The following is a 144,179-nucleotide window of genomic DNA, read 5'->3' as shown; positions in this document are numbered from 1 at the left end:
AGCCTAACTTGGGGACTGAACTCATGAACCGTAAGATCATGATCTGAGCCAAAATTGAGTCAGACACTTAACTGACTGATCCACCCAGGCACACCTAAAATATAATAATTTTTAAATTATTATTACTATTAAGGTGTTGAGTTGAGAGTAGAACTCAGGTGACTGACAGAAAATAGTTTTATAACTTACTGTTGGGAAAGAAAAAAAGAAAAGGAAGTAGATATGAATGCTTTGAGTATGCATTCCTTAGGTATGACTGAGAGGGCCAACACACATGGCCTTCAAATGTTCCATATGTGCTGTGGAGAAGAATTATGTAAAGTCTTTTGAACTTCCCTTTATATGGGAGGATTGTCCCATATAGCCATATGTGGTGGGGAGCTCCTGCAACAAAGGTAGATAATACAGCTTTCTGGGCTAGCTGCTGATGTAGCTACTCATATCATCTGGTTCCACTGGGGATTGATTCTTTTTCATGTATCTTTTTAATTTCATGTAAATTGCTCCTGGACCTACCTGACTTGACAACATAGAACCCAGCTTTAATAGAGCCCAGCTTATGATGTGCGGTTCCAAGTTCACGGCCACTTGAAGTCCCATTGCCAAATATTCCATCTTTATCAGGGCCCTGTAGCATGCCAAGAGCTACTTTTCAAAAAGCTTATAACACTCAACTGCAGATGACATGGCCTTACTTCAGAAAATCAAGAATTTGCACTGTAATTCTCCTATTGTGGCTTTTCATAAATTCTGTCTTGGAACGTTTTCCACCACTAACACCAATGAAAGAAATGAAGGAAGAAGCAGGGATGACAGAAGGGAACTTCAGGTAATGGTGCCCCAGTGGGCAACGCCAGAGCAAAGATTGCCCATTAATAGAGCCCCACATTGGGCAGAAATGACCAGGTCCCTAGTATTTCCACGAGGCTCAGACTCTGGGGACATCCCTAGAAGAATGTAGCCTCACTTTAAGAGCTGAAGGGTACTCTGAAAGCCTCTAATGGAGGCTGTCAGCCAATTGCTTTTTCAGCAATTGACCAGCAGGTTCTTTTTTGAAGGGAGATCAAAGTGACACACCACGGCTGCCAGATACAAGCTTTAAATTTTATATATATAAGTGGTGTTGTACTGTATTCCCATTCTGACCTTTATGATCTAGTATTGTTTTCATGGCTCATTTAGAGATAACATTGTATACTCACTTGATATTTTACTGCTATCACCAGCAATGATGTAATGATATCTTTGTGCATGTTTCCTTGTGTGAGAATTTCTCTATGGTACATACCTGGAAGTATTAAGTCATGAACTATCTATCTTCTCAATTTCACTAAATACTGAATATGGTTATTCAACCAGTATTTTTAAGTATATATTATGCATTTATATGGACTGATTATTAAAATGAGTGTGGATTATTTTTGAATTTCTAATGGCTCTTAATTCTTTTGGCTTTTTGTATCTAAAAACACATAAGGAAGGATTACTTCCCATACAGTGAGCCAAAATCTCCCCCCAAAATAATTTTGAACCTATTTGGCTTAAGTTAAGTCATATGCCAATCCCTAAACCAATGATTGTGAGCAAGGTGATGAAAATCTTGACTAGCTTAGTTAGCCAAGGTCACATTCTGGAGTTGAAAGTGGTAGGTTGTCCCTCAGGAAATCATACTGTACTTACAGAAGAAAGGCAAAGGTGTGCTGGGTATTGAAATAACAGATGTCCATCACAACATACACAGAGTCTAGGCCTTTTGAACCTAGCTTTAAGTGGATTTTACTTTACCATGCTAAATGATTTTTCTCCTTAATTTGTTGAGAGTTCTGCTTTCATTTCTTTGCCCAAGATACAACCCCAGCAGTATTAGTCCAATCTCAGTCTGCCATATCACCCTGCTGAAGACCAATAACAGACAGTGTAGCTTATCTAATCACTATCTATTCCACTTTTGGAGAAGGTCAATTCCCTCCCCAGACTAGGGATGGTAGCAGAAAGGGGGGAATCTACTGATTAGTCGAAGTCTATCAAGTGGTAACTCTACTCATCTTGCCAGTTATGGGATTAAGAATGGACTGGTAGTGCAATTCTGGCTTATAAATTAGGAAGAGAAGTCAGATGGAAGGCCAAGGAGAAAGTGCCTCTGGAAACTGAAGTCTGAGAAGTTGGTGCAGAAATTGCTAAAGCTCTTCTGCAATCAAAAGTTTTCACTGTCAGGGTGTCTGTATGGCTCAGTCAGTTAAGTGTCAGACTCTTGATTTTGGCTCAGGTCATAATCTCATGGTTGTGAGATTGAGCCCTGTGCTGGGCTCTGCATTGAGCATGGAGCTTGCTTAAGATTCTCTCTCTCTCTAAATAAATAAATAAATAAATAAATTTAAAAAAAGTTGTCACTGCCATGCTAAAGATGGCAAAGCAAAAGTAAAGAACCTAAGTGCTTATGACATCTTTGAGCTATTGGCCAAACCTGGAGCTGCCTGTCTCTGCATTTTTTTTTCTGTTGACTTCAAAAACATACTTAGTATTTCAGTCTTTGCTACTCAGAGTGTGGTCTGTGTCCAAACATCATCAGCACGCTTGGGATATTGTTGGAAATGCAGAATCTTGGGCCCCATTTCACACCTACTGAATCAGAATCTGCATTTTGATAAGTCTGCAGGTGATCCATATGCACATTAATGTTTGAGATGCAATAGTTTAACTCACTGTTATTGTTTTTTATATTAATTACAATTGAAAGCATCCTGGGACAAAGTCACACAAGCTACCAAATATCAAAGTTGGAACTTGAAAGTCTATTTTTCATTAGGTCACACTGTCTTACAATTTATGCAATTACCACAGATACAATATAGCTAGATAATATTTGTAGAGATCATAGATTTTTTAAAAAATGTTTTCCTACTCAGAATGGTAGAATTACCTTGGTTGCCCGATAATTATCATAATCCCTCACTCCACTTTGCCTCTGCAGACAGAACGATTAGTGAAGGTTACATATTTGCCCTCAGTTTTCTGTGTCTGAAATGACAAAACGTTTATGATTATGTGGTTCTACATTCTTACCAGTTAGTGGAACAGAGAATAGGGACTAAGCAATTCTGTTCCTGTTTGTCTTTTAACAAACTCCACTTTCCCATTGGACTGCACTGATTTCACTTTAAGGAAGACATGTCTAATGTTGGCCCAGGTCCCTCAACATGTTGGGTGACTTCAGCCAAAGATTACTGCTGCTCTCTGAGGGTGTATTCTTGGCAAGAGGACCCTCCAGATCCCAGCTCTGCAAGGACCCACTAAGACTCAAGGGTTCTGATATCTACATAGCTTTGCTCTGTTCTCTTTTTCATCTCTGCTAATTGTGTGTAATGCTTCACAGACAGCTGGAAGGAGTGGGCACATGCTGTGTGCCATGTGGTCACCCTTCTCTTTCTCACCACCTACATCTGAGGGCAGATGCTGAATGTCCTCTAAGTTACCTTCTCAGACACTTTATAATATGGGATATCTATTAAACCACATTGAACCACAGAACAGGTCAGAGAAAATTCTTTTCAGAATCCTAAAACTTTCTTCTCTGTTGATATGGGCAGCCCAGGAAATGTCAGCTATCTTCACAGTAGCACCCAACCCTTTCCTCTCAATGTGAGGAAAGGAGATCGGTCTCCCGGCATTGGCACTGGGTATGTGTGCTTAGCTGGTGAAAATCCAAGAAACTACTATTAAAGGCAGAGAATCAAATCACTCATTGTTCAGGAAAGAACACTTAAAAGACTCCTCTTTTTATTGTAAAATGTCAAACATGTATATATCTGATTCAGAGGTGGGGACTCTAGGAGGTACTTAGCTCATGAGGGTGGAACCCTTATGAATGGCATTAGTGCCTTTGTAAGAAGAGACATGAGAGAGATGGTTTCTCTCTCTGCCATGTGAGGATATATTAGTAGGCCACCATATTCAAATCAGGAAGAAGGTTCTCACCAGGAATAAAATTGGCCAACACCCTCATCTCAGAATTCTATCCTCCAAAACTGTGAGCCATAATATCTGTTGTTTAAGCCACCTAGTCTATGGTATTTTTGTTATAGCAGCCTGAGCAGACTAAGATACATATTTCTTAAGAATAAAAATGACATAAAATAAAATAATAAAATAAAATAATAAAATACCCATGTGCCACCAGCCAACTTAAAAAAAAATAGAATATATCCACTATCTTTGAAGCCCCATGTGTGCTCCCCCTGCTGATATCCTCCTTCCTCTACTACCTCTTGTCAGCCCAGAAGTAACAAAAATCCAGTATTATTATTCATTCTCTTGCTCTTCTGTATAGTTTTACCACATACACATCTATCCCAACACAGTATGTTGTCTGATTTTTCCTGATTTTCCACTTTGTATAAATGAATAACACAGTATACTTTTATGACTTTCTTTTTCACTCAACATTTTGAGTGGTAGTTCATTTTGTTCATTGATGTTTAGTATTTCATTTTTGAACATAACAGGATTTGTTTATCGATTTTACTGTTGATGGAAATTTCATGCTTATAAACAGTGTGTCTTGGAATTCACATTATGTGGCTCCTGGCATGCATGAGCAAGAGTTTCTCCTGGGAGTATGCTGTAAGTGTCATTAACACTGGTCACATATATTCTGCTGCTATTTTCCATCAAGGCTCATGCTATGATTACCCTCCGTGGCCCACATAATTTCGGTATGGCCGTGTTGGACTAATGAAACGTGGGCTAAAGTGATGTGTGACATTTCTGGGCAGAAGCTTTAAGAAGCAATACATGCAATGTTCTTTTCCCTTTTCTATGGTGGCTGGAAGTATTCCACATAGCAGCTGCTCAGTCTGCATGGATCCCAAAGTAAGGATGCCAATGACATAGAATCAGGTCTCCATTCAGCCCACAGGGACCATGTATCATGAGTGAGACAGAAACCTTTGTTATTTTAAGTCACCTGGGTTTGTTAACCAAAGCCTTGGCTGGCTTATCATGACTGATATAGACATTGGTAGTAGGAATAGATTTGTTTGGAATGCATCTATTCAACTTTAATAAATTATGCCAAACTGTTTTCCAAAGAGATTGAGCCAATTTTTAAACAACTTATCAAAAATGGATAAGAGTTCCTGTTATTCCACAGCCTTGCCAAAACTTGGTATTTTCAGACTATAATTTGATCTAATGGACTCTTAGGGAATGGTGTCTCATTATTTGAATTCTATTTTCCTGATAACTAGTGATATACTTTTGTATGTTTATTAGGCACTCAGCTTTCTTTTTCTGTCAAATGCCTGTTTATAATTTAGGCCTGTGTCTCTATTGATTCATTTCCTGTATTTCTGTAGTGTTTGCCTTTTTCTTATTGACTCATGTGAATTCTTTATTTTTGAGGGGTGGGGTGAGGAAAGGGGTGGAGAAGGGGCAGAGAGAGAGAAACTATTTTTTTAATTTAATTTTTTAAATTTACATCCAAATTACTTAGCATCTAGTACAACAATGCTTTCAGGAATAGATTCCTTAAAGCCCCTTACCCATTTACACCATCCCCCCTCCAACAACCCCTCCAGTAACTCTCTGTTCTCCATATTTAAGAGTCTCTCATGTTTTGTTCCCCTCCCTGTTTTTATATTATTTTTGTTTCCCTTCTTTAATGTTCATCTGTTTTGTCTCTTAAAGTCCTCATATGAATGAAGTCATATGATTTTTGTTTTTCTTTGACTAATTTCACTTAGCATAATACCCTCCAGTTCCATCCACTTCGTTGCAAATGGCAAGATTTCATTCTTTTTGATTGCTGAGTAATACTCCATTGTATATATATACACCACATTTTCTCTATCCAGTCATCCATCAATGGACATTTGGGCTCTTTCCATACTTTAGCTATTGTTGATAGTGCTGCTATAAACATGGGGGTGAATGTGTCCCTTCGAAACAGCACACCTGTATCCCTTGGATAAATGCCTAGTAGTGCAATTGCTGGGTCGTAGGGTAGTTCTACTTTTAGTTTTGGGAGAAACCTCCATACCGTTTTCCAGAGTAGCTGCACCAGCTTGCATTCCCACCAACAATGCAAAAGAGATCCTCTTTCCCTGCATCCTCACCAACATCTGTTGCCTGAGTTGTTAATATTAGCCACTCTGACTGACGTGAGCTTGTATCTGAGTGTGGTTTTGATTTGTATTTCCCTGATGATGAGTGATGTTGAGCATTTTTTCATGTGTTGGTTGGCCATCTGGATGTCTTCTTTGGAGAAGTGTCTATTCATGTCTTTTGCCCATTTCTTCACTGGATTATTTGTTTTTTTTGGGTGTTGAGTTTGATAAGTTCTTTACAGATTTTAGATACTAACCCTTTATCTGATATATCGTTTGCAAATGTCTTCTCCCATTCTGTCAGGTGCCTTTTAGTTTTGCTGATTGTTTCCTTCTCTGTGCAGAAGCTTTTTATTTTGATAGGGTCCCAGTAGTTCATTTTTGCTTTTGTTTCCCTTGCCTCCGAAGACGTGTTGAGTAAGAAATTGCTGCGGGCAAGATCAAAGAGGTTTTTGCCTGCTTTGTCCTCGAGGACTTTGATGGCTTCCTGTCTTACATTGAGGTCTTTCATCTATTTTGAGTTCATTTTTGTGTCTGGTGTAAGAAAGTGGTCCAGGTTCATTCTTCTGCATGTTGCTGTCCAGTTTTCCCAGCACCACGTGCTGAAGACACTGTCTTTATTGCATTGGATATTCTTTCCTGCTTTGTCAAAGATGAGTTGCCCATGTGTTTGTGGGTCCATTTCTAGGTTCTCTATCCTGTTCCATCGATCTGAGTGTGTGTTCTTGTGCCAGTACCATACTGTCTTGATGATTACAGTTTTGTAGTATAGCTTGAAGTCTGGGATTGTGATGCCTCCTGCTTTGGTTTTCTTTTTCAACATTGCTTTGGCTATTCGGGGTCTTTTCTGGTTCCACACAAATTTTAGGATTATTTGTTCTAGCTCTGTGAAGACTGCTCGTGTTACTTGGATAGGGATTGCATTGAATACGTAGATTGCTTTGGGTAGTATTGAAATTTTAACAATATTTGTTCTTCCTATCTAGGAGCATGGAATCTTTTTCCATTTCTTTGTGTCTTCTTCAGTTTCTTTCATCAGCTTTCTATAGGTTTCACCGTATAGATTTTTCACCTCTTTGGTTAGATTTGTTCCTAGGTATTTTATGGGTTTTTTGGTGCAACTGTAAATGGGATCGTTTCCTTGATTTCTCTTTCTGTTGCTTCATTGTTGGTGTATAGGAATGCAACCGATTTCTGAGCATTGATTTTATATCCCGCAACTTTGCTGAATTCATGAATCAGATATAGCAGTTTTTTGGTGGAATATTTTGGGTTTTCCATATACAGTATCATGTCATCTGCAAAGAGTGAAAGCTTGACCTCCTTCTGGCAGATTTGTATGCCTTTTATTTCTTTGTGTTGTCTGATTGCAGAGTCTAAGACTTCCAATACTATGTTGAATAACAGTGGTGAGAGTGGACATCCCTGTCTTGTTGCTGACCTAAGGAAGAAAGCTGTCAGTTTTTCCCCATTGAGGAAGATATTAGCATTGGGTCGTTCATATATGGTTTTTATGATCTCGAGCTATGCTCCTTCTATCCCTACTTTCTTGAGGGTTTTTATCAAAAAAGGATGCTGTATTTTGTCAAATGGTTTCTCTCCATCTATGGAGAGGATCATGTGATTCTTGTCCTTTCTTTTATTGATGTGATATATCACAATGATTGTTTTGCAGATATTGAACCAGCTCTGCATCCCAGGTATAAATCCCACTTGGTTGTGGTAAATATTTTTTTTAATGTATTGTTGGATACAGTTGGCTAGTATCTTATTGAGAATTTTTGCGCCTATGTTCATCAGAGAAATTGCTCTATAGTTCTCCTTTTTAGTGTGGTCTCTGTCTGGTTTGGGAATCAAGGTAATGCTGGCTTCATAGAAAGAGTTTGGAAGTTTTCCTTCCATTTCTATTTTTTTGCAACAGCTTCAAGAGAATAGGTGTTAACTCTTCCTTAAATGTTTGGTAGAATTCCCCTGGAAGGCCATCTGGCCCTGAACTCTTGTTTTTTGGCAGATTTTTTATTACTAATTCAATGTCTTTACTGGTTATGGGTCTGTTCAAATTTTCTATTTCTTCCTGTTTCCGTTTTGGTCGTGTATATATGTTTCTAGGAATTTGTCCATTTCTTCCAGATTGCCCATTTTATTGGCACATAATTGCTCATAATATTCTCTTACTACTGTTTTTATTTCTGTCGTGTTGGTTGTGATTTCTCCTCTTTCATTCTTGGTTTTACTTATTTGGATCCTTTTCTTCTTCTTTTTGATCAAACTGGCTAGTGGTTTATCAATTCTGTTAATTCTTTCAAAGAACCAGCTTCTGGTTTCATTGATCTGCGCTACTGTTTTTTTTGGTTTTGATAGCATTAATTTCTGCTCTAATCTTTATTATTTCCTGTCTTCTGCTGGTTTTTGGTTTTATTTGCTGCTCTTTTTCCAGCTCTTTAATGAGTAAGGTTGAGTTGTGTATCTGAGATCTTTCTTCCTTCTTTAGGAAGGCCTGGATTGCTATATACTTTCCTCTTCTGACTACCTTTGCTTTGTCTCAGAGGTTTTGGGTTGTGGTGTTATCATTTTCATTGGTTTCCATATACATTTTAACTTCCTCTTTAACTTCTTGGTTGGCCTATTCATTCTTTAGTAGGATGTTCTTCAGTCTCCAAGTATTTGTTACCTTTCCAAATTTTTTCTTGTGGTTGATTGCGAGTTTCATAACCTTGTGGTCTGAAAATATGCACGGTATGATCTTGAACTTTTTGTACTTTCTGAGGGCTGATTTGTGTCCCAGTATGTGGTCTATTCTGGAGAACGTTCCATGTACACTGGAGAAGAATGTATATTCCAGTGTTTAGGATGAAATGTTCTGAATATATTTGTTAAATCCATCTGGTCCAGTGTGTCATTTAAAGCCATTGTTTCCTGTTGTTTTTTTGATTAGATGATGTGTCCACTGCTGTGAGTGGGGTATTGAAGTCTCCTACTATTATGGCATTACTATCAATGAGTAATTGTGATTAATTACGTTTGTGATTAATTGACTTATATATTTGGGTGCTCTCACATTTGGTGCATAAATGTTTACAAGTGTTAGGTCTTCTTGGTGGATAGACCCGTTAATTATGATATAATGCCCTTCTGCATCTCTTAATACAGTCTTTATTTTAAAGTCTAGATTCTCTGATATAAGTATGGCTACTCTGGCTTTCTTTTGTTGACCATTAGCATGATAGATGGTTCTCCATCCTCTTACTTTCAATCTGATGGTGTCTTTAGGTCTAAAGTGGGTCTCTTGTAAACAGCCTATAGATGGATCTTGTGTTCTGATCCATTCTGTTACCCTATATCTTTTGAATGGAGCATTGAGTCCATTGACATTTAGAGTGAGTACTGAAAGATATGAATTTATTGCCATTATGTTGCTTATAGAGTTGGAGTTTCTGGTGGTGTTCTCTGGTCCTTTCTTATCTTGGTTGTTTTTGGTATTTGTTTGTTTGTTTGTTTATTCATTCATCTTTTCTCCCCTCAGAGAATCCCCCTTAAAATATCTTGCACGGCTGGTTTACTGGTCAAAAACTCCTTTAATTTTTGTTTGTCTGGGAAAATTTTGATCTCTCCTTCTATTTTGAATGACAGCCTTGCTGGATAAAGAATTCTTGGCTACATATTTTTCTGATTCAGCACACTGAATTTACCCTGCCACTCCTTTCTGGCCTGCCTAGTTTCTGTGTATAGGTCTGCTGCAAACCTGATCTGTCTTCCCTTGTAGGTTAAGGACTTTTTTTCCCTTGCTGCTTTCATGATTCTCTCCTTGCTTGAGTATGTTGTGAATTTGACTATGATACGCCTTGTTGATGTCGGTTTTTGTTGAATCTAATGGGGGTCCTTTGTGCTTCCTGGATTTTGATGTCTGTGTCTTTCCCCAAGTTAGGAAAGTTTTCCACCATGATTTGCTCACATAACCCTCCTACCCCTGTTTCTCTCTCTTCCTCTTCTGGGACCCCTATGATTCTGATATTGTTCCTTTTTATTGAGTCATTGATTCCTCTAACTCTTAAATTGTGCTCTTTTGCCTTAATCTCCCTCTTGTTTTCTGCTTCATTATTCTCCATAAGTTTGTCCTCTATATCACTGATTCTCTGTTCTGCCTCATCCAGCTTTGCCCCTGTGGCATCCATCTGTGACTGCAACTCAGTTATAGCATTATTTATTTCATCGTGACTAGTTTTACTTCTTTTATCTCTGCACAAAGGGATTCTAATTTATTTTACACTCCAGCTAATACTCTTATTATTGTGATTCTAAATTCTGCTTCAGACATCTTGCTTGTGTCTGTGTTGGTTAAGTCTCTGGCTGTCTTTTCTTCCTACTCTTTCCTTTGAAGTGAATTCCTTCATTTCATCATTTTTTTTCAATATATGAAATTTATTGTCAAATTGGTTTCCATACAACACCCAGTGCTCATCCCAAAAAGTGCCCTCCTCATTACCCATCACCCACCCTCCCCTCCCTCCCACCCCCCATCATCCCTCAGTTTGTTCTCAGTTTTTAACAGTCTCTTATGCTTTGGCTCTCTCCCACTCTAACCTCTTTTTTTTTTCCTTCCCCTCCCCCATGGGTTTCTGTTAAGTTTCTCAGGATCCACATAAGAGTGAAAACATATGGTATCTGTCTTTCTCTGTATGGCTTATTTCACTTAGCATCACACTCTCCAGTTCCATCCACGTTGCTACAAAGGGCCATATTTCATTCTTTCTCATTGCCATGTAGTACTCCATTGTGTATATAAACCACAATTTCTTTATCTATTCATCAGTTGATGGACATTTAGGCTCTTTCCATAATTTGGCTATTGTTGAGAGTGCTGCTATAAACATTGGGGTACAAGTGCCCCTATGCATCAGCACTCCTGTATCCCTTGGGTAAATTCCTAGCAGTGCTATTGCTGGGTCATAGGGTAGGTCTATTTTTAATTTTCTGAGGAACCTCCACACTGTTTTCCAGAGTGGCTGCACCAATTTGCATTCCCACCAACAGTGCAAGAGGGTTCCCATTTCTCCACTTCCTCTCCAGCATCAATAGTCTCCTGATTTGTTCATTTTGGCCACTCTGACTGACGTGAGCTTGTATCTGAGTGTGGTTTTGATTTGTATTTCCCTGATAAGGAGCGACGTTGAGCATCTTTTCATGTGCCTGTTGGCCATCCGGATGTCTTCTTTAGAGAAGTGTCTATTCATGTTTTCTGCCCATTTCTTCACTGGGTCATTTGTTTTTCGGGTGTGGAGTTTGGTGAGCTCTTTATAGATTTTGGATACTAGCCCTTTGTCCGATATGTCATTTGCGAATATCTTTTCCCATTCCGTTGGTTGCCTTTTAGTTTTGTTGATTGTTTCCTTTGCTGTGCAGAAGCTTTTTATCTTCATAAGGTCCCAGTAATTCATTTTTGCTTTTAATTCCCTTGCCTTTGGGGATGTGTCGAGTAAGAAATTGCTACGGCTGAGGTCAGAGAGGTCTTTTCCTGCGCTCCCGTCTAGGGTTTTGATGGTTTCCTGTCTCACATTCAGGTCCTTTATCCATTTTGAGTTTATTTTTGCGAATGGTGTGAGAAAGTGGTCTAGTTTCATTCTTCTGCATGTTTCTGTCCAGTTCTCCCAGCACCATTTGTTAAAGAGACTGTCTTTTTTCCATTGGATGTTCTTTCCTGCGTTGTCAAAGATTAGTTGGCCATACGTTTGTGGGTCTAGTTCTGGGGTTTCTATTCTATTCCATTGGTCTATGTGTCTGTTTTTGTGCCTCATTTCATCATTTTGAAGGGAGAAAAGGAATTAATGAGGTAGAAAAATTAAAGTAAAAAATATTAAAATAAAAAAATATTAAAATTAAAAAGTTAAAAAAAACACACACACAAAATAGAATAAATGATACTAGATCCTTTGTGTTTTGATCTTGGTGTTGAAAGTGGCTTGACAGGTTAGAGAAAAAAGGGGAAAGGAAAAAAGGTAAAAAAGGAAGTTATTTGAAAATTTGAAAAAATGAATACACTGAAGTAGACTGAAATGACATGATGGAAGTAAAATAGAATTTTAATTACAACCAAACCCTCAGAAATACAAGCAATTATCAGGGAATACTATGAAAAATTATATGCCAATAAACTGGACAACCTGGAAGAAATTGACAAATTCCTAAACATGCACACACTCCCAAAACTCAAACAGGAAGAAATACAAAGCTTGAACAGACCCATAACCAGTGAAGAAATTGAGTCAGTTATCAAAAAACTCCCAACAAATAAGAGTCCAGGACCAGATGGCTTCCCAGGGGAGTTCTACCAGACACATAAAGCAGAGATAATACCTATCCTTCTCAAGGTATTCCAAAAAATCGAAAGGGAAGGAAAACTTCCAGACTCATTCTATGAAGCCAGCATTACTTTAATTCCTAAACCAGACAGAGACCCAGTAAAAAAAAGAGAACTACAGGTCAATATCCCTGATGAATATGGATGCAAAAATTCTCAATAAGATACTAGCAAATTGAATTCAACAGCATATAAAAAGAATTATTCACCATGATCAAGTGGGATTCATTCCTGGGATGCAGGGCTGGTTCAACATTCGCAAATCAATCAGTGTGATACACCACATTAATAAAAGAAAAGATAAGAACCATATGATCTTGTCAATCGATGCAGAAAAAGCATTTGATGAAATTCAGCATCCTTTCTTAATAAAAACCCTCGAGAAAGTCAGGATAGAAGGAACATACTTAAACATCATAAGAGCCATTTATGAAAAGCCCACAGCTAATATCATCCTCAATGGGGAAAACTGAGAGCTTTCTCCCTGAGATCAGGAATACGACAGGGATGTCCACTCTCACCGCTCTTATTTAACATAGTGTTGGAAGTGCTAGCATCAGCAATCAGACAACAAAAGGAAATCAAAGGCATCAAAATTGGCAAAGATGAAGTCAAGCTTTCACTTTTTGCAGACGACATGATATTATACATGGAAAACCCAATAGACTCCACCCAACGTCTGCTAGAACTGATACATGAATTCAGCAAAGTTGCAGGATACAAAATCAATGTACAGAAATCAGTTGTATTCTTATACACTAATAATGAAGCAACACAAAGACAAATAAAGAAACTGATCCCATTCACAATTGCACCAAGAAGCATAAAATACCTAGGAATAAACCTGACCAAAGATGTAAAAGACCTGTATGCTGAAGACTATAGAAAGCTTATGAAGGAAATTGAAGTAGATATAAAGAAATGGAAAAACATTACATGCTCATGGATTGGAAGAATAAATATTGTTAAAATGTCAATACTACCCAAAGCTATCTACACATTCAATGCAATCCCAATCAAAATTGCACCAGCATTCTTTTCGAAACTAGAAGAAGCAATCCTAAAATTTGTATGGAACCACAAAAGGCCCCGAATAGCCAAAGTAATTTTGAAGAAGAAGACCAAAACAGGAGGCATCACAATCCCAGACTTTAGCCTCTACTACAAAGCTGTCATCATCAAGACAGCATGGTATTGGCACAAAAACAGACACATCGACCAATGGAATAGAATAGAAACCCCAGAACTAGACCCACAAACGTATGGCCAACTAATCTTTGACAAAGCAGGAAAGAATATCCAGTGGAAGAAAGACTGTCTCTTTACCAAATGGTGCTGGGAGAACTGGACAGCAACATGCAGAAGGATGAAACTAGACCACTTATCTTACACCATTCAGAAAAACAAACTCAAAATGGATAAAGGACCTGAATGTGAGACAGGAAACCATCAAAACCCTAGATGAGAAAGCAGGAAAAAATCTCTTTGTACTCATCCGTAGCAATTTCTTACTTGACACATCCCCAAGGGCAAGGGAATTAAAAGAAAAATGAACTATTGGGACCTCGTGAAGATAAAAAGCTTCTGCACAGCAAAGGAAACAATCAACAAAACTAAAAGGCAACCAACAGAATGGGAAAAGATATTTGCAAATGACATATCGGACAAAGGGCTAGTATCCAAAATCTATAAAGAACTCACCAAACTCCACACCCGAAAAACAAATAAGCCAGTGAAGAAATGGGCAGAAAACATGAATAGACACTTCTCTAAAGAAGACATCCGGATGGCCAACAGACACATGAAAAGATGATCAACATCGCTCCTCATCAGGGAAATACAAATCAAAACCACACTCAGATACAAGCTCACGTCAGTCAGAGTGGCCAAAATGAACAAATCAGGAGACTATTGATGCTGGAGAGGAAGTGGAGAAATGGGAACCCTCTTGCACTGTTGGTGGGAATGCAAATTGGTGCAGCCACTCTGGAAAACAGTGTGGAGGTTCCTCAGAAAATTAAAAATAGACCTACCCTATGACCCAGCAATAGCACTGCTAGGAATTTACCCAAGGGATACAGGAGTGCTGATGCATAGGGGCACTTGTACCCCAGTGTTAAAGCAGCACTCTCAACAATAGCCAAATTATGGAAAGAGCCTAGATGTCCATCAACTGATGAATGGATAAAGAAATTGTGGTTTATATACACAATGGAATACTACGTGGCAATGAGAAAGAATGAAATATGGCCCTTTGTAGCAAAGTGGATGGAACTGGAGAGTGTTATGTTAAGTGAAATAAGCCATACAGAGAAAGACAGATATCATATGTTTTCACTCTTATGTGGATCCTGAGAAACTTAACAGAAGTCAATGGAGGAGGGGAAGAAAAAAAAAGAGGTTAGAGAGGGAGAGAGCCAAAACATAAGAGACTCTTCAAAACAGAACAAACTGAGGGATGATGGGGGGTGGGAGGGAGGGGAGGCTGGGTGATGGTTATTGAGGAAGGCACCTTTTGGGATGAGCACTGGGTGTTGTATGGAAACCAATTTGACGCTAAATTTCATATTTGAAAAAAATAAAATAAAATAAAATAGAATTTGAAAAAATTTACACAAAACTCAAAAATATAGTATAAAACTCTAAAGAAAAATATTTTTAATAAAAATTGAAAATAAAAATGTATTTTTTCTTTCTGTATTCAAGAAAAAGAAAAGAACGGGCGCCTGGGTGGCTCAGCTGATTAAGCGTCTGACTTTGTCTCAAGTCATGATCTCACAGTTCATGGGTTTGAGCCCCGTGTCAGGCTCTGTGCTGACAGTGTGGAGCCTGGAGCCTGTTTTGGATTCTGTTTCTCCCTCTTTCTCTGCCCCTCCCCTGTTCACGCTCTGTCTCTGTCTCAAAAAAAAAAAAAAAAAAAAAAAAAAACATTAAAAAATCTACTTAAAAAAAAGAAAAAAGAAAAAGAAAAGAAACGAAGCGAAATGAAAAATAGAAAAAGAAAGAAAGAAAGAAAATTGAAGTTAGACCAGCTAACAGACTGAAATCCAACTGAAATTACTTCATTTTGTCCTAGAAGTCAAACTCTGAAGTACTTTATAGTCCATAAATTAAGTTAGCAGTGAGACTTTTGTTCTTGAAGAGCGAGGTTGGCCCAGTTGGACGGGGCTTAGGGTAATGGCTCCGTTTGCCACTAGATGGAGCTGTTTGCCTACTGGGGTGGATTGTTGTGGTGCTCGTAGGTGGGTACACGCATGTGCAGGAGCAATGGAAATGGCGTCACACATCTACCCAGTCTCTAGTATCAGATCTCTGTTCTCCTCAATCAGCAATCGCATACCTATCCTTCGTCTTCAGCTTCCGTCCACTCCATGCTTCCACACTGTCTGTGACCAAGCCCCAGACAGCACCTCCCTCCCATGTTTTGTCTCAGATGTGGCTGCCTTCCCTGGCCCCCCACTTCTCAGGGACTGCGGCTTTGACCTGCTCTGTCCTTCTGCAGAGGGTCTCACTGAGCAATGGCCGGGTGCTGGCTACACCCAGGAATGCTTGTGGGATTGTGCTGCTGCCAATGCCCAGAGAGTGCAGCCATGTGCCAGTTTTCCCAGAAAAAGTTCTCAAGACAGTGTAGCAGCAGTGCCTCAGGGATTATGGAAAATCACAACACACATCTGGCACCAGGCTTCACCCCCAACATCCTTGTTCAAGCACCAGCAAATGTGGCAATTCTCTGGGGTCTGCTGGGCCTTGGTGGCCTCACAGCCTCTACCAAATGTCCTTCCAGCAGTGGAACCGCTTTTCCCCTTGTGGCCCGAGAACCTCCCAGAACCCACTCTGCTCCTGGGCATTTGCCCCTCCCACCAGAGAACCACCAGGTATGGAGCTGTGGAGTTTTAGATTCTGAACTCCCCCTGTTTACAGTCTTAATTGAATTTAAACCCTCTCCTTTCTCCCTTTTTAGTTCAGTCTTTGCAGCTATTTCCAATTTTCCATTTTCTCTCCAGCTGCTTTTGGGGAGGGGTGCTTTTCCCGTATTCTCCCTTGCCCCCATCTCCATCCTCTCTCTACACGCAAAAGCAGCTCCCTGCCCTCCACGGCTTCTCTTTCCCCAAGTTCACCTCTCCATGCCATGTACCTGTTGATTTCTGTGGTTCACGTTGTGCAGATTGCTGTGTTAATCCTCAGATCAGTTTTCTAGGTATGTAGGATGGTTTAGTGTTGGTCTGGCTGTATTTCATTGATGAGAGACACACAAAAAACTTCCATGCTGTTCTGCCATCTTGCCTCCTCCTCCGAGAGAGAGAATCTTAAGCAGGCCCCATGCTCAGCACAGAGCCCAACATTGTGTTTGACCTCAGTGACCTTGAGATCATCACCTGAGCTGAAATCAAGAGTTGGACACTTAACCAACTGAGATATCCAGGTGCCCCTTCATGTAAATCCTTTAAATCTGCCCTCTGTGCCTTCCTATCCCTTCTTCCTGTCTTATTTTTCTTCATAGCATTTATCACCATCTTATATATTATTAATTTGTTGATTTTTTTTATTATCTTTCTTTCTCAAGCTAGAATGTAGGCTTCATGAGGTCAGAAATCTCCTGGGTGCTTTTAACCGGTGAATTCCCACTTCCTAGAGAAGTATCTAGCACATAGCAGGCATTAGGTAAATCCTTGAATGAATGAAAAAACAGTCACAGGAATTGGCAACAGTATCTGAACATTAAGTTTCTTGTCCATAGACAGTTTCCCCATATAGGCAGATTTTGTCCTCATACCTATGAACCCTTGAGCTTATGGGTTAATGACCTTATGGGAATAAGAATTCAAATCTCAGTTTGAGTCCAAAAGTTCAAGTACCAGGAGCACCGATGTCTGACAGCAGGAGAAGATGAATGTCTCATCTGAAGCAGAAATAAATACACCCTTCCTCCACTTTTTTTGTTCTTTTTAGGCCTTCAATGGCTTGGATGATTCCCACCACATTGGTGAGAGCAATCTTCTTTATTCAGTCTACTGATGAAAATGCCAATTTCTTCTGGAGATACCCTCATAGGCAACCCCTGTGAAATGATGTTTATCAGCTCTCTGGGCTTCCAGTAGTCCACTCAAGTTAACACATAAATTAACCAGGATCCAGATTAACCTGGATCATTTTTTTTTAAACCTGGATCTTTCATATGTGGGTCTTTCATATATGGATATTGAGGTATGTTCCTACTTTCTCAAGGGTTTTTATCAAGAAAGGATGTTGTATTTTGTCAAATGTTACTTCTGCATTTATTGAGAAGATCATGTGGTTCTTATCCTTTCTTTTACTAATGTGATGTATCATGTTGATTGATTTATAGATATTGAACCATCCTTGCAGCCCAGGAGTAAATTTTACTTGATCATGGTGAATAATTGTTTTAATGTATTGTTGGATTCAATTTGCTAGTATCTTGTTGAGAATTTTTACATCCCTGTTCATCAGGGAAATTGGTCTGCAATTCCCCTTTTTATTGGGGTCTTTTGCCTGGTTTTGGAATCAAAGTAACACTGACATCATGGAATGGAGTTTGGAAATTTTCCTTCCATTTCTATTTTTTGGAACAGCTTCAAAAGAATAGGTATCAACTCTTCTTTAAATGTTTGGTAGAATTCCCCCAGAAAGCCATCCAGCCCTGGACTCTTGTTTGTTGGGAGATTTTTGATTACTGATTCAATTTCTTTTCTAGTTATGGGTCTGTTCAAACTTTTTATTTCTTCCTGTTTTAATTTTGGTAGTTTAAAATGTTTCTAGGAATTTATCCATTTCTTCCCGATTGCCCAATTTGTTGGCATATAATTGCTCATAATATTCTCTTATTATTGTTTGTATTTCTGCTATGTTGATTGTGATCTCTACTCTTTCATTTGTGATTTTATTTATTTGGGTCATTTCCTTTGTCTTTTTAATAAATCTGGATAGGGGTTTATCAATTTTCTTAATTCTTTCTAAGAATCAGCTCTAAGTTTCATTGCCCACAGGGAGGCCATATATCCTCTACCAAATGTACTCCAAGCAGTGAACTGCTTCTCCCTGTGTGGCACAGGAACCCCTCAGACTGCACTGGCTCCTCCTAGGGATTCACCCTACTTCCTTGCAGGAGCACTACCAGGCACTGAGCTCTAGACTTCAGACTTTGAGCTCCACTGTTTATAGAAACCCGGGAGGGAGTGAAACCCTTTCCTTTCTCCCTGTCAATGGTCTTGAGGAACAGATTTCTTTTCCAGTCCCCTAAGTGTGTTTTCACTCTCTCTCTCTCTTTTTCCTCCAGCTACTTTCAGGGGGAGTGCTTTATTTGCTCAATCCCAAAGCTCTGCACTCTCTTCCCCTTTCTCTTTCTCTCTCTGTCCTCTCCACAAAAATGGCTCCCTAACCTCCATGGTTCTGTGGCTTTCTCTCCCTAATTCACCTTTCTGCACTGTATACCTGCCAGGCTCTCTAGGTCAAATTTTGCAGATTTGTTGCATTAATCCTCAGATTAATTTCCTAGGTGTTCATAATGGGTTGACGCTGATCTAGCTGTGTTTCAGGGACGAGACAAGCTCAGGGTCCTTAAACTACTCCACCATTTTAACCATCCTCCAATATTTATCATTCTTAATGCTGGGAACAGAAGGGTCTCCTCATCCTTCAAATAACCACTGGAGTCTATAAAGGGATTGAGACCAACAAAGTACCTAGTGACTCCAAAAGCTTCCTCATGTAGATGGCCCTCATCTCTTCTGTCTTGAACCCAACCTTAATTTCTTGGCATACTTGGTGAAGGTCCATGATGGGTGGATGAAGGCTGCTCTGTGGCCATAGTTTCTAATCCATCACACCAACTCACATACAAGTTTGGCTGGTTTCTCCTTTACCTCCTACTTCTGTCATGCTAGGGAAGAAAATGGCCAGGGGTCTCTTTTCCCCTAGGAAGGGCTAATAACTTGTAAAGTTTAGTTCACTTGGGTTTCTTTGAGTCCTTAGGTCACTGAAGGGGTTTCTTGTTTGTTTGTATTTTTGCAACTATAATTATATACTTTATATTGGTTGTCCTCATTGTTAGGGTGGGAGATCCCATATCCAGTGGCTTTCTAAGTGGAAGCAGAAGATCTGTGATAGGGATATGGACAAACAAAAGCTTATAAATACTCCAGGAAAATGTTATTCTATCCCTATCAATATTTTTTAAGTGAGAAAAATCAAGCACCATGCTCTTCTAGGCACTTAGAAAGTAAAAAAATAAAAGATGACAATCTGGGGCATCTGGGTGGCTCAGTTGGTTCAGTGACTCTTGATTTTGGCTCAGATCATGACCCCAGGGTCGTGGGATTGAGTTCTGCTGAATGTGGAGTCTGCTGAAGATTTTCTCTCTCTCTTCCTCTGCCCCTCTCCCCTGCTTGCACTCTCCTTCTCTAAAATAAAATAAAATAAAATAAAATAAAATAAAATAAGTGTGATAATCAACAGCTTTTCAGGTCTCAACTGTTGCATTTGCTAGCTGAAGAGCTCTAACAAACTTGAGATAATAATACATTCATTAAATTTCATTACTAATTTTAAAAATGAAAATATTCCTTTAAAATATAGTGCAATTTTACTTCTTTATAAATAGATATGATATAAATAACAGGTGTGATTTGTATTCAATTTATAAAGCCAGAAAGTTCCTATATCCTGCCACACATGACAGTAACTTAAAATTTGTTTTGATTACAGAAAGATAAGTAATATTTTTAATGATACTTTTATAATTGCTCTAGAGTAGTTTGGTTATTTTTTCTAATAAAAGTCCATGTTATTTTGAGCTCTTGTATATTTTCCTCTGTCAATTATTTCCATATATGTGACAAGAGCAAGGGCAAATAAAAACTTCTAAAATTCATTGCCTAATTTTGGTCTATAATACTCTTATTCCAACAAAAATCAAATGGAAACTTATATATATTATATACTATATAATATATGTGTAATCTATAACATAATGCAGTGAATAATATAAATTGAGGTAGAATCACATGAGAGATCTTATAAAACATCTGGTCCAGGTGTGCCTGGGTGGCTCAATCAGTTGAGCAACAGACTTGGGCTCAAGTCATGATCTCACAGTTTGTGAGTTTGAAGCCGGAGTCAGGATCTGTACTGACAGCTCGGAGCCTGGAGTCTGCTTCTGATTCTGTGTCTCCCTCTCTTTCTGCCCCTGCCCCACTCATGCTCTGTCTCTCTCTGTCTAAGAAATAAATAAACATTAAAAAAATTTAAAAAAACATCTGGTCCAAAAATATTAACTTATAGAAGGAACTAAGACTCTAAGAAGATAAGAGACATGTTTAAAATCACACAGCACACAGAAGCTCCTTAACACCTCCCCTGTCCTTGGAATGTGGATGATGCTTTCCTTTCCCATTCCCAGATGCTTTCCAAAGATACAACATTGAGATAGTGATGTTGTACTGAGAACATCTGCACCATACATATGTGACTGAACCCAGTTAAGTCCTCTTTAAAAATTTTTACGATCTGGTGGGCGGGTGCAGGGATTTATACATCTTGCTGCTGTCCAAGACAAGCCTCATATGTAAGTTTCCTTGCTTATTAAAATGGGCCACCTATCATCCTAAAGTAGACTTCATCTTTCATCAGTCTTTCCCTGCCCTCTGAGTACAGGAGATAGTTCAGATTAAAACACAAGCTCCAGAGAGGCTTACCTCAAAGTCATAAAAATATTTTCCTAGATTATTCTAGAGCTTGATTTATTTTTAGCTTCCACTAAGAAACTAAAGGTCAATGATACACTTCAAATTAACTTTTATGTATGGTTTGATGAAGGATTCAAAGTTTCTGTTTTTTCCCATGTTTCTAATTGCCCCAGCATTATTCATTGAAAAGAAGTTCTTTTATCTTCATTGACTAGAAATGATACCTTTTGCTAAACCAAATTGCCATATATGTATGTGTCTATTTATGGCATCTCTGTACCATTGTTCTATTTTTCTAGCTTTGCACCCATGCCAAGATGTCTTAACTACTATAATATTACATCTTTATAGTAAGTTAAAATCTGGTGGAGGAAGACCTCCAGATTTGTTCTTTTTCAAGACTCTCTTTGCATTCTCATATACAGTTTAGAATCATGCCTGCCAATTTCCACCAAAAGAAAAAAGCTACTATGATTTTGATTAAGAATACATTGAGTTCAAAGACCAATTTGAGAATTGACAACTTAACCATTTGGGTCTCCCAATGCATTAATCTATAATCTTTCTCCATCTATACTTCTTTATTTAGGTCTTCCTTAATTTCTCCATTGTTATTTTTACTAATGGAGAAGTTTTCACCTATTTCATTAGATTTATTAGTAGGTATTTGACGTTCAGTACTGTTATAAATGCTTATTGTTTTTATTTTCCAACTGTTTGCTGTTACTACATAAAAATACAATTGCTTTTTATACATTGATCTTGCATTAAGTAATATTGCTAAATTCGATTATTTATAATACTTTATAGATTCTTTTGGATTATTTATGAAACATTATATATGGATAAAAAAGTTTTTATTTCTTCTTTTTAATCTATATGCCTTGTTTCCTTCTCTTGCATTATTGCCCTGGCTAGTTCTTTCAGTACCATGTTGAATAGAAATGGTGATAATGAACATCTTTGTTTTGGTGTCAGTCTCAGGGATAAACTTTCAATATTTTACCACTGAGTGAGTATGGTGGTAACTACCCCTCTAAAGTCCCCTCAATGTAAGCTAGAACTCTTCATTGAAGAGGAATGAAAAAAATTATTTTCACCAGCACAAAGAGATGACTAAAGGGCCTGCATCCTGGCTAAGGTTCTAAAAAATTATAGCAACCACATAATCTATGTTCATATAAAGTGTGGTATGAGTTAATGCTACCTACATGGTATAGAAAGCTCCTCCAATAGAAGTTACCTTAAAAGTTGGTCCCTGGGATATTTAGCATAATTAAATACAAAGCCTCTTTGGAGGGATGCATTCCTAGCCAATAGGGCATATTTCTTTCTTTTTTTTATTTATTCATTTAAATTGAAGTTGGTTAACATAACAGTAGTATTGGTTTCCAGAGTAGAACCCAGTGATTCATCACTTACATATAAATAACATCCAATGTTCATCCCAACAAGAGCTCTCCTTGATGCCTGTCACCCATTTAGCCCATCTCCCCACTAAACACTCCTTCAGCAACCCTCAGTTTGTTCTGTATTTAAAAATCTTCTATGGCTTGCCCCCCCCTCTATTTTTATCTTATTTTTCCTTCGCTTCAACTATGTTCATCTGTAGTGCTTCTTAAACTCCACAAAAAGTGAAATCATATGATATTTGTCTTTCTTTGACTGACTTATTTCGCTTAGCATAATATACTCTAGCTCTTTCCACATTGTTGCAAATGGCAATATTTTGTTCTTTTTGATCGCAAGTAGTATCCCATCGTGTGTGTGTGTGTGTGTGTGTGTGTGTGTGTGTGTAAAACATATTCTTCTTTACCCATTCATCGCTCAATAGACATTTGGATTCTTTCCATAATTTGGCTATTATTGATAGTGCTGCTAGAAACATTGGGGTGCATGTGCCCCTTCAAATCAGCATTTTTGTATCCTTTGGATAAATACCTAGTAGTACAACCCAGCATGTGCTGGGTTGTAGGGTAGCTCTATTTTTAATTTTTTGAGGAATCTCCATACTGTTTTCCAGAGTTGCTGCACCAGTTTGCATTACCACCAACAATGCAAAAGGGTTCTCTTTTCTTTGCATCCTTGCCAATATGTATTGTTGCCTGAGTTTTTAATTTTAGATGTTTGGACAGGTGTGAGGTAGTATCTCATTGTGGTTTTGATTTGTATTTCCCTGATGATGAGTGATGTTGAGCATCTTTTCATGTGTCTGTTAGCCATCTGGATGTCTTCTTTGTGAAAGTGTTCATTTCTTTTGCTCATTTCTTCACTGAATTATTTGGGTTTTTTTGGGGGGGGGAGGGTGTTGAGTTTGATAAGTTCTTTATAGATTTTGGATACTAACACTTTATCTGATATGTCATTTGCAAATATCTTCTCCCATTCTGTAGGCTGCCTTTTAGTTTTGTTGATTGTTTTCTTCATTGTGCAGGACCTTTTTATTTTGATGAAGTCCCAATAGTTCATGTTTGCTTTTGTTTCCCTTGCCTCTGGAGACATGTCTGGTAAGAATTTGCTGCCTGTTTTCTCCTTTGGTGTTTTGATGGTTTCCTGTCTTACATTTAGGTCTTTCATCCATTTTGAATTTATTTTTGTGCATGGTGTAAGAAAGTGGTCCAGTTTCATTCTTCTGCATGTTGCTGTCCTGTTTTCCCAGCATGATTTGCTGAAGAGACTTTCTTTTTTTCAATTACATAATATGTCCTGTTTTGTTGAAGATTAGTTGGCTGTACATTTGTGGGTCCATTTCAGGGTTCTCTATTCTATTCTTTATTTACATGTCTGTTTTGGGGAGTACATTTCTATAGATGAAGGCCCACTGACGATGAACTCACAATTTGAAACAACAAAACATAGAAGTCTAGAAAATCCAACCTGATCAAGAGAATTTATACTGAAAGAAACAAGATTTTTAGACCTTCAAGAACTGCAGATAATATAATCTGATAGACACTAAAAAATATGAGCATGTTAAAAATAAAATGAATCTGATTAAATCCATTCAATATGTGTAACAGGGATAGAAAAGGAGAGAAAACACTAAAGTTTTCATCTTAACACAGCAATGAGTCCATAAATACTTTTATTCATTCCTGAAATTAAAATTTTCATTTGAGCCTCACAGCTCCAGCTTTTCCTAGCATCCCATCTGACCTTGCTATATAATCATGGACCTGTCCTCTTAAGGACTGCTGTCATCCAGAAAGGGAGCTGAAATTGTATCAGCTGGGATACCATATTCTCTTAGTAGTCTATTTGAAAGAACCAATAAATGCATGTTAAATATTTTACTATATTCTATTTAGATGGGTATGTAGTAATATCCACATTACATTCATATAATATAATATAATATAATATAATATAATATAATATAATTAATATAATATATGTATAATCATACAGAGCATTAAAAAGCATTCACTAACATGGAAGTATTTCAACAACATGATGTTGCATATAAAAAACAGATGGCATAGCAGCATGTATAATATATCTTTCTGTGTATCCAGAAAGCCTTATGTTGGTACTCACAGACAGAGGTCCACAGAATGCTCACCAAAACATTGATGTGACTATTTCAGGGTGGTAGGATTTCTAGAGACTTTTGCTTTTATTTCTATACCTTTTTAATTTATTTGAACTTGTATAGACAGAAAAATAAATACCTAAATAAAGGCCTAAATTAAAATTTGTTTTTAACTATTATATTTGGAATTGAATCTGGCCTTTTCTTTAAAAAGAGTAATTGGTGTGGGAGATAAGAAGGGCTGCTTTAGCACTTAATGTTTAATGAAAATATTTAAGCCATTGATGGAAATTGGGAACAACAGTTCTAAAGCTTCAAAAACCTTCTAAAACTCCATAGCTTAAGCTTATATTTCTACTTAGCTCTGGGGAAGACAAGATGAAGAAAACACCAACATGCAGTATTGATAGAGATATAGAGAAGAAAACAGGATGAGAGGGGCCACCATAACCCTGAGGATTCAGGTATGGTGGGGTCTCACCTCCAAGATAACAGAGAGCACAGTTCTCTGCAACCAGGCTCCTTAGCAGTATATCTGGTAAGTGGTCACTCAGCCTTTGTTTGAATAGGATTGAATAGGATAAAGAATTTACGATCCTACAGTAGATGCATTTGATTTTCAGATAGCATGGCTTGTTTAGCTGATTTATGTAATTTGATATCTGCTCCCTATGCCTATGACCCTCTGCCCCCAGAGCTGGAAGAAAGTCATATCACTCTTTACAGGGGAGTCCTTCAGACATTTGGGAACTTACCCCAGAATCTATTCCTTCACCTCCTTTCCTGGACATAGTCTCATTCTCCATGTTAAATATTTACCATCCTGGTCCTAAATCCCCTGCAAATAATTCATTTTATCATTACTGTCTATTCAGCATAGAATACAGTGAGACTTTCACCCCTCTTTCTGGACATTTTGATTCTAATTCATACTAAAGTCACATTAGTTTGGGCGGCAGTCTTTTCATGACTGATTATTTATACTGATCTTGTTAATTAAAAAAATCTTAATGATAAGCAATAATACTTAGTCATATCTCTCCCACAATTATAGATACATTTTATGTTTTTAACTCAAATGCTGGCCTTTCATTTATACCTATTAAATATTTTGTATTGAACCAGAACATCATTCTTTTGAATACTGAGACTGTATGTCTGATGTTTCCCCTATTCCCTACTTTTGTGACATCTTCAAATTTGTTAACATGCATCCTCTCTATCTTCAAAGTATTGATGTAATGTTGAATGAAGCAAAGACATAAATGGATTTCTTTTTTAAATGTTTATTTATTTATTTTAAGAGAGAGAGAGAGGGAGGGAAGGATGGAGAGAGAGGGAGAGAGAGAATGCCAAGCAGGCTCTGTGCTGTCAGCACGGAGCCCAATGCAAGGCTCAATCTCATGAATTGTGAGATCATGACCTGAGCCAAAATCAAGAGTCAGATGCTTAACCGGCTGAGCCACCCAGGCACCCCTGTAAATGGACTTCTAAACCATTAACCAATTCTTTTACTTTCTTTCAGCCCATTAGGGATCTACATAGTTTAATAGTTAATATTTTCCACATGCATTTATTACCGCTTTACTTGGTGTACCGCTTTACTTGGGGGTTGACCTGCACGGACAGGATCCCTGGCCTCTAACCTTTGGGTGGTTTGGCCAATAAGTGACACCAGGTGAAATCCACAGGTGAAGAGTGAATAACCCCTTTTGTAGTTTAAGTAATTCCCTTTGCCAGGTTGCTATGGTTTGGCTCCTTTTCTTCATTAAGTGCATACCTTCTGTCAGACCTCTATATAGGAATTCTCTCTGCCATCTGGTAACCTCTCCTTCTCCTTGCACATGCAGGCACCAGGTGGTAACAATTGTCCATTATAGCTAATCCCTCTGTACTACACCATCCCATGTGGGTTTCCCCTAAATGTGCTCCCACTTTGTAATTGTCCCTTTATTAAACTCTCTTAGGTTAACCTGTTTGAATGTTTCATTCCTACTGGGATTCTGACTGATTATTACCAATTTTAATACCATTCAAGCCACAGTTATTGATATTTTCAATATTTTAATCAGAATAACATGAAATGAATTTTTGGAACAAAACAAGCTAGATAAAATTTAAAACATCCTCTTTCTTTACCATTCTATTGATTTTGCTATAAAAGGAACTAGGGTTAATCATGTATCATTTTTGTGTTACTTATGCCAGCCTCCAACAGTCACCTCTTTTTACTCTCTAAGAATGAGATTTTTTTTCCCTAGAATTTTCATCAAGACTGACAAGAAGCTCATCACTACATGCTCTAAGATACCGAGTTTCTTGCTCTTTAAAAAAAAAATCAGGTTTCTTGCCTAACAGTGGAAAAGCCTAGAGAATAAATATGTTGAAGTAACATCTCCTGATATGCTTTAATATTAAAATGAAGAATTTTTCCTTTAGGGACCAAGAAGAGCAAAAGATAATAAGGAAGTTAGATATTTGTATAGGATTTTTGTCTTGTTTAAACTACTTTTTCTGATTATAGTATTGAAGGAAACTTGTAAGATACAAAAAAATATAAAAAATAAAAATCACCCACATTTTCACAACTCAGAGATAGTATATATTTCCTTTATTTTTATTTGCATTTTGTATAACTGGAATCATTCTTTATATATAAAGTTTTATACCTCTCTTTTTTGAAAATTCATATATGTTAAGAGTAACATGGAAAAGCCTTTGATAATCTTTGAAGCCTAGGGTTGGGATTTCCATGCCACAACTCAGGCACAAAATCTTGGTGGCAGCATATGTAAATCATGATCTATAGAAGAAAACAGAACTCTTTAGAGCACTACCTCTCAAGCTTTAATGTGTACATGACACATCTGGGATCCTGTTAAAGCACAGATTCTGATTCAGTATATCTGGGGTGGGAGCTGACTACATTTCTAACATGCTGTATGATGTTAATGGTGCAGGTCTACAGATCACATTTTCAGGAGTAAGAATTCATATGCACATTAAAGTTTGAGAAGCACGTGTCTAAAGCATTGGTTCTCAACCCTGCCTTACATTTGAAACCGCTTGTAAGTCACTGAAAAAGAACACCCAGAGATTTATGTTTTTTAAAAGCTTACCAGTCAATTCTGATGCACAGTAGAGGTTAAGAGCTACTTCTCTAGACCTAAATGCATAGTACATGTCAAATGTGGCAACTATAAATAACTCACATAGCCTTTGTTTCTAATTTCAGTTAGAAAGAAACAAAATAACAGCAACAGCCACAACAAAACAAACCACCTGACTATTGTGTAGGAAGGCTGAGGCCACAGCTGAGGAACCACAAATCAAGATTCTGATTTGGAGCACATAGGGATTTGAACTAAATTAGGCCACCTGAACCCAAAATTGGTTTGGAAATCTCATCTGCATGATTTACCCTGTATGATTTTCAAGGTTTCAGTTTAGGTTCTTTAATAATCAACTTTGGCAAATTTTAGAAGTGATACACATCTCAGGAAGGATTGTGTGAGTATTTGGTCATGACAGAGATCCAGAGGCCATCAGTCAGAAAAATTTGTGCACACAGTATTTGGAGGCATAGGAATTAAGAAAGTAATCACCAATTTTTCTCAGCATTAGCTCCATTACTTCAGAGAAGGACAGGTCAGTTTGCGTCCAATTTTAGCTGGAAGACTTTGTAAACAAAGGCTGGAAAGAGTCAGTGCTTACAGAGTCCCAACTTTAAAATACCATCAATGACTTCGATTATATCTTTTCTTCCACCATCTGGACAGGACAGTAAATTAGATGAGAACGGCTGCTGCCTTCATTTCATAGAACAACAGAAAATGCACTGAAGCTTGTGAAAGTGCAATTTTCTTTGTTATGATGAGATGGCACAAGGCCCATGAATTGGCAATTTGGTGACCTTGCCGTAGACTTCTGGATCTACTTGCACTGTCTCTTGTGCATGACTGTTTCATGGTATCACCATACCATGAGAAGCCACATGAGAAGGCACAGGAGAAGCCTGAGGAGGAGCTAGCTCTCTGCTGGGCATCTCTGTGCTATACATTCTTCTGTCTGAGGGGCTGGGGCCAATTGGCAGGTCTGGCTCCTTGTAAGTAGCTAAAATCCAAACATCGTGACACAGAAAAGATAGAGAATGACCAAGAATCTAGAGATCTGGATCTAGACTTAGGTCTACTGCCTGACTTGGGACTGTCAATATGTTTCAATGAACCTCAGGTTCCTCATCTGTAAAATGAGCTAATTAGACAAAATTATATCTAATAGTAATGGTAATGATAATAATAGCTAACATTTAGTGGGCACTTACTATGTGCCCAAAACTATTCTAAATACTTTATGTGCACTGAGTCATTTGACCATTTTTTTTAGTAAATACCATTTTATCCCGCTTTTATAAATGAAAAAGCAGGTTCAAGAGACAGGATTCTAACCCAATCTCAGATCTTTTTTTTTTTTTAAGTATAATTTATTGTTAAGTTGGCTAACATACAGTGCATACATCGTGCTCTTGGTTTTGGGGGTAGATGCCCATGATTCATCGCTTACATACAAAATACCCAGTGCTCATGCCAACAAGTACCCTCCTCAATGCCCATCACTCAACCTCAGATCTTGAGCTCTTAATCACTGCAGTTATCACACACTGATATTTACATATTCTCTGAACATTTTATGGAAACTTGAGAAACATTCCATTTATAATCATAGGAGATTCGCTAAACATTACTATTAAATAGCATCAACAAAATTGAGCAAAGTAAAAGGCAGAATTCAGCAATGTCATCAGTAAAGTTCCTCGATAAAATTGCTCATGTTTCCATACCGACCTCTCTGATCAGCTTTTCCACTTAGGTGCTCCCATTCCAGCTGTTGTCTTACTTTACCAAAACTCTTCTTTGACCTTCCCTCTCATTGTTTTCCTTTTTAATCAGCAGCTTTCTCTCTTCACTCTCTTCACTTTCCATTATGGATTTCATGGTCTGTCTTACCACTCCTTTGCTCCATTTTCTTTCCATTGACTTGCCTAGAAAGAACCTCAACCCTTGATGATTCCACGTGCCCAGTTCTCTGAACCCACACTAGGCTGCTGGAGAAAAATCACATAGTCCCCCCACTTCAGGTGAAAATGGGCTCCACTAAAAATCATGAACTCCTACTTAATCAGAGCTTTTAGTGTCACAGGCAAAATTTCTGCCCTTCCCTAATCAAGCTCTCTCTCTTCCATTCATTGCAGGGGACTACTTATGACCTTCACTTCTCACAACTCCAGTCCTGATAACTTTAAAAAAAAACAACTTTTAAATATTTATTTATTTTGAGAGAGAGAGAGTGAGCGAGGTGGGGAGGGGCAGCGAAAGAGGGAGAGAGAATCCCAAGCAGGCTCCACACTGTCAGTATAGAGCCTGACACAAGGCTTGATCTTATGACCTGTGAGATCATGACCTGAGCCAAAACCAACAGTCAGATGCTTAACCAACTGAGCCACCCAGGTGCCCCTCCAGTCCTGCTACCTTATGCCTTTGTTCACAGCAGTTGGTTTCTTCTCATTCTCAGAGAAAATAGAATTTCTCAGTTCCTAGAATAAACCTACAAACTTACCTGCATCCATCCCCTTTCCTTCCTTCCCATTCAGGAAAAAAATCTCTTCCCTTATCTAAAATCACACCTCTGCTCTGCCTGAATTTTGTCCTCCCACTTTCTCAAGAACTTGGATCTTTCAGGTGTCTTCTCACCCCTGTATCTTCAGTCTCTCACTCTAGTGCCTCCTTCCCATTGCAATTAACCTGCTCAAGTGCTCCATCTCCAAAATCAATCAATCAATCAATCAATCAATCTTCTCTCCACTTCTCCAGTCACTCATTCATAATCAAACTTCTTGAAAGAATTACCCTCCCTTCGTGTCTCCACATTCTCTTTCCTACCCATTCCTACTCACTGCAAAATGGCTTCCATTCTCCTTCACTTTTCTATGATTTCTCAGTAGTCATGTTGACTTTGGAGACCACTTCACCCTCCCTGAAATGTTCCCTGCCCACTATGGGTTTCTATACCAGCACCTTCTCATGATTTCCCTCTTCCTTGGTCTCATACTTAGTCTCTTTTCCAGCCTTTTCTCTCTTTATCATGTAAACATTAAAGGTTGGAACCCTGTTCCTCAAAGTTATGATCTCCTCCTATTTTTGGGCCATCATAGCTACTCCCATGGTTTCAATTGTCACGTGTATGCTGATGATTCAAAAATATATGTTTGCATCTCAGGCTTTTCTCTTGAGCTTCTAACTCAACACATCTTGCTACTTGGGCATCTTCACTTAGAGGTACCACACATGCTACTAATTTGTCCAAAACTGAACTGAACTCATTATCTCATACCTGAAACATACTGTTCTCTTGTGTTCTCTAGTGGTAATGCCAGTGTCTTAACAAGATACCTGATAGTTGTCATCATCATTTCCTATTTTTCTTAATCACTTATATCTAATCAATCATCATATCCTACTGAATCTATAACCACATTCGCTTTCTCCATTGTCACTGCCATTCTCCCTTTCCAGGTCACTGTTTTCACTAACTTGGACAACTGAAGCACCCTCTTAATTCTCTCCATGCTTCCCATCTTGACCTGCCATTTATTTTCCACATCCTGGCCCATGTACATTTTTATAAATACAGACCTAAATATTTCTCTCCTTTTTTAAATACCCATCACTCTCTGCCTTTGCCTTAGAATAAAGTCCAAAATACTTACTATGGCTTGCACAACCCTTTGAGACCTGAAGTGACTCATTTCTAACATTCTCCAAATGCAGCATGCTATGTGACAGCATACTGAATGCCTTTTGTCTTTTTGAATTTGCCTTGTTTACCATCATCCTCAGGCTTAAGTGTATGTTGCTACTTCTGCCCTGAATGCTTCTCCCCTTAATTCTCACCTGTATGACTTCTACTCAGCTTTTAAGCCTCAGCTTGGGAATCAATTCTTCTAAGAGGCATTCCCTAATTCCCCACAATACCCTGAAGTACACTAAACTTTTTATTATTTTTAAAATATTTATTTATTTATTTATTTATTTATTTATTGAAAGAGAGAGAATGAGCTGGGGAGGGCAGAGAGAGAGGGAGAGAGAGAATCTCAAGCAGGTTTCATGCTCAGCACACAGCCTCATGCAGGGCTTGATCTCACAACCACGAGATCACAACCTGAGCAGATATCAAGAGTCAGACACTCAACCTACTGAGAAGTCCAGTCCTGAAATCCATACATTTGTAAATTTGTCTTAAATAAGAAGGTCCTCTGAATCAGCATAGTATATGAATGGCCAATAAAAATTTGACATATGGGAGGGTTCACTGCAATGTACCTAGCTATAATTTAGATTAAAGTCCTATGCAATTTTAACAATAATATTTACAATTTTTCAAGTGTCTGTTATATGCAGGCACTATATTAAGTATTATAGGTCATGATTCTGTTTGATTCTCTCAACAAACCCTATTTTACTGACAAGGACTCAAGATTCAGTGAGGATAAATAACTTTCACAAGGACACAATACCAGGAATTAATGAAGCTGGAATTTGAGTGCCAGCAGCCTGGCTCCAGCACTCTTAACCTCTACAACACACCTCATATATAACCTTTTGTATATAATATATACATAGATATATAATCTCTTTAGCCCATAAAAGGGGTTCTGAGCCATTATTTTTCCTGATAGCTGCAAAATAAATAGCTCCATTGTTCCAAAGAAGATAAATATTAATGAAATATTAAAATTTAACTGTGGGGTGGGAAAGGGAAAGACTGGGCTGGGGGAAATGCCTATATAAAGAAGGACAAGAAAGGTGTTCAAGTCTTTTTAACTCAATCCCACTAATTTTTTAGCACAGATTTTTGATAAGAAAGTCTTCCACATATGTCCTCTCTCAAGGAATAGAAGTAAAGGCCATGTGTATTTGTGTATTAAATAAATAATATACAGAAGTACATTGTGTCACCCATTGTCCATTCTCTAAACCAAATCTCTTGCCATGATGACAACTGGTTTGGACTGTTACAGGATTAGAGTGCTCACGGTTGAAGCTACACCCTTTCCATGAACAATAACTAACATGGTCAACAGTCCTGGGATAAACCTGCCCCCATTGCATCACAGAGTTAGATCACAAGTCATAAGTAGCAACTTGCCCTGGTTTTGGCCATGATAAAGTCTATTTGTAATGCCCAATAATTCAACAATTTGTTCGATAGTGTTTTGATACCCTTGTCAAAACATGACGATAAGCATCTCAATATGTGGTATGCAAAAATATATTTGTTAAATAAATTATGATCTTAAGAAATCATGCAAGTAAAGCAATATCATACCCATTTCCAACTGAGGCATTTAAAAAATTAACTAACTTGAGAATAAACAGCTAGTGTAAGTAGGGACTTAAAATGAATTCAGCCTAATGCCAAAGTGCCCTTATTTCAACTATAGAGAAAAAGAAGAGGGAGCAAGAGGGGTGAGGAAAGAGAGATGGAGGTAAGGAGAAAAATCCCAAAACTGTGAACATGCACAACTTCAGGATTCTACCTCTGACATATATTAGGACAACAATTATAAAAAGGAGAAATTCTATTTTGTGGGTTTTCAGATAATCAAATTGTCTGCATTACATGCAAAACATTGATCAGACACGCCCATGATAAGTGGAAAGAAATGCTGTAGACAGATGTTTTCAAATGGCAAATAATGGTAAGCAGGGTGTTGAAGATATTAATTTTCATGATTGGTGCCTTTGTTATTTTGCTTCATTGTCCTTCACCCTACTTGGTCTAAAAATACAGAAAAAAGAAAAAAAAAGAGAGAGAGAGAGAGAGAAAATTAGTTTTCAGGGCCAGTTTTTGAAAAGCCATCAGAAAAAAAAAGGGAATGAAGTATAAAATTTCTAAAAAGTTCTCTTCTCCCCCTCACTATTCACATTCACCTCACAATGTGGACATTTGGCTCTACCTCCACCTGTCCCACCGACAGACCACTAGTCAAAGACCAAGAGATAAACTCTTGAGAAGAAGGCAGCTGAGGGAAAAAAAAACAACTTGATTTTTTGTGTATTCCAAAGTGGTTTTTTTTCCTTATAGAATTGTTTCTGCGTGTTTCCTTTTTTCAATGGGCAATAAATAACTTTTAGGGTAATAAATGTGAGCAGATTTGGTTAAGTGACTGGGATGAAGAGAAGGTTTTGCCATCTGTGAGGAGTGCTTTAGAATAGACTCACTCTGGGAAAAGGTTATCTGTGTTGCCTGTCTTTAGGAGATGACATTTAAATACAAGTACTGGTTAACATTTATTGATCCCTGTGCATTAAAAGGCATATCAAAGAGAAGTGTGGTATGAATAACTTAATTATGGGCTGTTTGTACAGATGGAAAACCACATGGGCTCTGTGTGTAGAGACCCATGGTGATTGTAAGCTATTTAAGGAAATTTGTATCCTGGGGCTTCTCATCACACTATTTCATGAAAATTCAACATACTGATGTGTAGACATTTCCATAGTTTCTCAAAAATAAGTTGCTGAGATAGTTTCATACACACATACACACACACACACACACACGTTTTGCATATACCTTAGTTACCTATAGGCTGAGCGTAATTAAGAGAACAGGTATGGGTGTGGTGTGAGTGGGAGATTAACAGAGAGAAGGAGAGGAGAGGGAATTTACAACTTAGGGCGACTTTTTGAAGTGTTAAGCCATCTGATGTTCCAACAGGATTTCCTTGGCCTGGTGATGATGCTAGTCTTGGTTGCCCAGTTTTATTAAATATTACCATGTTAGGAATATAACATAGATTCTCCAGAATGAAAATTAGAATTCACCCAATAGCTGAAGGATATTTCTGAGAAATTATGTCACCTGGACCTGCTCAAGGTCAGAATTTTAAAGTCTCCTGAGGAGTCTCCCACTTCTCCACTCCAGTAAGTGATATTTTCAGATTTGAAATCTGATTTTATTTACTTAAATATTTATTTCCCTCTTGGCTTTCCTTCTTTACCCAGTCTATATTCAAACTTCCTTATCTCTTGCTGTACTCTTCTTTAAGCTCACAGTTCACCCACACCAGAATACTCTCCTAGCACCTTCTAAAATAGAAGTAGACATTTGCAATGGAGATCAAATTTGCAATTAAACTGATGCAATTTAACTTTCTTTTTATATCCTATTGCCTTGTAGCCTTCTACCCTCTGAGGCCACAGCTCGAGATTTAAGTCCCAGGATAAAACAGTAAGCTTAAATAGAAGACTAGACAGAAGATTTTCCAAATTCCTCTGACTCATCAAGAACTAAGCCTTGAGACAACTTGAGTTGTCTCCTCTAAGGACTTATTCCCTTCCTCCTATACAGGCTAAACCCCAACTCTTCTGCCCTCTGGAAAGATGGGACATCAATAGGGGAGACAAAAGAGAGCCCAGTCCAGCCAGTCCCAGAGTATTACAGGAGGAAGAGAGACAAGAAAGAGGAAATAGAGGAGTAGAGTTAGAATCAGCATGGATGTTCCATTCTCCTCTTCAGATGTATGCTTAGGAAAAAGAAGGAATGTTAGATACATTGAAAAAGATCCTAAAAGCAAAGGATTCTGTTCCAGTTCATGTTTTTACTCATGGAAGACCTTATCCTATATACTGCCCGTGCCCACCTCAACTCTACCCTCCCTACTTGGTTGGGGATGGGAGGATCACTCATGGTTGAGAGACACTGCTCTAGACTTTTATCAAGCCAAGAGAAAGACTGGAAAATAAGTCACATCTGTTGTACACTTCAGTCATAAGGGCCAGTGGGATGATCAGCAGTCAGGCAGATGAGAGATATTACCATGGAGACAGAAAAACTTGAAGATCTAAGGAACACATCTTCCCAGTCACCAAGTTACTACACAAGCCACATACCTTCCCATAACCCTAGATGCCATGTTGGAGAGGAAAGTGTAGTGACCAAGATAGCCCTCAGCCTGACTAAACATTAGACAGGCTTCTTCCGGGCTCTAAGCCCTGACCTCCCTTTCCCTATAGCATTTACTTAAGAAAATTTATTATCATAAATTCTTTTTCTGCCTTTTTGAGATATATGTAAATCTTTTTCTTGCTGGTTTTACAACATAGAAATGTCTTTTTCAAGGATTTAGGAGCCATCATTTTGAAATGTAAGCACTGGGGAAGATAGCACCCCTATCTCCTGGTTCCTGTGAGCCTAACTTCCGCAGGTACTTCAGTTATAAAACTACCTTCTGCCTCAAAGACATGAGAAAGCTTACTTTTCCTTTGGGTAAAGCCAAGAGGCAAACACAGGTGACCTTTGTTCTCCCTTTAATGCTGATACTTAAAAATCCTCACATTCTTTGTTTCAGCAGGGTTGAGTTTAGACTGAGTTCTGATCTCTCACCCCTATTGCAATAGCCTTAAATAAAATCTTCCTTACCAGTTAAACTTTGTCCAGTGAAATTTTTGCTTTGATCATGGAGAGAGAAAAAGAAAAAAATATATCTAAGAAACTAGTGGGTTTTTTTTTCTTAAAGACATTGAGCATAGCCCAAAGGAACTGTTAAAAGTTTATCACATCAAATTAAGATCACCATATCGGAATACAAGTTTTTATTTTTTTGTTTCATTTTGCTTTCACTTGGTATCCAGCATGTGAAGACTGTGAGGATGAAGAGAGCAGTTTTATATGAAATAGTCAACATTTTCTCTGCATTCTAGCCCTTTGAGTCCCCCTTTACATTTTCTACATCCACCCTAACAAATTCTGCCCTGTATCATAGGGGTCTGCCTGAACATTGGAAGTTCCTAGAGTGCAAGAATCATATCTTAGTATCTTCTCTCACCCTCATCTATCACACAGCAGGGCATAAAGTAGACACTCAAATATTGGATGAATTCACCCATCAATTAATATTTATTGAGTGAATTCTGTGAGTCTGGCAATTTGCCAAATGCTAAGACAAAAAAGAAATATAAATCATGGTCATGATTTCAGGTACTTACAAATTAATTGAGAAGACACACAAAGGACAATGAATAAATTATAAAATCAAGGCACCATTTTGGTTGAGTTATTTAAAAAAAAAAGGTATTTTGGAAGTTCAGATACACAACCAGAACAAGAAAGGGAAATATAGAACATGAGCTGGAACTTTTTCAAATTTAAAAAAAAAAATTACCCAACTTACACAAAAGTAGAAAATACAACAATCCCCCTGGTAACCCATGTACCCATCATCTAGCTTCAAAACTATCAATATTTTCCCTATTGTTTCAAATATCCCTACTTCAAATGGACTTGAAAGAAGGGCAGAATTTAACAGAAGTTCTATGTGGCCCATGTGACATGACTTCTTGTTACTTCTGATTCTGACTGTCCTGCTGGTCACTTTGCTACAGTACTCCTGGCCTCTTCCTCCAAATACAATACACTAAAGCACACTTTTCCCTCAGGGCCTTTGCATTCTGCCTGAGGCTTCCCCCTTCCACCTCCCACTCCATATACACACACTGCACAACGTACCCCCTTACTTTATGTAGGTCTGTGTTCTGATAGAATTTACTCATAGAGATCTTTGCCAATGATATTTAAGATAGCACCCTCCACCCTCCTCTGTCCCCTTAGCCTGATTTATATTCTCCATAAAACTTATCACTACCTGAATTATGTCCCTGATTTCTTTTTTCATTCATCCTCTGTCTCCTCACTAGGATGAAAGTTTTATGAAGGCTTGTACTATGACACAGAATCTAGAATATAGCAAGCACCCAACAGATAGATGTTAAATGGAAGAATAAAAGAATAATTGTTACTTCCCTTGCTCAAATAAACCTCCATCATTCCTGATCAGACAGCAGAGTGGCCTATGGCCTAAATTCAAGTCATAGAAATATTGTCTAACCTACAAAACTTTTTTAAATTTAAATTAGTTGACAGCATTTAGAATTGAGAGACTGCACATGAAATCCTCTTTAAATAAATTCTTTAAAATCTTGCAGGATCTTGCACTACTGGGCTCATAACCTGTAGAGAGTAAGATGGAGTCACTCATGTCAAGCAGTGACTAATGTCAGGCAGTGACATAAGCAAGCAATAGTGTTGCAGGTAAGATCAGATATTACCAAAACCAGACAGAATGATCACACCCAGAAATGGTAACTGGCAGTCTGCAAAGGCCCAAGACTGATTAAGCTCCTTTAAAAAGGGAGGATATTTGCAGCAAACTGTCAGACTTTCTAGACAATGACCTTCTCATGTCTGACCACACCAAAACAGCAACTGCTGCTGAAGGCTCTGCCCAATTGATCTCTGAACAGAACAGAGATTCTCCACTGCTTAAACATAATAAGAGCAAGTGCCAAGAACTGACCCAGACCAAAGGCCTCATCTCTATTGGACATTCATGGACTGACTTCATTTTTTGTTCATTAACTTCCTACCCCTTGTTGTATCGTTTGTTGTGTGACTTTGTATTATGCTTTGTTTTGTGTGATGTGTAGGAAGCCAAATTAAATGTGCAGTGAAATGTCATTGAGTTTGTAATCCTGAAACTGCTTTACAATTATGTTAACTTTGCTTTACGATTGAATAAACCTGACATTGTGGAAAGACACAATTTTTGTGTGTGCCCTCGTGGCATGGTTGCAACCTAACTTCACATGGTAGCACTAGAGACTGAACACAAATATCTTTTCACATGGGGCATGAGCTCCCTGATGGGAGCTTTCCTGATGTCTTTTGCTGTTTACAAGAGTTTTATCTGTCTCATTCATTTATAATCCCTGCCTGGATCCTGTGGGCATTCTAGTTCACAAATCCAAACTCCAGAGTCTCTGTAGATTAATTGCTTCTGAGAATGGTCTGCACATTTCAGTTCTGCTACTTTTACCTTGCTTCCATTTGCCCAAGTGTACAAAGAACCATCTCCTATTTCTGACGCCACAATAACCCATGAATTTGTGTCAACCTCATGGAGTGGGCTCAGGTGCTTCTATTGATCCTCAATTCAGTCTCTCTTCCCCAATTTATATATTTTTAATTCCAAAAGGCCAGGTCCAAGATTATTTCACATCTACTGATTTTCTTTTTGTAATTGAATAGTACAAATAAAGGTATGGCCATTAGGTAAGGAAATAGCATACTGTTTACATGCTAATCAGAAGTCCTGCCTCCAAGCACAACACAAATCAATTTTTATGAATCTTCTCAACCTCCTGTAGCCTCCCTTCCCTTCCCATATTTTGCATTAGATCATGAATCAGTGAACTGAGATTGGTTGGGTAGGAATTAACTACCTACCCAATAGCCTCTCAGGAATGGTGCCTCCCCCTGTTCACCCATAATTTTGAGACTGATGCTTTAGATTAAATCTTTTCTATCTTTTTTTTCCCCATGCACAGAAAGAAAGTTTATCCTTGGGATTTACAGGAGAGTATAACAAATTGTCAGGGGAAAGATTTGTTTTGAAAAATTTTATTTGAACAATGATTTCCTCATTCCAGATGAAGAAATTTTTCTAATAATTTAAACACAGGTCATCATTATTTTAAGAAATTAAAAAATAAAAGCAACCAGAATGACAAATGAGATTCTTTACTGGTAAAAAACAAGTGAATAAATAAACCCAGCACATGAAAAAACAAGGTTCTTTGCTCTTATAGGAATGTCATAAACAACATCTGTAATTAAAATAGTATGATTCTGCCAAGTAAAGCAAGGTACTGTCGGTACCAGGGAGGTTTCCCTAGTGCTGGTGGTGGGGTGGAGAACTCAGGTTGTCTTAATGCCAAACAGAGAAGGTAAATAGCTCCAATGGGTAGTGTCATTCATAATTAATATATATGAAAGTATTCACAGGGTGGCCAAAGAGACACAGACATGCAGACAGATGGAGAGACAGAGAAAAAAGATAAATCTCTAAGAATATGAGATTTGAGCTTCTTTTCAAGGTGTATTTATTTTCTCCCTGACTTCTATGGAGGCATTCTACACATCTCTTGGGATCTTCTAAGTGAGAATTAGGACCATCTGTCTATTAACAGACAGAAAAACAAACAACAGTAATGATAATAAGAGTAAGTTAAGTATAAGAGTAATCTTTTCTTCCTTGAGTTCCCACCTGAGTCCTAGAAATAGGAGCTTCCAACACTTGTACTCTCTGAAGAATGTATTGGAAACATACCTGTTGTGCTACTTTCTGACAGACTCACCTAGGGAAACCAGCAAGAGGGTAACACTGAAGGGATGCCATTTCTCCTCTGGGCAAGTATGCATTAGCAGTCACTACTCACTAGCTCTGTATCTTATGATCTGTATCATGCTTCTTGTCTTATGTCTCTTCAATGCTTCCCATTTCCCATTCAATAGCTAGAAGGGCAGCAAAACTGAGGGCAGCAAAACTGGTTTCCAAATACTCTAAGAAAAAGGAATAATAAATAGGGCAATGCAAATGGGAGTTGGGGAAAAGATAAATACTAACTCTTCCTCCCCTCAGTCTTTAAGCAATTCTATCTGCCAACAATGGCAATAAAAATTCCTTGGGTGGAGTCTCACCTACATACTAGACCTGGGCCAAGGATTTTATATACGCTATTGCCAATTCTTAACAAGAATCATGCAGAACAGTATTATTGTCCCCATTTTATTCATTAGGACATTGAGATTGAAAGAAGTTTTTTTTGTTTTGTTTATTTGTTTAACTATCCCAGCAATACCCAGGATCTAAATGGTTTGCCTGATTCCAAAGCCCATTCCTGTTCCAATACACTATACTGTCTCTCAGTAGCTATTTCTTAGATATTGATTGAGCACCACTGGAATATAAATGAAAGAAAGCAAGATTTTAACGTGCTCTGATCACAGCTAGTGCCCAGAATAGTGTCTGGCACAAGATAGGCACTTAATAAATATGAGGTGCATAAATGAGTGGTTTTCATTCTTCCTTGGAGAACTGTGGTCTGTGTAGGGGGCGTGGTGGGTGCTCAGCCAATCCCTAGTCCTGATCCAGCTTTTGCTGTCTTTCCTGAAGACCTACTTCACCATCCCACCCAAGAAACAGACTTCTAGCTCCTCCCACCCAAGATTGCAGACACTTTTGACTTCTGGATTCAGACAGTCTATTATTATCATAATTTTATACAAGTTTTTTCTTTATTGCTTCTGGATTAAAAAGTGTTTGTTGCCCCTAATATACACAAAGTAGAATAGGTCAGGATCTGCCAAAAATCATATGTAATATTAGAGGCCAATCCTTCCCCATAATTTCAAACTGCTGTCTCTAGTGCCAGAAAAGCTAAGAAAGTGCTACCTCCTGGTTCACAACACTCAATCTGGAAGTGAGACAATCACCAAATGCTAGCAGTAGAGAAGCAGACTTACTATCTTTGGGTCTGTATCAATTGGTACCCATGGACATTACTGGAACATTACTTCCCACTGACCAAATGGCTCTTGTCCCACCTGGTTGTGACTTTGGAAATACAGGCATAGTACACCTGTGCTAGCCAGGGTCGTCCAAAGATATAGAATCAATATATGGAAAAAGACTTTATTAGAAAGAGATTCCTAGTATAAAGAGATTTATTATAAGGAATTGGCTCAAGCAATTGTGGAGGCTGAGAAGTCCTACAATCTGCTGTCTGAAAGCTGATGACCCAAAAAATCCAGGGTTATAGTTTCAGTCCAAGTCCAAAGACATGAGAACCAGTAGAACTCATAGTAAAGCCTGAACAGGAAAACAGGAGAAGGTCAATGTCTTAGCTCAGGCAGAGAGAGTGAATTCTGACTTCCTTTACCTTTATGTTCTATTTAGGCCCTCACTGGATTAGATGATTCAGTGTGAGAGGGCAATTTGCTTTGCTCAGTCTACCAATTCAAATGCTAATCTAACAGGAAAACCCCTCGGAGACACACCCAGAAATAATGTTTAAACAAATATCCTCGCACCCTGTGACATAGTCAAATTGACACATAAAATCAACCATCACAGCATCTCTTCAGAGGTGAAGCTCCATATTATCAGGGACAATTCATTTGTGCCGAAGTATCCTGAGATAAGCAAGGGTCTTAGCTGTTTTTTTATTCACTTTAGGGCTCATCCCCCCATATCTGACTCTAGAGTTTTAACAAGGACAATTATCATTTTATTTCTAACTCAAGTATTACATACTTGTTCATGGGAGTGACAAATAGCAGTTCAGTTTGCACCCCAGAGGAACAGGTTGGAAGCACTACCCTGAATATCACAGTGATGCTACACCTGCTTTGTACAGACTTCACTAAGGTGCCAGCATCGGCGCCTGTGCAGACCAAGTAGAATCTGGAGGAAAGAGAGTGAGGCCAGCCTCTGGAGGGCAGTGTCCTTCCATGAGTCATGAACCTATGTGACCAGTGACCTAGCTTTTCCAGGCAGGTTCCTCTACTTGTTCAAAATGTACACACACACACACACACACACACACACACACACACACTCGTCAATCTTTAGCTTTCAAAAGGAACATAGTACTGCAACTTATAACATGAAGGAAAAATAGGACTTCATTTATCAATGTGTGTATATATATATACACATACACACTCCTCTATTGCCAACATACTTATCTAAATATGCACTTGCTGGGGCGCCTGGGTGGCTCAGTCAGTTGGGTGTCTGACTTAGGCTCAGGTCATGATCTTGAGGTCCATGAGTTCGAGCCCCGCGTTGGGCTCTGTGCTGGCAACTCAGAGCCTGGAGCCTGTTGTGGATTCTGTGTCTCCCTCTCTCTCTGACCCTCCGCCATTCACACTCTGTCTCTCTCTGTCTCAAAAATAAATAAATGTTAAAAAAATTAAAAAAAATAAGCATGCACTTGCTGATTCTTTACTCCTTCCCAAATCAACAGAGTGGGGCTTGGTTTTATGAATAGAAATAATGTTTTATTTACTCTTATCTCATTAATGATTCAAATTAATTTTAGAGCTCTATTGCTGCCTATGATGTTGTGCTTTTTATAAAAGCAATATAGCATATCAGCATGATCTTCTGTTGATTTTAAGGTCAACCTGCATATATACTTTTCTTGGATTTGTGCAGAGAATCATGTTGGTGTCTTTGTATCCAAATTACCTACTCTCTTGAGAACTATCAGCTTGACTCTTCCGGTTCATTAGAATAGTGGTTTATGGGTATTTAGTGGTGTAATGTATCTATACCTATATCTATATCTATATATCTATCTATATCTATATCTATCTATCTATCTGTATCTATATCTATATACTGTGTTTTGGGAACTAACTTTTTGACCAGAACCCCAGGAGATGAGAGTCTGAGGTATAGTTCAGAACACCAGAGAAGGCACGCATTAGTAAAAAATGTAGAGGTCCTGTAGCATAACCTTCTCATTAAAAACTCAGGTTCTAAGAGGCTAATAAGTTCAAACAGATGGTCAATAGCTCTCTTGAACTCTAAGGTCACCCCCAGACTAGGCTAAAAATTAAAAATATTTAACAACTGGTCAGAAACTGGTAATGACAAAAAGTCTGTAAGCCACAGACGACTGATATTAATGTGTGCCATCTGGGTATCATCTATGACCCAGATGGGTACTCCTTTGCATCTCAGAATCACCCTTCCACAATTCCCCCAGCCGTATAAGGAGACACTCTAGAGCTGTAGCAGCAGATCTGAGTCACTCACAATCATTCAGTTCCTATGATCCTAGAGAACTTTAAGTATTAACCAGTTTTCCCTGGATGCTAAAAGGATAACTAGAGAGATTAGGGATTTAACCAGGATTGCCTGAGTAAATCTCTTCAGGGCATTTCTTTTCCTGTAGTTAGACTGTCTTTTGTTCAGTCTCACCTCCCTGGTATTGAACTAAGACTTCCTATAGTTGGCTCAATTCTTCCTCATAATCACCTCCTACACCATTTTACAAATTAAGAATCGATGGCATAAAAAATCCTAGTGGGCTAATGGCACCTTTGTAACAGAACCCAGATATCAGCATCCCCCAACTTATCCTTTCTGTACCCACATTGTTCTAAGGCTATTTAATAAAACATTATTTGATTTAGTACAAAGAATAAAAACAGCTTGTGATTCTTCTCTCTTTTCAATGTTCCATTTCTATTTTTGTACACTCTCCCCCAAAGTAATTTTTCTTCAGAAAAGATAAAGCTAATGCCCATGTCAAGTGCCCATTTAGCAGAACTTTGCTCCACCAGCTCTGCTGGGCTAATGAAGGGTAATTGCTGTCACCCACAGACCTGTGGCTTTAGTGCCAGCGAGTCATGAGGCTGATGCTTCCCCCAGCATGACAATTTCCTTCTCTCAAGGGTTTTCCCAGGGAATCTATAGTGGCACTTGAAAAGCAAATAATTAAGAGCAATAAATAGCAAAATCCCCTAGAGAAATATAAATTATTCATAATAATAACTGTGCAGGCTGACTGGAGGAGGAATGTGCAAGAATTTTCTGAATCTGCTCAAATATGTTTAAAATCTTGGTTTAAAACACTGTTAGTCCCTCAAACCAAATAGAGTCATTCTTCAATGATTTCTTAAAACACCAAAGTATCAAATTTAATCACTTGCTCTCTTTCATACTGTTAGTGCAAAATATTTTTATCTTACTATACTACCCAGATCCTATGTGACCACTGCTCATTCTTCAAGCTCAGCAACACATCTTAAGGTTGGGAAGAATAGTGCGGTTCAGAGGAATGAAATAAATGGCATAACTCAGAAATCTGGATTGTAACTCAATTACTAGTTGAATGCCCTTTAGCAGGTAACAACCTGCTGAGCTTCAGTTCCATCACTGATAATTCTGAAAGGAATCAATCCTGTATCACAGGGCATTGTGAGACCCTAAGGAAATGGAGTGTATAAAAGTAATTCTAAACAACAAAATACTAAACAACTAGTTAAATAAATTATATCATTATTTCTTCTGCTTTTACCCATTGTGTTCTATGAATGCCACCATATCACTGTTAGAACTTAATATTTCTCATCTTTCAGATCTTCTTGAGAAGTCTACTTGACCATTCCTAGTGGTTGAAGAGTCTCTGTTTGAAGAGTTTTTATGTACATAGACCTTATCCTCTCCTCTTGATGGTGTAGTGACCAGAATTTGGGATGTAGGCAATATGCTACCTTGGGAAACGAGAGGACAATCAGCAATAAAGAGTAATGGTGGCCTCTCACCCACTCCTGGTTTAGACTCTACAGCTGAAACTTAGAGAACAAACTGATGGTTACCAGAGGGGAGGTGGGGAGATGGGTTAAATAGGTAATGGGGATTTAAGGAGTGCACTTGTCATGAAGAGCACAAGGCGATGTACGGAAGTGTTGAATCACTATATTGTACACCTAAAACATTACACTGTAAGGTAACTAACTAGAATATAAATGAAAACTTAAAAAAAAAAAAAAAAGGCCTTTCTCACTGTGTCCTGGGGACTGGTTCCCTCAGGCAATCATTCTAGTCTGTGCTTGAAATGTTGCTCCTCTTTCTCTGTTATATTGTTTGATGTTTATTTAGCTTTATTGATCTAGTAACTGATCTAGTTACAAGCCCTCTTCTACAAATAGTACCTTTAACAGTAGGTACATCTTATGTTCCCCTTTACATGGTCAGGACTGACCTCAAGCCCTCAAAGTCTCATTTTTCCCTTCATACCTGTCCTGCTTATCTTCTTATATCTGTGCTCCACTTAAGGTTCTCTCTTTCTCTTTTTGTTCATCAGCCTTTTAAATGTTTACTTTTTCCATAACTTTTGTTGGACTGAATAGGACTTCTCTATTTGAAGAATTATTTTCAGATTATTCCAGTTCCTTACTTATTTTCTGGGCAAATCTGATCAGGGAATTCCTGGAAAACACCTTTTTTATTATTTTCCTAGGTTCTGGGTCTGCAATAATTTTATTAATTCATTTATATCCATTGAAAAATTTGGCATGTTTTTGTCATAATAAGGGCTTAAAAACCCTTGTATTGTTTCATTAGTGAAATCTACCACACTTCTTTGGTTCAACCCTGAGCTTAGCTCTCTGAAAACTAAGGTCAAAGATAGAGATTCTGTCATTAAGAAAGCCAGAGCCAGTGCTCGCTTCAGCAGCACATACACTGGAAAATTGGAGCAATACAGGGAGGAATAGCACAGCCCCTGTGCAAGGATGACCTGCAAATCTATGAAGCTTCCATATTAAAAAAAAAAAAAAAAGAAAGAAAGAAAAGATAAATCCAGAGCCAATTTAAAGTAATATGGTAGCAAATAACCCACACTTATGTTAAACCACATAAACTCAAACGTAGCCTAGAGCCTCTCTTGTCCTCTCTTACTCTACAATGTAAGTGGAATGGAGGCAGCCAGTCCAGGACAGCCTACATAGACCTGGCAGGTAAAACTGCAATCTCAAACACCACGGCTGCTCTGTAAGATGTACAGAACGTAGATCCTTTGACATCAAAATTCCTGACTACTGACCTGGCTGGAAAACACTGTCAATGGAGCAAATATTGTTTGCCTAACCAATGCTTAAAAGGTCTAATCCCATCCTGCCTTTCTTGTAATACCAAGCCACACTGAAGCAGCCTATACTTTAAAACCTAAACCCGTTTGTTGTGGCCACATGAGTTAAAAGCCCATCTTACTAATTAAACAAAAATCCCATTTCACCAATCCCACAGTTGTAAAAATGGGTAGCATAACACAATACAGATACCCGTAGTTGCCAAACAACACAACAAAAAATCTGGCCTGACCCATTCCACAGTCTCAATCTCTGAGTGTTGCTTTTCTTCCCAAACTCCAGTTCTTATTTATTTCTCAAGATCCTCAGCCCATGAACCAGATGTTGGATCAGGGAAGTATCACTTAAGGACACCTCTGTTCCCCATCTCCCTATAATGTTGAGCCTACCCCTGAGCAATAGCAATACCATTTGAAATTTGGGATGCTGTGAAATAAGTAGTAATTAATGATTATTTTCATTGTCATGAATTATTTATTATATTTGAAATAATACTATAAATTTTACGATTGCGATAATGTGATATAACAAGGACTTAAAGATGATAACTTTTATAATATTTAATTTGGAAATTCTTTTATATTAGGCCAATAAGGAAGTAGATTGAGTAGATTGGGGTCTGCATTTACAAAAGAGTATATGATAGAAAATTACTGCCAAGGAATTTAAACAGAATTGTGATTGCAAGGACATTTCTTCAAAGAAAGGCTTTTGCAGGTTACCAAATCTCCTGAGAACTATAAAACATTATGTGACATAGATCCCTGGCCAAAAGAATACTCACTGATAACCTCAAGAGATTCTATTGGAGTTGAGATGATCAAACACCAACATAGACAGGGATCTTCAGGGAAGTCACTCTTGAGTTCTGCATATATGGAACTCCATGCAGGTATTCCATCAAAACCACAAGTGTCTCTCATCAAAACCCTCACTAGGTCTGGTCCCTCAAGTAAGGTCTCTAACCAGTGTAACTCTGACAACTCACGACTGAACCATGTACCTGTCTGTAGTTCGTGATGCAACTTTGTGACAACTATTAAGAATAGGAATTTCATGTCATACTGCAGAATGTTAAATTGTTTAATTTGACAGAGTGTCTTCTCAACAGGCAGCTGCCACTAATTTGTGGGCTCTACCTCTGGAGGACTTATCAGAGCAATAAGAGTAAGGAAGAAACACTTCTGAGCTGGGTGTCACGTGTTCTCAAATGGAGGTTTTCTTACTGAAATAAAATAGAAATAGGGTCACCTTGGGTGGCTCAGTCGGTCGAGCAGTCAACTCTTGGTTTCTTCTCAGGTCATTATCTCACAGTTTGTGAGTTCGAGCCCCACATCAGGCTCTGTGCTAACAGAGTGGTGCCTGCTTGGGATTTCTCTCTCCCTTTCTCTCTGCCTCATCCTGGCTTGCTCTCTCTCTCTCTCAAATAAATAAGTAAACATTTAAAATTTAAAAAAATAAAATACAAATGTTTTTGTAACTAAGGAGCTTGAGAAGTTAAGATGTATGTTAGCCACAAAAAAAAGGAGTGTTATGTACAACAGGGGCATGAGGACACAGACTTTGCAGTAAGTTCTGTAGCTGTGTGCTGCCCTAGTTTAAGTGTAGGTTGGAGTTAACCCAATGTAGTTTTTCCAACAAAAAATAACTTTTCCCAAGCCCTGTGTATCCCTTGCCTGTTCCTTTGTTATTTAACCCTACAGACCCCTAATAAGAATGCACTTTGACAGGTAAAAGAGGAAAACTTAAACATTCCTTTTGGTATCTACCTAAAAATATATATTTAAGCTTAAGTTCTATGAAGTTATACAATATTTTTTCTTCAGTGAAAAGAAGCAGCAAATTCCCAATGTCTTGCAATGGGTCCTTTTCTAAAGGTAACAAGTCTATCCAGGAAAATAGTTACCTTTCTTCAAATAAGAACAAAAATACGAACTTAAAAATTTGAGGAGCTTGGGGAATAGATAAAAATGGAAACTATGTGTAGGGAGAAAATGTTATCATTTGATCACAGCCTTCCTTTCTATTCATTTAATATAGCTCAAATTTGCATATCTGAACACTCTCCCTTTCCAGCATAGGAGTAGATAGTCTGTTTAAAAATAATGTCAAATTGAGACAGGTATATGATAAAACAAGGGGAAGAAGAAGAAAAAAACACTACTTCACTGCTTTCTTTACTCTATAATATCACCCACCCACCTATCTTTCTATTTTTGAACAAACCAGGCATCTGCTTTATTGGGTCTGCACCAGCAGTAAGTTGACAACTGACGATTTTCAGGCAGTCTTCAGCCTTCAAGGCTTCATCATGGAGTGACAGTGCTTGACTGCCCATCTCTCCCCACCCCTTTCCCTACCTGTGGGTTTGAGTCTGTCCTTTCCTCCTCGTCCCACTGTCAGAGCTCCCAGGTTTGGTGGCCAGGCTGTTGGGGGTATACAGCCCGGGGGCTCTAGGGGCTTATAGGAAGCTCAGGCTTAATGTCCAAGTGATCTCCACTCCTACCAGGTCTCTTTCAGTAGCTAAAAAATGGATTAAATAGATGTTGGAGGCCTCATCTGGAAGGCTATCTACCAGTGATAGCCTTTGAGTGCCAATAACACTTATAATAAAGCCCATTCATATATTACAGGCAATCATTTGCACCTACATTAGTGTGGGATCTTGCTTCTGTAGAAGAGGCCTATCCATGAACCAGCTGAATCAAGAAAAAAAAGTGCATTAAAATAGCTACATATTAATATTAAAATGTAATAGAGTAAACTAGAAATGAACCAGAATACTTTGAAATGCCCATTTCCCACGTGTTACCAGATATTTGATACTAGGCTAAGGTACAATAGCTTGAATGCCAAGATATCCGCATTTAGAGTTCTCTTCTTTTTTTTCACAAAAATATGTTTTAGTCTATTTTTTACTATTCTTGTTCCTCACCAGTAGGACTTCAATGATCCTGAAAGAAGTACAACTGCCCTCTAGTATATAAACATTAAGCAACTTTGGGTCTGACAAAGTGTGGTGCCAATTTTAATTTTACAACTTGATGTAATCAATAAAAAAGAGATTAGGTCTTAAGGAAATGCATATCCCCAGCCCCCAATCCCATTGTACACTATTTTGTGTGAGCCTTGATCAAACATGCAAATCTGATGTTTTAGGTATCACACTGCTTTTCCCATGGAGCTTCTTAACTTCCCCAGCACCAAATCTTGGCCTCTTTGAGACCCACGTAGAATGCAGCACAAGCCACACAAACTCCTGGGATACAAGTTCTGGCCTCCCAACACTGGGAGCCTCATGAAATTTTTCATCACTTTCTTTGACACTTTTTGTTATAATTTTGGAGTCCCAGAGATCCCAGTCTCTGTCTCCAGTCATGTAAATAGTTTCATCTTCATAAGTGTTTGAAGTAAACACTCTTCATAAGTGTTTACCTCTATGTATCTGAAACTACTGACCACTACCACCTCCTTCTTGAATTCCTCCTGTCTTGATGTTCCAAGGTCTTGCCCCTGTAGTGGCCAGGCCAGCTCCTTGCCCTCAGTTACCCCGAGTGTAAGCAAAGTGAGTGGCAATTAATGCAGTATGCTTCCAGGTGCACCTGAAAAATCTCCCTGTGTGCTACCTTCATAGATGTCCCTTCCTAGGCTCATTATCTTGATTTAGCCAACCTTCTAGAGGAGTTCTTTGCTTAGACTTAAAAGATATATAGCAGCACAGATGTGAAATCTCTGCACTAAGGAGCAAAAGCTTGATATCAGTGGCATAAGACTCTCCCCCATTATGATTTCATCCTTCCCCTAAATACACACAAACTTCTTGTGAGCGTCACTGCCTGCCACTTTCCTTCCTCCTCCACTGTGAGATATGGTGCTTTCTCTTCAGTCTCTGCCCAACTCAAAGAAAATGAATACTCTGTTTTAAAAGAATTCTAACCATCAATCTATGATCCACTGTCATATTCTATAAGTTTCTTTCTCACTCTAAAATCAAAAGATTATGTAGATGAATGAGGATATCTTGATAAAAAGCATACAAGATGATAAGCATTTATTGTGTTAAATCAACATCTTGAGCTGTCAAACAACATGTTTGTTTCAGTTCTTTTCCTTAATTCACCAGTCCCTGCCTCCAACTTTGACAGAAAGGCGAGGGTAGGCATTTTCTCAAAGGAAAGTATATTTCATTCAACATGTCAATACATCAATAACAGGACAGGAGACTTAATCCCTGGGGACTAATAGTTAGGGAAAGAGAAGTGATTCCGGGAAGGGTTAGAAACAATACAAGGGATGCGTGGGTGGCTCAGTCAGTTAAGTGTCTGAGTCTTTTGATTTCAGTTCAAGTCATGATCCCATGGTTCATGGGATCAAGCCCTGCACTGGGCTCTGTGCTGACAGCATGGAGCTTGCTTGGTACTCTCTCTCTCTCTCTCTCTCAAATAAATAAACATAAAAAAAAGAAGCAATACAAGCTGATGGTTAGCCCTGATGGCCAATTTGAAATGAGTCATGAAAAGACAAAGCAGTTTGGGGGTAGACAGATCTGTAGCTATATAACAGGTGTCAAAGAACTTATCTATTTATGCTAGTAAAGACATTACATCTAGAGGAGCAACTGTAATTCAAGCCACCCACTAATTAAATCGGAGTAATTCATTGCTAACCCTACATCTTCTGCATAGGTCAGACAAGTGGGTAAAATGAGAATGTGATGACAGTCACCACCCCTCCACTCTAGCCTCCCAAATCTTTGCAATTTTGGTATAGGAGGGATGGAGAGGGCAATTAGGAACTCCCATTTGACCCTGACTACCACACGCAGTATACTAAAGTCCATGGGTCAAGGAACAAAAATAGAAATTCTACAAGCTGATGACAAACTATTTATTATATACCCAGGAACTAGAGAAATAACTACAGGTGGTTTGATGGACCCATTAAGTCTACTTCCAGATGCTTCCCATTTTACAGATGAGAACATTGAGTGAAATAACTTGTCTAAGTCCAAACATCTAGTGGCAGTTGGGACAAGAGTCCATGTCAGTGCCTCCCAGGACAGTATTATTAAAAACCACCCAGGGTGCCTGGGAACCTCAGTCAGTTAGGCATCCAACTTCGGCCCAGGTCATAATCTCGTGGTTTGTAGGTTAGAGCCCCACATCGTGCTCTGTGCTGACAGCTCAGAGCCTGGAGCCTTCTGTAGATTCTGTGTCTCCCTCTCTCTGCCCCTCCCCTATTCATGCTCTCTCTCTCTCTCTCTCTCTCTCTCTCAAAAATAAATAAACATCAAAAAATTTTAAAAAACACTCCAAAGTGATTTCTGTAATGTAAAATAGCCATTCCTTCAGAGTGTGCTGTGTTTCTGTCTGCTTTGAAGTCTTTGTCCTGTCCCTGAGAAATAAATTCTCTTCACAGCTGTGGCTCATAGAAACTAGAATAGTTCAGAACAGAATATCCCTATCATTTATTATGTACTTGAAAAACAACTTAACACTGTCACTAAAGTCGTCTGTGATTTGTTTAGACCACATCACTTTTGTGCTTCTGAAGTTAATGCATTCTTCTCTGTCACATCTTTGCTGGAACTCATAGTCATTCCGGTCATCACAGGGGCAATAGAATGTGATCTACTTTCTACTATGCTCTTGATGCAACCAATACATCATCAGATTTTGGAAGTTTTGAGTTTGATGGTGCATGTCACAGCTTAAATTAAACCTCTTTCTAGAGGTGAATGCCATTTCAGGCTTGTGAAAAGGCAACATACACTGTACTTTTTCTTGGTGTGTTTTAGGCATTTTGCAGAGAATTTTTCTTTTCTATTAATGGCCTGGTTTGCCTTTATAATTTCAATAAAGTATTAATATTTGTCCACAGTAGATGTGTAGATCCACATCAAGTTTTCATTCATACAAATACATACTAACAAAATGGATGAGAGGCTGACAAGGTAAGAGCCACAACCACCCGGGTTCATGTCTGGAGCAAAGGGCAGCTCCTGAGGCATAACAGCCTATGACCCAGTCTCATGCTCTACACCTGGAGCTGCCTAGCTCCCAAACCAAACCTCAGGGCCAAATGTCCTGCCTGATCCTTGTAAGTCTCTTCTCTGACCTAGGAGCTAGAGAATTTAGCGTAGTCTTAATTAAAGCCATACTCACCCGCTTCTTGTATTCCAGGAATAATGAGTTCATGAAGATGTCAGAGAAATGAGAACAAGTTGTTTATTTTTTTTAATTTTTCTTAATGTTTATTTATTTTTGAGAGAGAGAAAGAGAGAGTGTGAGTGGGGGAGGGGCAGAGAGAGGGAGACATAGAATCCAAAGCAGGCTCCAGGCTCTGAGCTGTCAGTACAGAGCCTGATGCAGGGCTTGAACCCATGAATGGTGAGATCATGACCTGAGCCGAAGTCAGACGTTCAACCAACTGAGTCACCCAGGCACCCCAAGTTGGTTATTTTCTATTTATTTTTTTGTTATCTTAGTTGCCCCAAAATGGCTTTACTTAATTTATGATTTCCTATGGATCTTTAAGTGCAACATGTACACAAAAGGCAGCAATAGAAATATGAAATGGAAGAAAGATCAGAAAGTCAAAATCAGTACTTAGACACAATTCTGATCAGGTACAAACTTCAAGGCAAAGAGAAACATTAATCTCCACAGTCTTGAGATTAACAATTTGAACCTTCAGCACTTACATTTATGCTTTATGCAATTTCTCTCTTGTTACCCTCTCTGTAATCCTCCTGCTCATGTAAAAAGTTCCAAGAGTGACCCTAGTCCCGTGCTTCTCAAACTTTAATGTGCATATAATTGACCTTGGGATCTTGTTAGAAAGTTGAGTCTGATTTAGTCATCCAGGGTAGGACCTGAGGGACTGCACAAGCTGCCAGATGATGCCGATGCTGCTGGTCCACAGACCTCAGACCACTCCTTGAACAGTGAGATTGAGGGCAAGCTCCTGGAGACAGGGAAGAAGCTTTATCCACTGCTGTATCCACTTTCCTGCTCACCACCCCCACCCTGGGCCCCCATACCAACTAAGAGCTTAGTTAGTATTTGTTACCTCATTAGGTAAGGGACAGACATTGCTCACCACCCTCTTCTACCATGATCATTCTTCATGACCACAATTACTTATTGGGTCTGTCCATCTGGCCGTCAAGTCTTACCAATTCTGCCTCCTCCTAAATCCCTCTCACATGTCTCTCCTTTGCCTTCATACTGCATAACAGTTTCTTGGCTGGACTTCTTACCTCTAGCCTCTCTTCCCTCTAATCCATGCTTTCTGTTTTTGCCAGGATGATAATCTGAAAACAGGATTCTCATTGCCTCAGAAAAAAATCTAACCCCCACCCCCATAGCATACAAGCCCCCTTCACCTTCTGACTGATGTTCAAACTTCCAGGCCAATAACATACCACTTCCTCGCACAGTCTTTGGGCTCCTGCCAAAGAAGCCATGGCTCCCCGAAGGGACTATGTTCTTTCACCTTCCTGCCTTGTACATGCTTTATTTTCTCTCAGAAAGGTTCTTCTCCTCCCCCATCCCTTCTATTTATGTGAATCATCTTCAGAACCCAGCTCAAATGTTATTTGCTCTTTGAGGCTTTCCTGAATCCCCCTCTCAGGTACGGTTGCCTATTCTCTCCTGTATGTCTATGCAAATGCTTTATGTCCTCTGAGTGCACATATTATGTTTCATTAGATTGCCTTATCTGGCTATCTAGCCACATTAAACTAGGATTCCTTGAGATAGATACTGTGTCTTACTCAATTTTCTCCCACGAACATATAGAACAGTGCTTCATACATAGTGGCTCTTAAATAAATTTTTTCTGCTTGAATAAATAGAGAGTAAAACAACTGTAGAAGCACATACTGATAACTTGCACAGCTACGTGCTGGGGGCATAAGGAAACCTATATCCCTACCACAGATTTCCCCTCACAGCACTTCAGCTGACCTCCAGTATGGGAAGACCTCCAGTAGTAGGGAGCAGAAGGAGTACAAAAAAGAGCTGATGGGACCCAAGAAGCCCCAGTCTTTGTCCTGGATATTTGGGTTTCACTTGGAAACATCAGGGAGGGAAAGTTTCAAAGATATCAAACCCAAATTCTTGCAGGAGATTAAATCTGATAATAAGCAAATGTTAAAAACAAAAAGGTAAAGATTTCTTTTTTCTTTGTCCTTTTTTTTCTTTTTTGGCTAGGCACAATGTCTGAATAGTCACATGGGATGTGGGAGGCATTCCACAGGACTTATTTATGACTAATGAGTACATTCTTCTCTAGGAAAGGCATGATGCATGTGGAGCAGGTTCAGGCTCCTCTGAAATCCTCATTTATCAGTTGGATATCAACTCCCACCTTCCTGATGGAGCCTCCCCCTATCTTTGGGCTCAACAGACCCGAGTGTGTGCTGGGTACATAAGCACAGCTCATTCCCCTGTGGAACTGCATGAATTCTTGCAGGAGGGGCCTCTACACTCAGTGCCCAGTGGGATTTATTTTCCTGCGGGGTGAGTGCTGAGTGAGAAAGTTTGCCTTGACTAGTCCTGTCACTTGCTTGTGTGTTCCCACTTGCTTCCTCCTGCCCCCACCCTGTGCTTTCCATAATCCAAACAAAAAACATATTCTCTAAAACAGCACTGAAGTACAATTTCTTTTCAATAGCTGTTCAACTGCAATTTTTTTTCTTATACCAATTAAGTGATTGAGGAATGTGAGATGACTTAAGGATGCTCTTCAGAATCTCATTTTGCTGAAGAAGTGAAGAAACTGAAACCCAGAGAGAGGAAGGGATTGAGTGAGGTGACTCTAGATGATGACAGAAATGGATCTACGCTTCCTGTGTATTGGGCCAGTTTGATATCCAAGGTGCAGTACATGACTGTTGATTGTATTCTTATTAATCTTCATGGGCTTTGGCGTCAAAAGACCCAGACTTACCAATGTCTAGTTCTTCTTGATAAGCTACTGAACTGAGCCCAGCATTGTTATCTATAAAACACGTAAAGCAATAATGACTGCTCCCACGATGGTCTTGTGAGAAACAGATTCACTATGAAAAAGGAAGTACTCTATATAAGACATCATATACTTTGTGAGATAATAGAAAATATATATATATTAGTCCCTCTTCCCCCCATTCCTGGCACAGAGCTCCTGAAACCCTTGTAATCTTCTAAGTGATAAGAACGCTAGGGGAATCTCTTGTTCTATTATTTGTCTTTGGCTCTGACTCTGACATAGAACTCCTAAAATTCTTATAAGTTCCTAAGTGATAAGAACACTAGGAGCATCTTTTGTTCTAATGAGGAGACTCTAGGTGGGCTCTTGGATGGCTCCTGGATGGAGGCTGGACCCAGAAAGACGAGGCCATAGTTAGAAGTTTGGAATTTTCAGCCTTACCCCACCATCCTCCAGAAAGTAGGGAGGGGATGGAAATGGAGCCAATGATCAATCATGCCCACACAATTAGCCTCCATAAAAATCTCAATACTATGGGGTTCAGATTGCTTCCAGGTTGGTGTACACATCCACACTGTGAGGGTGACATACCCCAACTCCACAGGGATAGAAGCTCCTGTGCTCAGGACCCTCCCAAACCTCACCCTAAATATCCCCTCTGTGGCTGTTCATCTGTATCCTCTACTATATCCTTAAACAAACTGGTAAATGTAAGTAAGTGTTTCTCTGAATTCTGTGAGCCACTCTAGCAAATCACTTTAACCCAGGTTAGGGGAGGATGGAACCTCCATTCTATAGCTGCTTGGTCAGAAGCACAGGTGACAATACGAGCTTGCAACGGGCATCTGAAGTGTGGGCCAGGAGGCAGTCTTGTGGGACTGAGACCTTAATTTGTGAGATATGATGCTATCTTCAGGTAGAGAATGTCTAAATTGAATTAAATATTGGACACCAGCTGATGTCACAGAGAATTGCCTGGTGTGGGGAAAAGCCTCTTCACATTTGGTGACCAGATATGTTAGAAGTGTTCTGTGTGACTAGTAAAGGAGACACACAGGAGAGAAACATACAGTAGGGAAGAAGTGGGTTTTTCCCTACACGGAAAGGAAGAAACGGTAGGCTTTTCCTTTACAAACATTAATTATTGCTACTTCTTTCTAACAATGAGTTTATCAATTTTTTTGCATATCAAACTTCATAGAATTTTGTGCCACCCACAAAGTTAAGACAAACTGATTTTAGAAGTACACTTGTGAACTATACAAGATGTAGAAATTTCTTCAAGCTATAAATCTGTCTTTAGTATTTCATTTTTTGCTGCTGGTCATGTCCCAACACACCTCTTAATCAGTCTTGAGTATGTAAATCTGTTTTGAGAATTAGCCAGGATGTTCCAATCACTGGGCTACCTCAACCACCTTTTTCCTTTGTGACATCCAGTGCCAAGCAGAGGTCTAAGACTGAATTGGACCAATGACTCATGGGACTTCTCCAGCAGGTTTCCTGGAAGATTCAACAATCCAACAGAAGTTTAAGTACTGACTATAACAATGATAACTAACACTTGGACAGACTCAACCGCTAACAAAGCCATTACCTATACAGTCTGCAGAGGCAGGGAATTTTTTTTTCATTTAAAAGTGGAGGCTCACTGACGTAAAGTAATTTTCAGGTGCCCTAGTGGCAAGTTCTGATACTAAATACAGTGTGTTTCCTGCTTTAGCATACTGTTGCCTCTGGCTATTCCTAAGGTTAGAAGGAGCCCTTATATCTTCCAGAAGCAGTATTCACCATGTGGGTACAAATAAGGGTGAAGAGAAGGTCTGTCACTCAGATTTCTGGAGTCCGTATATTTGGTGAAAATCCTTATATGGTATGTACTTATATGATATGTAGGCTGTTAGCATCAATGGTGAAGTACAACAGCAATATAAAAGATGTTAAGGACAGTTTGCCATAACAGTTGTTTTTGCATGAATATACATCCCTTTCCCTGCTGTGATGTGTTAGCATGAAGGAAGGAGGAAGGGTGTGCCTCAGTATTTCTATCAGCCTCCATGGGGCCAGGCTCAAAGTCAGAAGTTGATGCTGAGAAGCAAAAAGTGTTCTGTCTGTGAATGCCTATGAATCTCACTCTATTCACCAGATGTGGGCAGAGACAACTATGGGGTTTAGATGCATTTAATGGTAATGCTTTTCAGCTGTTGCCCAGATGGAGCTCAGATCCAATCTCCAGTAACATCTTTGCTCCCCTCTCATCGTACCCATGTTGTATCCCAGGGTTGGCATAGAAAAGCACTCATGATCTTTCATAACTTAGACATCTGGTACAAGAGAAATTTTTCCCTGGGCTGCTTGAAAATTCACAAACATGATTTGGCTGACCTCAAGCATTTAGAGCTCAAGTGCATAAAAGTGTGAGAAACTGATAGGATGTCAGAACACCTTGGCTCACACACTGTACCTCACAGCCACCTGGTTCTTTCAGCTCCTGGAACTTGCCATTACCTCTTCCATGGCCCCTTCCTTTTGGGGTCCTCACAGAAACTATCCAGAGGTCAGAAAATTAGCAGAAACTATCCAGAGGTCAGAAAATTAGGAAGCCAAACTGGAGATCACATGACCCTGAGGCTGGTTAGATCTATATCAACATGACCTAGACTGTCCCTCCACACACCTGAGCTCCAGAAGCACTTGCCTGGACCTCTCCTTGATTAGCATCTTCTAGTTTGACCCAAACACAAAATCATTCTGTCCATGCTCTTCCTGATCTTTTCAGACCTGCCCTGTGGTTGAAGATTTCTCTGCTCTATCTAGGAGCAGCAGGCCTGGCTACATAAATTGTGGGGCTCAGTGCAAAATGAAATGCAGGAACCCCTGTTCCAAAAGCAGAGGGAAAGTGTCATTAAAAGTATTCAAATATAGAACTTTTTTTTCTTGCATGCCCTCTCTTTCATTTTGTCATGGTGTTTTCTATTTGATATATAATGTCATTCTAAGTAAAGAAAAATTAAAAATTTAAATTACTAACTTCAATTTTACCAGTCATCTTTATATTGTGCAAAGCCAACTTTAAATGCAAATGCAAGAGTATTTAACTCATATGTGGAGTCACCAACATTAAGCTATTTGTATATCATGAAAGCATATGTATTTTGCTCTTACCAGAAGGGTAGGAAAGCTGCACAAAATAAAATCCACTGTTTTTCTTTCAGTTGTTTATACATGCACATATTACTGCCTAAACTCTGTACCACTGGCTTACTCATAAGAAAGGAAGGTAGAGACAATAGAGAACTAGGAGTCGCCCTTTCTTCCTTCTGCATCATCACTTTCAACGTAAGTGGTTGGCTAGTGCAGGGAGGTACAAGAGTAAGACCCTTGGTCATTTGTGTTTCTTAGAATACCACTGCCTTCTTTCTGTGTTTGCAGCAAGAAAGCATGACTTACCAGGATTGTCATCCCCTCCACTTACTTAATCATAGATGTAATATGTTTATCCTGTACTCACTTTGAGCCTCACTGATCTCCCATGCACCCTGAAATCATGGGCACCCTGTGCTCATGGGGTATCCTGTACTCATAGAATCCTATGTTCACAGCCTGTGTTCATGGGCACCCATGCTTATAGACACCTCATTCTCATGGGGCATCTTGTGCTCATGGGCACCTTATTTTTATGGGCACCCTGTTTTCATGGATATTCTGCGCTCACGGGGCATCTGGTGCTCATGGGATGTGGTGAGCACTATATGCAAATGAGGAGGAAGTAACTGAGGACATGCATATGGCACATTGCTCCCCTTTTTGTTGCATCTCCATTGCTCCATTGTACTTCACTTACAAAACAAATGCATCTTTACATTTTGATACTTTCTCTTACTGTCCTCATGGTTTTAACCTGTTTTACATCATAGAACTCTGACCTGTGTGGGTATCTCAGGGTCCTAGCTCTAGTACTCTCCTGATACTTTGTTATTCCTCCTCTTTCAGAATTCCAGCCACCCATCACTGGTGTTGGCAAAAGAATCAAAAGCAAGCAGCTTCTAGGAATCCACTTGGCAAATAAATTCCAGAGTTTGAACATTCTAGTGTGTAACTGGTAGTGTAATTCCTAAAAATGGCTACTATAAAATCTAATCACTGCCTCTGTAACTGCCACTGCCTGTATGATTTACTAAAATAACATAACAAACTATGATTTTTAACATTTTCCTACCATAACAGATGGTCTGTGAAGCATCATTGGGGTAAAGACAGGTTTAAATCTAGCATGTAACAATAACCATTATGAATCAGGCAGCAGAGTTCAAGTTTTAGCTCTGCCACTCATGATCCAAGTATCTTAGCCTTCAGAAGCCTTGGTTTTCTCCTTCATAAAATGAATCACTCACCTCACAGTATTATTTTAAGATTCCAATGAAGTAATGATTATGAAAGTATTTTGCAAACTCTTAAAATGCTACACAATTTGTGAGATAATATTATAATACTATTTTTGATCTGAGTTTAGAAATAAAAAATAAATCTGTAACATTAAAATGATAAGTGAATTCTCTACTCCCAAAAGTGCATCGTTCAGAGAACACAAGAAGAAAGCTACGTCTTCTGATCCTGGCTTAGCCCCCCTTCTCCTAGTTTCCATACTCCCAGAGAGAGGGAAAAAGATATGGACATTAGGAGGTGAATGACAGCTAGATGGGATAGGCACATCTAGACACTCTACTGTAAGTTGGTTAATTAAGAACATGTCTTCTCTGCTTAATATTAAGTTCCACAAAGATGGATATTTTGTCTTGCTCTTTGCTGTGTCCTTAGAGGCCAGCTGGGCATGTTAGTAAGTGTTCAGCAATGGCTTTTGGGATAAATGCATAAATGAAGGAGTAAGTGAAAGAATGACAGAATAAATGCATGGCTGAGAGATCGACAAGGAGAGCAAAAGGTATAGAGACAGGTGAAGCTAAGCTTATCCTCTAACTGCTAATTGTCATCCCAACCACTTATTTATCCAGATGACAAGGCAAGAGTCTTTCAGCTTCTTTCAGCCTTCTCCTTAACCTGCTGTTGAAGATTAATAATACTACAATTCCCTTCTGTCACATCACAGGAAGGAATGAGATTTCAGAAGAACATGGTCAATGGACAAGTCTGGGGAATACTTTGGGGATCGGTCCCCAACATTTTATGTTCTTAAAGAATAGCTTTATGCTTAATCATGGTGGTTTCATCCATTTCTTACCACACGTGGCATTTTCTACAAGAGAAGTATACCACAAGTATAAACAGCCAGAACCATTAACTGAACATGACACATGGGCTACATGTATTTTTTTCTACAACACAATGAAAGCTCTTTTACAAGATGTTGATGTGCTAAAAATATTACATCCATTCTGTTTACTGTGTTTTTCTAATGAAGCTTAGAGAATTTGCCTTATGGGATTTGATAAAATAAAGCCAACTCATTTATTCTGCACAAATAAAATATTATTCAAAAAGCAAAGTTATGACATAAAGTCTTTTTTTCTCTGATTCTCTCATTTTTTCCCAAGAAAGTCTACAATATTTTTATTTCTTTTTAAAAAATATTTATTTATTTTTGAGAGAGAGAGAAAGGACCAGTGGGGGAGAGGCAGAGAGAGAGAGGAAGACAGAGGATCTGAAGCAGGCTCCTTGCTGACAGTGGAGATCCTGACACAGGGCTCAAACTCACAAACGGCAAGATCATGACCCAAGCCAAAATTGGACACTTAACCGACTGAACCACCTAAGCACCCCTAAATTCTTTTTGTTCTAATATGTACTTTTTCTGTTCCCAATGAGTTAAACAGATTTTAATCTAAATTCTTGTGGACATTATACAAAAAGTTTAAATTTTATTTTCTTTTTGTAAAAGTGAGCTAGACACTTTGCCACCACTTTAAAAATAATAAATAAATGATTTGATTTATAAAACACTGACTAAAAATTCTAGAAAAGAGGACCTGAGTATGCCTTTAGGCCTCCCTATAGTAAGGTACAGGCCTCCGTTGGAGTGGGGTCCTTGGTTCATCGTAGTTTACAAGCAATACGTACAAAAAATACAAAATTATAAGCAAGCAACTAAATAAAAATTATTTTTTTCATGTTTTAAAATTTTATTTTAGAGAGAGAGAGTATGTGTGAGGCAGGAAAAGGGGCAGAGAGGGAGAGAGAGAGAGGCTCTCAAGTAGGCTCCATGATTAGCTTGGAGCCTGATGCGGGGCTAAATCCATGACCATAGGATCATGACCTGAGCTAAAATCAAGGGTCAGACATTCAACCAACTGAGTCACCCAGGTACCCTTAAAAAATTATTTTTTAAAAAACAACAAATTATTAACATGAAGCAACAGTCCCTCACGTATTATGAAACTTGATATCCTAAATCCTGAAAAATGGATTACAAGTAGTGAAATTGAACCAGTAATTTAAAAACTTCCAGAATCAAAAGTTCAGGACAATATGGCTTCAAAGGGAAATCCTACCAAACATTTAAAGAGGAGTTAGTATCTATCCTTCTCAAATTATTCTAAAAAATTGAAGAGGAAGGAATGCTTCCAAACTCAAAGACACAACAAAAACAAAAAGAAAATTAAAGGCCACTATCCTGATGAACATAGATGCAAAAATTCTCAACAAAGTATCTGCAAACTAAATTCAACAATACATTAAAAGGATCGTATTACAATCAAGTAGGATTTATTCCAGAGATGCAAGGATGGTTCAGTATCTATAAATCAATCAATGTGATATACCATATTAACAAAACAAAGAATAAAAGTCATTTAATCATTTCAATAGATGCAGAGAAACATTTGACAAAATTTAACATCCACTTATAATAAAAATTCTCAACAAAATGTATACTCCCACATAATAAAGGTCATATATAACAAACCCACAGCTAACTTCATACTCAATGGTGAAAAGCTAAAAGCTTTTCCTTTAAGATCAGGAACAAGACAAGATGCCCACTCTTACCACTTTTATCCAACAGAGTTTTGGAAGCCCTACCTATTGCAATTGGGCAGAGAGAGAGGGAGAGAGAGAGAGGAAGGAAGGAAGGAAGGAAGGAAGGAAGGAAGGAAGGAAGGAAAAGGAAGGAAGGAAAGAGCATTCAAATTTAAAAGGAAGAGATAAAACTGTCACTATTTGCAGATGACATGGTACTATATATAGAAAGCCCTAACTCCATCAAAAAAACTTAGAACTAATAAATGAATTCAGTAATGGATACAAAATTAAGATATGATCGTGTTTCTATACACTAATAATGAGCTATCAGAAAAAAGAAATTAAGAAAACAATCCCGTTTATAATTGCATCAAAAAGTATAGAATATGTAGGAATGAATTTAACCAAGGAAGTGAAAGACCTGTACTCTAAAAACTATAAATTGAAATAAATTGAATACCACAAAAATAAATGGAAAGACATATTGTGTTCATAGGTTAGAAGAAATAATATTGCTAAAATGTCCATATTACCCAAACCAATCTACAGATTCAATGCAATCCCCATCAAAAATACCAATGGCATTTTTCAGAGAACTGGAACAAAGAATCCCAAAGTTTTTATGGAATCATAAATGACCCCAAATAGCCAAAGCAATCCTGACAAAGAAGAACAAACGTGGAGGTATCACACTCCCTGATTTCAAACTATACTACAAAACTATAGGAATCAAAAGATTTCATGGTACTGGCATAAACAGACACATAGATTAATGGAATAGAATAGAGAGCCTAGAAAAAAACATATATGACCAATTAATCTATGACAATGGAGGCAAGAATATACAACGATGAAAAGACAGTCTCTTCAAACCCTTCAAACTTCAAATGGTATTGGAAAAACTGGACAGCTACATATAAAAGAATGAAACTGGACCACTTTACAATACTATACACAAAAATAACTTCAAAATAGATTAAAAACTTAGATATAAGACTTAAAATCATAAAACTCCTAGAAGAAAACATAGGCAGTAATCTCTTTGACTCTTAGCAATATTTTTTTGGATCAGTCTCAAGCAAGAACAACAAAAGCTAAAATAAGCAAATAGGATTACATTGAAAAAAATCCTTTTTCATAACAAAAGAAAACATCGGCAAAATGAAAAGACAACCTACTAAATGGGAGAGATATTTGCAGATCATACATCTGATAAGGGGTTAATATACAAAATATGTAAATAACTTACACACTTAATATTTTAAAAACACTTGATTTAAAAAGGACAAGGACGGGGGCAGGGGCATCAGGGTGGCTCAGTTGGTTGAGCTTCTGACTTCAGCTCAGGTCATGATCTCACGGTTCATGAGCTTCAGCTCCATCTTGGGCTCAGGCTCTTTGGATCTTCTGTCCCCCTTTCTCTCTGCCTGTCCCCCACTCATTCTCTCTCTCTCTCTCTCTCTCTCTCTCTCTCTCTCCCTCTCTCCCCCCACTCTCTCTCTTTCTCTCTCAATTAATTATATAATGTCAAAATAGGATATTATGTCCATTATATTTCAACTTAACAAAAACTGATGTACTAGTCATTGTGACTTCTAAGTTCAATTCGGTGAGTTTCCTACTTTGTTATTCAGATTCTTGTATCAATAGAAAAGTCACCATTATTGCCATTTAGTATTATACTACATCTGAAGGGAGTAGGACCAAGATTAGGTAGCACCATCACTGAAAGCATAGAAATTTGAGTTTTCTTTTGTTAGTGCTCTTGGCCTGTAATGTGCTTACTTGGCTCTGCATCCCTTAACCGCTCTAGTCTCAACAAACATTTCTGTGGAAAGATAAGAGATATTGATGCTTCCAGGAGAATTTGGTTTTTCTTCTGATAGTATGTGGGAAAGCACTTCCAAACTGCCAATCTTGCTCTTTCCAGTGAGAGATGGTAAATGCTTAATAATGAGCACTAAGAGGAAGGAGAGGATGGGGTGAACTGATTTGTTGCCTTTGTTGAGTTCCTGGTGTAAATATTCCCACCAAGTCCTTTTTCTATAAATTAAAAATCTGCATAGAGAAAGAAATAAATCTTACAGTTCCCAAGGTCAGAAGTCCAAAATGAGTCTTACAAGGCTAACGCAAATGGGGAGTCATACCATTTGTTTAAGTAGAACCTGGTATCATAAAGATGTCAGTACTCTATAAATTAATCTATAAATTTAATGTAATATCAACAAGATAGTTTTCATTAGACAAGTTGACTGCAAAGTACATGTGGTAGAATAAACAAGCAGGGATAGTCAGAAGAATTCTACAAAGAAAAGAAGTGGAAGAGTTACTAGATATTAAAACACCTGGCAACAGCTGAAATAATTAAAATAGTAAACAACTAAAAAAATCATAGTGGCAAAGACTGTTCATTTTTTCACAAATAATTCTTAATTTAATAGAACCTTAATTTTACTGGAGGTATGCTATTGTCTGAACATTTTTGTCTCCCCAAAATACATATGTTAAACCCCTGACTCCCAAGGTGACGGTATTAGGAGGTAGGGCTTTGGGAGATAATTAGGTTGTGAAGGCTCTGTCTTCATTAATGGAATTAGCATCCTTATAAATGATGCTCCATGCCTCTTCTAATATGTGAGGACACAGCAAGAATTCATCAGTCTGGAACTGGGAAGAGAAGCTTTGCCAAAACCCAGCCATGATGGCACCCTAATCATGGACTTCCAGCCTTCAGAACTCTAAGAAATAAATTTCTGTTGTTTATAAGCCACCCATACTGTGGTGTTTTGTTATAGCAGCTGGAATGGACTAAGACAAAGTTTCAATGTGCCCATATTTTAAAAATACATTTTTCAACTTTCTCTTGCAAAGAATGAGTAGCCATATGACCAATTTTTGACCATTGTGACATGGCTGGGTGTCAAGTTTCCTACTTCTATTGTAACAAGTTGCCACAACTTGTTTAAAACAAAATAGTTCTGAAGGTCAGAAGTCTAAAATGAAATTTACAAGGCTAAAATCAGGGTGTCACAGGGCTGTGTTCTTTCTGCAGGGGAGAATCGGCTTCCTTGCCTTTTCCAACTTCTAGAGGCCACCTGCATCCCTTGGCTCATGGTCTCCTTCTTCTAACAAAGAAAATCATTCCAACCTCTGCTCTGTTATCATATATGCTTTTCTAAATTTGATACTCCTGTTTCCCTATATGGGCGTTAGTGATTACACCAGATCCACCAGAATATTTTCCCATTTTAAGGACCAGGACTTAATCATATCTGCAAAGTCTCTTTTGCTATTGAAAGGTAACATGTTCACAGATTCCAGGGAATAGGACATGGACATATTTGGGGGAGCACTATTCTGCCCATCACAGCTGGCCTTTCTGAAAACCTTGATGGAAGGAAGCTAAGGACTTCCACCGCCAGCCATGATGGAGAAACAAAAGCCAGATTTAACCTCCTGTCATAAACAACCAGAAAACCAGAAGAAAAAAAAAATCCTGTTATTTTTAGTTATTGCACAATAGGCAGCACAGGACTATGATCCCTGTGATAAAGGACACAAATGAAGTATGTGCTACAGTCACCCCAGTTTTCTCTCCGGAGATAATTTCTAGACACCTTGGGAGGAAAAGGAAACCATATAGAGCCTTGGAGACTCTGAGTTAAAGATCCAAAGTATGGGGTTCAGTTAGCCAGAAGTAGCAAAGAAGAGTTCTGTAAATGAGGATGCTATACAGGAAATGAGCTTCAAAAATGTTTACGACAGTCATCTTGAACCTTTGCTGGGTAATAAGTCATGCATGCTAGAATGAACTTCACAAAGGTAGACAAATAACTACAAGGTAGCTGTGACTTGAACAATAACGAGCTCACACAGGGCATGGAGATTTCAAGCCCCAACCAGGCAGAGTAGAGATCCTGATGATCACCAGTTCATTCAGTGGAGACTCTACGTGGGTCATGCCTTAGTAGTGATACTGAACTAACACTGCAATGAGGATTACTCTGAGAAGAGGGGAAAGAGAAAGGAAGAAAGTGGGGGTGTGTGTGTGTGGGGGGGAATGAATGCAAATAAATAAAAATTAAAAGGCAAAAATTTAGATGGCATTCGTCATTTCGCAATTTCCTCTTCCTATCTCTTCCTGCTTAAAATTTACATATGGTTTGTAGAACTACAGCAGCTATGTTACCACCATGAAGTACTTGAAGCTGAAAGCCAGCATTAAGGTTGCCAAAACAGAACAATGGAGAGAATTTGGTATATTCATGATACTGTAGTACCACCGCTACAGTGCTAAGTGCTTATGTTAAATGACTTTATGACTTTATGTTAAATGACACAAAAATAAAACCTATCTTGTTTAAACAACTATTATTTGGGTTTTATTTTATACGCAGCCAGATTAAACCTTTACTGAATCACAAATTAGTAGAACAGACTAGAAAATCTAAAAAATAGATAAAAATATACACAATATTTGGATAAGAAGATATGTGATAAAAAATGATAATAGTAACACTTCAAATCAGTAAGGAAAAAGTAGACATTTCAATAAATGTTACTGGGAAATGGGATAATCACTGGAAAAAATAAGTGGAAATGCTGCTTCACATGTTCAAACTAAATTTCATATGGATCAAAGATTGAAATGTAGGAAATAATACCATAAAAGTGCAAGAAGAAACCATAACACTTCTAAAAAGAACCTCAGAGGGGAAAAGATCTAAGTATGACACAAAATGGAAAATCCATAAAAGACAGAAAAATTAAATTATGTAAGGGGTGCCTTGGTGGCTCAGTTGCTTAAATGTCCAACTCTTGATTTCAGCTCAGGTCATGATCTCACAGTTCACCAGACTGAGCCCCGCGTTGGGCTCTGTGCTAACAGCACAGAGCGTGCTTCGGATTCTCTCCCTCTCCTTCCAGCCTTCCCCTGCTCTCTCCCTCACTCTCTCTCTCTCTCAGAATAAATAAGTAAGCTTTAAAAAAATAAACAAAATGTGTACAACATGGCAAAAATGCATAATCCAAGTCAAAAGAAAACTAACAAACTGAGGACAATATTTTCATGTCATACCACAGCTAAAGGATATCTTTCTTTATGTATATAATGTTCTACAACAAATAAATAAAAGACCACTGACACTACAGAGCATTAAAGGGTGTGAACAGATGGGTCACAGAAAAGTCTGCTAAGCATATGAAAATGGTACTTAATTTCACTTATGACAAGGCCAATACAAATTAAAATTAAATGACAGAGCATTTTAACTCATCAAATTGAGATACCATGGTGGTGAAGAGAAGTAGGACTGTATTCTCATACGTTATTAGTAAGAATATCAAATAAAAGTTAAGGAAATTTGGTGATATCTTCTAAAATTAAAAACGCACATACCCTTTGATTCCCTGATTCCACCTCTAGTTATTTATCCCAAAATACACTCCCACACATATGAAAGGATTTATACATTCATTCAATAAATGAGTGCCTGCTCTACTTAAAGCAATTTTTTCCAAGCACTCTTTATAAAAAAAAAATACACTAGATAGCACATATTTTGTGATAGGAGAAAATTATAAACAATTTAAGTACCCATGAATAAAGGCCTGGCAAAATAAATTATGGTACATCCATACAATGATAGATCATGAACCTATTACAGAGAAGCAGGACCAAATCTTGCTATATGGAAAGATTTTTCAAAATATAAGCTTCCTGAAGGCATGGATTTTTGTTTTGTTTACTACTATATCCCTAGCACATAGAAGAATGTATAGTACATATTAATTTGTAATAAACCTTTGGTGATCTAACAAAGTGAGAAAAGACAAAGCACAGAATGGTGTGCTACAATATATGTAGGGAAATATGAATATGTACATATTCATATACATTTCTAAATCATCGAGAATCTTTGGGTGCATAAATCCCCTCTGTGAAAAGTAAGTGAGATGATTCATTTCCAGAAATACCAAATAAAAGCTGTACTGTCTAGTTAACAATAGGTTTACAATCTATTGGAAATATATATGAACCCCTCCCCCTGACACAATGGAGTCCCAAATCCTTAGACACTTCACTTCCTGGTTCTTCTTCCCCTCTCCATTTCATGGGCTTATTTTTTGTGGGCTTTGCAATGAGCATGTGCCAAAGAGCTGAAGTCTCTGCATCACCTCAAGGAATGTACATTTGTTCCAATAAGGCTACATTTTGGCCTTACACAGCATAGGCGACCTCCAGGTAAGGCTGTAACCTCCATAGTACTCAGCCAGTGAGGAACCAGGGGAGGGACTCATGCTAGGAGATAAATTGCTGTAACTGCTCTGAGTGTGCCTATCCATCAGCATCCACTCTTGGCAAGAATGTGGATTTAAAGCCTCACTTTATTGTGCTCTGAGTCTCTGTGTCCCTCCTTTGATTGGGGCAGTGGGCTTATTTCTCACACTTCCCAGTAGAGTATTAGGGGATGGGGGGCCAGAGAGGGAATTAGGCTCCTCTCATACCGTATATCTTCTTGTACATTTTGAATACCGTCCGTGTGTATTAATTGCCTCTTCAGAGAAGTATACATATTCACCACATCTGCACCTCTTCAGGTGCTTTTTTGCTTCCCCACTGGTAATGGCTTGAGTGGGAATTAGCATTCCTTGGTGGCTTCTGAGATACTTCCAGCAAAATGCTAGGCATTTTTTATAAATGTATTCCTCTTGCTAACATTTTATAGGGTCGTGTCTGTTAACCCTGCATCTACTCAAAAACAATTCAGTTGATATTTCAAGGAGTAAAGTGACTCATCTCCAAATACAAAGATGTGTGTGGGCCCTCCAGGGCCCTATGAGAAAAAAATAATAACCTTCATGGTCACTCAACAATTTCAGTGGGTATTATTTGCTAGATCAGCTCTGCTCAGAAGCTTTTCTGACACCCCATCCCACTCCATCTCTGACACACACACCTTCCACAGCTATGTTTTCAAAGTGCCCTATGATTACATCTCCCAAAGCTCTCAGTGTCCTGTATTGTTATCAGTCTCCCACACTAGACTGAGAACCAGCACCTTAAGGCAGGAACCATGTTTCAATGTCTCTGTAGCTCTGACATCTAGCATAATACCCAGCTTAGTAATTCCTCAAAAAGTGTTTGAAAAATGAATATATGAAGGATTGAATGGTCAGATGCCTTTTGCAAAGAAATCCCAGTCACACAGGTAAGCATTTTGGTGACATGCTAGAGGCTTGACTGTTCCCATAAGTGGAGAGAACTCATCCAGTGGATGGATGTAAACTGTACCTGTTGAAGAGGTCACTATCAGAATCAGAAGAATAGTAGTGAGACTCCAGTAGAAGGCCAAACCAGAAATCCAGTGAGGAGAAGAGATGAAAGGCCAGAGCTCCAGAGGAACAAGCCAGATGCAGACTGTAAACAAAACAAGTTCAAACCTTTAAAAAGATTGACCTGGGTGTGCCTGGGTGGCTCAGTGGGTTGAGTGTCAACTCTTGGTTTTGGCTCATGTTGTGAGTTCATGGTTTGTGGGATCGAACCTCACGTCTCTCTCTGTGCCTGGGATTCTTTCTCTCCCTCTCTATCTGCCCCTCCCCCATTTGAACATGCTCTCTCTCTCTCTCTCTCTCTCTCTCAAAAATAAATAAACATTTTTAAAAATAATAAATAAATAAATAAACAAATAAATAAAATGGTTGGCCTTGATTACAGCAAGAGCTTGGGCTTGGTTATGAGTGTGGGAGTGCAAAAGGGCAAGGGAAGGGAGAATATCAAAAATATACAAGGTTGGGCTGGAGAAAGTGCTAGTTCTGAGTTTAGACCAGGGATCTTACTTTCTGTGCCAAGAATTGTCCCCACACAATGTCATCCTACCTGTGCAACAAATTGATGGCATATCCCCATTTTGCTTATTTATCAAATACAGCTAAAGTTGTGATTGTATGAAAAGGGGTAGGGGAGGACTGAACATCCAGATTTCATCAGTTGAAGTTTGAGTCAATACCATTCTATGTTGTATTTAATTGCTTCTAATTATTCCACATTACAATCTCCCTGTGGGCGGGAATCCTTCTTAGCATCCTTCAAGAGGCTTTGCGGCTGCACTGGGCGCATACAGTGCTTGATAATCACTTGCTGATTGACTAATTGAAATACGCATCCTGCCCGCAGGCAAGACCCAAAATAGTGCACCATGTTCTTGCTCAGACAATAGGCTGTTTGAACTCTGTCATTTGCAAATCCTTTTTACTCAGCTATGGAATGTGCCTTTCTAGGTTAATGTACACATGTATCTGAAGTAATGCTATGTTAGCTCTCCTTGGCAGATTCTGGTTTTTATTAACATCTTCATTACTTTCTAATTCTATTTGTACAAGTATCTCACAGGGTAGAAATTTATTCTGGATTTAGGTACAAATGTGTCAGCTGTGAATATTCCAATAAAACATGAAGAGAGACACCCGGGCCCTAGCCTCAGCTAGTCATTAGATTTGGGCAGTCTCTCCACCCCACCTTCAGCCCCCACACTTGGATTCAGCTTCTTTGACCTGGAGTGAGTCTCCAGGCTGGATGGCTGCTAAGGTGCCTTCTAGCACTGCCCTTCTATGAGGTTTTGTTATAATGGCTTTACCTGTGGCTTTCCTCTGCAGTTAATAGTGCACCCTGCCACCAAAGGTCTGAGAGGATGGGACATTCCACATTTAGCCTTTTATTTACAATCTCAGGAATAACTCAATTTTTAACTCTGAAGCAGCAAGCTAAGGAGACTTCTATTCTACTATACCCCAAAATTTCATTAACATGCAGATGGTCTAGCAATCTCACTGCTAATCATTTCTTTTACATAAAGATATCCAATATTCCTATTAAATATACAACTGTTGGGGCACCTGGGTGGCACAGTCAGTTAAGAGTCAGACTTCAGCTCAGGTCACGATCTCATGGTTCATAGGCTCAAGCCCTGTGTTGTGCTCTGTGCTGACAGCTCAGAGACTAGAGACTGCTTCAGATTCTGTGTCTCCCTCTCTGTCTGCCCCTCCCCTGCTCATGCTCTGTCTGTCTCTCTCTCTCTCAAAAATAAATATTTAAAAAATTTAAAAATACATGCAACTGTTGGGCATGAGGGATAACACATCAGCTGTATGTTTCAGAGTGACCCTAGTATGAAAAGTATCTGGAGGGATCAAACAAAGGATATAGATGAAAAAAATGGAAATAGCAGTGGATTTAAAATTTACACAGTTGTGTAACATGTGGGATTTTGTTTCTTCATCTGTGATGTGTGAAACAAAGGCAAAAGAAAAAAATTAAATTTCTGTACAACTTACGGCCCATTGTCAAGTCCTTGAGACAGCAGAGTGACATTCCTTCAGAACGCCCAATTGTCTTAATGTTAACGCTTTGCTACAGGAAAAACAGGTGGTTAACTGACAGAGATCACGGTCATGCAGGCCAGAGTCTCTATCAGTTTACAACTGTCTTAATGATTTACAAGAGAAAAGCAATTATATCAATAGTCAAACATCCAGAAACCTATAGATTCAATTTCCTGGGACCCTTACACCACCCTCCCCCTCATAGGATAGAAAATCTTATATAATCAGTCACTCCTCACAACCCAAGTACAGCTCTTTCTGACCACAGGTCCTGTCCCTGTGCTTTAATAAAACTCTCTTTTTGCACCTAAGCTGTCTCAAGAATTCTTTCTTGGCCATCAGCTCCATACCCCAATATTCTCCACATCATCTGAAGGGTGCAATAATAAAATCTTTTCTATCACCTTATGGGTTAAGAATTAATGATATGCTTAAGAAATCGTGCATGTGAAATACCTGAGAAGACACTCAGTGAGGTACTGTGGACATGAGTACTGGAGCTTGGCCTCACAGAATCCAAGGTTCATGTGTCAAAAAGAATGCCAAATAATAAAGGAAAGGAACACAAACAGGGACGTGCCTCACCTAAGACCCTGCAGCTCAGTGAACTTGCAGAACTCAGCTGTAGATCATCTGCCTCCATGAAGAGATGGATAACTCAAAATGTTGAAGAGAACAAAAAGAAAACTAAATTTTTTTCAATTTGATTCTATAGGTATTTATTAATGCATATTTACTCATCCCAATCCCATCTCTCAACCAAGCTGGGTTTTTCCTCTATTTGATTTATCAATTCTACCACTTGCTGAAAGTTCTCAAAACCAACACTTATCACTTTCCTTACAAGACTCCTAAAAGGCTGCCTTATATACGCTCTTAGGTTGCTATTGTACCTATAATTGAGCAGACACGTATATTCTCATTGTTTCCAAAGGGAAGTGAGATGTTATACAATAGAACTTTGGTTTGCGAGCATGATTCATTCCAGAAATCTGCTTGTAATCCATAGCACTTATATATCAAAGCGAATTTCAAGAACCATTGGCTCAGTTGTGATCATGTGACATTTGGCATCACATACTACTCGTATTGCAAGACATCACTTTTTATCAAGTTAAAATTTATTGAGAACAAGTGACTCACAATCCAAGATTTCACTGTATTTAATTATTTTAGTCTAGTAGTATGTTTAGATATGCACTTTGATGGGGTTTTGGAACGTTAGGGTTTCAGAGCTAATATCTTTGGTGCTTTAAAAAAAAGTAATTTTACTAAAGCATGGGGGAAGGACCCACGCATGGGCAGAAAGAGCTGCACTGGGGTTGTGAAGAGTGACTGGTTATATACTATGGAGTTGGGGGAGGTAAAGGCAAAAGGGAGGCTTCCATAAGGACTTTTATGGCCTCCAGAAGGACTTTGATATGCTAAAGAGGAATCTTAAGAAGTCAGGGGCCTTGCTATTGTCAAGCTAAGGTTATTTTCCCTCTAGTGAGGCATTAATATTAGGATAGTAGGGGGTTCCTTGAGAAATGTTATACTCTGTATTTGTCTCAATTATTTGTCAATGGGTGGCAGGATATGAGGAAATTCAACTTTATCTGCTATTTCCTTCTTGCCTTTGTTCCCCACATCACTATGGTGGGGGGGGGGGTGATGTTGGGGCTTCAGGAAACTGAGTCTATTGGTTTCTGGAGATTAGGCTTTTGATAACTAAGATATTTGTAAACTGATGGAGACTCATATCTTGCATGGCTGTGATTTCTATCAATTAACCATCTGTTTTGTTCTTGGGCATCCAGGAGTGCCTGAGGAATATCACACATATTCCAGTTGGAGTCGGGGATTGTTATTAGTTTGTGCTTTGCCCTCAGCTTGCCTTATGCTCCTTCATCAACTTGATTAGTGTTTTATTGTTGCAGCCCATGGTCACCCTTGGCATTTAATTTATAAATCTAACTTGGAAAGCTGGTTCCAATATGTCCCAGACTAATTTAGGGCACAGAGTCACATCTGTATTCCTGTGTTTTAGGTAGAAATGGTGGTATTGTAGGGGCACCTAAGTGACTCAGTCAGTTAAGCATCCAACTTTGGCTCAGGTCATGATCTCACGGTTTGTGGGTTTGAGCCCCACGTTGGGCTCTGTGCTGACAGCTCAGAGCCTGGAGCCTGCTTTGGATTCTGTGTCTCCCTCTCTCTGCCCCTCCCCTGCTCACACTCTGTCTCTGTCTCTCAAAAATAAATAAAACATTAAAAAAAAAGAAAGAAAGAAATGATGGTGAGAGAGTATTAGAGAATAAGTAAAGAAATTTGGGACTGTTTTCAAGTTGTTTAAACACCTGAGTTCAGTTCTGCCAGAAGAGACTGAAAACCTCCAGAATGCAGCCTTCCTTCCTCCTAGCAGGAGTGTTTCTGGATTCTTCTCATCTACAAGAACTCATTTCCTAACAAAGCCACCTAGGAGTAGGGTCAGTTTCTTATTAAGAACCACTTTTTTAAAGAGCTGTATGGCACTCAGCTTGCCACTGGAGAGCTCTGCAGAAAGGCTGGACTGTTAGTACTGTCCAACTTAAAATTAAGTTTCTAATTGCAAGCAAGCCTGTCTTGAGGCAAGAGAAGGTTCTGAACCCTATTGAATTACCATCTCTCCTAGCATAAGCCACTATTTACAAATAAAAGGGCAAGCTTCTGTTGGCCAATTAAAGTTAGGTTAAAGTTTCTCCCCAATAAGCAAAGAGCCTGCCAGTAGCCAACAGTTCAAGCCAATTACCAAAACCTCAAACCATAACAGATTCTCACAGTCCTCCTCCAAAGTGTGTGACCTCAGGAAGAAGAGAATTAAAATACAATGAAGTACTTTGCACTTGCCACTTTTAATCTGCTAGTTTGAAAGACTTATATCCTGTATCCAATTATTGGCAATGACATATGACATTTGAAAAGTTAATGAAGCAGAAAGATTGGAAGAGAGAAATTTGTATTTCCTATGTGCTTATATACCAAAGTAAACTTAAATAAAGAACATGATCACATTTTCCAGTTTCTCCTCACCCCCACACCATTATTATGGTGACTAATATTTCTATTATGTATTTAATTAGCATGTCTGTAGTGTGCAATTGAAAGGACACTAAAGATGTCTCTAGTAAATAATAAAAGAGTCCACCAGCCATAAGTATCTTTCTAATGAAATAATTTATGAAAAGTCTATTTATTAGCATAAACTAAATCAGATACTTCTTTTCTTTTATAGCCTGAATTGTATCTCCTACCCCTAAAATTCATATATTGAAGTCCTAATTCCTCATACCTCAGAATGTGACTATATTTAGAATTAGGCCTTATAATTTTCTCTTGATAGCCTGGCATGATGTACTGGATAAAAGGAAATGCTACAGTGGTGAGGTGTGGGGAGAGGGATTAGTCATTTGATTAGGTCTCAGTCTTAGTGAACAAGCCCTACTCAGACTTGAGCTTCACATATGTTTCTCATACCCTCTCCCCTAAGTGGACCAGGATGGGTAGAGTGAGCTGGAGTTGGGTATTTCTCTTCTCCAATGGAAGGCTAAAGTCAGATGTGGTTGGATATTTCCTCTTCCCTGTGTGAATTAGGCTCTGATAAAACCCCTGGAGTTTAGGCTCTGGTTAAATACCTTCCCCCAAGGGTAGATCTTGTTAGGGAGAACAGAGTGCTCTGGTGTATTTCAAAATGATTCAGTTTCCTCTTCTGTTGGAAGAATGAGAGGAATTATCTCTGGTAGTAAGTGTGAAAATTGGTAGAGCTCTGAAAGGTAAAATTCACAAAAGTGTGTGTGTGAGGCAAGGTGGGGGACACAATGCCTTGCCTCCCCTGGAGTTTTCATCTCTGACTTGTCCACAATAAGCCTCCAACAATTTGTCCATTACAGTTCAGATTTCCCTATCCCAGCACTGCTTCCCACAGCGGTTTCAGCTCTGGTAAATTCAATTCTCGGTATTGGCCTGTCAGTTCTTCAGTCTTAGTGGCAGTGGCTTGCCCTGTGACCTCACTGCCCTTACTGATCTAAGAGTGGCTGATTTTTTAGAATATTCAGCTTTTTATTTGTTGCTAGGGTGGAATGGAAACATCTAAGCTTCTTACACACCAGACTGGAAACTGGAAGTGAATTAGGACTTTAAAGAGATAATCAAGGTAAAATGAGATCATATGGATGGGCCAATCCAATATGACTGGTGTCCTTATAAGAAAAGATTAGGACAAAAAACACACAGACTATGGAGTGACCATGTGAAGACACAAGAAGTCAGCTATCTGCAAACTGAGGAGAAAGGCCTCTGAAGAATTCAAATCTGCTGACACCTTGATCTTGAACTTCTAGCCTCCAGAACTATGAGAAAATAAACTTATGTTATTTAAGCCACCCTGTCTGTGATATTTATAGGCTGTCATGGCAGCCCTAGGAATGAATACACCTTCTTTGTCTCTTTTCAATAGACTCAACACTTCAATTATTTATCATAATAAACCCTTATTGGGTGATATATAAACATAGACATGTCTATATGTGTGTGTGTATGTATAAATATATAGAGAGAGACATGTAAATATTTGACATATATAACTTGATCTAATTGCAAGGTTTTCTCCTTAAAATGTGTTACATGTCAACTTGCTGGTGGCTAAAAAGGTTTAAATAAATTTGACAGATTTGAAACTCATTTATCTGTAATCATTGTGAAAGAGCTGAGATTTTATTCCTCTTGCAAGCTAAAAAGTTAGCTTGCTTAGTTTCAGAGATGTTGGCAAAAGACATGAGACTGTTGGGTCAGAGACAAAGAGCCTTGTTACTCATTAACACAGCAGGAAGGATAAGCTTTATATTCACAATGGTTTCCTTTGCCCCCAAAATTTCAAGGGAGTTAACAAATGTGAGGCTATTTACACAGTGGATTTACATCACAATTGAGGAACCTACACTTGGAAAACCTCCATTTCTTACTCTGAACTGCTAGGATCTTTCTTCCACAAGAAGACATTATCTTCACTATTTTGGACAGTAAAAAAACCTGCCCTCTCTTCTGGAGGCAGACACCATCTCAATCTTCCAAGATTGTGTGGTATATAGACATCCTTGAAAAAATAATCTGGAACAAAGGCAGTCTTACTCAAAGATACACAGAAACATAAAAGGTCCATGATAACTGCCTCCCAACAATCATTTTAAGGGATGGTTGCTTTGACATATATTACTATCAAAATAATGTGTAGAGGCCCAATTTATAAATGTTTATTTTGGAGAAAATGGTTGAGTAATGATGACAGCACAGCCATAAATTAATATAATGCTTGGACAACAGATTATATAATTGACAGTCTCCCTAGAAAATAATATCTTTAACTTAACTGAACATTAAAAAAAACCCCTATGAACAAATAGTGCTTTGTTTTAAACAGATTTGTACATTCTGATTGTATGAGAACATGTTTCTGTAAAGCTGAAGTTTGAGGAAAAACAATTTAACACTGTTAAATCTCTTCCTCCCTCTTAAAAGTATTTTCCTCACTTAATTACCAAGGCAAACTCTGACCTGGATTTCCTCCTACTTCTCTGGCTGCTCGTTCTCAGTCTCCTTTGCTGGTTCCTGCTCTTCTCCCTAAACTCCTAACATCAGAGTGGCCCCAGTGCTCAGTTCTGGGAACTCTTCTCTACTTAAACTTACTTTCTTAATGCTATGATCCATCTTCTTGTGTTACCAACTCACAAGTATGTCTCTCCAATCTGGACCTGTCTTCTGTCCAAGACTTAAATGTTCAATTATCCACTTACCTATTCAATAACTCCCTTGGACATCTAATAGATATTTTAATCTTAATATGTTCAAAACTGAACTGATTTTTCACCCAAATCTCTTCTACCCACAGCCTTCTCATGTCGTGGCAGTTCATAGCAACTCCAGCCTTCTGGTTGCTCAGGCTTCAAAACTTGGAGTCATCCTTGTCTTCTTACTTTCTCTCATATCCTATGTTTGGTACATAAACAAACCAGTCTTTTCTTTCTCTGGAATATAGCCAGAATCTTCTTCTTATCTACTGCAATTCAGTCCAAATCAATCTAATTTGCTATTATCTCTCAATGGGATTAATACTGAAGCATCCTTGTTGACCTCTCTTATTCTACTTTTGCCCTTTATAGTCTATTCTCCACAGAGAGTGAGGATCTTGTTAAAATGTAAGCCAGATGATGTCTCCCTTCTGTTAAAAACTTTGCAGTAGCTCCCAGTGTCACTCAGAATAAAAGCAAAATCTCTACAGTAGCCTATAAAGCCCTAGATGATCTGGTCTCCTATTATCTCTCCAGCCAAATCTACTACTCTCCCTTTCATTCACTCTGATCCAAGTAAATGGGCCTCCTTCATATCATCGCACATATCACACATGGTATCCCCAGGGACCTTTGCACCAGCTATTCACTCTATCTGGAGCCTTCTTCCTCCACTTGGCACACTCCTTCACCTGTTTGCGTCCTTCTAGTTGTTCAACAATGGCACCTCAATGGGGATTACCTTGAGCGTCTCATTCAGATTATCACCACTGCCTTTCCACCATCACTCAATCTCCCTTACCCTGCTCTATTTCCTTCCATAACATATATCCCCTTTTAAAATACTATAAAACCTACTTTTTAAATTATGACTATATCTTATACTATATAATTTACTTATGTATTGTGATATTTGTTTATTGCTCTGTCTCCCCCAGATAAAATGTAAATTCCACCAGGGCAGGGATTTTTTCCCCTGTTTGTTTACTGTAGCACTAGCACCTAGAACACTTCCTGGAATGTATAGGTGAACAAAGAGGTACTCAAAAATTTTTGTTGAATTAGTGAATAAATTTCTTAAACTTCAGGTCTGAAGGATTAAGAAAGTATTTTAAATGTTATGCTTTTTTTTCTTTTTTTTCCTTTCCACAGAATGTGAATGCAACCTCAGAACGTTATAGTGTTTAATTTTATAGCTTACTAGTTTTTGCATGTAAGCATATTCCTAAAAGATATCTTTAAAAATGTAGGTAGTATATTCCTTGCCTTTAAATGTTTATGGTATTTTTTTTAATCACTGGTTATGAAGTTGTGCTATTTTTGATTGTTAAAAGCATTGTTATCACATACGTGGGGTGCATTTATATGGAGGGAAGACTGTTTTTGATTTTTTGTCTGCATAGTTTCCTTTGGCGTTAATGCAAGAAAAATTAAGACAAAATTATTCTATACTTGTGACATGTATTCAAATTTTAGTACCTGTGGCTTTCTAGATATAATATACAATGAAAAATTTTATTTATCTATGTACTGATGAGTCATGTTAAAAAAAATTACACTCTTTGGGGTGCCTGGATGGCTCAGTCAGTTAAACATCTGACTCTTGGTTTTGGCTCAGGTAATGATCTCACAGTTTATGAGCTCAAGCCCCACGTCAGGCTTGACGCTGACAGTGCAGAGCCTGCTTGGGATCTCTCTCTCTCCCTCTCTCTCTGCCCCTCCTCCACTTCTCTCTCTCTCTTTCTCTCTCTCAAAAAATAAATAAATAAACCTTTAAAAAATAACGTTCTGGAAGATGGAGAGAGGTATAATGACACACAAAAATATCTTTACGGTATTTTTTGTATCAACAAAAATTTGAAATATAAATTTTTAACATTAAGCAAATTGTTAACTAAATCATGATGTATCTCTCTGATGTTGGAATTTAAGCTATTTACAAATATTGAAATATAGTAATCTATAAAAACTAGAATAAAACATAATTTCTAATTTCTGTATGAAAAAGTTTGTCCCAAGTTAAAAATCAAAAGAAATTAGAAAATTTTCAATGGAATTTATTACATAAAATTGATACCTTTTCTATGTCAAAATATCTTTAAAAATATTATAGATTTATCTTATTGAAGAATTTTTTAATGGTTATTTTTGAGAGAAAGAGAAAGCGGGGTAGGAGCAGAGAGGGGAAAAGAGGATCCAAAGTAGGCTCTGAGCCCAATGTGGAGCTTGAACTCATGAACTGTGAGATCACGACCTGAGCCAAAGTAGGATGCTCAACCAACTGAGCCACCCAGATACCCCTAAAAAGTTTATTTTAAACCAACAAACTGGAAAAAAAATTTACCCTAATATCACAGAGAACTAAAGCCATAAAATATAATTTCAGTCCTCATCTCTATCTATTGGCAGCATTTAATATAGATGACCACTCCCTTTTTGAAGCATTATTCACCTGCCTAGAAGGACATTGTTCTCTTGGTTTTCTTCCTACCTCACTATTTGTTCTCTATTTTCTTTCCTGACTTCTCCTCATTTCTGCTACCTCTGAATGTTGGAGAGCCCAGAGCTCGGTCCTTAAGCTTTTTCTTTTCTCCACTGACACTCCCTAGACGATGTCATCTAGTCTTATTGCTTCAAACACCATCTAATTGCTGATACTGTCCAAATTTAATCCCCCGCCTACTGTCTCCCCTGAACTCAGGTTCCTATCTTCAACTGTCTACTCATTAGCTTCATTGTGATGTCGAATAGGCTTCTCATGTTCAACATGGCCCAACCCAAATGCCTGCTTATACTTTCCCCATCTGTCCCTCCTTCCATTGTCCCTCATGTATTAATGGTCAACTTACTCTTCTGGCTGTTTAGGCTACAAATCTTGGAGTTATTGTTCCTATTTCTCGTTCTCCTCTACCTCTCAATCCATTATCAAAGCCTATTGGCTCTACCTTCAAAACAGATCTGAGACTGAGCTTGTCTCACCACCTCCATTGCTAGTATCGGAAATCATAAAGCATCTCTCACCTGGATGACTGCAAAAGCCTCCTAACTCATCTCCTGCTTTTTCACCCTTCCTTCCTCTGTCTGCTTCCAATTCAGAATCCAGACATATCCCCTTAAACTCATGATGTTGAAAGCCCTCCAATGGCTCCCCATCAGAGTGAAAGTAAAAGCCAAATCCTACAGTAGCTAACAAGGCACTTCATGAGACTTAGGTTAATCAAATTCATGCTGAGAAATGGTCATGCCTCTTCTTCCACCAGCCCATTAGCATGTGTGGTTGAGTCAACCTAGCCATGAGTTGAACTTAATATTGCTGTCACTAAGGTTACTTCTACTGCACTGCTTCAAATTCTTCTTGTGTGACCATATGTTTAGGGTGGGGGTGCCAGAAGGTGTTTTCAATGATTCTGCTCCACCCTCAGCTTTAGGCATTGCTTGTACACCTACACCTCTGAGAGGGTCTCTCTCCATATTCTTGTCACTTCTCTAAAAATAGTCTGCAGTTGTTTGTTACTTCTTGGTGCTTGTTGGCCTGGAGGGGTAAGGGGTGGAAGCTGAGAATTCTGCTATCCTGGGTCAACCTCAGACTTAAACAAACCCTGTGACCCTGATCTTGGGGCAAGGGGGTGCTTTCTCAGTGGTCCTATCCTCCAGGTCTGAGCCCAGGAAGATTTCCTGCTCTTCTCCATGAGCAGAAAGCTTTCTCCCTTTCTCTTCACTATAGTGGATCTTCGTCTGTGCCTTGGGGGTAACAGTATTTCCTGTCCTTAACCCCAGTAACATAAGGTTTTTTATTCCTTAAAGAGGAGAAAATTATAATCTGCAAGTAATTTTCATTTTTATGGTAAGACCACTTCAGTAGTTAAACATGATCCAATGATAATACATGTGCTTCTAAAAATGAAATTCTGGTAACTATAGGTAACCTTTATATATATATATATATATATAGGTGTGAATATATATATATATATATATATTCTTTATATATATATTATTTTATATATATATTATATATATATTTTTTTTTATATATATATTTTTTATATATATATTTTATTTTATATATATATATTTTTTTTATATATATATATATTTTATATATATATTTATATATATATATATATTTATTTTTTTATTTATTTATATTTTATTTTTTATATTTTATATATATTTATATATTATATATATTTATATATATATTTATATATATTATATATATATATATATTTATTTTTTATATTTTATATTTATATTTTATTTATTTATTTATTTATAAAAATATTATTTTTATATTTATATATATATTATTTTATATATATATTATTCTTTATATATATATATATATATATAGGTGTGAATATATATATATATATATATATATAGGTGTGAATATATATATATATTCTGGTAACTATAGGTAGTTATACCTATAGTATATAGGTAGTCTATATATATATAGAATATATATATATATTCTGGTAACTATAGGTAACCTTTATATATATACATATATATATATATATGTATATATACATATATGAGTGTGTGTGTGTGTGTGTGTAGTTATATATATATTCATCTGTGTGTGTGTGAATATATATATATATTCACACACACACAGATGAATATATATATATAACTACACACAGACACACACACACACACACACTCTTTAAGTTATTATAAAATATGACCAGAGTAAAAAAGATGAACTGTTTCCATTAATACATCTGGATAATTAAGAGTTGATATGAGTACATGAAAATGCATGGAATCCAATAAACACATCCCCTTTCACCTTCACTTTTCATATTGAATTGAGATCTAAATTATCTTTCCTCTAATTTCCCAAGATGTAGAGAAACAACTTCTGGCACTCCTTTCCATCCCAACTACCTGTATTTCCCCCTACCAATAACCTCTGCTCTGTCACCTCCTACCCAGCCTTCCATTAACAAAACCCTTGTCAGGATGATCTTCCCAAATACTAACCTAATCCTGGGTAGGAAAGGAGCAGACATGCAGACAAATCAAGAGACTCCAGTGTGTGCAAGGCACCTTGGCAAAACTCTGGGCTTGTTTGAGTACCTGGCCAGAGTGTGCACCCAGTGCACAGATTGGAAAATCTGACCTTAGGATGCTATAGGGAAGTTGTTTGTGCTGTAGAAGAGGCAGGCCCCCGCTGGGGTGCTGAAGGAGCTCAGAGAAGACAAGAAAGGCAAGTCAGATATGCAGTTTTGAAGGCCTTGGCTAGAAGTTTTCATCTGGTATCTAGAGTAAAACTGAGAAGCTACTCAGGGATTCTGAGCAATATGGTGACAAGAATAGAAAATTAGATCTATTTTTTTCTCCCCAATTTTCCTAATATGACAATGAGAACTATTGTGCACTTATAGGCAATTTGGATGAAAGCAGGCATCTGAATTTTCCTTGGGGCTGTCAGCTCACTTCATTTAATATTTAGCCAAATTAGTAGTGTGTTGTTTAAGAAGTGGGTATAGTGCTGCTTTTTGTTATTATTCTTTTTAAATTATTTAAACAAATTATATTATTTAAATGAATTCACCTTGTACAACCAAATGATTTAAAGGCTGCTTTGGAGCTAAACAGTCAGGCCATCACCATCACCTCCTGTTTCCACCTCTGTGACAGCAGCAATATCTCTGCTGCTTGTATCCCCAGGGCCATGCCCATAGGAATGTTCTTTGTCCTTCTCCCTCATGCTGTGCTTCTGATACACAGATAAGGCATCTAGGACTCAGAAAGAGTTACCACAAAAGAAACCCCCTAGAAAAAAACACAAATATTCAAGTACATTTTCCCCTTATGTATATAGTAGAAATTTAAATATATATATTACACATAAAAGTAGCAATGATAAGATATTTCTTCAGTTAGCATAACTTTATAAAAGAACTCAAGGGCAGGAGATGGAATAACAAGGGAGGTGTAATTAGATAAGAGAAAAGAAGCAAGTGTGCCTCTCACTTCCCTTGAATACAAGCAATGTGACCCCTGCCTTCTCCCCATTACAAGCATGAAAAATCTTCATGGATTGTACAGTAAGCTCTCATTACTACACCTCCTATGTGTCTGTATATCTAATTACTTTCTTATGAACAATTCTCTAAAGGAAGATGTTTTACAGAATAGAAACAATATACCTAAAATATTACATCCGAGAGGGAAGGTCTGCAAATCAACACTAGAAGAAAATGCTTTTTTTTTTAATGCTGGTTTTTAACGGTACTCCCACTAAGCCCTGCCCCTGATCCTTGACCTCATTTTCAGGCCTCTGTTTAGGCTTGGGGCAAGATTAAGGTGCTTTACTTGCACCCCAAAATTTGGTGGATGGCTGTTTGAATACATACAGATTGGCCAAGAAAGGGCTTTATGAGGATGAGAAGAAATCGAGATGCAGAAGTGGCAGCTCTCTGCTAAGGAAGCCAGAACAGAATTAAGTTCTGTTCTTCTATGTGTACCTATGTTGGACTTGTCTAAAATCAGGATCTATTTCCCCTTCCTTTTCTAGGTAGAAGCAGCTCTTTGCCAGTGGTTCCTTCACACCAGACTTTTACCAGAGCTGCTGCTAAACAGCAGCAGAAAACTACCAGTAATGTCCTTCTGGAAGCCATCTGGTCTCTCTGAGAAGAGGAATCACTAATGGTTAACTTTAAGCAGGTGGAGAGACAGCTAGCCACCTATTGTTATTTGAGAGCTCTAAAATCAGCATCCTGAACCAAACATACAAACACATACATGTGCTTACCAAAGGCCTGAAATGCTGTCCCCACTACCACACTACCTTACTGTCACCATCTTGCCTTAAGGCATTGAATTTTATGGGGCCTGCAGCCAGAGCAGAGAGCTCCATGTGGAGAGAGCATGAGAAGGTGAGTGAGAAAGTTACCTGCTATGTACCTCTGAGCTTTGAAAATTAAGGCAAACCCTCCTGAGCCTCAGATTCCTCAAGTGTGCAATAAGAGAGTAGTACAAGGTTATGTCTAAGGCTCTTTTCCATTCTCATGTTTCATTATTCTATATGAGCTCATTAGGTATGCCTCTGGCAGATGGAGAGGCAGGTAGATACAGTGGACAGAGCATTGGAATGGGAGTTCAGGGCCCACCCAGGACCTAGTCCTGGCTCTGCCACTTACAAGTTAAGCATCTTAGTCAAGTCACTTAAGCTGTCCTCATGGTGGGGCAATCATGAGGATCAAATGAGATAACATGCATCCATCAGTCAGCTTTGGGTGTATAACAGACCATGCCAAAGCCTAGTGGCTTAAATAACAATTGTAATTCTCTCCATGATTCTACAGGTCGGCTGGACAGTTCTTCCAATCTGGGTTAGTAGAGTTGCTCTCTAAAATCTGCTGGTTGGTGGCTTGGCTTGGGCTAGGTGGTCCAAGATGGCTTTACTCACATGTCTGGGAGATGGCAGGCTACTTATCTAGGGGCTTGAGCTGAGGCTCTTCATCTCTGTTCCACATGTCTCTCATTCTCCCGGAGGCAAACCTGGGCTTCTTCACTGGGTGATCTCAGGGTTCCAAAAAGCAATAGGGAGACCCAATGCACATGTGCCTTTTAAGCCTCTTCATCATGTTTGAAAATGTCCCGTTGACTAAAGCAAGTCACATGGTTGAGAACAAACTAAAGGAAAGAGCTCGATAAGAAAATCATCAAAGAATATGTGTCTATTTTTGCAATCTACCAAAGTACACAGGAAACAGCACTGAAAGTTGTAAGGTATATTACAGTTTTAAAGAAATACTGTTAACATTTGGTACACTTGCAAATATTCGATTTTTTGATTTTTTTCCAACTTTAAAAATACTTTCACTGCTGCATTAGCCACTGAGAGTCCTTCATAACCTGTTAAATGCCATGTCTCTGAATGGTTTATCTGAATAATCCATTCTCACTAATGTCACCAGCTAGGCCCTAAAATATGAGGAAGAATAGGTAAAGAAAGAGTGAGGGCATCAGGATTCAGGGCAAGGTAAGCTTCTAAAATAGCCCAGGAGGCATCAAAGACCACTGGCTTCATAGTATCCCCAGGTTGGTTCTGATAGTGGAGGCAATGAAACTTGAATAGCTGCACAGAACTGATAATGGCTGTGCCACAGAGATCAGCATAAAGGGAATTATATCCTAATTCAAGCAGGCCAGGGCATGAGGCATGCTATGACAAAAGCAGATAAGAAAGAGGGGGACTGGGAATAGGAAGTGGCCTGGAAAATCTAACCTCACTTATAGAAGGGGCTCCTATAATGGCATTAATCTGTTATGTATTGTCAGAGCATAAGAGTTAATTGATCAATCCATAGGTCCAAATGAAGATGGTGAGTTGTGAGCAAACACTAAGGCCAAAGTTCTAAGGTGTTCATAACAGAATCCTAGTCAGTGGCTGAGGGCAATGAGAGGAAGATCTGGCTTTCTCTTCTCTCTTGAGATGACTTGCAAAAGCCAGGCCAAACCCAGAGCTGCAGAGAAGCTGGCTGTAATTCAAAGCAGTCCCAGTTTCAGTGATATAAGATGCGGGTTGGAGAATGAGTTGAAGCTTCATACAATAGCCAGGGCCAGCAGAGCAAAGATTGGGGAAACCTAAGATTGTAATTGATGGCAGGGGACACTAAGGACTCACTCCAGGTATACTGGGTCTGTGTCAACACAAATAATTCCAGATCTACCTTCTGCAGCTGAATTGCTAATGGGCTTCTTGCCTCCTCAGGATTGGCCCAGTTGTCACATAGGTATGTGTCTGCAAAGGAATCTTTAGTTACCGTAACTAGTGGGAGCTGAGAGCCTTTACCGCAGATCTGCTTACATATTACAAATGAGAGGGAGCAGTGGTTCTGGAAACTGTCTATGGAGACAGGCTTAGGTGAAAAGTCTAGTTTTGCCATTTACTGTGTGACAAAGACATGCTTCTTCACTTCGCCATTAATCAACTTCTATAAAATATAGATCATAATTATACCTACCTTGAAGGATGTTGAGAGGATTAATGAGTTGAGTTAATGGACATAGAGGATATAGAACTACCTGTACCTTGTAAAGGGTAAGTTCTAGATAGTTATCATTATAAGTGTTTCTTCTTCTGCTAAAATTGCCCATCTACCATGGTGTTTAAGAAAGAGTAAAATCAGATTTCCTACATTCAGAGCTCTTAACAACTTTGTCTTTTAACATTGTATGATCACCCAATCTTAATTAATATTAAGCAGATTTGGTCAGAGACTCTGAAGAAAGTATTATTTCATTCTTTCTAAGGCTTTTTCTTTGTATTTGGTGCTTCTAGCTGAGTCTATAACTGAAAAATGAAAAGAAAAAACTTATAAGCATGAAGTTATAAACACATTTAGAGGCCCTTCCAGTGCCTCCTTCTGGAAGGTGATTAGTCAAGGGCAAAGCACCTCTGAACTATGGGAATATAACAGCCATTAAAATACAGTGCACAACTGTTGCTAAGAATTCAAAATGGTGTAGCCTTTATGAAAAACAGTATGAAAGTTCCTTAAGATGTTAAAAATAGAAACACCATACAATTGAACAATGCTACTTCTACCTATTTATCTAAAAGAATTGAAATCAAGATTTTGAAGAGTTATTAGCAGTTCTCTATTCATTGTAGCATTATTCACAACAGCCAAGATAAGCAAACAACCTAAGTATCCACTGATGGATAAATGGATAGAGAAAAAGTGGTACCTACACACAATGTAATATTATTCTGCCTTTAAAAAGAAGGGAAAGTTTGCAATATGTGACAACATGGATTAAGCCAGAGGACATTATGCTAAGTGAAATAAGCCAGTCACAGAAAGACAAATACTGCGTGATTTCACTTACATTAGGTTTATAAAATAGTTAAATTCATAAAATCAAAGAGTAGAATGGTGGTTGCTGGGGACTGAGGCGAGGGATGGGAAATGAGGAGTTACCTATCAATAAGAGGAGAATTTCAGTTAAGCAAGAAGAATAAGCTCCAGAGATATGTTATACAATATTGAACCTATAGTCAACAATGTTTTGCACACTTAAAAATGTAAAAGAGTTAAGAAACCTGTACTGTACAAACAGCAAATTATATAATGTAATTTAATTATTAAGAGGCAGAGTGACATAATCTCATGAGATTTTGTGTCCCAGCTGTTTTCTGAAGATTGTACATCCTTCAGCTGTGTTTTCCCCTAAAGAAAAATATATCCTGAGCAGCTGTATACAAGTGACCAAAAAACCACAAAATCTAAGCTTCCCATCAAAAAGAGTGTATCTGCAGTGAATCTACTCTAAGTTCCACATTAGAAAGTCTGTCTTTTCTAAGTTTCCTTACAGCCTAAGGGTCCTACCTTCAAACAATTTCTAATTAGCTATGTGCTATCAAAATAAGATTTTCCAGAGGTCAGATTTGCCAAATGGCTTCAGGAAGCATATGTGAATTGAAAAGAGGAAGGGACACATAACCTAAATTTTAGACACCAATCTGGACGCACATGACATTTTAGTTATTCATTTCTGCTCTCTGTCCCATAGCATCTAGAGAATGAAAGAGGTGTCAGGGAGGACAAATTGAGAAGATACAGTCTCTTCCCTGGAGAAATACATGAACTTGGAGAACAAAACAAGATAGGATAACACCTCAGGGCAATCTACTACTTTAAAGTGTAAAGAACTTGTCTGTATACTGTATCATTTAACCCTTAAGATCTGTGGCTTTTTAATGTCCACATTTGATAAATAAGGAACTTGAGACTACTTGTTCAAAACCATAATGCTAGTTAATAGTTTATGTTTGGATTCCTTGATAGACCTGTGAGATTTCTATCTGATTCTTTGTCCCATGGTTCTCTCACTAAGCCATCTTTACATTCAGTCTGCCATCTAGGTTTAGAGAAACCAAGGGTCTAGTCAGAAGTCCAATTGGCTTGGAATATATGCTTCATGCTAGGGATTCCAGGGAAAGAAGTTTGTGGAAATAAAGTGCTGCCACATGGAGGTCAGTCATGTATGGTCCCTGAACCCCAGTTCCCTAGATATAGTTAGTTCTAGGAGCCTGAAGATGAGCTAAAAGGAGTTGAGGATCAACATAATGTAGAAACTTAAAGAGTGGCCATTCATATTTCTCAAACTGGAGTGGGTAATATTTCAGGATGAACTACAAAATGCCCTTTTGATTCTACATTTCTCTGTGCTCCTGTCCTTCGCTGGAAGCTATGTGGTACCTCAGGACAGCTCTATCAGATTTACTTCAAATATGCGTTACAGAAAACTTTGGCCACTTCACATACTGTTGTGTTCTTTTCTTTAACTTAAAAATAATACCACAGAGATGAGTGAAAACGACTACTCACTCCCTGTTTATAATATATGTAAAAGGTAACTATTCAAAACTATAACACAACACTCAAATTATGTGCTTTGTTTTTTTAATTTTTTTTTAAATGTTTATTTATTTTTGAGAGAATGCATGTGCAAGCAGGGGAGGGACACACAGAATCCGAAGCAGGCTCCAGACTCTGAGCTGTCAGCACAGAGCCCGATGCAGGGCTCAAACTCATGAACCATGAGATCATGACCTGAGCCAAAGTTGTACGCTAACAGACTGAGCCACCCAGGTGCCCCCTTTATTCATTATATGGTGACCAACTGCATCTTTGTTCGCTTTCCCAGCTATTGACTAAAGCAGGCTGGTTTTCCTCAGACACTTGTTAGGACACCCATGCCTATTAGTGCCGTCTGCTACTACCTCCATTGGACCACCACCTGCCCTGGGCTGTCTCCTGTGTTCTTCAGCAGGGACTATCAAGTCAAAGACATAGATGTCTGTGTATCTGTTCTCTTATTCTTCAAGATGATCAACCAGACACCTTCAAGGGTCCCAAACCACCTTCTTCCGAAAAATTATAAAGTGAAATAGAACTACGTGGGTATGAATGCAGAATGGAATTTTTGTAGATTATCTTGCTCAATCCTCCAGTTTTATAAATGAAGGAAGTAAGGCCAATTTAGTATTTAGGGCAGTGTAAATGATAAAAGACAACTGACAAAGAGTCATTCTTTGTTCAGGAAAGTATTATAATTAAAATTGTGCTTTAGAAATGTTAGTCTTGCCATTTGCAAGAATGTGGATGGACTTAGAATGTATTATGCTAAGATAAATAAGTCAGTCAGAGAAAGGCAAATACCATATGATTTGACTCATATGTAGAATTTAAGAAATGAAACAGATGAACATAGGGGGAAAAAAGAGAGGGAAACTATAAAATAGACTTTTAACTATAGAGAACAAACTGAGGGTTGCTGGAGGGGAGGTGGGCAGGGGGATGGATTACATTGGTGACGGGAATTAGGGAGGGTACTTGTAATGAGTACTGGGTATTGTATGTAAGTGATGAATCACTAAATTCTACTCCTGAAACTAATATTACACTATATGTTAAATAAATAAATAAATAAATAAATAAATAAATAAATAAATAAATTGAAGCTAAGAAAAAAAAGAAAAAGAAAAAAGTTAACAAGGCAATAAAACACCAGTTGGCTAGAGAACACCAGAAGGAAGAAAAATAGCTTAAAGGCAATTATAATAATCCAAGTGGGAGAGAGTCAAGGTATTTGAATCCAGGGTAGGGAAGTGGGAAAGAAGTAGGAACATATAGGAAGGTGTGAATCCATGACATATATCAAACACTACCTCTTAGTTTTGTGGAAGTGAGGTTGCTGATGCCATGAAGTAAATTCAGTAGATATAAGTGAAGTGCTTCGTATGTGTCATTCCACTGGATGCAGGGGTATTACTGAAAACAAGAGAAACAAAGCCCTAACCTCATGGTGTTCATGAAAAAAAAATTGAGGAGAGAAGAGCTGATTAAATGATAGGAAAGGGAAGACAATAAATAATGTTTTGAATGTTGGAGTCAGACCAGTGTTCAGTTGGAAAATAAAAGAATTGGAGAAACCTAGAGGTAGAAGAAAACTAAAAGATCCTTGTTTGTCATACTCACGAACCCTAGCTCAATTTCCTCTGGGCAAATGTCTCTTCCAACCTTTTTTGTTCAACCATGATGCAAAACTAGGAAGTCATTTCTTTCTGCTCTGAAATCCTTGCTCATTCCTATATAGTTGGCCTTTTAATTGCCCCTCAACGTGTATCTCTCAAAGGTTACAACTTCCAGCTCAAATACAGTGATATCTGGAAAACAACTTTCCTCTGCCTGGCCACACCCCCTCCCTTGGTGTCACTCCACCCTTAACCCCTTTTGTTGACTTCTAAAACTGTCTTTAGTTCTGCAATTTCTACCAGATGTGGAAGAGGATATTGATAGAACTGTTTGATTTCAATGTCTTTCCACTACTAATTGATCACCAAGCCAGGAACTAACATGTCTAAGAATTAACTTGTCATTGTCTTTCCCCCAACCCTGACATGGATTTTCTATTCATTTTAATGCTACAAGCCCCCAACACATTCAGACTGCTGATTCCCTAGCTTTCTTTTTTCCTTTCCTTAAGAAGAATTCTTTTTGCCCAGATGAGAAGCAAATGTGTGGAAAAGTTGGGTTGTTTCTCCAGACAGTATAATTGTTGTTAAGTAGCTAGTGAAGTGTCTAGCCTGCCATCTGCATACTGAGAAGGAATATATAAGCACATTTTTAGCACCTTTAATGAAACTTCTGTACCCGTGACACTGAGGGCTGGATGTATCTAATAAACTAGGGAAACAGCAAGCATGGATACTCTGTCCCTAAAAACTTGGATCCAGAACAAAATCCCCAAGATATTTTCAGTGGCATTAGAATAAGAGAACCCAACTCTTTGAAAATACATCCACAAGGAGTGCAGTGTAAATAGAGTACTTCTCTTCCTTGGTTTCTCTTGCCCAGCACTAAATATATTCGTTCCCCAAATCTATCCCAAAAATAAAAATAAAAATAAAATAAATGTTAATTACTCTTTAATTATGAAATAAGGACAAAGTTTAGTTTTGACAATATGATGCTTCCAACCCCACCCCCACCCCCACCAAAAAAAGCCTATGATTCTACCTGGAATAAATGAAGATTCTACTGAAAAACTGTGCTAGACAGTAATATTTCCCAGACTGATGAAGAGAAAAGGAAACTAATATTTATGTAATACTCTATGTTTTAGGCACTGAGCTAGAAATTTCCTACAAAGCAGAGTTCAAGTAAGATGAATGAGACATATGACAAGCCAAAATGCTAATATATTTTTAGAAACTTGAAAAAGAGTATCATTTAACATAATGTTTTTTTTTTTCCCATGAGTTATTGATTATAAAGCTAAAAAGAAATAGAAAGTGATTTGAAGTGGTTGCAGTATGAAAAACTGCTGGAGATGAGATAGCAGTTGATTTTCAATGCATTGAGGACTTATCTTCATCAGAATCAGAAATCTTGATGGGAAGCCAAGAATGAATATAAGATTGCATTTACAGAGCTATAGCCTGTTGTCTCATCCAAATGGTTATATTGCTAACTATTAATTTTCAGCTTATGTCTGTGTAGGAAGTGGTGGGAAAAAATTAGTCCCATTTTATATAAAAAGAAGCAGATGGAGCACCTGGCTGGCTCAGTCAGTAGACCATCTCTTGATCTCAAGGTTGTGAGTTCAAGCCCCACACTGGGCGTGGAGCCGACTTATATAAAAAGAAGCAGAGATAAAAAGAGGCCAAATGATTTTTATTTAACTTTCCACAGAAGATCAGTAGCTGATAACCAAATTAAATCTGACTTAAAGGTACAAGAATTTATGCTTTGGGATGTTACCATTTTCAACCATGAAAATGAATTCTTACTAGACTATCTGTATGTCTTTAGTTCTCAATTACCGAGGATTAACTTGTTAAATGCACCCACTACTCACAATCCCTCCTTTTTTGCTTCTACCCACAACGTAATCTTTAGAGAAATTTCAGACTTGACCTTTTGAAGTAATAGCACATTATCCAGCTGCAGTAGAATGAGTTAGCACCAAAGGCACCAAGTCACATAATGCCATCTAGAAAGCAGCCCACTCAGGTAATACAAATCATTCCTGAAATTGGTGTCCTTGTAACTATTAAAGAAGAAAAATCTAAGAGAGGAGAAAAAGCGAATCAAGGAAAGCAAAATCCATTTGTTTAAATTTTTGTAAACATTTATTCATGTTTTTGAGAGAGAGAGAGAGAGAGAGAGAGGGGAGCATGAGTGGGGGAGGGGCAGAGAGAGAAAGAGAGAGAGAGAGAGAGAGAGAGAGAGAGAAACACAGAATCTGAAGCAAGCTCCAGGCTCTGAGCTGTCAGCAAAGAGCCAGACGTGGGGCTCAAACTCCTAAACTCTGAGATCATCACCTGGGTCAAAGTCAGACACTCAACCGACTGAGCCACCCAGGCGCCCCCAAATCCATTTTTAAAATTTAAATAAGTTCTTCTGAAGTTTTGTTAGTGTTTTCCTCATCGAGTATAACTAACTTATCTAGTCCTCTCAGATTTACTCAAAGGGCTCAATGATTTCAATATGAATTTCATATAAGTAAGACTGGAAAAATAATGCATCAAATCCACATAAATACCACTAGAGAGCAATATCAGCTTTGGAGGTGGCACCAGTCTCTACAGGCAGTGGGAGAGTTTGAAGAGCACAAAGCTGAGAATCAGAAGATGTACATGCTGGCCTTGGCTCCACCCTCTTCTCATTACCTGGGGCCTTGGCAGTCACATGACTTTTCAGAGCCTCAATGTCCTTTCTTATCAGTAAAACAAATATATTTTTCCTAACTTCTTCACAAGGTCACTGTCAATGTCTAATGACTGAAAAATGGACAAGCCTATGTATCTACAAGTGTGTCAACTTAGCTGGACTGGAACTACATTTTCCAGAATTCCCTTCCCTGCATAGTTCTGGGTTAGTCTGAGCTGCAAGAGGCATTATGCAAGATTTGAAACATGGAAACAAAACAGCAACCACCTTTGCTTTTTACACATAGAAGCTCAGTGTGGGAGTGAGACACTGTTGCATCTCACACTCAGAGCTAGTTCCCTGCAGGCTCCCCTGGGCAGTGCAAGGCAGCGATGAGGCCACCAGCTGCCACAGCTTCTGCTGGCTCCTTCAGCTTCTCTGACTCCTGGGCCAGGAGCTTGGTAAGCTTCATGATAGAGCCCCAACTTCACTTTCAAGGCACCCTAGAGACAGGGAGACACTGATGAGTTCCAGTTCATCCCTGGGGGTTACAGTTCATCTGTTCCTTGGTTCCCCCCCTGCACATCATCTTCCCTTCCCAAATGACTATCCTGGTTGCTGATTCCAGGATGTAGCTTTAGATACAGAAGAAATAGCCTCCAAGGACTGTTTGGCTCCTGTAACTGCATAAGGTGAAATATCTGTAATATATCCCTTACTATATGAATAGAAGTAGATAGTTGATAGGTATAGATGTATAGATTGATAGGGATAGGAATGGATAGGGAGAGGGATAGAGAGAGATAGAGATAAAGATAGATGGATATAGAGACAGATGTGTGTGTGTCCTATTGATTCTGCTTCTCTAGTGGAACACTGACTGATTCAACATACTATTTTTAAAAACATGGGCTCTTTAACTCAATATTCCCAACATAGCAAGTGCTCAACAAATTATGATATTAAAAGTATTTATTTGGCAAACTTCCAAGATTAAACAAAAATAAGGTATTTTTTTTAATGCAGTGATCACCAAAACAAAATATCAAGTATCTAATGTATGGTGTTTCTTGATTAAACATTAAGAAGAATTGCTGTCTAGAAATATTTTCTGATACAATTAGATCAATATATATGTAAGATTTCTGCATGTCTGGACCCTTGACATGAACTTACAACTAAACTTTATAAAATTTAAATTTGAAACATTTTCATTCACTGTTATTTTCATTTTTATATTATTTATTTATTTATTAGAGGATTATTCTAATTATTAACACCACTTCTCCTTCACCTGATAATTTCCATTGAACATGCTAAAGATATATATGTTAAATATTTTATTGTCACTCAAAACTATTAGCAGTATCATCTTTTTAAAATTATTTTTAAATTTTATTTCTTTTAATTTACCTCCAAATTAGTTAGCATATAGTGCAACAATGATTTCAGCAGTAGATTCCTTGGTGTCCCTTACCCATTTAGCCCATCCCCCCTCCTACAACCCCTCCAGTAACCCTGTTTGTTCTCCATATTTATGAGTCTCTTATGTTTTGTCCCGCTCCGTTTTTATATGATTTTTGTTTCCCTTCCCTTATGTTCATCTGTTTTGTCTCTTAAAGTCCTCATATGAGTGAAATTACATGATATTTGTCTTTCTCTGACAGACTAATTTCACTTAGCATAATACCCTCCAGTTCCATCCACGTCGTTGCAAATGGCAAGATTTCATTCTTTTTGATTGCTGAGTAATACTCCATTGTATGTATATACCACATCTTCTTTATCCATTCATCCATCGATGGACATTTGGGCTCTTTCCATATTTTGGCCATTGTTGATAGTGCTGCTATAAACATTGCGGTGCATGTGCCCCTTTGAAACAGCACACCTAGAACCCTTGGATAAATACCTAGTAGTGCAATTGCTGGATCATAGGGTAGTTCTATTTGTAGTTTTTCGAGGAGCCTCCATACTGTTTTCCAGAGTAGCTGCACCGGCTTGCATTCCCACCAACAGTTCAAAAGAGATCCTCTTTCTCTGCATCCTCACCAACATCTGTTGTTGCCTGAATTGTTAATGTTAGCCATTCTGACAGGTGTAAGGTGGTATCTCATTGTGGTTTTGATTTGTATTTCCCTGATGATGAGTGATGTTGAGCATTTTTTCATGTGTTGGTTGGCCATCTGGATTCTTCCTTGGAGAAGTGTCTATTCATGTCTTTTGCCCATTTCTTCACTGGATTATTTGTTTTTTAGGTGCTGGGTTTGATAAGTTCTTTATAGATTTTGGATACTAACCCTTTATCTGATATGTTGTTTGCAAATATCTTCTCCCATTCTGTCGGTTGCCTTTTAGTTTTGCTGATTGTTTCCTTCGCTGTGCAGAAGCTTTTTATTTTGATAAGGTCCCAGTAGTTCATTTTTGCTTTTGTTTCCCTTGCCTCTGGAGACATGTTGAGTAAGAAGTTGCTGCGGCCAAGGTCAGAGAGGTTTTTGCCTGCTTTCTCCTTGAGGATTTTGATGGCTTCCTGTCTTACATTGAGGTCTTTCATCCATTTTGAGTTCATTTTTGTGTCTGGTATAAGAAAGTGGTCCAGGTTCATTCTTCTGCATGTCGCTGTCCAGTTTTCCCAGCACCATTTGCTGAAGAGACTGTCTTTATTCCATTGGATATTCTTTCCTGCTTTGTCAAAGATGAGTTGGTCATACATTTGTGGGTCCATTTCTAGGTTCTCTATTGTGTTCCATTGATCTGAGTGTCTGTTCTTGTGCCAGTACCATACTGTCTTGATGATTACAGATTTGTAGTATAGCTTGAAGTCCAGGATTGTGATGCCTCCTACTTTGGTTTTCTTTTTCAAGATTGCTTTGGCTATTTGAGGTGTTTTCTGGTTCCAAACAGATTTTAGGATTATTTGTTATAGCTCTGTAAAGAATGCTGGTGTTATTTTGATAGGGATTGCATGGAATATGTAGATTGCTTTGGGTAGTATCGACATTTTAACAATATTTGTTCTTCCTATCTAGGAGCATGGAATCTTTTTCCATTTCTTTGTGTCTTCTTCAATTTCTTTCATCAGCTTTCTATAGTTTTCAGTGTATAGATTTTTCACCTCTTTGGTTAGATTTATTGCTAGGTATTTTATGGCTTTTGTGCAACTGTAAATGGGATCAATTCCTTGATTTCTCTTTCTGTTGCTTCATTGTTGGTGAATAGGAATGCAACCGATTTCTGTGCATTGATTTTATATCCTGCAACTTTGCTGAATTCACGAATCAGTTCTAGCAGTTTTTGGTGGAATCTTTTGGATTTTCCATATAGAGTATAATGTCATCTGCAGAGAGTGAAAGTTTGACCTTGTCCTGGCCGATAGGGATGCCTTTTATTTCTTTGTGTTGTCTGATTGCAGAGGCTAAGACTTCCAATACTGTGTTGAATAACAGTGGCGAGAGTGGACATCCCTGTGTTGTTCCTGACCTAAGGGGGAAAGCTGTCAGTTTTTCCCCATTGAGGATGATATTAGCATTGGGTCATTCATATATGGCTTCTATCATCTTGTGGTATGATCCTTCTATCTCTACTTTCTTGAGGGTTTGTATCAAGAAAGGATGCTGTATTTTGTCAAATGCCTTCTCTGCATCTATTGAGAGGATCTTATGGTTCTTGTCCTTTCTTTTATTGATGTATCACATTTGTCGTTTTGCAGATATTGAACCAGTCCTGCAAACCAGGTATAAACCTCACTTGATCATCGTGAATATTTTTTTTAATGTGTTGTTGGATACGGTTGGCTAATATCTTGTTGAGGATATTTGCATCCATGATCATCAGAGAAATTGGTCCATAGTTCTCCTTTTTAGTGTGGTCTCTGTCTGGTTTGGGAATCAAGGTAATGCTGGCTTCATAGAAAGAGTTTTGAAGTTTTCTTTCCATTTCTATTTTTTTGCAACAGCTTCAAGAGAATAGGTGTTAATTCTTTCTTAAATATTTGGTAGAATTCCCCTAGAAAGCCATCTGGCCCTGGACTCTTGTTTTTTGGCAGATTTTTTATTACTCTTTCGATTTCCTTACTGGTTATGGGTCTGTTCAAATTTTCTATTTCTTCCTGTTTCAGTTTTGGTAGTGTATATATGTTTCTAGGAATTTGTCCATTTCTTCCAGGTCGCCCATTATTGGCATATAACTGCTCATAATATTCTCTTATTATTGTTTTTATTTGTGCTGTGTTGGTTGTAATCTCTCCTCTTTCATTCTTGATTTTATTATTTGGGTCCTTTCCTTCTTCTTTTTGACCATACTGGCTAGTGGTTTATCAATTTTGTTAATTCTTTCAAAGAACTAGCTTCTGGTTTCATCAATCTTTCCACTGTTTTGTTTTTGTTTTTGTTTTTGGTTTTGATAGCATTAATTTCTGCTCTAATCTTTATTGTTTCCTGTCTTCTGCTGGCTTGGGGTTTTATTTGCTGTTATTTATTTATTTTGAGAGAGAGAGAGCACAAGCAATGGAGGGGCAGAGATAGGGCAGGGGGCGGTGGGAGGAGACACAGAATCCAAAGCAGGCTCCAGGCTCTGAGCTGTCAGCATGAAGAGGGATGCGGGGCTCAAGCTCACAAACTGTGAGATGACCTGAGCCAAAGCTGGATGCTTAACCAACTGAGCCACCCAGGCACCCATTTGTTATTTTTAATGGCACAAACAGGAAGCTGTTTGCGTCCAGCTAGTGGTGATTATTTCAAACTATAAAGAAATATTTGTGATGGAACAAAAACTAGTAAACACACTTAGAATAGGTAATATTCTTATGTATAAATGGGATGTTTTCACCCTTCATTCTCAAAGATAATAAAATGTACACATTCACTGTTTTAAATGATGATTGCAAGGTTAAAATGATCTAAATAAGATTTTCATCAACCAAAATTTTTATTTCATTAACCAAAAGAAGATATATGCATATTTTTTTAAAGTAGAACTTTAAAAGCCTCAAAAATATTTCTCTCAATTATAACCATCATGTTATATATTATGAGTCAACAACAACAAAATAATTGCAATTGCATACCAAAGACTTAGAAAGCCAGGGAATTGGAACTAGACACAATTGTGGAGTAAGGCAGCCACTGGGACTCTGAGGTGGAGACAGTCCAAAGCACTTATAGTCAGGCAGTAGGAAACTGCATCTAGAATGTCTTTTAGTAGGAATTGGGGTCCCAGCCCTTAGAAGGAGGGGAGAAGAGGAAAAAACATACATAATGCAATTCCTGGACCAAGATTATGGGCCATTAAATAAGCAACTGAATTATTCATTCATCTGTTCTTCTAGATTTACTCTTTCTCTTGTTTCTCAGTCTATCCAGTCTGCTGGATCCATGTTTCTATCTATACCCATGGCTTAAACCACCAGCCATTTTGTCATGTTTCCTAAGTTTACATTCCAACCCAAAGTCTTCTCTATATGTCCACTACATATTACCTCATGGATGTATCAATAGCATCTCCAACTCAACATGTCCAGAACCTGTTCTGACCAGAACCTGTTCCTCTTTCCTATATTCTTTCATTCATCTAGTAATTCTGTTAAACATATACTGAATACCAAATATTTGCCAGGTTCAGGGGATTCCATAACAATTTAGATGTTCCCAGTCCACAAGAGATTTAAAGTCTAGTGCAAAAGTTCTCAGCAGAGCCACAGAATGAAATTGCCTGGAATCTTGAAAAAGTACCAAAGCATGGGTCTTACTCTCAGGTATTCTAATTTAATTGATTTTTATTGAACAGGAAACCACATTGTTATTATTTTAAAAGCCCTCTAAGTGATTCTAATTTAGGGTTGGAATACCATCATCCATGCAAAAAATGTGTAAATTACCTTAGAGCTTTTACTTTCTGCTATCTCCAATATCCAATTAGCTACTGGCTTTTGTGGAAATGCTAAAAGAACATTTTTTAAACTTCAGGCCCGATTGTCATTGTTATTTCCACTGCCTTTGACCAGGCCACCCTAATTTCTCCAAAATTTCGGCAGTCATTTCCTAACTTATTTCCTTGCCACAGTTTTTCCCTCTCTAATCCATTCCCTAAATAATAGCAGGAGTGACTTTCCTAGAACACAATTATGATCATACAGGAATCTAAACTATACTTGTATATATCAGCATATAAAATAAATATATAAATAATGTATAAATCCAGAATAAGAACATTAAATGAAAATAGCAAATCATTTAAGAATATGTGCAGTCTGATCCCATTTTAAGATCAAGAGGCAAAACTAAATATATACATATATATTATATTCTTTTTAAATAAACTTATTATTAAAAAAAGGCTTATATAGAGAAAAGTACTCAAATTAAAACTATACAATCTGAAGAATTTTCACAAAGTGAGCACGGCCAGCACACAGGCTAAGAAATGAAATATTATTAGCATCTCAGAAGTCTTTTCTTTTACCCCATGCCAATCAGTCATTCTTCTCTCTTCTTAGATGTAACCAACTATATAATTTCAAATATAGATTTCTGTTTTGAACATTATGTAAAAAGAATCATATGGTATATATTCTTTTATATCTCTCTTCTTTTCAACAACATTACATTTGTGAAATTCATTCATGATATAGTATGTAGCAATGGTTTGCTCTTTTTAATTACTATATAGTATTCCCTGTAATATTCTAATTTATTTATCCATTCTACCAATGGCCATTTGGAGCTCTCCCGCTTTGGGCTATAACTAATAATACTACTCTAAACATTCTTGAACATGCATTTTAGGGCACTGAGGCATGCATTTTGGGGGGGATATTTCTGGAAGTCGAATGGCTGTATGCAAATATTGGTTTTATTAGAAACAAATAGTTCTCCAAACTGGTTGCACCAGTTTATGCTCTCAGCAAGAGTATATATAGAAGTTCCAGGGGTGCCTGCGTGGCTCAGTCAGTTGAGTGTCCAACTCTTGATTTAGGCTTAGGGCATGATCTTACAGTTTGTGAGATTGAGCCCTAGGTCAGGCTCTGTACTGACAGAGCGAAGCCTGCCTGGGATTCTCTCTCCCCCTTTCTTTACCCCTCCCCCGCTCATGGGTGCACTCTCTCTCTCTCTCTTTCAAAAATAAATAAATAAACATTAAAAAAAAGTTCCAGTTGCTTGATATCCTCATTGACAATCATTATTTTTAGTCTTTAATTTTAGCCTTTCGGAAGGTTGACCAGTGCTAGCCCATTTCATTGATGACTAATGAAAATGGACACTTTTTCAAATGCTTGCTAACTGTGTGGATATACTCTTTGTGGAGTGTCAGCTAACCATGTCCTTCAAATTGCCCTTATTTAAAATCAATTGACCACATATGTTTCATTTTCTGGATTCTATTCTCTTCTGTTAATTTATATGTACATTTTTTAGTTATCCCTCACTATTTTGATTACCATAGCTTTTTACTAAGTCTTGAAATATGATAATGGGAGTCTTTTTTTTCAAAATCACATTGAGTATTCTACTTTCTTTGCCTTTCCCTACAAATTTTAGAATCAATTTGTTGATTTCTAAAAATAAATAAATAAATAAATAAAATAATAAATCCTGCTGGCATTGCAGCATTATTCACAATAGCCAAAAAATGGAAACCACCTAAATGTCTGACAACAGATAAGTTGATAAAGATGTAATACACACACACATACACACCACAGACACACATACACATACACATACACACAGGATGCAATATTATTCAGCCAGGAGGAAGAAGGAAATCGTGTCATTTGCTACCATATGGATGGAACTTGAGGGCAATATGCTAAGTGAGATAAGTCAGACAAAGAAAGACAAATACTGTATGATACCATTTATATTAAAATCTAAAAATGCCTAAGTCGTAAAAACAGAAAATAGAATGCTGGTTCTGCATGGTGGGGAACTGGAGAAATGTCATTTAAGGATACTTGTAACTAGTAAATAAATAAGTTATGGACATCTAATGCATAGCATAGTGATTATAAGCAACAATACTGTATTATGAAGTCACTAAAAAACTGGATCCTAATTGTTCTCATCACGAAAAAGAAATTAAAATTATGTGACATGATAGAGGTGTTAGCTAAAGCCATGGTGGCATAAAATGTTTTCATCTACCAAAATATGTAGGAAACAGCTTTGAAAATTATAAGATAAATTACAAGTTTTTAAAAACTTTTTTAATGTTTACTCTTGAGAGAGAGAGAAAGAGAGAGAGTATAAGCAGGGGAGGGGCAGAGAGAGAGGGAGACACAGAATCCGAAGAAGGCTCCAGGGGCCAAGCTATCAGCACAGAGCCCACCAAAGCATTTTAACCCATGGGCAGTGAGATCATGACCTGAACCAAAGTCAGACGCTTAACCAACTGTGCCACCCAAATAACAATGTTGATATTCCAACAATATTCTAATCTATGAACATGATATATCTCTTAAGTCTTTAATTTCTCTCATTAGTGTTTTTTTTTAGTTTTGCATACAGATATTTCACATATTTTGTTAGATTTACACCTAAATACTTCACCTTGTTGGTGCTATTGTAACTGATACTTTTTAATTTCAATTTTTAATTATTTATAGATAATTTGTGACAATATTGAGTTTTGCATAGTGACATTGTATCTCACAGCCTTGTTAAGTTCATTTATTCTACTGGCTTATTTTTCAGATTATTTGGGAATTTTTTATACAGGAAATCATATTAGGACAGTTTTATTTCTTCCTTTATAATCTGTGTGACTTTTATTCTTTTTCTTGCCTATTGTCAGGACCTACAATACAATATTGCATAGGAGTGGGAAGAATGGACATCCTTGCCTTGTTACACATTTAACATTCATAAAGGTTTTCAAGAAAATATTCTGGTCATGATTTTTTTTTTAATTTTTTTTTTTAACGTTTATTTATTTTTGAGACAGAGAGAGACAGAGCATGAACGGGGGAGGGTCAGAGAGAGGGAGACACAGAATCTGAAACAGGCTCCAGGCTCTGAGCTGTCAGCACAGAGTCCGACACGGCGCTTGAACTCACGGACCGTGAGGTCATGACCTGAGCCGAAGTAGGCGGCTTAACCGACTGAGCCACCCAAACGCCCCTATCCTGGTCATGATTTTAAAAAACTAAATGAATGTTAGTGGAGGTGGCTCCACCTTGTAGAGTGAAAAGAGACTGGATTTTGGAGTCAGCTACTACGTTGTATTTAAAAGCTGGCTTCTCCCACTTACCAGATGCCTAGTCTTAGTTTGCTCATCAGTAAAATACAGGAATTAATACTTATGTCATGAGTCAGGTTGTCATGAAACTTGAAAGAGATAATGTATGAAAAGAAACTAAGACAGTGTCCAGCACCTAAGAACACCCGAGATGTGTTCATACAGTCAGTCCCATTTCTACCACTTACTTTGTGACTTTGTAACTGATCTGTGCCTTGTTTCTCCTCTTTTAAAATGAATGTAATTTATAATACCCACTCCATAGGGTTGTTTGGGGAGTTAATTAAATTAGCAATTTAAACAGAATATTTAGAAGAGAGCTAGCACATATTGTAACCAAACCAACATGAGTTCCCTCCTTGGTGAGTCAGAAAGTACACCAGATTGAGTTGTCAAACAAAGAAAACTTTTATTTGCAACAAATAAGGAGATTACAGGGAATGGCTTCCAAAGCCAGGACTCCCAAGCAAGGGTGGATAGGTTCATTTTTAGATAGGGAGGATGAATATTTAGATAGGGAGGTCTTACCATCATATGTAGAAGTGGGCATAAGGTCATACATGCTCTTAAGGAAACATGTCTATACATACATTGTATGTTATGTAAATGAGGCTTGTACTCCTCCTTGGATAGAGATTTCAGTATTATAATAAGATACACCTAGTTGTTGGTCATTCTAGAGGTCACTCCATGGTCCATCTGCACAAGTGTGAGTCAGCGATTAAGCTCAAACTGGTCTGGGTAGTCTGGGCTGGCTGGAGGTTGTTAGAGGAGGCTCTATTGCTCAAGGGCCAATTTTGCTTTCTGTCTGCCTGAGTTAAGAGATGAGCTGGAAAGAAGAGCTTAAGGAAAAATGTAGGACAGAGGTCGATGAGTACAAGCAGGAGGGCAGTAAAGGCCAGGTCTTGGAGTCTAGCTGGTGACAATGTAAGGTACTATATAAATGCTAACTGCTATCATCATCATCATTGTGATCACCATTGTTATTAGCATTATTATTATAATGCTAGTTTACTTAAGTATTGGTTATTTATTGTTATGTAAGAAGCCACTTCAAAAATGTGTGGCTGGAAACAACAAAAAGCATTTATATGCTCATGATTCTACACTGGGGCAAGGCTCTGCTTCCCATGTTGTCTGCTGGAGTGGCTCAGATGGGCAGGAGAGCCCACAATGGCTTCACGGCCATGTCTCCTGGTAGGCTCTCCACTACGGTGGCTGGAATGGCAAGGGCAAGGCTGAGCTCCTCTTTGTAATGTCATATCATCCAGGGCTTTTTTTTGTCATGGCTTCCCTCTTTAATAGGATAGGCAGACTTCATTAAATGGTTGTTCTGCTCTCCAAGAGGGTAAAAACAAAAGCTGCAATGTTTCCTAAGGCCTAGGCCTAGAAATCCCAGGATGTCATTTCTGCCACATCTGTTATTCAAAGGGAGTCACTAAATCCAGGCAGATTTAAGGGAAAGAAAATAAATTCCATGTCTTGATGGAAGAGGGCAAAACCACATTTTAAAAAAATTGTTAACAATGTTTATTTCTGGATGGTGAGATTATGACCAATTTGTGTCTCCTTTATATTTTTCTTTGTTTAAAAAATATAATTTATTGTCAAGTTAGCTAACATACAATGTATACAGTGTGCTCTTGGCTTTGGGAGTAGATTCCCATGATTCATCACTTACATACAACACCCAGTGCTCATCCCAACAAGTGCCCTCCTCAGTGCCCATCACCCATTTTCCTTTAAATTTGCATGCAGGACAGAGGAAACACTCCCTTGGAAATAGTTTCAGGTAACTATGCACAGAACCATCTTAACGTTGTACAAGAAAATCTGGAAAATACCTTCTAAATCAGCTACTGACTCAACTAGTTAGTTATGTGGCAGTATCTGAGCAAAGGCCTCCCTGTGTGCTACAGCAGGGTCCAGGTAGGCTGGCTGCATCTTGGCAAGAGTAGCTCTGGATGTGGACTTTGAGAATCGTTTCATAATGAACACAATTGCAGCCTCATTTAGTTTTTTTTTTAAGTTTATTATTTATTTTGAGAGAGAGAGAGAGAGAGAGAGAGAGAGACAGAGCCCGCACATGCTCAAGTCTGAGGGAGGGGCAGAGAGATAGGGAGAGAGACAACCCCAAGCAGGCTCTGTGTTGTCAGTGCAGAGCCCGATGAGGGGCTCGATCTCACAACCATAAGATCATGACCTGAGCCAAAATCAAGAGTGGGATGCTTAACTGACTGAGCCACCCAGGGTCCCCCAGCTTCATTTAGTTAATAGCAATCAAAGCTAACATACAGCATCTGCTTATTGGCTATCTTTGATAGCTAGGAGTAAAGGACTCACACCTGGAGAGAAGCAGCCCTAATATGTGCAGGCAGGTTACTTATGGAAGGAGACTGCCCATTAAAGGAAGATGCTGGAAAAGGAAGCACAGGCTTGGTAAAATATATTCAAATGCAGCTGTGGTCTCTCTGTATGGTTGTTTATTGTTTATATTTAAAGTACATTGTATTCAGAGACTATCTGTATTTGCTGAGGCCTCTTGATTTATTACACCCAGCAATTTGACTACTAAAGTAATCATTTCAGGTCTATCTGTAGGTTTTACTTTGTTGTTTTTTTTTTAATTTTTTTTAACGTTTTATTTATTTTTGAGACAGGGAGAGACAGAGCATGAACAGGGGAGGGTCAGAGAGAAGGAGACACAGAATCTGAAACAGGCTCCAGGCTCTGAGCTGTCAGCACAGAGCCCGACGCAGGGTTCGAACTTATGGACCGCGAGATCATGACCTGAGCGGAAGTTGGCCGCTTAACCCACTGAGCCATCCAGGCGCCCCTGTAGGTTTTACTTTGATACGCAAAATTTAGCATCTGTTCCCAGGCTCAAAATGTAATTCCTACTGAGCTGCTAAAATAAGGTTTCTACCTGCCCAATTAAAAAATTAAATGATTTTTTTAAGTGCTGCTTTTCTGTAAAGTCCAGAAAGGTCTTGACAACAATCAGAATCACAGTTTTGTTTGTTTGTTTTTACCATGGCAATGTTAATTAATCCATGAGGGTTAGGCTTCCTATGGTTGCCACCCATTCTATCCAGCACTCTCCTTGAGGCCAGAGTCAGTATTTTACAAAATAACCCTCTTCCCTCCCTTCCTAATAAATACAACTTCTAAAGTGTTAACAATGTCAGGGGATAGATTTACTTAACGCACCTCAAAATCTTTCTCCTTAGGTCTCTAATCTCTTCTCTGCAAAAGTTCTTCCCCTACTACCAGAACCCTCATGTCTCCCCTCTGCCTTCCCCTGCAGCCCTCCTTGAGTCCACCCCTATTCTCATATGCAGTCCTCCACTTGGATTCTCCATTCAACAGAACAAAGCTTTCTGCGGCCGACCTGCCTCATCCCTTTGCTCCAAGGAAAGCAGTTCTGGAATTATCAATGTTAATGGGGCAGGTGTGGTAAGAGAAGGTTCTTGCACTTCTATCCACAAAATTTATCAAAGATGTCACCGAATAAAGAGGGCCTTTTGGAAGTAGAGGGGGAGAAGTGGGGTAGGGAATGATAAGAAGCAGGGAGAGATTCTGCTTGTAAGAAAATGAAGAGCAACACCTGCCATAGAAAAAAGGTAACTGCCTTATCTATCCTCCCTTTTTCTGTTTTGCTTATCAGATAGACTCCTTGCCTCTCATATTATTACATGGAAAAAAATGTACCACCTCCTGGTCAAAAGGAACCGATCAAGAAGCTTGATTTAAACATATCACCATCCTTGGGGCGCCTGGGTGGCGCAGTCGGTTAAGCGTCCGACTTCAGCCAGGTCACGATCTCGCGGTCCGTGAGTTCGAGCCCCGCGTCAGGCTCTGGGCTGATGGCTCAGAGCCTGGAGCCTGTTTCCGATTCTGTGTCTCCCTCTCTCTCTGCCCCTCCCCCGTTCATGCTCTGTCTCTCTCTGTCCCAAAAATAAAAAAATAAAAAAATAAAAAAAAAAAAAAAAAAAAAAAAAAAACCGTTGAAAAAAAAATAAACATATCACCATCCTACCATAAATCCATCACTAAGCCAGGGACAGGAGGGTGAGGCAGAATTTTTTCTCCTCCTGAAAGCAATCAACTTTCTGGAGATGCTCACATATGTAATTCCTAGAAGACAGATATGACATGGAAGATCAAACCCTAACATGTGATTTGAAGATCAGAGTTATAGAAATACGGAGAAGGAGTGGTCAGAATTTATTGGGACAATCAGGAAAGGTTTCAAAATCAGTCTATGCAGGAGTGGTGACATCATGACCAAGACTGAAAATAATTTTTCTGGGCACCTGGGTGGCTCAGTCAGTTAAATGTCTGACCAGCTCAGGTCACGATCTCACAGTTTGTGAGTTCGAGCCCTGCATCAGGCTCTGTGCTGACAGCTCAGAGCCCGGAGCCTGCTTCAGATTCTGTGTCTCCCTCTCTTTCTGTCCTTCCCCTGCTCACACTCTGTCTCTCTCTCTTTCTCAAAATTAAAGAAACATTAAAAAATTTTTTTAAAAAAGACAAGATATTTTTGCTGAGTATAGAATTTGGGGTTTACAGGGTTTTGTTTTTCTTCAGTATTTTAAAGATGTTAATTCATTGTCTTCTGGCTTGCAGAGTTTCTGAAGGAAGTCTGCTGTAATGTTTTTCATTGTTCCTCTATATATAATGTGTTTCTCTGTTTTTTGTTTTTTGTTTTTAATTTCTGGCTATTTTCAAGAGTTTTTCTTTGGTTGTTCCATGTTTGCATATGATGCGTCAAAGTGATTCTTTTTTATATTCAGCCAGAGTGTGCTTGTCTAATATTCTTGGATCTGCGATTTGACATATTTCATTATTCTTAGAGAAATATCAACCATTATATCTTTGTATATTATTGTGCTCATTCTCTCTCTCTTTTCACCTTTGGAGAGTCCAATTACACCTATTTTAGACTGTTTGATATTACCCTAAGCTCTTAGATGGTCTGTTTTTGTTTATTTCATTTTTTTCTTTGAATTTCAGTTTGAGTAATTTCTTTAAATTTATTAATTTCAATCTCAGCCATATGGAAGCTACTGACCGATAGGCCTGCTGAAGGCATTATTCATCTCCATATTGTTTATTTCTACCTTTCCATTTGACTCTTTCTTATACTTTCTATCTCTTTGCTAAAATTCCTGATCGCTATAGCATGTTTCTACCTTGTCCATATTTGAGCATTTAATAAATTAATCATACTTATTTTAAAATCTCTGCTAATTCCAATATTTGGATCATCTCTGAGTCTTGAATTTTTTGTCTCTTAAGAGTGGGTTTTCTCTCTCTCTCTCTCTCTCTCTATGTATTTTATAATTTTGTGATTTTTCAGACATAGTATGTCTAGTCGTATATAAATATTGATGCCTAAAAACTTAAGTCAGTTTAGTTAAGAGCTGGATTTGTTTTATACTGTTACTATGGCTACCTTCAGTATACCACCAGCTTCAAATTCCTCTGGCATTAGCTTTTACTTTTATTAGCAGAATTGGGTTACTTACCATTTCTAAGCCAATTATTGGCAAGGAAAACAGAATTACTGCAACTGGTTTAGACTAACAAATGGGAGTCATTTTTTGAGTATGTGGTTATGATCAGCTCTCCAGAAGTATTTAGCTACCCAGCTTCTGAAGAAAATCAGGGTCCTTTGGTAAAAAAATGGGACACAATTGTTGGGCAGATGGTCAACTTTTAGGTTAATGCCCAGACTAAAGGTTGGTGAGTTTTGTAATTCACCTTAACCCTGTGTTTACAGTTTGACCTTAGGCCTTGAGAACTTGCCACTCTGGTGATGAAGGGAAATATAGGGAGCTAAACCTAAGCTAACAAGACTTTCTCCAGAATCCAGGTGCATTTGTATTTCTTGCTTTCTTACCACATGCTATCCTCTAATACTGTGGTCCAGCTGTGTCCCTGAGTCTATATTGATGCCAGAGATTCTCCTACTCTGTATTGAACTGGGTGATGGTAGTTAAGCTTTCTCTAGAATAGCAGCCCTTAAACTCTAGTGAGGCATCTGTGCAAACATTCTCTTCTCTTCCTGGCATCTACTCAAAAATAAAAACTAATGATCATTATTAATTCTTTACCAGAACCTCTCTTATATAAAACATTCCCCCAAACCTCACAACAGTAATTGAGATAGCTCAGACTCAACCACCCACATTAGTTATGCTACAACTTCCTGCCTCTAATTTGCTGTATCTTCACCATCCAAGTGATGCCATCCCCTTCCTTTTTGGTCCTGCTCTCTAAGATTTTTCCAACATGTACCCAGTAACTACCTGATGTCCATGGCTATCCTTTCAGAGAATCTTCCTTAAAGTTCCCCCCAAATTATTTCCTCCTTGATTCTAAAGTTCCTATTTTCTGAGTGCCCTGGCTTTAAGCTAATAGTTATGAGGGAATTTGTTCTTACCAACTCCCTCTAGGGTGTAAATTATTGACAACAATCTACTAAGAGGGTCAAATGTGAATCAGGCATCAAAAAATTTCTTCTTAAAAAATTTATGAAAGTCTGCATTAGGTATTATTCCACTACAAAAGTTTGTGAGATGATATCAAATCCTACTGTACACAGGTAAAATGCAGTTATCATCTTCTTCGTGTTTTAAAGTCTAAAATCATTTTGAATTGGTAGTGATTAATAAAAATGTGTGTTGTTATCATAGTTGTCTTGATTTATATCAAGCTTACCTTAGCTTAAAATGGAAGATTTGAAAGAAAATCCAATGAGGCCTAGACTTCTGTTGATTTACTTCCATTGCTGTATGTGTCTTGCAATTGTCCAAATGCTCTGTGGCTTTGGGATAGCAGCAAAGGAAAACTGAAGCTACACCTACGTCAAGTAACATTATGCATTCCATAAAATACTCAGAGTTTTTGTTATTTCTTCTAATATTGTGTTGTATCATGGAGAAACTGGCTGTTGCACAATTTCCATTCAGCATGAATCTAGATGAAACTTTGCTATTCATCTATGAGGATAGTGTCCAGTTTTCAATTATTATTTTTACATCGATACCATCAAAGGAAATTTTTCAATTTTCAAAATTTCAAAGGTTATCAGTGTCTTTGAAAAGGTGGGAGTTTAAAAAAAAACTCTTTGCCAGGAAACAAGAAATGCCTCGCTGCCCAAATGCTTGTGTTCCAAATTTTTGGCAACTGGTCACTCTTTATATCATCATGTCTTATAGGTTTTTGCCTGTCTTTATTGCATGAATGACTCACTTCTAAACTATTCTCTTCTCACAACTTCCTAAGCAACCATGTATGTCCAAGAAAATACTCTCTCATACTACAATGTTCTCCAGCTGTTCTTGATTCCATTCTTGTTCTCAACACAGCAGAGAGGTCTTTAAATATCTTTAAAAATGTAATATAAGATCATTTCCTATTTAAAACTCTTCAATGGCTTCCATTATCCTTAGAATAAAATACAAACTTCTCTCAAAGCCATAAATGATCTGGCCTCAGCTCATATCACTCTTCCCTTTTCCACCATGCTCCAACTACCCTGGCCTTCTCTATGTTCCTTGAGCACATCCATCTGATTCTTACTTCAGGGACATTGCACCCAGAATTCTACTTATCCTGGCTTTCACATGGCAAGATGGGGTGTTTGGGGGGTGTATGGGGTTTGTTTTTGTCATTTATATCTCAGCTTAAATACTACCTTCCTTGACCATTCAATCATCTAATCCAATCTAAACTAGCCATCCATATAAACTGGTTAAACTTTTATAATTCTCTGTGTAGCACTTTTCACCACCATCTGATATTTTCTTCTCTTTGTTCATTTGTTTTTTATTTGTGTACCTCCACTCACAAGAATGTAAGCTCTATGAGAACTGGTCTATCTTGTTATTGTTATATCCTGATTCCACAGGGCAATATATCTTACACATTGCACAGGCTCAATAAATATTTGTGCAATGATTGAACTGATAAATTAGTGTCAATTGTGTATTGATATGGCCCTAGCTATCTTATCGCATCATGTCTCTCCAATCCCTTGGCCTAAGAGGCCATGGCCTACTCTCTTGGCCCAAAGCATTCATTTACCCTTTTTCTCAGGGGAATCCTATTTACCCTTCACTTGAACAAATAAATACATGAAGTTCATTTATCCTTACTTGGAGGTATTTGGTGGGTTTTGGTGGTGGGACGGAACAGCATAAAAATAATCTTTTGAATCATAGCCCTTAAGTCTATATAATCAATTGTTATGAGCACTAAATGGAAGTTTGTCAGTAAGTATCTGGCACCTGATGGAAAGATACTCCATAAATATTACCTCACTTTTCTCTTTCCTTCTCCACTGGCCCAGGGCTGGCCCTAGAGAGCACAGCATGTGTCTTATTACTGCCATCAAATTTTTGTTGGGACCGCTCACACATGATCCTATTGGAAATTTGATTTGAAGGTAGTATAATAATTGGAAGAACTAATTCCACTTCCATGTCATTAGCTTCCTCATGTGTGTTTGATGAGGACATTTCATCTCTGTGTTGCAATTTATAAGGCAGTTATGTCAACATCATGAAGATAAATAAAATAAAATTTCTAGAACTGTACTTCTCCCTTTCCTGGTTTTAGTTCATACTGCTCTCCATTGGAAAAGCCCTTTTCCTCCAACTTCGTCTGATAAAGCATCATCTCATCTGTATCATCTCCAGCTGCCTGCCCCCAGCACCGGAGTACATGTATGTACATCTAAATGCCTGTGTACGTGCACACACACACACAAAATCCATGGAGATTTTCCCCCAGCACTTTACTTATCTTCCTCGACACTTCTAATATCATCTATGTAACTCCTTCCCACCAGACTATGAGTTTTTAAATAAGTAAAGATACTTATTCTTTTGCAACCCCATTGCATGTGTGCATTGAACACAGTAACAAAAAAAAATGAATTGACTGTGGTATCCATCTCTGTGGAAAACTGGAAATTTACAAATACAGTTTATCTTTCATGCCCTCAAAAATGTGTAGAGAGAGTTTTATACCAGAATGATGTAAAGTAGTTATCCTGAATAACAATAAGAAAAATGGTAATAGGGGCATCTGGGTGGCTCAGTCGGTTGAGCGTCCGACTTCAGCTCAGGTCATGATCTCACAGTTCGTGGGTTTGAGTCCTGCATCAGGCTTTGCATTGACAGCTCAGAGCCTGGAGCCTGCTTCAGATTCTGTGTCTTCTTCTCTCTCTGCCCTTCCCCCACTCACGCTTTGTCTCACTCTGTTTCTCAAAAATAAATAAATGTAAACAAAAAAATTTTTAAAAAAGAAAAACGGTAATAATCAAGAATTTTCTCACCACTTGCAGCAGGTTGGCTATCTCTGAGAATCATCTCAAGGACTAGTCTGAGAAGCAACGCTCCCTACCTCTTCTGTTGGGATTATCCAGATTTGCCAGAGTGTCAACATTTTAAAAGCCCACCCAAATATTCCTTCAGGCAGAGCAATAATTCTAAGATACTGTGGGAGGACACACTTCGGGTTCCACATTTTGGGCACTGTCAAAAAAATGATATTTTGAGTAGTACTATTTCTCAGCAAAAGCCTAACTCTAGTTTTCTGGAATCTACTAATTGGGAACAACTCCAAATAGTAGCAATATGTGTTTCTGCAAAAAGGCTGGAGACTTAGCATGTTAAAGACCAAGTGGCAAATTAAAGCCAGGTACTGAATTGCGCCAAAAAATTGAATGAGCCTCAGATATCTGGACAAGTCATTATATGAAAAGGGAAACAACCAACAGAGAATATCTAAAGTAAAGAATGAAGCTAAATGCTGGCTAAGCCTGTCACAATGAGTGTAGATGCTGGTTTATAAAGTGTCATTTATTTATAAGGTAAAAACTAATGTTGATATTTGGATGATGATCTAAATTCTGAACTATATGGATGGCCCCTCAAAACCCTTGAAAATTTCCACACTCTGAAAAAGTTATTTTGGAAAAAAAAAGGCAACCAGTGGAGTACACAGAACTGAGCACTATTTTCTAATTTAATTTTGATCTCCAATATCTTGAAATCACTGTCTCAGTGACTTGTGGGAAAGATAATCTATAGCTTAATGTGAACATAGAGAGGGATTTTGGGTTGATTCAAAATATTCTCTTACCATTTCCATCAGGTGTATTCACAGAGTCAGCCTTTTATGGACACCTGGAATTCCCTCCCCTTTGACCTTGTTTCCCTCTGCTTTTTCACAACTCAAACTTCCATACAGAGTTTCTACTCCATAGTGCCCTTAATTTTTATATTCCAGAAGACCCATTTCCTGGTATGATCCTGGCTGGGGAGATATATTCCTGACTTTATCCTGGAAAAGAATGTGGATCCTCATATTCTTCAAAGCAGAATACCAACAAGAGAAGCCAACCTCTCTCTGGCTAATGTTTATTGCCTTTCTTAAAGAAATTCAGACATGTGAGTAACTAGCACATTGACAACTATCAGGAGTATGATTGGATTGATGGAAGGAGCAGACACACAGCCTTGGATAAATCATACAAAGTGCACTTACAAAAGGAGAGAGAAAGAAGTCAGTATGTAGGTCTGGAAGCTAATATCTAAGGGAGTGAGTGCCACATCAGACCTTGTGGAAGCCCAACTGTCTTCCTTCAAGGCCAAAGATATGTACAACAAAACATGAACATATAAGGCTGGAACAGTTCTACATGTAATATAGTCTGGATATGTGCAAAAAACAACCCCACCTGAACCAGGTACACATTATCAGTCTTGGGGTTGTACAGTGAGCCACATGAACACAGAGCTTCAGACATGCACCTGGTCCTCATTGATCCTCTGCAGGCTTTCCACGTCCATACAGCCTGATTCACATACTTCCCTGAGGTTAGAACTTCAGACCTAGAACAAAGGTTTGTTGCCCAAATGTCTGCAGGTGCCAAGGTCACAGTCATTTTAGGACCTACCAGGCAATCCTGCAATGTGTTATGCTAAAAGAATCCCCCTTCCCACCAATAAAGGTAAGAAAAGAGAAGAATGAAGGAGAGGAAGAAGAGACCCCACACTGTTTGGAGAGTATTGCATATTTTCTCATTAGTCTCTGTCATTTTGACCTACATATGCCTAAATATTAAAACTAGTTTTTTAAAAAATGAAATAAAGTGTGGTGTCATAGGAGTCCTTTAAGGACCAGCATCATTGTTCCATCACCTCTCTGTAGGCATGGTGTAACAGAACTAATGAGAAAAATTAGCCCTACCTAACTGGTTACCTACTCTCCTAAAAAACACAAAATGGAATTATTAATCTCTGAATGCTAAAAACTTTTATCAGCAGCCTCAATGAGAGACACTTTGGGAATGACTGAGGCCCATGACTTCACGTTTCAGAAGGACTGCTGTCTTGATCCAGAACTCTGGCCAATTGTTACTGAATGTATGACAGGAGCATGACCTATTCCTAGGCACTGACTTCTCCTTTTCTTCATCTTCTACCTTCCTACTACTTAATATACTTACATATGCCAGTCCCCACTAATTTTCTCTTTTTTCTCTCTCTCTCTCTTTTTTTCTTTTTGGCTTCTTTCAATTTATTTGAAAAATAGGGTTAACACAACCATAGAACCTTAGGTCACCACTCTTATTTCTTCCACACTGTTCTCATTATATTTCTCAAAAAGCAAAAATGTTTCCCTTAAAAAAAACACTTCATTTTGATAAAAATCCTGGATACATGTGAAAAGAGTCCTTATTCACTTGAATCTCAGGATTATGGGATTTACTCTGTGTGATTATTTTGTACAATGCCTCCAGTCACACATTAATCTTTACACGATCAACTAAAGGCTTAGAAGAAATATATCTTTACATCTTAATAACCTTCCTTTCTGAACCCTTGTCTATGTACACATAGCAGGAGCACACTACCAAATATATGTTCCCATATTTGGAGAGCAGATACCCTCTGATCTACACAAAATAATATCACAAACCCTATTTTAAGAATGCTGGTTCCTCTGAGTCTTGGTTTAACTGATTATGGGTTTGTCTCAATAAAGTTTTAGAGCACTGGCCTTTCAAGGGGCTTAGGAAAAGAAATCTGATAAATTTGGAACACTGGCCACAGTCTACAAGCATTTTTCTTATTTTGGGAACCATTCTACTCTTTTCTTCATAGAGAAGAAGCCCACATACATGTTTCTGCTGTCAAGCAACCCAAGAAGCCTCCCTTTACTGTTTAAAATCTGAAAACTCGGATTTATAATATAAGAATTTTGCTCGTTGTTTAAAAATAAAAAGAAGTCTACTCCTGAATAATTATTACACTGCTGTATGTTAACAAACTTGGATATAAATACTCTTTAAATAAATAAATAAATAAATAAATAAATAAACCAGTGATTCTGTAAATTTTTCCACCTCTGGAAAATTTTCATTGAGAAATAAAAGATCATCTCCTCCACTCATCCCCACTTTACTACACCTAAAACCCCAACATTGCTGGACTGAACACAAAGTCGGAGACTGATACTGGTGAAGACTGAAGACAGAAATTGGTAATTCATGCCAGAAGGAAAAGCAAAGCCCTGCAGAATTTTAAGAAGTCAGTCTTGGGTTATCTGTAAGATGGATATACAGCTGAACGTAAGAGAGAGAGAGAGAGACAGACAGACAGACAGACAGAGACTTGAAGTTCTCTAACTGTAGTTCTTCTAGGCTAATGTTAATAGGACACTCTTATCCTTTAATTAAGGCAAGACACTGGAAACAGTGCAAGGAGAAGAGCTGCTACACCCATGACTACAGGGACAGCTTCTGGGCTAGGGCTTATAGTGAACTCTGTATTCTTCACTGTGCTGAGAACATGCAGAGAAGGGAGAGCAAGGAGCTGCTGAAGTACTTAGGACAAACCTAGAGATTGTGAGACACAGCGGCAAAGCCAGTCACAGTGAAAGGCCCTTCTCCTGAAGAAGGAACGTATTTATTGTTCCTGGGGATTACGACAGGGGTGTGGATCTCTTTTTCCATAGGCATTTATTGAACAACAGCATGTTCACAGGCTGGTATAGGTTGCAGATACTATATTGATTCTGTGAGTAATGCTTAGAAAAATCAGAAGTGCTGGTTTAAAGTGCCACAAAAGCATACTGCTTAAAATACCAGAGTTAGAAACAAGGGGTAAATCCATGTAACCCAAAGTGATAGAAGTACAATTATTGACTAAATCAAATGAGATTATTATTTTTTTAATGATGGTTTAGATCAGCATGCAAATACTTTTTTAAAAATGCTGCTCTACAAAAACATTATTTTACTTTAATCTTTTAGATCCAAACATCTTTATAAAATAGCTGCCTTCTACCATTTCTGATACCATGTCATAAAAAGACAACCACTGCAATACAGAGCAAAAAAACCCCAAAAAACAAAAATAAAACAAAACAAAAACCATTGATTTTTATTGCAGGTCTAGCATTTACCACCTAATATTCCTTTTTTAAAAAAGTCCCTTAAATTCTCTGCATTTCATTTCCTCATTTCTAAGCTGAATGTTTGTGAAATAATATGTCTGTGACCTTACTGTGAAGGTTTAAAAGTTAATAAGAGTTTAATACCTTTAAAAGTTAAAAGTATAACATATATTTATAAAATATTAATATTACATACATAGTATAAACATGAAAAACATGAGAAAACCATGAAATTAGACTATAAGTGATACAAGGCAATGAAAAGCAATCAATCTGGTTTTTTTTGAGTAAATATACCAGAACTTACATCCAAATATATGCTACCTTTTTTTTACAGTAGACACCTTGAGAGGCACTTATTTAAATGATGCTACTGCTCAAAACATGTTTGAATTTTTTTCTTTAAACTGCTATCAGAAACCAGCAACAAGAAAATCAAACCTAATTAATTTGTCATTAAATCTTGTTTAGCACCAAAACCAGTATTCCTAGTTTGATCCCAAAACACACTCATAAGATTTATTTCTATTTGGTTCATGTCACTTTATTTATTTATTTATTTATTTATTTATTTTAATTTTTTTAACGTTTATTTATTTTTGAGACAGAGAGAGACAGAGCATGAACGGGGGAGGGTCAGAGAGAGGGAGACACAGAATCCAAAACAGGCTCCAGGCTCCGAGCTGTCAGCACAGAGCCCGACGCGGGGCTCGAACTCACGGACCTGGAGATCGTGACCTGAGCCGAAGTTGGCCGCTCAACCGACTGAGCCACCCAGGCGCCCCTGATTCATGTCACTTTAAAAAATTAGTCACACTAGGAGCACCTGGATGGCTCAGTCAGTTAAGCATCCAACTTAGGCTCAGGTCATGATCTCACAGTTTGTGAGTTCGACAGCTCAGAACCTGGAGCCTGCTTTGGATTCTGTCTCACTCTCTCTCTGCTCCTCCCCCGCTAGTGCTCTGTCTCTCTGTTTTTCTTTCTCAAAAATGAATAACTGTTAAAAAATTTTTTAAATAAAAATAAAAAATCAGTCACACTCAAAAAAGATAATTGTCCTCTTTTGCATTGTTGGTGGGAATGCAAGCTGGTGCAGCTACTCTGGAAAACAGTATGGAGGTTCCTCAAAAAACTAAAAATAGAACTACCCTATGACCCAGCAATTGCACTACTAGGCATTGATCCACAGGATACAGGTGTGCTGTTTCAAAGGGACACATGCACCCCCATGTTTATAGCAGCACTATCAACAATAGCCAAAGTATGGAAAGAGCCCAAATGTGCATCAATGGATGAATGGATAAAGAAAATGTGGTATATATATACAATGGAGTATTATTCAGCAATCAAAAAGAATGAAATCTTGCCATTTGCAATTACATGGATGGAACTGGAGGGAATTATGCCAAGTGAAATTAGTCAGTCAGAGAAAGACAAAAATCCTATGACTTAACTCATATGAGGACTTTAAGAGACAAAACAGATGAACATAAAAGAAGGGAAACAAAAATAATATAAAAACAGGGAGCAGGACAAAACAAAAGAGACTCATAAATATGGAGAACAAACTGAGGGTTGCTGGAGGGGTTGTGGGAGGGGGGATGGGCTAAATGGTTAAGGGACATTAAGAAATCTACTCCTGAAATCATTGTTTCACTATATACTAACTAATTTAGATGCAAATTTTAAAAAATAAAAAATAAAGTTAAAAAAAAATCACAATGAAAGGCTGTAACAAGAGATGAAGAAGGGCATTATATAATAATCACAGGGTCTATCCACCAGGAAGAGCTAACTATTATAAATGTCTATGCGCCAAATACCCGAGCCCCCAGATATATAAAACAATTACTCATAAACATAAGCAACCTTATTGATAAGAATGTGGTCATTGCAGGGGACTTTAACACCCCACTTACAGAAATGGATAGATCATCTAGACACACAGTCAATAAAGAAACAAGGGCCCTGAATGATACATTGGATCAGATGGACTTGACAGATATATTTAGAACTCTGCATCCCAAAGCAACAGAATATACTTTCTTCTCGAGTGCACATGGAACATTCTCCAAGATAGATCATATACTGGGTCACAAAACAGCCCTTCATAAGTTTACAAAAATTGAAATTATACCATGCATACTTTCAGACCACAATGCTATGAAGCTTGAAATCAACCACAGGAAAAAGTCTGGAAAACCTCCAAAAGCATGGAGGTTAAAGAACACCCTACTAACGAATGAGTGGGTCAACCAGGCAATTAGAGAAGAAATTAAAACATATATGGAAACAAACGAAAATGAAAATACAACAATCCAAACGCTTTGGGATGCAGCGAAGGCAGTCCTGAGAGGAAAATACATTGCAATCCAGGCCTATCTCAAGAAACAAGAAAAATCCCAAATACAAAATCTAACAGCACACGTAAAGGAAATAGAAGCAGAACAGCAAAGGCAGCCTAAACCCAGCAGAAGAAGAGAAATCATAAAGATCAAAGCAGAAATAAACAATATAGAATCTAAAAAAACTGTAGAGCAGATCAACGAAACCAAGAGTTGGTTTTTTGAAAAAATAAACAAAATTGACAAACCTCTAGCCAGGCTTCTCAAAAAGAAAAGGGAGATGACCCAAATAGATAAAATCATGAATGAAAATGGAATGATTACAACCAATCCCTCAGAGATACAAACAATTATCAGGGAATACTATGAAAAATTATATGCCAGCAAATTGGACAACCTGGAAGAAATGGACAAATTTCTAAACACCCACACTCTTCCAAAACTCAATCAGGAGGAAATAGAAAGCTTGAACAGACCCATAACCAGCGAAGAAATTGAATCGGTTATCAAAAATCTCCCAACAAATAAGAGTCCAGGACCAGATGGCTTCCCAGGGGAGTTCTACCAGACATTTAAAGCAGAGATAATACCTATCCTTCTCAAGCTATTCCAAGAAATAGAAAGGGAAGGAAAACTTCCAGACTCATTCTATGAAGCCAGTATTACTTTGATTCCTAAACCAGACAGAGACCCAGTAAAAAAAGAGAACTACAGGCCAATATCCCTGATGAACATGGATGCAAAAATTCTTAATAAGATACTAGCAAATCGAATTCAACAGCATATAAAAAGAATTATTCACCATGATCAAGTGGGATTCATTCCTGGGATGCAGGGCTGGTTCAACATTCGCAAATCGATCAACGTGATACATCACATTAACAAAAAAAAAGAGAAGAACCATATGATCCTGTCAATCGATGCAGAAAAGGCCTTTGACAAAATCCAGCACCCTTTCTTAATAAAAACCCTTGAGAAAGTCGGGATAGAAGGAACATACTTAAAGATCATAAAGGCCATTTATGAAAAGCCCACAGCTAACATCATCCTCAACAGGGAAAAACTGAGAGCTTTTTCCCTGAGATCAGGAACACGACAGGGATGCCCACTGTCACCGCTGCTGTTTAATATAGTGCTGGAAGTTCTAGCATCAGCAATCAGACAACAAAAGGAAATCAAAGGCATCAAAATTGGCAAAGATGAAGTCAAGCTTTCGCTTTTTGCAGATGACATGATATTATACATGGAAAATCCGATAGACTCCACCAAAAGTCTGCTAGAACTGATACATGAATTCAGCAAAGTTGCAGGATACAAAATCAATGTGCAGAAATCAGTTGCATTCTTATACACTAACAATGAAGCAACAGAAAGACAAATGAAGAAACTGATCCCATTCACAATTGCACCAAGAAGCATCAAATACCTAGGAATAAATCTAACCAAAGATGTAAAAGATCTGTATGCTGAAAACTATAGAAAGCTTATGCAGGTAATTGAAGAAGATATAAAGAAATGGAAAGACATTCCCTGCTCATGGATTGGAAGAATAAATATTGTCAAAATGTCAATACTACCCAAAGCTATCTACACATTCAATGCAATCCCAATCAAAATTGCACCAGCATTCTTCTCGAAACTAGAACAAGCAATCCTGAAATTCATATGGAACCACAAAAGGCCCCGAATAGCCAAAGTAATTTTGAAGAAGAAGACCAAAGCAGGAGGCATCACAATCCCAGACTTTAGCCTCTACTACAAAGCTGTCATCATCAAGACAGCATGGTATTGGCATAAAAACAGACACATAGACCAATGGAATAGAATAGAAACCCCAGAACTAGACCCACAAACGTATGGCCAACTCATCTTTGACAAAGCAGGAAAGAACATCCAATGGAAAAAAGACAGTCTCTTTAACAAATGGTGCTGGGAGAACTGGACAGCAACATGCAGAAGGTTGAAACTAGACCACTTTCTCACACCATTCACAAAAATAAACTCAAAATGGATAAAGGACCTGAATGTGAGACAGGAAACCATCAAAACCTTAGAGGAGAAAGCAGGAAAAGACCTCTCTGACCTCAGCCGTAGCAATCTCTTACTCGGCACATCCCCAAAGGCAAGGGAATTAAAAGCAAAAGTGAATTACTGGGACCTTATGAAGATAAAAAGCTTCTGCACAGCAAAGGAAACAACCAACAAAACTAAAAGGCAACCAACGGAATGGGAAAAGATATTTGCAAATGACACATCGGACAAAGGGCTAGTATCCAAAATCTATAAAGAGCTCATCAAACTCCACACCCGAAAAACAAATAACCCAGTGAAGAAATGGGCAGAAAACATGAATAGACACTTCTCTAAAGAAGACATCCGGATGGCCAACAGGCACATGAAAAGATGTTCAACGTCGCTCCTTATCAGGGAAATACAAATCAAAACCACACTCAGATACCACCTCACGCCAGTCAGAGTGGCCAAAATGAAGAAATCAGGAGACTATAGATGCTGGAGAGGATGTGGAGAAACAGGAACCCTCTTGCACTGTTGGTGGGAATGCAAATTGGTGCAGCCGCTCTGGAAAGCAGTGTGGAGGTTCCTCAGAAAATTAAAAATAGACCTACCCTATGACCCAGCAATAGCACTGCTAGGAATTTATCCAAGGGATACAGGAGTACTGATGCATAGGGGCACCTGTACCCCAATGTTTATAGCGGCACTCTCAACAATAGCCAAATTATGGAAAGAGCCTAAATGTCCATCAACTGATGAATGGATAAAGAAACTGTGGTTTATATACACAATGGAATACTACGTGGCAATGAGAAAAAATGAAATATGGCCTTTTGTAGCAACATGGATGGAACTGGAGAGTGTGATGCTAAGTGAAATAAGCCATACAGAGAAAGACAGATACCATATGGTTTCACTCTTATGTGGATCCTGAGAAACATAACAGAAACCCATGGGGGAGGGGAAGGAAAAAAAAAAAAAAAAAAAAAAGAGGTTAGAGTGGGAGAGAGCCAAAGCATTAGAGACTGTTAAAAAACTGAGAACAAACTGAGGGTTGATGGGGGGTGGGAGGGAGGGCAGGGTGGGAGGGAGGACAGGGTGGGTGATGGGTATTGAGGAGGGCACCTTTTGGGATGAGCACTGGGTGTTGTATGGAAACCAATTTGACAGTAAATTTCATATATTAAAAAATAAAAAAAAAAAATAAATAAAAAAAAAAAAAAAAAAAAAAACACAATGACCTAACATTTCAACCCACCAGGATGGCTTTAATCAAAAGCCATAGATAATAGCAATGGTTGTTGAGGATATGGCAAAATTGGAATTCTCATATGGCTGGTGGGAATGTAAAATGGTGCAACTTTTTTGGAAAACAGGCTGGTAGTTCTTCAGATGGTTAAACATAAGGTTTAACCAGCAATTCCAATCCTAGATGCACACCTAAGAGAAATGAAAACATATGTGCACACAAAAATTTTTGCATGGATGTTTATAGAAGTATGATTCATAATAGCAAAAAGGTGAAAACAACCCAAATGTCCATTAAGAGATGGACAGATTTTTTTTAAATGCACATTTGAGCAATGGAATATTATTCAGCCACAAAAAGGAATGCTACAGTACTGGTGGACCTTGAAAACATTATGCTAAGTGCAAGAAGCCAGACACAAAAGTCCACATATTACATGATTCCATTCATATCAAAATCCAGAACAGAGACATTATAGAGACATAAAGTAGATTAGTGATTGCTAAGGACTGGGGAAGGAAGAAGAGGACCTAGGGGAGTAATAGTCAAAGTGTATGGGGCTTTCTTAAGGTAATGAAAATATTCTAAAATTGACAGTGGTGATGGTTGCACATATTGGTGAATTTACTAAAAATGATTTAATCGTACACTTTACATAACTGAGTTGCATGGTGCATGAATTATATCTCAATAAAGTTTTTTAAGAATAAAAAAGATAATTGTCTAGGATTTTCAAAGTAAATGATGCAGACTCCAAAAACAATTCTAAAATAATAGTTGTAGAAATTCTTTTTTAATGAGGCAGTATCATTGGAATAATTGTATACCTTTCAAGATAATTATCTATGTAGGAACAGTACTATTTATGTGACTAAGTTCTGACTATGTTTTTGAAAATCAGTTCCAATTCTTAGTAATTCTGCTTCAAACATCTCAAGATCCCTCAGGAACTCCAGTTGCTGTAAAGGGATCTGTCTCCATTGCTCATTCTTTAACTTTATTTCTAGAAAATGTCAAAAACATCTATTAAAGGAATTTGAGTGGCAATTAGACCCAGACCTGTTTCTTGATGAAGACAATGGCAACAACTCAACTGAAGTTTGTTACAGATTTTCCTGCAAGTGAGCATATTCTGATTGCCATCATTGTCTTTTTTTCATTTGTCATGACTTCTATAAGTTTCTAATGAAAATTATCCAGTCAGACTACATTTATCATGTGCAATCACCACTTCTGTCCTCCACTGGACAAATGCCCTAGAACCTGAGGTCATGTCATGTCATGGAATGCTATTCCACAATAAAAAGGAACCACTATTGATATATGCAATAAATTGGGTGGATCTCAAGGGCATTATCCTGAGTGAAGAAAAGCTAATCTCAAAAGGTTACTACAGTATGATTCCATTTATATTACATCCTTAAAGTGACAAACTTATAAAGTAGGAGAACAGATTAGTGGATCCCAAGAATTAGGGTTGGTGAGGAAAAAGGGCTGAGTGTGACCATAAAGGGATAGCAGAAGGGAGAACTATGTGGTGATGGAATAGCTCTGTATCTTTAAAAAAAAATTAATGTTTATTTATTCTTGAGAGAGAGAGACAGAGCATGAGTGGGGGAGGGACAGAGAGAGAGAGAGAGAGAGAGAGAGAGAGAGAGAAACAGAGTCTGAAGCAGGCTCCAGGCTCCTAGCTGTCAGCACAGAGCCTGACACAGGGCTCAAACCCATGAACTGTGAGATCATGACCTGAGCCAAAGCCAGACGCTTAACCGACTGAGTCACCCAGGTGCCCCAGAATAGTTATGTCTTAACTGGAGTATTGGTTATACAAATATACCTATGCAATAAGATGATATAGAACCATATCACACATTGTATTAATGTCAGTCTCCTGGATGCAATATTGTACTATGGTTATGTGTTATGTAAATGCTGAGGGAAACTAGTTAAAGTGACTCCTCTGCATGGTTTTTTCAACATCCTGTGAATCTATAATGACTTTAAAATTAAAAATTAAAAAAGGAAAGTACTAAATGTTGCTGATTAGAGGGATCAATTAAAAGTTTCAAACACTTTTGAAACTTTCAGTAGCTAGTAAACTAAACCCCTACCTGTCCTATGATCTAGCAATCCCAGTGTTAGCCAGGTTCCAAAGAGAAGAGAATGTCCACCAACAAGATATGCATTCAGAATAGGTTAATCATAAAAGTCATAAACTAGAGACAATCTATCAACTGGAGAATAAATAAGCAAAATGTGGTGGATTCATGTGGTGAAATATAGCATTGCAACAAAAAGATCAAATGACTAATACATGCAACAACTTGGTTAAATCTCAAAACGTGATTCTGAAATAAAGAAGCCAGATACCAAGGAATAATGGTTACCTCTGGGACTGTGGTGTTAACTGGCAAGTGGCATGAGAAAACTTCCCGGAAATGTTTTTTTATCTTAATCTGGGTAGTAGTTACACAAGTGCATACACATATAAAAATTCATTAAGCTTTACACTTCCATTTATATACCTCACTGTATGCATTTTATGCTTCAGTTAAAAAAAATAGGGAGAAATGCAGAATGCTAAACTTACTGGTGGTGTAAATCATGACACATACAACAAGGCAAGACCCCTAACCCAGGTAAGTATCGGGGAACCTCCTCTTCCCCAGTATGTGTGGCACTCATGGGAAGAAGTAGATCAACCTGAGAAGAGATAAAAGATGATATTCTAATACTGAGGCCAATAAATCCTGTGAAATTTGTAAGTCAAGTTTTAGCAGGGTCCTGACTGGATTCCACAAAATAGTTACATTACCGTCATGTCATTCACAAAAGCACCTAATATGATACACGCTGAGGTCTCTGTGTCCCTTTGAATCACTCCAGGGTCCCCACAAGCCACTAGCACGAGGCAAATGACCTGGTGCCGGTAACATAATGCATATCAATTTTCAGGGAAGAAGCAAATCAAAGTAGCATAATTCTTACTACCTCAAAGTTGTGGTGCTAATTCCATAAAAATTATCTGCATTTAATTTAAAATATCAAAATGAAATTTTTTTCAAAAAGCAAAATTTTGACACTCTCCTTGTCAAGGGGCCAGAGGATGGACAATGGAACAGTCTGAGGTTTGAACTTCTTAGCTTTCACATTATATTTTAATTATGCTGCTGTTTTTATTTGTGGTTCTTAATATGCTTCTGTCACCATCACAGAACACTAGGGAATCTCCCTTGCATCTAACATAACACCAATTAATTCCCTTGCTCAGTAGTCTGAAACCACAGGGCCTTATGTTGCAAGCTAAAAATTACCAGCCTTTTGCAGGGGGAATCATTTTTATTGGTTTCATTAAAACTGTTTTATTAGCTTGCTGAAAAAAGCAACAGGATTATGGCAGCATAGACTTTATGCATAAACTTGCATAAAGGTTGTCTGTTCCTTGCTTATGTAACCTTAGCAGTTAGGGTAAAAATTCGGGTGTGTTTAGTGTAACCCAAAGATCATTTCTGTGACTCCAGCCCTCCCAATTCCTCTAGAATTCCCTAGAGGGTGCCTTCCCCTGGGTACATGAAGCAGTTTATTGGGCCTTTAATTTGTTTAGTACTTAATACTTACATTTCCCTCAGCCTCCACCCATTTAAATGGTCCTGACTAAGCCCCACTGGCCAAGAGTTCACTAAATTGTGGAGAGAGATCTAAGAAAAGTAAGAATAATGCCCACCCTGAGACACGAAGGAATCTGATTGGCAACTTATAAATCACATTTCATTATGAAGAGCTATGAAGCATTTTGCCATCACACTGTGTGTACCCAAACTTGAAAAACAAAAGTTACTAGCTTGTTCTTCCCTGCAACTTTCTATAGCCAAGGAAAGCCTGAAAATGTATCTCCTACATGCCTAGTGATTTTTTTCTCACTTGATTTTGTATATGTAACCAGAAACCAGTAAATACCACTTCCATTTTGTAATCAATTCCAGAAGCTAATTTGGTTTCAATAAGGGTTCATTTAATTCTGTTTCTTGGAAAGAAGCATTGACATGGAGTATCCTTTGTGACTATATTGGCCCTTTCTCGCTGGTGCAGAGGAACATCCCTGCCAGCTGCAATGCCAGAAGGCAACAAGAATGTCACAGATGTTAGTGGGTTTGTGCGCAGGTATCTGCTGACATTTTGAATGTGTGCTGTCTCCTCCAGGACCTGTGTTCTCAGAAAATAAAACCATCAGCTCTTCTCTGAGAAAAATGTTTATGATTTATCCAGAATACTTTCCAGAAATGCTAATGTTGTTTAAGATGCAAACTCTTTATTTTTTTTTTTTAATTTATTTTTTTATTTTTTAATATATGAAATTTACTGTCAAATTGGTTTCCATACAACACCCAGTGCTCATCCCAAAAGGTGCCCTCCTCAATACCCATCACCCCCCCTGCCCTCCCTCCCCCCCTGCCCTCCCTCCCACCCCCCATCAACCCTCAGTTTGTTCTCAGTTTTTAACAGTCTCTAATGCTTTGGCTCTCTCCCACTCTAACCTCTTTTTTTTTTTTTTTTTTTTCCTTCCCCTCCCCCATGGGTTTCTGTTATGTTTCTCAGGATCCACATAAGAGTGAAACCATATGGTATCTGTCTTTCTCTGTATGGCTTATTTCACTTAGCATCACACTCTCCAGTTCCATCCATGTTGCTACAAAAGGCCATATTTCATTTTTTCTCATTGCCACGTAGTATTCCATTGTGTATATAAACCACAATTTCTTTATCCATTCATCAGTTGATGGACATTTAGGCTCTTTCCATAATTTGGCTATTGTTGAGAGTGCCGCTATAAACATTGGGGTACAGGTGCCCCTATGCATCAGTACTCCTGTATCCCTTGGATATATTCCTAGCAGTGCTATTGCTGGGTCATAAGGTAGGTCTATTTTTAATTTTGTGAGGAACCTCCACACTGCTTTCCAGAGCGGCTGCACCAATTTGCATTCCCACCAACAGTGCAAGAGGGTTCCTGTTTCTCCACATCCTCTCCAGCATCTATAGTCTCCTGATTTCTTCATTTTGGCCACTCTGACTGGCGTGAGGTGGTATCTGAGTGTGGTTTTGATTTGTATTTCCCTGATAAGGAGCGACGTTGAACATCTTTTCATGTGCCTGTTGGCCATCCGGATGTCTTCTTTAGAGAAGTGTCTATTCATGTTTTCTGCCCATTTCTTCACTGGGTTATTTGTTTTTCGGGTGTGGAGTTTGATGAGCTCTTTATAGATTTTGGATACTAGCCCTTTGTCCGATGTGTCATTTGCAAATATCTTTTCCCATTCCGTTGGTTGCCTTTTAGTTTTGTTGGTTGTTTCCTTTGCTGTGCAGAAGCTTTTTATCTTCATAAGGTCCCAGTAATTCACTTTTGCTTTTAATTCCCTTGCCTTTGGGGATGTGCCGAGTAAGAGATTGCTACGGCTGAGGTCAGAGAGGTCTTTTCCTGCTTTCTCCTCTAAGGTTTTGATGGTTTCCTGTCTCACATTCAGGTCCTTTATCCATTTTGAGTTTATTTTTGTGAATGGTGTGAGAAAGTGGTCTAGTTTCAACCTTCTGCATGTTGCTGTCCAGTTCTCCCAGCACCATTTGTTAAAGAGACTGTCTTTTTTCCATTGGATGTTCTTTCCTGCTTTGTCAAAGATGAGTTGGCCATACGTTTGTGGGTCTAGTTCTGGGGTTTCTATTCTATTCCATTGGTCTATGTGTCTGTTTTTATGCCAATACCATGCTGTCTTGATGATGACAGCTTTGTAGTAGAGGCTAAAGTCTGGGATTGTGATGCCTCCTGCTTTGGTCTTCTTCTTCAAAATTACTTTGGCTATTCGGGGCCTTTTGTGGTTCCATATGAATTTCAGGATTGCTTGTTCTAGTTTCGAGAAGAATGCTGGTGCAATTTTGATTGGGATTGCATTGAATGTGTAGATAGCTTTGGGTAGTATTGACATTTTGACAATATTTATTCTTCCAATCCATGAGCAGGGAATGTCTTTCCATTTCTTTATATCTTCTTCAATTACCTGCATAAGCTTTCTATAGTTTTCAGCATACAGATCTTTTACATCTTTGGTTAGATTTATTCCTAGGTATTTGATGCTTCTTGGTGCAATTGTGAATGGGATCAGTTTCTTCATTTGTCTTTCTGTTGCTTCATTGTTAGTGTATAAGAATGCAACTGATTTCTGCACATTGATTTTGTATCCTGCAACTTTGCTGAATTCATGTATCAGTTCTAGCAGACTTTTGGTGGAGTCTATCGGATTTTCCATGTATAATATCATGTCATCTGCAAAAAGCGAAAGCTTGACTTCATCTTTGCCAATTTTGATGCCTTTGATTTCCTTTTGTTGTCTGATTGCTGATGCTAGAACTTCCAGCACTATATTAAACAGCAGCGGTGACAGTGGGCATCCCTGTCGTGTTCCTGATCTCAGGGAAAAAGCTCTCAGTTTTTCCCCGTTGAGGATGATGTTAGCTGTGGGCTTTTCATAAATGGCCTTTATGATCTTTAAGTATGTTCCTTCTATCCCGACTTTCTCAAGGGTTTTTATTAAGAAAGGGTGCTGGATTTTGTCAAAGGCCTTTTCTGCATCGATTGACAGGATCATATGGTTCTTCTCTTTTTTTTTGTTAATGTGATGTATCACGTTGATCGATTTGCGAATGTTGAACCAGCCCTGCATCCCAGGAATGAATCCCACTTGATCATGGTGAATAATTCTTTTTATATGCTGTTGAATTCGATTTGCTAGTATCTTATTAAGAATTTTTGCATCCATGTTCATCAGGGATATTGGCCTGTAGTTCTCTTTTTTTACTGGGTCTCTGTCTGGTTTAGGAATCAAAGTAATACTGGCTTCATAGAATGAGTCTGGAAGTTTTCCTTCCCTTTCTATTTCTTGGAATAGCTTGAGAAGGATAGGTATTATCTCTGCTTTAAATGTCTGGTAGAACTCCCCTGGGAAGCCATCTGGTCCTGGACTCTTATTTGTTGGGAGATTTTTGATAACCGATTCAATTTCTTCGCTGGTTATGGGTCTGTTCAAGCTTTCTATTTCCTCCTGATTGAGTTTTGGAAGAGTGTGGGTGTTTAGAAATTTGTCCATTTCTTCCAGGTTGTCCAATTTGCTGGCATATAATTTTTCATAGTATTCCCTGATAATTGTTTGTATCTCTGAGGGATTGGTTGTAATCATTCCATTTTCATTCATGATTTTATCTATTTGGGTCATCTCCCTTTTCTTTTTGAGAAGCCTGGCTAGAGGTTTGTCAATTTTGTTTATTTTTTCAAAAAACCAACTCTTGGATTCGTTGATCTGCTCTACAATTTTTTTAGATTCTATATTGTTTATTTCAGATGCAAACTCTTTAAAACCTCCTCAGAGATTTAAAGATCCTTAGAACTGAGAAAAACTTTTAAGGTCATCCAAATTATTTTACAGACCCATGGAATTTGAATGACCACGCAGGCAACTTCCAATAAAGCCAGGACAAATACAGTGCTCTTGACACTCAGTTCGATATTCTTTAAGTATATTTGGATTTTGTAGTATCCTGCAAGAAGCCTTACAAGGTTGGACCTCTTATCTTTCAGTTCCCACTTTAATGCATAGAAGGCTATAGCAGATTTTTTGAGAACAGCCTATTAAAAGTGCCTGGGGTACAATGTGAGGAGCGCTGGATAGCAGCTTGCTTCAATTGTCATTATATTCATATGATTTCAACTAGTTTTGTCCTTCGTGAGACTGAGGATTAAGTTGGTACACTATCTTATCTACAGGGTTGTGGTGAGAAAATAGATTGCAAAGATAGAGTGGAACATTTGACCTTCTGTTATTATGGTGCACTCCTATTTCCATACTTCGAAAAGAAGGAAAAACGAGTCCATGTTTAAGGCACGCAGCATTGGTTTATTAGAATGTGCAACTAGTACTGCTTTTAGATCATTTACTCACACAAGCATTGGGTTCTTAGTTTATCCCTAAGCTTATAAGGGGTAAGAGAGGAGGGAGGGCAAGGTCTCTTGATTTCACTATAGCATCTGTATTTTTAAAAAAATTTTTAAAAACATTTATTCATTTATTTATTTTTGAGAGAGAACATACACAAGCCAGAGAGGAGGAGGAGGAGAGAGAGAGAGAGAGAGAGAGAGAGAGAGAGAGAGAGAGAATCCGAGGCAGGCTCCAAGCTCTGAACTGTCAGCACAGAGTCCAACGTGGGGCTCAAACTCACAAACTGTGAAGCCATGACCTGAGCCAAAGTCAGATGCTTAACTGACTGAGTCACCCAGGTGCCCACCCCTAACATTGGATTTCTTTCAAGAGTTAGACCTTGCCTTGTGATTGGCGACACACCTCATAACTGTACTATTTTCCACACACATTTTAATTATTTCAAGGCTTGGTTCCCATTGTCAGAGATGTCAAAAACCCATGATTAGAAGCACGCATCAGTGCTGGACATAACCCACATTTGTAAGAATCTGATAATGGTCTCTCTCAGCCAAATAAAAATGTGAGACAAAAAAAAATTTACTATAAGATGTGAGAACTGAGACACTTAAATCAAGGCATACAAGAAATATTGTAAGCAAGTCCAAATCAAATAACAAATCCTATGAATGGTCAACAGATAAGTAAAAAATGCAGACACTGAGGACCTATATGTGACCCATTATACCAAATTGAGGTATACCAAATTTAGGACCTGAGACACCAGTCCATAAACCAGATTTCCGATTTTTGTCAACAAGTGGATCACTCTGTAGTTGACCTAAGTGACCCTAAGAATACCTCTAATTGCCTTTTTCTCCATATTCAAGAGAAGGTTAACACCACTTAAGCAGTTTTAAGACTCATGGACTGCAGCATAAAGACGATTATTTGTTTAAATGCTACCATGTCACCTTTTTAAATTGTCCCAGAATACCAAAAATGACAGCATATAGCATTCCTGATATCTACTGTATATTTAGTTCAGATTTGGTAGTGACTTCTATTTTTATTCAATATTTACTTGAATAAGACATAGCTAGCAGTCAAATGTATTCTGACTAGATTGGAATCTGATATGAAAAGACTTCAGCTGAATAATATTGTTTAGAGGTCTTGGCTATATTAGCAATAGTTTGCATTTTAATAGAAATTTCAAGGAAATTTGGTCTCACTTATACTGAAGAGGCATCATAGTGTTCCAAAAGGCAATAGTTTATTTAACAAAAAATATAACTCTGGATAGGGAAATAAGACTCCGTGATTCAGATGTCAATTTCAAATGCCAACCTTGCTATGAATCTGTCTCATGAAAAGTATCATTTGTCTCAGCCTTTAGTCTTCTTTAATCACCCAGCCCTCTTCTCACATCTGTGGGTCTCTTTATTTGTGCACTACAAATATCCATTAAAAAACCCCACAGAGTCATCCATTTTTCTTTTCTGCATTTTCAGATTTAACAGAGACTAGAAAGCAGGATTTTTCTGGGTAGTTAATTCACATAACTATCATTTTATTGGCATAACGTTTTATTGTGCTTTGCATTTTTGCACTTTGCAAATATTCTTTTTTTTTTTTTTACAAATTGGAAGATTTTAGCAATCTTGCATCAAGCACAGCTACCAGCACCAGTTTTCCAACAGCATTTGCTCAGTTTGTGTCTGTGTCACTTTTTGGTAATTCTCACAATATTTTGAATTTTTTTATTATCATTACATTTGTATTATTATTACATGGTGACCTGCAATCAGTGGTCTTGGATGTTACTATTGTAATTGGTTTGGAGTGCCATGAACTGCACCCTTAGGCAGCAAACTTAATCAATAAATGTATGCGTTCTGACTGCTCCACCATCTGTCTTCTCCCCATCTCTCCCCCTCTCCTTGGACTTCCCTATTCCCTGAGACACAACAGTACTGAAATTAAGCCAATTATTAGCCCTACAATGGCCTCTAAATACTCATGTGAAAGGAAGAGTCACATGTCTCTCATGTTAAATAAAATTATTAAGCTTAGTGAGGAAAGCATGTAGATAGCCAGGAGCAGCAGAAAGCTAGGTTTCTTGCACCAAACAGCCCAGTTGTGAATGCAAAGGGAAAGTTCTTGAAGGAAATTTAAAGTGTTACTCCAGTGAACTCCATGAATGATAAGAAAGGAAAACAGCCTTATTGCTTTAGTGGTCTAGATAGAAGATCTAACTAGCTACAGCATTCAATTAAACCAAAGCCCAATCCAGAACAAGACCCTAACTCCCTTCAATCTAAGAAGGCTGATAGAGGTGAGAAAGCTGCAGCAGAAAAGTTTGAAGCTAGCAGAGGTTGGTTCATGAGGTTTAAGGAAAGAAGCTGTCTTAATAGCATAAAAATGCAAGATGAAACAACAAGTACTGATGTAGAAGTTGCAGAAAGTTCTCCAGAAGATCCAGCGAAGATAAATAATGAAGCTAGCTATACTAAACAACGTATTTTCAATGTAGATGAAGCAGTCTCCTATTGGAAGAAAATGGACATCTAGGACTTTCATAGCTATAGAGGAAAAGTCAATGTCTGGCTTCAGAGTGCAAGCTGACTCTCTTGTTACAATTATGTTTCTACTTTGCTGGTGCTCTATAAATGGAACAGCAAACCTGGATGGTAGCACATCTGTATACAGCATGGTTTACTGAATATTTTAAGCCCAATGTGGAGACCTACTTCTCAGAAAGAAATAGTCCTTTCAAAATATTACTCAGTGACAATGCACCTGGTCACCCAAGAGCTCTGATGGAGATATGCAATGACATTAATGATTTGCATGCCTGCACATCCATTCTGAAGCCCATGAACCAAAGAGTCATTTTGACTTTTAAGTGTTCTTATTTAAAAAAAATACATTTCATAAGGCTATAGCTTCCATAATTAATGATTCCTCCAATGCATCTGACAAAGTAAATTAAAAACCTATAAGAAAAGGATTTACCATTCTAGATACTATTGAGAACATTCACAATTCATGGGCAAAGGTCAAAATAGCAACACTAATAATAGTTTGGAAGACACTGATACCAACAGTCATGGATGACTTTGAGGGGTTCAAGACTTTGGTGGAGGAAGTAACTAAGATATGGTGGAAACAGCAAGAGAATTAGAGTTAGAAGTGGAACTTGAAGATGTGACTGAATTGCTACAATCTCTTGATAAAACTTTAACAGATGAAGAGTTGCTTCTTTCTCATGGATGAGCAAAGAAAGTAGTTTCTTGAAAAGGAAACTACTCCTGGTGAAGATGATGTAAAAATTGTTGAGGTGACAGGAAAGGACTTAGAATATTACATAAACCTAACTGATACAGCAGTGGCAGGGTTTGAGACAATGGATTCTAATTTTGAAAGAAGTTCTACTGTAGGCAAAATGCTATCAGAGAAATTGTTCATGAAAGGAAGAGTCAATTGAGGTGGCAAACTTTATTGTTGTCCTATTTTAAGAAATTGCCACAGCCATTCAGCAACCACCACCTTGATCAGTCAGCAGCCATCAACACTGAGGCAAGACCTTGCACCAGTAAAAAGATTCCAACTTACTGAAAGCTCAAATGATAGCATTTTTATCAATAAAATATTTTTAATTAAGGCGTATATATTGTTTTTTAGACAGAATGGTATTGCACATTTAATGGACTACATTATACTGTTAACATAACTTTTATATGCACTGGGAAACCAAAAAATTCATTTAGCTTGCTTTTTTTTCTGCAATATTCACTTTATTGCAGTAGTCTGGAACTGAAACTACCATATATCTGAAGTATGCCTGTATGTATGTCCCTTTTACCTTTCAACCAATCATGTTTAGCATGACAAGTTTTTAAATGTATTTTATTATTATTATGGGGTTCCTAGGTAAAAATTTTAATATCATTAAAAATAGCATAGTGAACATTATGTTGATAAAGAGATCAATCTATTACAAATGGGTAAGGAATGAGACCACTATATTCACTAATTATTGCTGCATAACAAATCACCTCAAAACTTAGTGGCTTAAAACAACAAATATTTATTATCTCACAGTTTCTTGGGTCAAAAATCCAGATGCATCTTAGTCAGATGCAGGGTGTCTGGCAAGGCTGCAGTCAAGGTGACAAACAGGGCTGCCTCATCTTATAACTTGACTAGGTACAGATCCACTTCCAAACTCACTCATGTTGCAGTTGGCAGGACTCAGTACTTCACTGGTTATTGGATGGAAGGCTTCAGTTTGACTGGATAGCAGCAAGAAACCACTCTCAGTTCCTTATCATGAGCCTTCCCCAACACAGAAAGTTACTTCATCAAAGTGTGTAAGAAAAGTCAAAGAGAGAAAGTATGCAAGCAAGATAGAAATGACAATCTTTTTCTAATCTCAGAAATGGCACCCATTCACTTTTGTCATATTTTATTTGTTAGAAGCAAGTCACTAAGTCCAGCTATACTCAAGGGGGGAGGATTATACAGGACATGAATAAGCAAAAGGTGGGAGTCATTAGGAACCATTATAGAGCCCACCTACCACACACACAGATCTAGCCATTGGAATTCCAGTAGATTCAGCCATTTGGGATATAGTGTTAAAAGCTAAGGTCTACAAAAGGAACAGCAAAGGAGACAGATGTTCCAAAGGCTTTTCCCTTATTGACAAACAGATGGAGTTGCCCTCAAACCTATAGAAAAAGCCAAATTAACTTGAAAAATGTTTAAAAAAAATTATGCTAACTTATTTTACAGGCTTCGATGGGTTTCCCAAGAAAAGTTTGGTTCAAGTTATTAGAGGTAACAGAATAAAGATGATAGGGAGAAGGGTGATGCTAAAAGCTAATATACTGTACAGAGCGAGGTGGTAACAATTGAAAAAATAGCAGAGATTCCTTCAATTGGATTCCTACCTGAGGCATTCAGTGTTGAGACAAACAGAAACATTAACAAAGGACATCAGGCCAGCAAATGATATCCCTCAGAAGATCAAATCATGCTACTGTAAGAGTTGCTTTGCATATCTCATGAATGATAGGGCAAGAAATCAGATGATGAATAAGAGTGCCAACTCAGCAAGGTGTATGCTTTCTGCACTATTAGAATGTTCCCTGCCATTGAAGATAATGGGAAATAAATTTTCAGATGAACAACAATATTGATTTTGATTTGGAATTTTGTTTCAATTGCTTCATTGGCTGAATCTTAAACCAGAAATGCCAGCAGGGAAGAGTGTAAGATACAGGAAAACCAACAGCTTGCTTTGAAAGAGCACAGTCTTAATGGGAAGGAAGCTTTGTTTCCAGCAGACTCCAATACAGGCAAAATGGTGACGGGTACTGCACCTCTATAAACACTGAAATTCTGTTCCTCAAAGTAGGTCCAAGGACCAGCAGCAAAGCATCCACTGGGAGCTTATTAGAAATTCAGAATCTCAGATTCATTCCAGAACTACTGAATCTGAATTTGCATTTTAACAAGATCCCAGGGGACCTAACACAGTAAAGTCCAAGAAATGCTGTTGTAATGGCACTTCGAAGAGCTCTCAGAGAACCATGGAGAGGGAGACCAAGTTCAACCAGGGGAATTAAACAATGTTTCATAGAGAAGATATCATTTGAGCTGAAACTCATGAGCTGTGTATAATTTCAACAGAAAGACAAGACTTTTCTTTGTGGAAGAAAAAAATGTTAAAGCATTGATAATAGTTTAGTGCAAGAAAGTGGACTGTTTGTTTGAAAGATAAAAAATGAAAACACTGTTAAACTGAAGTCAGATCACAAAGGGCTTTGAGTACTTGCTAAGGGATTTTTACTTTATTCTGTTGGCAACAGAGAGACACTGGGAGTTTTCAAGAAGAGCACAAAAGCAATAAGAAAAATTATAGGGTGACAGTGTGGAAGATATATTGGCATGAGAACAGGCCAAAGACACACCAGTTGGGAGTGATTAATATGGAGAGACATAGAGTTAGAAGCTATAGTTCAAGGATGAGGTTATGCAACCTTGAAATTCTAGAGCAGTACTAATGGAAATAAAGGAGAAGTGAAGGAATTAGAGAGGAGGAATCCACAGCTCTTAGTAAGCATCATCATTGTGCCTGAGTGATGGGGAGAAAAATGAAGTCATACAGGGAGATGAGGTCATGGAAACATGAGCAGATTTTGAGAGAATAAAGATGAGTTTGTCTTTGTCTATTAAATAGTTGCTAAAAAGTTTCAGAATGTCAGCCATGTCACAGCCTTTCATGTTCCCTTCATGCATCACTATAACCTTTCTGGTTTTGCAACTCCCAGCCTTGCCCTTGAGGATTCCAGTCAGATGCCGAAGAAGGCAGTGCATCTCAATCCAATCAGCAAACGTTTTATCCCTTTTTTCTGGTTCAAGGAACCCAAATGGAAAAAACCCTTTGATAAGTAAATCACACCCTTGTAATTGCTAAGACAGCTCTTGATTCTAATTTCATGTTGGACAAATTGAGTAAATGGAATCCCTTTTAGTAAGGAATCTAGAAAAGTTGGTTGTGTCAGATTTCAGGAAAGAAAAGAAAGAGAGTATTAAAAGAATGGTAGCTGTTACCCCAACTGGGAAAAATAAAAGGACAGAATCTTTACACAATTCCACAAGGAAAGAAATCAATGACTGTACTTGGAGGTGGCCCAAAACTTCTTTACTGATTAAAAATGATACAGCAATCATGTTTCAGTTGAAAAGGATATGCTTCTGACTTGCTTAATAACTTCATTATCTTCCTGATGAATTATTGCTTTTAAACTCATTATTTTACCACTGTCATTGAACATCCATGTAGAGTGCTTTCTTTTATGGTGTAGTCCCCCCAAAGAGTCCTAAAATGCAGATGCTTTTATATTAACAAGTTTAGATGTCTTCAAAGATGTCAGGGGTTGTTGCTAAATTAATCACATAGCGAGTCTGTGCTCAAGGCATGACAATAGTCACAATGTATCCCAAAGGGCATTCTGTGGGGTCATTTGGGTAAAATACAACATGAAAAGAAAGATTTTTACTAAAATTAACCAGGTCAGATTCCACTCTGTGTTGGGTAGCAGTTAAAATGAATGGAGCCTACAGTCACAATTCAGTTGTAGTCTAATGAGGCTATCTCAAACAAGAGCATCAAAAATAACACAGAAAGCTTTCTTCCAGTCTCAGAGAAAGACAAACATCTTCCTTTTCAAGATTAACCCTTATACCTCTACTCTTATTACTATTTTTCCTTAACCTTCTTCTTCCAGAACTTTACCTTCCCCAATTTGTTAAGTGGGCAATATCGATTAAAAGACATTTGTATGGTATGGTATGGTATTATATTTATTGTAAGAGAAAATATATTGGCTAGTTAATAGAAATAAAATGAGGTTATAATAATTTTAGGGAAAAGCATAAAGTTCAACTAGTATATATGTCCTTATTAGTGTCCATAGAATGGTGTGAGATGAAAATAAAACACATTTAGAATTTAACCAAATGCAGCAGAATGTACCACTGAGATTAAACTGAGCATTCACACTCTAGGTTACCTCAGAATTGGGTCCCCTTTTAATGTTAATAACAACATACTGAGAGAAATGCCATGTAAATAAACAGTAGTTAGGGGCAAAGTAGTTCATAGAATAGCTAGCTCTCCCTTAACAGGAGGTCTTTGGAGCATAAGGTGAAGAGTTCAAACAGTCAGTAATTGTTAAAGTAGTAAATTAAGAACTTGAATTATGTTCTTAAAGGTGTTAAACTGGGCCTGCATATCAAGTATCTTGTATTCATTTTTCCCTATTGTGGTAATGGTCTGAGAAAATATCTTCATGTTTGTGGACGTACAATGTTTGATTTTTTTTTTCATTTTTACATATTGGCATTGTTTTCTGGAAAGGACTTTGGTTGAAAAGCAAGAAAACTTAATCACCAGTGAAAGAGGGATGGGAATTAAAATAATGGCAGGAGTATTCTGCTTCTACTCTGGTCTCCCCATCCCTTTGCACTGAGACAACCAAAGGAAGGAATGAGAATATATACTGGACATTTGACTAAAACTAGACTTCCACATGATCACTAATGACCTTCAGAATCTATAAGGTGGCATTTTAAAAAGGTGATGGACAAGTTACTAATCTTTTAAAATGAGGCACAAAGAACAACTCTAGGGAGAGTCAGAAAGCTAAAGACTGGGCTAATGTTGAGTTATAAACCAAAGAGAACAAGCAAGTATAATAGATATATGTTTAGATATGCATCCACTTGGATATATTTCTTTGAACACACCTAGAAATTAACACACGAGAAACTGGATGGAGGAGTCAGAAGTATGTGCATGTGTATGAAACTGTACTTAACTGAAAGCATCTGAAGGCATTTCTCAGCTTCTGACAGATTCTTAGGTCATATTTTTCTTCTTTAGGAAAAAAAGGTTTTTAATGCTGCTTATTTAATTATATTTCTTTCTGAAAATGTTAATGTATAATAGTTTAATAATAATCCTTAATTCTAATTTCCTTATTAAGTACATAAGTCATAATTAATTCTTGGAACATCCCTTTTTATGTTGAGTCTCAAATGTATAAGAGAAGAGCCAAACATAGGAACATTTCTACTTAGTAGAACCCCTTTCATAAGACATTCATATACTTTACACACTTTCCCTAAGTCTCCCCTAAAATTTAGTGTAGCTTATTCATAGAGATAAAAAGTCATTTAAACCTAAATAAATAGAAAGAACTAATAAAGATAAGTAGAAATGAATGAAAAAGAGAGAAAAGGTATAATAAGGATTGGCAAAGTAAAAAGTATATTCTTTGATTTAAAAAAAAAAAAAATTTAAAGACTCAGGGCTCCTGGGTGGCTCAGTAGGTTAAGTGTCTGACTTTGGCTCAGGTCATGACCTCACAGTTGGTGAGTTCGAGCCCCGCATTGGACTCTGTACTGACAGCTCAGAGCCTGAAGTCTGCTTCAGATTCTGTCCCTCCTCCACTCATGTTCTCTGTGTCTCTCTCTCATGATAAATAAATAAAAACACTAAATTTTTTTTAATTTAAAGACTAAAGTCAATAAAAATATTTTCATAAGTATAGTTTTCATAAGTATAGTGTTTTCATAAGTAATACTATCAGAAAAGTCTTAAACATCATGATTCAGCCAAACCCTTTAATCTGGGGTTTTACTTCTGCCTGTGGGAATCTCTCAGGAAGAATGTAAGTTCACCCCTCCCAGGGACTGTTCTCTCCTAGAATCTTCTTGAGGTTTCATGAATTACTGTATTTCATTCATTATGAATAACTCTTATGTTTGGCGATTGTCAAAACCAAAATGGAAGAAAAGTCTTTCATTACAATGAGAATCTAGTAATTCTGAGAAAAGAAGTTCTCAATTTTAAGGTAAAAAGATGCCTTTTCAATCATGCAGCCTCTGTCCAGTCATCACAGTGCCTTCGAAAAGCCAAAGACACATCACAGACTGCATTTGCTATTAATAGAGAGGTCTCTAACCCTCACCTCTCTGCAGCTGCACAGTGTACTATATGGCTCTTCAATAAGGACTTGGCTAGAAACTGACTCCAAAACTTAGAGTGTATTTTTTCTGGCAAACTTCTCCCAGAGGAATGGGGAAGGGGTGCTATAAGAGAAACTATACTATATGGGGTGGGAATGGGGGTGGGGAGAATAGGCCTATTTAATACACCCTTTGGTCAAAGACCAAAATATTTCGCAGGCAAGCAGAAGCCAGTAGCACCTCCACAGTTGATGCCCCAGACTCCTGCACCACCTGGCTTTGCTTCTTGATGGGAATAAGAGGGAATAAAGGAGGCCATAGAATTTTTCCTCAGGTTCATTGTCTTATACTCTTACAGCCTGCCAAAAATGCAAAGGCTTTTGTTCATGGTAAGAATACTGACAATTTACATTATTCAAAACACAGTTTCAAATAGGAAATAACATTTTGTCTGAATTCCCTTTTAGTGTTTTAAGATTCATAGTTTCTTTGCATTCCCAGGTACATTCTGGCTGATGACAAATACGTAGGCACTCATTATGGGCATAACAACCAGTATGCGGTATTTTGATTAATTTGTCCCAAATCTAAAATTTGGACAACGTTTTACACACCATTAACTACTCAAGCAAAACAGACTTTGGAAGGAAAAAAGGTTGTCCAGACAAAGTTGAGTTCTGTGCATGAAGGATTCTGTTGCTACATGAACCATCTTTTCCTGCAATTGCTATTACCAGAAGACATTAGTCATTTTCTTTCTGAACAAGGACAGTAAAGAAGACAATGGCAAAATGCATTTCATAGTGGCATATTGAACTTATTCCAATATAGATATACATTTATTTAAATGACAGTATAATTAATTCTGTGCCAATTACTGTCTTTAAATTTAAAAGAAGAAAATGCAAAATACTTGCCAAAAATTATGTAATTATAGGAGTTTTGTCACATTGTTTGGTTGAATTTAAATAATAAACATTTTTCTAGATGGTGAAAGCTATTTCAAATAGGGTGAGCTTCAGATTACATTGCTATGAAGACATAAAACTTCTGATTAGAAAAAACACCAACTTGCATCAAATGATATAAATGACTCATATTATGTTGCATTGCTCATTAAAAATCACCTCCACCCACCTCTTTCTTTCAGTCCCTAAATTTCAGACTATCTGGAAACAATGAAATGTACTGTACTGTCTTGGTCTTAGAACTCATGTCGTGGGACAGAATATTGATATAGCTATAGGACTGTTGTCCTTTTGGTTTTTAGGTCCATGTCAGTTCCACACCGAAGATAGGAACAGCGACCTGGCTGTCACTTCTCAGATTTTGCTGTCTTAGCTGTCATGTAATTATCTGACTAATTGCATTATTCACAAAATTATCTACCACTTTGAGCATTCAGGGCTTACTGCCATTCTTAGGAACACCAAACTATTTCTGTGAACAGAAGTTCTGCTTTAAAATCTTTTTAAGAATGTCTTTTAATGATTTCTTTACTTCCTTTGATCTCCATCCTATTTAACAATCTTTTTTCTTTCTTAAATTGAGTTAATTTTGCAAAGTTCCTTTAGAGCAGTAGTTCTCAACCAGGTACAGTTTTGCTCCCAAGGGACGGGTGGCAATGTCTGGAGACATGGGGGTTAAAGAGTGGGGTGGGGCATGCAGCCTGCCTGCTACTGGCATCTTGGGGGTTGGGCCAGGGGTGCTGCTAAACATCACACAATGCACAGTATAACCCCTCCAACAAAGAATTATGAGGCCTAAATGTCAATAGTGTCAAGGTTGAGAAACAGATAATATCTATTCAAAGTTATCAAATATTCAAACCTTTGGTGTTACAACATGCAACCAAGACTCACCTGTGAAAGCCCCTGCTAGCCCCCTGAGAATAAGGTGTCCCTGGAAATTACATTGGTGCCGGGGCCCCTTCCATATCCATCAGAGATCAGAAAACATGAATGAGCAGACATGCCTCTATGAAAAGAGAAAAATGAAATAATGAGATTAAAAAGTATCATGAGATGGAAACTCGTTATGTGAGATAAAGATTGCAAGGAAGCAAATGACAATAGCAGAATTGAAATCTTCATTGAAAGTAAAAAGAGAGGGTTAGCGCTGTGATTAAAAACACAATCTTTGCTTATGAAGGACAAACCTAAGAAGCTTTCCAAGAATATTAGGAAAAGGACAAAGATATTCAAGTAATGGGAATAAAGAAGTAAAAGAGAAGATAAATCACTCATGAGAATTATAGGTATATCTAAAGAAGAAATCACTACAAAAATAATATGCAAAGACTTGTATTTAAAGTACCAGGCAAAGTAATGATAAAACACCTACACAAGATATCTCCTGTACTGTTGAATTATAAAGACTTGGTAAAAAAATCCTATGAAAAAATCCTATGAAAGTGTCCTCTTTTTTGTGAAATATCAGAAAACTGTGAAGTAACATCAACAGAGGCTTCAGGAAGAAAAGTTTTCTTGACTAAAGAATTTGGATCACAACTACTTTGTGCTTTTTCTTTTTAACGTTTATTTATTTTTGAGAGAGAGAGACCGTGGGAGGGGCAGAGACAGAGGGAGACAGAGAATACAAAGGGAGCAGGGGAGGGGCAGAGAGAGAGGGAGACAGAATAAAAAGCAAGCTCCAGGCTCTGAGCTGTCAGCACAGAGCCCCACGCCAGGCTCCAACCCACAAACCGTGAGATCATGACCTGGGTTGAAGTCGGAAGTTTATCCAACTGAGACACCCAGGGGCCCTGAATCACAATTAATTTGTTATTCATATGTGTAAAGAAATAAAAAAAAGTCATTCTTATATGTGCATGGTCACGTATAAGAATATAATCCACTCATAGGTTTTTAGTTCTTAAAAATTGTTATTCTCCAGCTAAGACTTGAATGAAAATTACAATATAATTCAATATCATTTAATTTAATGAAAATTCAATATGAAATTATGCTTTTAATAAGCCATCTAATGAACACTGAAACCATAAAGTTAAATCTATAATAAAATAATAATTTTATTATAACATTTGTTAGTTTAACAAAATTAACTAGTTTTGTTAGTTGCAACAAAAACTAAATTCAAAGCTTAAAATAATTCCTGAAACAGCATATAAATAATATAAAAACAGTAATTTTTGAATTATCATTTTAAGGAAAAATTCTAGGGGTGTCTGGGTGGCTCAGTTGGTTAGGTGACCGACTTCAGCTCAGGTCATAATCTCACGTTTTGTGGGTTCAAGCCCTGCGTCCAGCTCAGGACCTGGAGCCTGCTTTGGATTGTGTCTCCCTCTCTCTCTGGCCCTCCCAACTCACACTCTGTCTCTGTCTCAAAAATAAATAAACATGAAAAGAAAAAATTCTACGATGTTTACAGAAGTGGAATGTGGAGGATAAGGACAAGTTGGGATAAGAAAAAAAACACAATAATTTCCTCATCCTCCAAGGGTGACAGAGGAGTTCAAATATTTATCCTTCATTTTTACAGTACTAAAGATGTAGATAAATATATTTTAAACACTTTCACGGTAATTGGTCATAGAGTTAAAAGTAGATGACCTTTCAAATCTCCAAGAAAGAAAACATAACAAAAAAAAACAGAAGAAAACAATGAGGAAATACTAAATGTATGACAATTTTTATTATTTTTTTTGTGTTATAATTTTAAAAAATAGATTTAGCTCCTTCACTAAAAATAAAAATATAATATTCAACTTTAAATTACTTATGAGACATTATAATATTGAGGATACTTATAAGTGGAATGTAAAACTGTTTATGTTTCAAAAATTATTAATGTTTTAAAAATTAATATTAGAGTTGGGAAGAGTGTAATAAGTCAGGAATCCTCATAATTTTGTGAAATGTTTCTGGAAAAACTTGTCAGTACACATTAAAGGCCTGATGTAGGTTCATAGCCCGTGGCCAACTAAATTAAGTTCTTAAAAATTATCCTAAAAAATATAATCAGGATGTAGTCAAATACCAATATATATTTAATTTTGTTGGAAGACTATCTTAATAGTAAAAAAACTAGATATTCCCTAATTTCCCATAATATGGGATGAGTCAAATCATATATCGATATAATGGAATATTATGCAACTATTAAATTTATAATTTGTGAAGTTATTTAATAATTTAGAAGTTCTAAATATATAGTTCTAACTAAAAATAGAGACCAGGAGCGCCTGGGTGGCTCAGTTGGTTGAGTGTCCCACTCGATTTCAGCTTAGGTCATGATCTCAAAGTTCATGGGTTTGAGCCTGGCGTTGAGCCCCATGTTGAGCTCTGCACTAAGAGCATGGAGCCTGCTTAGGATTCTTTCTCTCCCTCTCTCTTCCTGCCTCTCCCCCTCTCACATACACACACACTCTCTCTCTCCCTCTCTCTCAAAATAAATAAACATTTAAAAAGAGAGGACAACAGAACAATATCTACAAGGGTCTGAGAGAAAGAATTTGAAACCTGAAAGTTGATTTCCAGCAGAATTATAAATCAATCAAATGTGGAAATAAAATAAAGGCATAATCAAATATGAAGATACAATAATGATATATCCAGACATCCAAAGATACAGAAAGTTAACTCCCACACACCCCTTATTAGGAAGTAAAGTCAAAAGACAGTCTATAATTATTTAAAATTGCTGAAACAAGATATAATATGTATGTTTATTATGCAAAGTTACAAAAGGAAGTAATAAAGTAACTAAAAGTAGTAATAACAACTATATTGGGAGAAGACAAGATGGGTGATAATATAAATGAGCTAAATCGTCAACTATACTTCCAGGAAGTCAGTATTTACAGATATAAATATAAGCATCAAAATAATTCAAAGTAGGATAAGTTAAAAAGAGTGGAGGAGGAGAAGAGCGGGAAGACAAAATAAAGATGATTTGCATTAGCATAAGTCCTATTTTAAGTTATTGTAAAATTATGCACATGAATAATTTTTTCAAATCATAAAAATCCTAAATAAATGATAGGGAGGATGTAGATATAGTACAAATAGTCAACTCATCAGAGAAATTTGGCTACTAATGCAGAAATGGAGAAATAAGTTGATAGGGATGAGGTAGAGAAAAACTATGTCTATTTGTTTTTCTAATGGAAAATGAGTATATTTATACATTGATTGGAATGATATCAAAAGACAGAAAAATTAATAATACTTTTGTGCCCCATCCATTGCAGGTAAATAGGCAGTACCCAAGCTATTTATAAGGTAAGAACCATGTTATAATGA

The 144,179-nt window shown here is 37.9% G+C and overlaps 1 non-coding gene across 1 annotated transcript; it reads left to right on the top strand.

The window, feature by feature from the left end:
- The first annotated feature begins 45,835 nt into the window (after positions 1-45,835).
- Positions 45,836-45,944, top strand: LOC122220835. Its single transcript, XR_006203011.1, has one exon. It is a non-coding gene; the product is annotated as a U6 spliceosomal RNA (small nuclear RNA).
- Positions 45,945-144,179: the final 98,235 nt, after the last annotated feature.

The sequence above is a fragment of the Panthera leo genome, chromosome B2 (genome assembly GCF_018350215.1).
Source record: "Panthera leo isolate Ple1 chromosome B2, P.leo_Ple1_pat1.1, whole genome shotgun sequence".
Lineage (NCBI taxonomy): Eukaryota > Metazoa > Chordata > Mammalia > Carnivora > Felidae > Panthera > Panthera leo.
This window is presented reverse-complemented; position numbering and strand designations above follow the sequence as displayed.